The sequence below is a fragment of the Suncus etruscus genome, chromosome 10 (genome assembly GCF_024139225.1).
Source record: "Suncus etruscus isolate mSunEtr1 chromosome 10, mSunEtr1.pri.cur, whole genome shotgun sequence".
Taxonomy (NCBI): Eukaryota; Metazoa; Chordata; class Mammalia; order Eulipotyphla; family Soricidae; genus Suncus; species Suncus etruscus.
Genome location: NC_064857.1, coordinates 93,997,649 through 94,141,827, shown reverse-complemented (window position 1 = coordinate 94,141,827; position 144,179 = coordinate 93,997,649). Strand labels below are relative to the sequence as shown.

The window sequence follows — 144,179 nt, the reverse complement described above, 5'->3', positions numbered from 1 at the left end:
AACACCTTACCAATGGTATATCTCTCCAGCCCCTTGTTTTTTCTTTTCTTGGGGGGGGGAGGGGAATTGGGCCACACTCAGTGATGCTCAGGTGTTACTCCTAACTATGAGCTCAGAAATCATTACTGGATTGGGGGACCATAAGGTACACTGGGATTTGAACCACCGACCATCCTGGACTGGCTGCCTGCAAGGCAAATGCCCTACTGCTGTACTATCGCTCCAGCACCTCTTGTTTTATCAAATCATCAAATCCTCCACACAGTTAAGCTCACTTCTTTTTAGACTGCTCATTTGTCAATCGCAGGGGAAACCCTGTAGCATGCTGCTCCCAAAATACTTCCCAGAAGTGTTGGGCTGAGCCAAAGATTCAAAGCACATGACTAGCTGGAAGAGGAATGATACAAGCCTGTCAGCAGTTTATCACTATATAGGGTGTTAATTAGGCAAATGATATAGATGATGGCCTAGGACACATAAATCAAAATCTGAATAGATGCTTGAGGATTACGTGTCTGCTATATCTTAGTGATAAGCCACTAGCACAGAAATGGTTCACAATAAATATACCATCCAGTGTATAACGACAGCTGCCCCTTGGTCACACATCTGAATTCTGATAAGATTATTCTGCTGATCTTGGACAGGAAAATCTATGTATCCGGTAGCTGACTAGCCAATCAACCAAGGTAGGATTTGGCTAGGGTGACCAAATATCTTGGCTTAACTCTGTTCTATGGCCCTCCAATAAGCTGATAAATAAATACATATGCTAAAAGTAGGAACACACGGTATGCATGGCTAGGTATGCATGGATCTCTGGGAATATATATACGTCAGAATCTTGAGAGTACTTCATAATAGCATAAAAAAGAATGTTGAAAATAAGGAATAAGAATTAAAGCCATTTTTGTCCTTAGAGAAACATGAATAGTTAATTCATTGTTCTTACAAATATTACTTAGAAGAACCTTGAGATTTTACCTGGCCATAGTTAAAAATTAGGGCCTTATATAAGTTACCTTCTTAAATCAATTATGGAGGGTGTAAAACTATTTTTCAAGCAGTTCATCAGAGAGGAGAATTTGGGGGCTACACTCAGCAGTGCTCTGGGGGTTATTCCTGGCTCTGCACTCAAGAATCACTCCTTGCAGTTAACTGAGGGAAAGGTCTGTTCTTTTTTCTCCTTTTAACTGCAAGGTAGTTTGCATCACCAGTTAAATGGCAATAAATTTTCTTTTCAGGAAGTGAATTTCCTAAATTTCCCAGAAAAATCTATTTGTGCTGAAATCATTTCAGGCATCTCTTTCTAAAGGTTGAGTTTTAAACATGAAGAAACTCATTTTAATTCCACACTTGTAAATTTTCTGCTAAATAGACAATCTAGTTAGTTTATTTGGTTTTTAAGGATAAGGAACTAATAATGTTCAGACCACATTTCTTATAATGAGGAGTAAATAAAATGACGATTTCACTAAATCAAAATCAGAAGTTCCAAGACTAGGAAAATTTCTCCCTTGAAGCATTTGTATAAACTATGCATGGCAAAGTTATTCAAGCCTCAGTTGTCACATGTAAATGTATATATCACAGATTTATAAGGGATTGTTCATTAGCCTCTCAAATGTTTTATGTACACAGAATATCAGATATTTATTCATATAACTTTAAGAAATACTAGTTTAAAGTTGAAAATATTTATTTTAGAACTTTTCAGCATTTTTATGCTGTTTTCTGAATTTCTAAAAGTAGAATATAATGGATAGAAGATCTCACCACTGAATATATCTTTGAAAGTATATTGTACTCTAGCATGCATGAGTAAATTAATCAGTCAGGAACCCAAAAGAAACAGAGGGTTGTTTAAATGAGACATGTTAAAAAATGACTATTTATAACATATATATTATATATATAATATATATAATGTGTATATTTTACTGGTTTAAGAAAACCAATAAAAGGTACTATGCTACTCAAGGATAATAGGGACCTGTAATTTGAGAAGGTAACTGGCATGATTGCTCAGAAATGATGGCTTTCAATAGGAGATAATCAACCCATAGTGACTTGTCAGAAAAGGAACCTAGGAAGTAAATAACACCATTTCATTTCCTTTTGTTGAACAACGTTGATCCCAAATAGGAGACCTACCTGGCAGAGCACTGGAAGGAACAGGAAGAGTAAAGGGCGGTTCCAAAAGATAGGGAGCATCTAGTCACAAGCATCTAGACTGAGAGCTCAAATGATGCCCTCTTGCCCTCTAGAGCCAGTCTACTTTCTGTCTACCTTCATCTCAGGCAAGCTTTTGCTACCTGTAGCACAGACGTCACCAGCAGCTCTGAGGTTTTATCATGCTCAATTCATAATTCAAATAATTAGTGATAAGTATAAAGTAATTACTATAGGCCAGATGCCATTGCAAACCTCCTGTGAATCCTCACATTAATCTTACAAAGCAGCTGTATATCTCCTGATAAAGAAACTGGCATATATCTGACACAAATGAGGAAAAGGGAAAGCTGAAAAGCTTAATATAGAGACTGTCCCATAATCTGTATTTTCAGTAACTGTATTACTTTTGAAAATTAAACTCTATTTACCATAAGAGCCATAATATTTATCAAGAAAGAATAATGGGTCATATGCTTATTCCTGGGAGATGTTATATGTTCACTCCTATGGCCTAATACCCAATTTCTAGCAATGACTTCCTAAAAATGATGACAGAATGATGTAAAAAGCAAGAAATGCCTATCAAAGGTAACACATACCTGAGAAACAGCTCCAGGGCCTAGAGCTCCAATTCCAGCTCTGCCCATATTCACTACTCATCTCAAGTAAAAGATTTCAGCAAAATAAAATAAAATCACTTTTAGCAATAAGATTCAGAACCCATTTACCTCCAAAAGTGGTATTAAAAAATAGAAAGATTTAAACATCCCTAAACAAGTATATTGTTATGTCCATGACTAAGATATAACTATAATACATATTTATATAAGTAGGTTGAAATATTACTTAAATAAGACCCAAAGTAAATAAACTGAGTTCATGCTCTGCATACAGGAAGTCTGGGTTTCAGTCCCCAACACTAATTCCACAAGGACAGGGAACTCAACACGTGAGCCTGCAACTGGGAAGAGCTCCTGAGTGTCAGTATGTATAGCCCGAAGGAAAAATCAGAAAAACAAACCAATGAGATATAGGTCAAATGAGTAATTACCATGTGAAATGAATTCTTAAAAAATATTATCTCTAAAACATTCACCAGAGTTAAATTTCTTTTGAAAAACAGACAAATGAAATTATTTCTTCAAGTGGTCTTATAGATTGCATATAGATATTTCCTAAGAATAAACAAAGCATTCGTTTATTGATTTTTTAAGAAAATAAAATAACATATCTTCTTAAAAATTAATGGATAAATTTTCTTGTTTCCCTGTCACCAGAGCCTTTGGCACTCTTTATCAACTGGTACATAAAAGAGTAGAAAAATAAAAGATTGTCATATTGTCCTTTGTAGTTCTCTTTTAATATTTCAGTATGATAGTCTACCAAGAAGTAGTAAATGGCTTCAATTGTGGAAAGAAAGGTATCTGGCTTTCCTTTTTGATGGCGCCAAAAGCAAGTTTTTCTTGTCTTCAATTCAACTTGTAACAATCCTGCCAAAAACAAAAGAAGAAAAATATATTTATTTTCTCTGAAGTCTCTAGAGTAAGACACAAATAATGAATTGGGAGGATGTTGAGCCATAGCCAACTATTCTCATGGCTTACTCCTGGCTCTGTGCTCAGAAATCATTCCTGGCAGAACTCAGGCAGTTGGGCAGACCATAATCAATGCCAGGATTGAACTAGAATCAACCACACACATAGCTAGTACTATCTTTTTGGCCCCTTTTAAGAATTTTTTTTAAGAGTTTTTGTTTGTTTGTTTTTCGGCCACACCCGTTTGATGCTGAGGGGTTACTCCTGGCTAAGCGCTCAGAAATTGCCCCTGGCTTGGGGGGACCATAATGGACACCGGGGGATTGAACCGCTGTCCTTCCTTGGCTAGCGCTTGCAAGGCAGACACCTTACCTCTAGCACCACCTCACCGGCCCCAAGAATTTTTTTTAATATCTTTATTTAAGCACCATGATTACAAACATGTCTGTAGTTGAGTTTTAGCCATAAAAAGAACACTGCCCTCACCAATGCAATATTGCAACATTCCCACCACCCAAATCCTCCATCTCCCACCTCCCTCACCCCCTAAGAATTATTTTTAAAGAGCATAGACAAAATCCTCCTGTTCAAATTATTATGCTTTCTTAACATATGGCATATACAAAAGCAATATAAGATAAAAATAAAATATACATCTTCAATTACTTCAAGTAAGTCTTGGACCTTGTAGCAATAGGTTAAAAGTCATTTACAACTGGATATTTACCTGTACCTTCTATTTATTAGTGTTATTTTTTATCTTAGCCTGTGACAAAACTAAATCTACCAACTTTTAAGTATTATTTTAGTTTTTGAGTTTTGAGCTATACAAAGTAATGTTCAGGACTTATTCTTGGTCTGTACTCAGAGATCTTTCCTAGCAGTGCTTGAGAACTATATGAAATGTCAGGGACTGAAGTTGGGTTGATAAAATGCAAGGCTAGTGCCCTACCCACAGTACATCTCTCTCTCTAGGTCAAATTTACCAATTTTTACAAAGGTTTCTTTTCTTTAATAAACTAAAATTTTGTTCTGCAATTCACTGTGAGAGATAGGCAGTAAAATGTTCTTAGAACTGTTAAGAGTTTTCTTTTGGACTATCACTTTTATTTATTTATTTATTTTTTGGTTTTGGGGCCATACACAGCATTACTTAGGGGTATCCAAATGAAGACAACAATAAGATATCACCTTAAGCCAGTGCTGATAGCACATATCAAAAACAATGAGAACAATCTCTGTTGGTGGGGATGTGGTGAGAAAGGAACTCTCATCCACTCTGGTAAGAATGCTGTCCTGGGGCCGGCGAGGTGGTGCTAGAGGTAAGGTGTCTGCCTTGCAAGCACTAGCCAAGGAAGGACCATGGTTGGATCCCCGGCGTCCCATATGGTCCACCCCCAAGCCAGGGGCAATTTCTGAGTACTTAGCCAGGAGTAACCCCTGAGCATCAAATGGCTGTGGCCCGAAAAAAAAAAAGAATGCTGTTGTTTTCTTTCTTTTTTTTGGGGGGTGGGGGGGTTACTCCTGGCTATGTGCTTATAAATCGCTCCTGGCTTGGGGGACCATATGGGAAGCTGGGTGATCGAACCGCAGTCCTTCCTAGGTTTGCAGAAAAATTTTGGTTTGGAGAAAAAATCTGAGCTTAAAATATTTTCCTTGGGATAATTTAATTTTGAAATCTTGATGTGGGAGCCAGAGTAATAGGACTGTAGGTAGGGCATTTGCCTTGTACACAATTGCTGTCCTTTTCTATCCGCTCATCCTGTAATTTCTCTCTATTTAACCCTCTTTACCCTCATTAAATAAGTAAAAGTTTTGCATTTATAATAATTTCTAATTTACTATATTTGAGGGTTTAAAATAAAGTCAAGTTGCTTTTTGGGCTTAAGGTCCTCAATTATGAAATGTTTTTAGTACCTAAGGGAATGATATATGACAAGCAATGATCACTTCCTATAAAGTAGCCAGGTTTATTTGAGAATTGGCATTTCACATATACAGAAACTATAAATATGCAGCTCTAATTACTTCCCTATAATGCAGTGAAGAGCCAGAAGAAATAAGGGCTTAAGGACATATGTAGAGATACTTGGCTCCTGAAATCTATTTCTTTCATGATTTTAAGAGAATTAAGAAATTATTCTTAAAGACTGTGATAACTTATAGAATTGAAATATATTTTCTTAGTGATCTGGGGAGAAATAATAAAAATTTTGTATAAATATGCTTTAAGCAGACTGAAGCACAAATGGAGGCACTCTGAAAACAGATTTTAAACTGTACCTCAATAATTCCTTTTATAGTTTTCTCAAGTGTTTTCGCTTACGTTGTTTTATTTGCTCTTTTCAACTACCATATGAGGTAATTATAAAGAAAAATGAGACGCAGCTCAGCGGTAGAGTACTTGACTTGCTTGTGTGAGACCTTGTTTGGTCCACAAATACCTTTCTCTCTCTCTCTCTCTCTCTCTCTCTCTCTCTCTCTCTCTCTCTCTCTCTCTCTCTCTCTCCCCTCTCTCTCTCTCTCTCTCTCTCGTCTATCACAAACACACACTCCACACCTTTTAACTCTTTCTGTTATATTTTTCATACACATATAAGCACACACAGATTTATATTAAACAGTGTATTAAGATTTATATACATTTTAACTGGTTAAATCTACTATTGTCCCTTGGATAACAGTGTCAGCCTAATTAGACAAATCAGACTCCAAAACATGTCATGAACTTTCTCTAGATGTAAATTTTCAACAGTAGCCTGAGGAAAGCTCTCCAGGTTGAATTTACTTCTGGAAATGACTTCATCTAACTAGGTAGAGCTCTTGCCTTCTAAGCAGAAAAGTCATACAAACAAATCCATCAAAGCTGAAAATGAATCTAAAATCTCCAGGTAAATTACTGAGAAAGTTTGAACAAATGAATAAAGTACAAGAAAACAGGAAAGGTAATATGAACTTCTATTCTTCTTCATGGTAATAACTACTATCTAGGCAAATACAACTTTCAATCACTATTATCATTATTATAAGGGTCTAAACTTTTCTTTTAATTTTTAATTATGAGAACAAAGATGCAAAGAAAGAGGACAAGGTAAAGTTACAGTGGAAGGACAATCACCCATAAAAGAATTCTCAGAAATCCCCTTGCTGATATCTGAACTTTGAACTTTCAGCCAAAGATCATTAAGAAAAATAAAACCCATGTACAATTACTTTGTCCCACAAGTCCCCAGATTGTAGTACAAAATATTTCTTAGTAGCACACAAAGCAATCTAAAGTCATAAAACTTATGTAACTCCTTAAACATTGAAGGCAAAGTACTTTTTTACATTTCCATGCACATGCATATTAGTTTAAGTTAACCTCAAAAGTTTAAGTGGGTTGTTTTTCTTAAGGATTAGAGTCAAAGGAGCACAGTAAAAACGGTGTTAGAGTGGCAATTATTGTTTGCATAGGCCCACCAAAATATGAGGGACAAGGAAAGGAAAAGCCTTGGCCTAAATATTAGGAGACCCTACCCCTGAAGTTTCCTGGCATAAGACCAACTCTAGGCTCCAGGCAAACTAGTTTGTCCAATCCAAGTCATTGTCTGTAGTGCCATTACACTTTTATTTTTCACACAATCTGTTGTTGGTATCATGTTTCTGTATTAAAGATCCTAGAATCTGCATATTCTACATTGCAGTCAGGATGGTGCGGAGCGTCCTCTCGTTTCACCTCACAATTAAAGGGCAATGCAGAGAGCCCTGTCCTGTAAGCAGGTCGTTGTTGTTGTCAAGTCTTCTGTGTGTTAAGGGAAGTCTCTTTTGAGCAGGTCGATGTCAGAGCTGTGGTAGGGACATCCCTGGTAGAGGATTGCTTCCAGATATTGGTATATAAAATCTTGGATGTTTCGTAGATAGTTTCCCTGGTTCAGGGGTGAATGGAGGATGCGCATTCTTCTGAGGCCTGTGCCTGGTCATTAGATTGATGTTCAGAGTGTAAGGTCCCATTGCACCACAAGATTTGTGTGTTCCAATCTCTATTAGATAAGAACTTATCTGTATGTATAGTATTTTCCCATTTTAATGTACCTATGCAAACGAGGAACAATGCCACGTGGCGTTATCGACATATATGGGGGCCGTAAGAACAAGTCCAACAATCCCCATGACATTGGTTCAATCATAAGCATTAAACAGAGGGACTCTTTCACCAAAATTCCTTATTGAACAGCTCACAAAGAGAAGAAAAGATAAAAAGTTGGTAGAATCGTCACTGTAAACGGGTACTTAGTAAGAGTTATAGCTGTCAAAGAAAATACACATAAAATATTCAAAAGACATGTGTGTCCATTTTATGTCTTTTGAAATAGTTGGGGTTGTTAAATCCAATGCATGATGTTGGTCTGTGATTAGGACTGTGCAGTACTGAAGTTAAAAAGAGTAAATGTGGGGTATTAGTGTTTGGAGTTAAGGAGCAATAATGAGCTTTGTAGGGGTGTGCGAAAGGGCAGAATGTGTTGGGGCAGGAGGTCGGTTTTGGTGCCTAACAAGTTAAGAACTGAGGGTAAAGAGAGTTAATTAAGGGGAAGATAATGAATCCAGATTGGGAGGTGAGGGAGTAACAGGGGCTCTGGTGTGGGGGAGGGGCAATATATCAGAGGGGCTAAATACGTTATATAGCTGAATTGTTTATAAATTAGGCTTGGTAGTCAGAGAGGACCACTGTATAGGAAGTCACGTCTACATATATACTGATTTTAGAGACCTATTTGTTATTCTCCAAATCTAGAGCATTCCATTTTTTTTCTAGAAACAATCAAGATATAAGAACATTTTTGGGTGAAGTTAAAAGTTAAATGTCGCACGGGCGCATTTTGAAAATGCAATAGTAGGGGCCGGGCGGTGGCGCTGGAGGTAAGGTGCCTGCCTTGCCTGCGCTAACCTAGGACGGACCTCGGTTCGATCCCCCGGCGTCCCATATGGTCCCCCAAGAAGCCAGGAGCAACTTCTGAGCGCATAGCCAGGAGTAACCCCTGAGCCTCACAGGGTGTGGCCCAAAAAAAAAAAAAAAAAAAAAAAGAAAATGCAATAGTAGTAAGAAAAGAACCCCTGAATGGGGTCCAGCTTGCGTAAGACAGGAGTTTGTTTCCCCAACCCTCCCCACAGGGCCCGATTTACCAGGCCCGGCCCTGAATACCAGTCTGGAGTGGGGGATCTCAGTCCCCTGGACTAAGTGGTCAGTCCAGGGGTCCTATGGCTAGCTGAGGGACTAAACTTTTATGTATATATTTTAATATACGAATGTCTATATGTATTTACATGTGTATATGTACATTAAAATTTATGCATAAAAGCTTAGTCCTATATATATATATATAAGCAAACAAAATACATATACATATACATATATCAAATAAAGAAAATCCCTGTAATGTTCTACCTGAATTAAAACTCACAGTTCTATTTATTGAAACAATGATGTAGAAATAAAAAGAGCAGAAAAGACAGGAATGTAGTAGTACCCTGTAAGAGAAGCAATAGAAATAGTAGTAGTAGTCGCATTGTTAGAACAGTTTTTACCCAAAACAAAGGTGTTCCCAGCTTCCTCTCTTTTCATACATTCCTTTGACATATAAAAGTCCACCTAAACTAGATTAGCTTGATAATAGGTACTTTTGTCTCTCACTCAACCCTCCCCCTCCCAGTTGAATTTGAACTGGTAGAGATTTTTGGTTTGGCAAGCCCAGAGACCAAGAAGGGAGAAGCCACCCAACTCAATGACTTTCTCCTTCATGCCTATTTTGGTTTATTAATATGCATGGCGAGCCTTTTTCGAAAATGCTCACCCAAGATAGAAATATGGCATGTGGGGCATTTTCACAATTGGTACTCGAACATGGTCTTAAGAAGATCCCCAACGATAAATGAGTGACATGACCCTCTAGTGGATATTCAGCATGAGGGCCCCTCTAGCTGGACTAACTGTGCTATGACCTTCTTTCTTGGGGAACAGTGTTTTTACTATAATATGTATCAAAAATTATTGAGCATGACGTTAACTGAAGGATAGGTAAATACTGCAACCTAGTCATAGTCACCTGGTGCCCAATAGTACTTCGTGGCATTATCCTTTTTCTTTTTGCGTTTCTTTTCCACAGTAAAATGGTGAAATCTTATACAAGAAAGGAGTTCCTGTCTATAGGGGAACTAAAATTTATATGTTGTAGGTGGGACTTTTATCTTGAACATTTGTCATACTGACATGACTTAGGCTTCTATTGCTCTAATATCAGTCATAAACCCCCACCCTTTGGATTCCATCATCAGAACCGTGACAGGCTTTGTGCCACCCTGGCAACAACTTGAAACCAGAACAGGCTTCGTGCCACCCTGGCAATGATTTGCAACCAAGGCAAGCTTTATGCCACTCTTACGACATAGGACCAGGGCATTTGTTGTGATGCCCTGGCAACATCTGATAAACCAGGGCATGCTTCATGATGTCCTGACAACAACATAGGATCTGTGAAAAACCCAAGAGCTTTTATTACAGAGCCTGATTACAACCACTACCATGAGAAGAACTTTTTTTTTTTTTGGTTTTTGGGCCACACCCGATTACGCTCAGGGGTTACTCTTGGGCCCTGGTGATGCACTCAGAAGTCGCTCCTGGCTTGGGGGACCATATGGGACGCCAGGGGATCAAACCGCGGTCTGTCCTGGGCTAGCGCTGGCAAGGCAGACACCTTAACTCTAGCGCCACCGCGCCGGCCCCGAGAAGAACTTTTGTAGGAACCTAAAAGAAAAGACTTTTGGGGGGGTAGGCAAACTTAAGAGTGTCTAAAGCCGGCAACTGGAAATGTGATCAGATGCTTCCTGGGAAAGTCCACCCTGCTCTTAGGCTAAATGCTTTTCTCTTTTATTTCCCCAGTTTTTACTGTGCCTATGCAAAACGAAATCACCCCTTTAGCTCCTCTCTCATATTTCTGCATTTTAGTAATCACAGGAGGGAGAGATGTCAGAGTAATCAGTCTTGACCTTATATTGGTATGGCATATCAGACTTCACCCTTAACCACTTTAGCTTCCCCTTTACATATCAAAATCCTACCTAGGTGGGAAGAACTTCTAGATAGGCTCTTTAATCAACCTATTCTGTACCCATGAAGATGGTCCTATCTTCCCAAAAACTACTGTGTTCCCAACTGGCCTCTCATTTTCTCTCCACATGTACAAATGGTTCCCAGACACGTTTCATCTCTCTCCAGCCTGGTTTAGATTATTTCCTGGGATGGCCTTGCTCCAGACCCACTCCCCCCTTTCCCTCGAGATTGTGGCATGAGGATTTAGCCACAGTAGTAATACTGGTAGTAACAGCAGTAGCTATAACGCTAGTAAATTTAGCAGATCTCAGTTTCCAAGATCAGTCCTCACTAAAAGGAACCATAGCTCCTTAGAATAATAACTGACTCTAGATCTGGGGCACGAAAAAAGTAAAAGGAAACTCTTGAGTATTCTATTGTACCAAAGGAATATATGAGACCATGCCACAAATGGCATGAAGAACTCCCAATGGCAAAATTTAAGACAATATGGGCATTGAAATACAAGCATGACAGGTTATAATATATTGAATTAAAAGAAAATCTTAAAACCACAGTACTCACAAAAACGGTTCTGAGGAAAGAACAAGAAAGGGAAAAGAAAAAATTCTTTACATAAAAATGTCAGCTAATTCATGTAAAATAATAAAATTAACATTTCATAGTTTTGTTATGAAAATTTTTAAGGCACGAGATATCAATGAATACTAAAACCACTAAATGAAAAGCAATTGGGAAACAGATAATTCATATTCTCAAAATCTTTCCCAAAAATGATTATTATTTACAAAGAAGAAAATAAATCTCTATAATGGAAAGTTATAGCAATCACCATTTTAATCAATTTATTAAGGTTATCAACAATAATAGAGAAATTTACACTGTATGCCTTTGGATTTGATGCAGTAAGTATAAAACTTTCTATGATAAGAGAAATCAGGTTCATTTTAGAACATAAATAAGAAGGAGCCAGAGAAATAGCACAGAGGATAGGGTGTTTGCGTTGCACATGGCCCACCTGGCTTCAATCTCCAGCATCTCGTATGTCCCCTGAGCCTTTTAGGCGCGATTTCTGAGTGCAGACATTAGAAACCCTGAGTTATGCCATGCGTGATCCGAACAAACAAAAAGAATAAATGGGATACTAATAATAATACCAAAGCAATAGATATGAACTTAAATTGTCATGGACAACCCTAAAAGTATCCTTATATAAAAATACGCTTGCAAAAAATATTGCAATATATCAAATCGTAATAAAGCATTTAGATAACTAACCAGTCCTCAACATAAGACAAAAGTCATAAGAAACCAAAACAGGGGCCCGGAGAGATAGCACGGTGGTGTTTGCCTTGCAAGCAGCCGATCCAGGACCAAAGGTGGCTGGTTCGAATCCCGGTGTCCCAGATGGTCTCCCGTGCCTGCCAGGAGCTATTTCTGAGCAGACAGCCAGGAGTAACCCCTGAGCAATGCCGGATGTGGCCCAAAAACAAAAAAAAAAAACCAAAAAACAAAAAAGAAACCAAAACAGGATAGTGTTCTACATTAAAAGAGGTTAGAGACACAATAATCAAATGAATGTGTATCTACATGTTCCGTCAATGGAAAAAGCCTATCAAAGATATTTTTGATCTACTAGGGAAATATGAAAATAAACCATTTATTAGATTATATAGAACTTTTGTAAACTTTCTTAGAGTGGTAACAATACTGCATGTATGCAGGAGAATGTCCCTAATTCTTAAAAAATGTACATAAGAGGGCACCATGAGAGAAAATACAGTGGAGAAGGCATTTGCCTTGCATACACCAACCAGGTTCAATACTGGCACCACATAGGGTTTCCCCAACACCACCAGGAGTGATCACTGAGCAAAGAGCCAAGAGTAAACTCTGAGCAATACCAGATGTGCCCTAAGCACCAAAAATAAATAAATAAATAAATAAATAAATAAATAAATAAATAAATAAATAAATAAATGTACATATATGAATTTAAGAGGAAAGTGTTAGAAAGCTTCAACTTAAATTCAGAGTAAAAACAAATATAGAACTCTGTAAGTATATACATATACATAATGAGAAAGAGAAATGAATGTAGCAAATGTCTGGGTATTTTATGACAGTTTTCTTCCTATATATATTTTGTATTTGTTTGGTTTCTTTGGGCCCCACCATCAGTGCTCAGGATTTACTCATGGCTGTATACTCAGGGATCACATCTGGTGGGGAACGAAGACATATGTGGTACAGGGAATTAAACAAAGTCAGGTTGCAAGACAAGCATCCAACCTCTTGTACTATCATTCTAACTCCTCTTCAATACATCTAAAATTGAAACTGACACATTGGTGGCAGGAAATGTACAAAGATGTTATACACTGTGTTGAATAAAACTTAATCATGAACAACTGTGTAACTGTGGGGAAAAAAAAACAACTAATCTGAACAACCCTGTAACAACAGTGTTTAAAGTAATTTTAAAAATCTAAAAATAATTAAAACATAAAAAAGTAAACAGGAAAATCCTCAGAACCTGAAGGGGGAAAGATCTGTGGAAAAAAGAACAATGGAAATAACAAACATATTTTCCCTCTTACCTTGAAGTCTCTCATCAGTAAATATTTTATTTGTTTGGTTCCAGGTGCTATCTATAAATATAACTTTTTTCAGTGGTGCACCTTTGTACTTGCTGTCATTAAAATCCTGGTCTTCAGTTCTCTTGCGTTTAACAGATGGTCTGTCAGGATCATCATTTTGGCATCCAATATTAGTTTGAATCCTTTTTTGCAGATGGAAAGAAATTTCTTTTATTGAGACCGACTTAGGCCCAGGAAAAACAAGTGCAACCTGAAGAAAAAAAATGTAAGTACTAAGTTATTATGATCTTCAAAGTGAAGACTTAGAATAACTTACAACTATAAGAAATAAAATGTGCTGAATATCTGCAAAATAAGAATTAGGTTCTACTGCAAGTGCTTCTTTAATACATATGTGAAGTGTTTGGTTCTTCTCTGGAAACTTATAATCATATATGCTTTATTAAAGACATAAGTATTCACCCATCGATAGATTTGGATCTTGAATAAAGAACACAAAACTAATACCTAGATAAAAGGCAAAGCATGTACTTTATAAAAGAACCATGGAAAAATATCCAATTAATACAAGTTTTAACTATAAAATAAGAAAAAGAAACATAAAATAAAAATAAAAAAAAGAAAATAATATAGTCAATGCTAATGAACAAATTTGTGATGTGCCTTCAATATACCATTACTGATAGTAGATTTAAGTAGTATAACTCCTGGAGGCAATTTGATAATTCAAATCAAGAGTCCTGGACATTCATATCCTTTGGTGACATAATTTCACTTGTGAATATAAAATATGTACACATAATCAAAATATTCTAAATTATTTGTTAAAATAGTGAAAATGTAAAACTAGAAATTTTACTTTCAAAAGTTATAAAGGGGGCTGGAGAAATAGCATAGGGGTGGGGCATTTGCCTTGCATGCAGAATGACGGTGGTTTGAATCCCGGCATCCCATATGGTTCCCTGAGCCTTCCAGGAGCGATTTCTGAGTGTAGAGCCAGGAGTAACCCCTGAGTACTGCTGGGTGTGACCCAAAAAACAAAAGTTATAAATGAGTGGTTGGAACGATGATATAGTTAGGTTGTTTGGCAATCCTCGGTTTGATCCCCAGCACCACATATGGTTCCCCACATATATCTAGTAAGTGACTGTAACATAGCTGGGTGTGGCTCAAAATCCAAAAGAAATAAGAAAAATAATTTCATATATTATGGCAGCATGTTAAAGTCTGATATCTTAACATTTCATTAAAAAAATGATACCAGGTAAAATATTTATTATGCACAAAAATATAAGAAAATGTTGGTAGAATCAGGTATTTTAGCCTTCTATTTTCTCTATTTCCAAAATTTTCTTTAACAAGCATGTACAATTTTAATATGAAAAAAAAATTTTTTTTTGGTTTTTCGGGCCACACCCAGTTGACGCTCAAGGGTTACTCCTGGCTAAGCGCTCAGAAATTGCCCCTGGCTTGGGGGGACCATATGGGATGCCGGGGGATCGAACCGCGGTCCTTCCGCTTGCAAGGCAGACACTTTTCCTCTAGCGCTACCTCACTGGCCCTGAAAAATATTTTTTTATGTATGAGCTGGAGCGCTAGTACAGGTTCTTGTATATAGACAACCTGATATCATTAAGAAAAAATCTAAGGTTCAGAAATACAAAAGAGTTTGAAGTCATTTTTATATTCTATGTAAAGAGTTATAAAATAATGTAAAAAGCTACTTACTTCATGGTCCTTTTCTTCATATTCTGGGATACAAGGATATGTGTAAATATTTACAAATTCAGGTGCTAAGAGTTTTGCATGTACAGCAGTACTTTTGCCATCTGTTTCATTTGGATGTTTAATGATATCAATCTTCAATGGAAGCTATGAACAAAATATTAATATTCTAATTTTTATGTTAAAACAATATTTAAAGTTAAAACAACAAGATAACACGGTCTGAATATATACTCTGCATTTGAAAGCCACACTTTTTTATGACCAAAATACCAACAATGGTTATAATTGCAAAACACATTCAAATTTTTCCCTTGATATTGTTAATCCGATAATGAGACAATCACTTCCAACTCATTTAACACAGAATCTGTTTTTAAAGTATGTAAATCATACAGCACTGAGTCTAAGTTCTCATATTTCTGTATCTCAGCAAAAATATTTTTTGAAATTCCTATAAAGTTTTTAATTTTATTGGATAGCAATAACTAGAAGTGTTGCATACCTATCAAATATGTCCTAGCTTTTTTTTTTTTTTAGTTCTGGTCATTGATATTGATATCTCCACACATAGAGTGGAGCTAAGTCAAAGAATTGCAATGCTAAAAGAAATCACACCTAGTTTCTTTAAGAAATATTTTCTCAAAGAGTGAATTAGAACATGGGATAATTTTGTAGGTACCTTTAAGAAATCTAGAAATCTCTCTCTTACAGTACCAAGTGTTCTGGTACTATATGTCTCTTTCCAAAGATGAGAAAAACAAGTGTAGCCATCTACAGGATTAAGGTTTCTGCTAATGTAATTTATTTTTACAATGATATAATTTCAAACTTACCACTTCTATCAAAGTATATGAGGCTTCTTTAAAATCTTTTTTTGTTTTGTTTTGTTTGTTTTTGGGCCACACTCAGTGAAGCTCAGGGATTACTCCTGGCTATGTGCTCAGAAATCGCTCCTGGCTTAGGGGATACTGGGAAACAAGCCATGGGTCCATTCTGAGTCAGGCACTTGCAAAGCAAATACCCTACTGCTGCGCCACCACTCTGGCCCTATTTTTTTTTTTACTTTCAAATCATTGTATTTCCTACTAACCTTCACAAGTGGCATCTGTTCCATGGGTACATTTTCAACAGGAACATAACATGTATAGCAGTAGAACATTCTTGAACCGCCACACTTGAGACATTTTGATCTTCCACTTTGCTGAGCTTTTTGAAGAACTTCTTGTGATGCCAAGCATAAGTTTTGAAGAGGATTTTCTAAAACTGCAGAACTAGTTTGAGACTGTTGTTTTTCCACAAGCTTTGAATTATTTTCTTCCCGTACTTCAAGAAATTGGGGTGGACTGAGAGACATTTTTTTCTTAACTCCAACCGTTTAACATCTATTTCTGAGATACATATAGGTGAACTTAAAAAAAAAAAAGTGAGTAAAAACATGAGGGGTGAGTAAAATAAAACAGGAAACATTTTACTCACTGCTTCTACAAAAAAATATTCAAAACTTAAAACTACTTGCTAGCTTTAGGATTTCACAAAAAATGTAATCAAGTTTAAATAGCAACTAAAATAGCATGATCTAAAAATTAAAAATCAATAAATTCCAACAAAAAATACCCTTAAAGTCACTCCATGAAAATAGAAAGATGTTCTTTAAAAAACAGTATTTCAAATATAAAGTTTAGTACCAATAATTCTTTTAGTAACAACTTTGTTACAAACATAGCAATTGTGTCCTATATTAAAATATAGTGGTCAGCCTTAGTATCAACAGGAAAACATCTAGCCTTCTAGGTTTTAACTTTAAATTGATGTTTTATGACCCTAAAGTCAAATTTAATTCGAATAAAAATACAAAGTTAAAATGAAACCAATACTGATGTGAAGAAATCAACTATGGGAGTCTAGCACCTTATTAAAAAGTATATTTCTCTTTAACTTAAAATACACACTCAAAGATAATACAGAAGGTAAGGCATTTGTCTTGCATGCACCTGACCAGGATCAATCCCTGGTATTCCATATGGTCTTTACTAGGAGTAATTTCTGAGCGAAGAGCAGTTGTGAACCAAAAACAAACAAAAAAAAATACACACTGAATAATGGAACATCCACATCTTAATTTATAAAAATGACCTTAAAGGTGATCTTACAGATTAAGAAATTTCAGAATGGCACTAAGTTTCACTCATTCAAATATACCTACTGTTTTGAAAAAAAAAGAAAAAAGAAAAAAACTAAACACCAAAGAAAAAGTGAATTCTCATCCATTACTCGTGGGAATGTTGTCTGGTTCAATTCCTATAAAAAATGTTATGGAGAGTCCTCAGTAACTTTAGAATTGAGCTTCAATGAAAGACAGCAATTCCATTTTTGGTATCTATCCCTAGGACTTAAAAACATTCATTCAAAAGGATGTGTGCACACCACTGTTCATTGCTGAGGTGAGTCCAATAGTAAAGATATGGAATCAACCTAGGTGTTTAATGACAAATGAATAGGTTACGAAGATGTGGTACATATATACAATAGAATACTCTGCAGATAAAAGGAATGATGAATAATGCAATTTGCTATAACAATAGCATGTTTGTAACTGAAAGATACCATGTTGAATGAAGTAAGTCAGACGACAAACACAGGATGATTTCACTGATCTGTGGTATATAAAATAATTGTATAAGGAAATGTAATGGAGTAAAGGGGAGATGCTTAAACTACTCGACCCCAGAGCAGGGGTGGCAAACAAGTTCGACACAAAGAGCCAAAATTTTAAACTGTGAGAGTCAGAGAGCCACACTACGCAGTGACCTGCCAAAACAGACAAACACTCACACAAAAGCATATGATTTTAACAATAACATATTAAACACACATTGCATTTTGCCATTTTGAGTGAGGGTCAAAAATCCTGCTGTGATGTTGAGGGTGTGCTGCTTCCTCCACACTAAGAACTGACGGCAGGATGTGACAAAACAGGACACACAGGTCCCCCGCTCGCTGGCCCATGCAGTTGTTTCCGAGGGATGGGAGCCGGGATGACGCAGCCTGGGGGCGGGAACAGCAGAACAAAATCCATACTTGGCAAAGAGCCACAGTATACAAAATAATGTTAAGAGCCGGGAGCCGCATGCGGCTCAAGAGCCGCGTGTTCCCCACCCCTGCCCCAGAGCATAATGAAGAGGAGAGAAAAAAGAAAAGAAAAGAAAAGAAAATAAGGAGAGAAAAAAGAACATGAGAAAGGGAAATAATAGGGGAATAAGAGTCTGGGCTTCGGTAATATTGGGGATGTGGGAGAGTGGTATAGCTATATATTCAAAGCACAGATTCAATAACACTAAAAACATGAGCTCTAATCTGAAGCCACCAAACTTGTATGTCCCGGCCAAGGTGGCAGGCAGGTAGTAGGGGAAGGTGGTTGGAAAGTGGGGAACGATGGAGTAAGGGAAGACTGGTAATCAAACTGGTGATGGGATTGGTGATGAAATATTATATGCCGGGCTCGGAGAAATAGCACAGCGGTGTTTGCCTTGCAAGCAGCAGATCCAGGACCAAAGGTGGTTGGTTTGAATCCCGGTGTCCCATATGGTCCCCCGTGCCTGCCAGGAACTATTTCTGAGCAGACAGCCAGGAGTAACCCCTGAGCATCACCGGGTGTGGCCCAAAAACCAAAAAAAAAAAAAAAGAAAAGAAATATTATATGCCTAATACCCTAATACTCAATAACTTTGTAAACCATAGTTCTTTAATTAAATATATTTTTAAAAAACCTAAAACACTAGATTCTTCAATACTACTAAAAAATAACTTTTCCACTTAAAAAAATTTTTTTCAAAAAAAAATATGATGACTGCCAAGACTGTTATTCAACTATTTTGTAAGCATGGTCTTTCTAGGGAGAAAGAGCCCGGGCTCTTTTTGATTTGGTATGCATTCCAATGCTGTAAAATGATCCTCTTATGAAGCCTCTTGGCATTGTGGTATTTAACTATCAGGATTCAGGCACATTGAATACAAACACAGGCAAAAGAAACTGTGTGACTGCAACACGAAATTTTTTTTGTGCTCTCCCAAAACGTCCAGTGGAACATAATATATAATATGACTTATTAATAAGAAGTTGATTATACTAACAGGATCTTTTTATAGATTGCAAATCCCAGTAAATTAGAAATTACAAAGAAAAAAGGTACTGGTGAAGGAAAAGTAAAGCACGCTTGTCAAATTTACCCAAGGAAAAGATCCATATAAGTATTTTTGATGTGTACTGATCTGACAGAAGCTTACATATTGGGTTGCTCAGAGAAAGAGATATTTAAGATTGGATTTCTTCCTGACTCACAAAAGCAAAGGTTCTATTTTTGGCTGCTCTCCCCCACTACTCCAAGCACCTAATTAAAACTATTTTTTGTCTTTGTGAACATGCTCTCGACAACCTGGAGAGTACAAAATATTAAGCTGTCACTTTTTCCTAAGTCTTAGATCCTTTTAAGATCTGATGAGTGTCTGGATCTACCTCTAGAAAATGCATACATAGATACCCTATCGAGTAGTTTTGGGGTTCTTGACTGTCCATTCACAGGACTAGATAGTGAAATCCTAAGATCACAAAATGATTCTAAGGGTTGGAATTGGAATAGCTTTAAAAGTCTCAGAAGTTCTATTATTCTCAGAAATCAGAACTGTAAAAACTCTACCCGCTGAAAAAAAGGTCATAAGGCAAAAGGGGTCTCATCACTGTCCTTATACTTAAAAAGTGAAACCTTTCACTCAAATAGTTTGTGTTTATACTAGTGCTGCTTTAAGATGTGACAGAAAAGCATCTTTTAGTCTTTTTGACTAGTTTATATTTTTTTAGGGCTTTTGGGCCACAGGGTCCTCAAGGAACCAAAAGGTGATGGTATTCAATCCCAGGGCTCCTACATGCGCAGCATGTACATTGAGCTATCATTCCAACCAAACTATTTTAGTCTTCAGTGATTGGGAGCATAAGGTTCATTCTAAAAGAGAAAGTAGACTGGACTAATTCAACTTGATTCCACTTACCTCTTATTCTAATGGCCACTTAGGAATTTACATATACCACCAAAGGACTAACAGTGGTCCTCAAACTATGGCCCGCGGGCCACATATTGTATTTGTATCTGTTTTGTTTCTTCATTGCAAAATAAGATATATGCAGTGTGCATAAGAATGTTCATAAGTTGTTTTTACTATAGTCAGACCCTCCAATGGTCTGAGGGACAGTGAACTGGCCCCCTGTTTAAAAAGTTTGAGGACCCCTGGTACAACATACTGGGGCAATTCCTGGGGAGGTTGTGAAAGTTACCGTGGTTGCCTGACTATTTATACTATAGAAAATGGTTTTTCTAGAACCCTGAGAGGATTCAAAAATATCTATTATTACAGATATATATTCTATATCATCTAGATAAACTATTACAATCTATTACACAGACAAAGGTCTGTCTTACATGTAACCAACAGCTTCTTATGGTCTCCTGAGCACTATCAGGAATAATTCTTGAGTGCAGAGCCAGAGATAAACCCTGTTCACCAGCAAGTAGCCCATGTCCCAGAAATCAAACACAAATATCTGTGAGGCAGAAAACAGAAATATTTGCCACTTTTCTCATACTCACCCTCAATGACTAAAGACATAGAAAAGGCCATCAGTTCTAAGTCGCGGTTCTAAAAGGTCTGAAATCTTATGACAAAGATATCTCTTCTGAACTAGCGGTTAGCCTCACATATGTAAAAAACACCTGCTGCAAACTTGATTATTCAAAAACTTCTAGAACATTCTTGTTAGCTTCAAATATGTATAGAAAAACATAAGAGTAATCATCGGGATTATCAGAGAAAAGAAAAAGGTGATTTTTATCCCTAAAGCTAACACCTGAGACTTGGAGAGATAGTACAATGATTAAGGCACATGACCTTGCACAATACTGACCCAGGTTCCAACCCCAGTGCCACAATGGTCCTCAAGTATTGTCAAAAGTGATCTCTAAATCCAGAGCTAGAAGTAAGCACTGTCAGGTGTGCTGCATCCCACAACCCAAATAAAAAAATTTTTTTAAGTTAACAGTGATTCAGTTACTTATTTTAAAATAGCTAACTTTCTTACGTTGATGGCACATCAGTCTGTGACTTAGACTATAAACAATTCTTAATTCTTCCTCCTACCTGCTTTCTCCACCAAACTTAACACTCGCCATGTTACATCAATTCTACCATGCCCATTATCTACTTTTAGTCTCAAAGACAGGGTTCTACACACTTATTACTGGTTCTGTATCTTTCACAGGGAAATGTATTTTAATTAAATCTATTAGGAATGTTTTCCTCCCAGAAAACTTTTATTCTCCAAGAGCAAAACCCACCCCATAACCCCCATTTTTTACACTTACTACCTTTAAAGGAAAATTAAAAATTTTAATTGACATCTTCCTGTTTGTTTTTGTTTTTCACAGTAACCAGATCTAAAAGTCAAACAGGTTCTCCCCAAGTGAAGCGCTTTCCCCCTCCGTCTTCACTTGCTCCAGAAACTTCTCCCACAAGGTGAGGCTGACTCAGCCTGGCATGTCTTCCACTTGATGGCCCACTGGCAGGCTCCTGAAAGGTCATAGCATTAAGGCTTTCTAAGCTGCATTCCCATCCATCAGCTACAGGCTTCCAAGGACTCCACTGCAACACTTCCATGGATCTTGGGCATCCAGGGAGGCTGATAATCAGGGAGTCTATTTGCAGACAAGTTGCAGTCACTGCATCATTCTGTTTTCACCTGCCAGATGAAGTAGCAATGCTCCAGCTTCTCCTACTGTAAGCTAGAGGATGCCAGTACCATATTGGTGGTGTGTGAAGCTGAATTCTGTTATCACCTCTCCCAGTCTTATGAAGTAGGAGGAATTCGACAAATACTAGTAACTTAATCAACTGTTGGGGGAGGGAGGTGCAATTCGATTTACACGGAATTACTGACAAGCTGCCCTTAAAGGAGGGTCTTTTGCAGCAAGGTACAAGTGGCAACAAGTTGGACCATTTTTTTCTTTTTCATTTCAAAACCAGGGAATAAGGGGATCAATTCGAGTAGTAGAGTTGTATAGCGCAAAAAAATTGCAATAATATTTCATCGAGAATCCCTATCCTGGATTGTGGACAAATTCAGATCTACCTAAAATCTTTCCTGGAGTATTTTTTAAAACCTGGTTGCATAAAAATGTCCAGGTCCCTATAACATATGACCACTTAGACCACTGGAACAGACAACTGTGCAACACAGAGTATGTTACAAATCCCACTCATGAGTACATTTATGCAAATTACTATTATCCCTTTTTCTGTTTTTCTTTTTTCCTTTTCTTCTTTCATCTGCTTCAATTCAACATATGTTAGTATTATACCATAAAACCCATGCTGACAGTTTCTTTTTAGAAAAGAAACCTCGTTGAACAAGACGCGGCGGATAAGACTACATAGGGTAGACACCTACTATAATGCTCACTACCATATCGCTGAGTACTCTAGATGTGAAAATTACACTTATCCTGAAATGCTCCAGCCACAATCTAACCCTGAAAGCTTCATTTAGCAAAATTCACCCATGTCATCGGTAAATCGCCTAGAAATTGGAAAACCTTCCCAACCCTACATACCAGCCCAATTTGTTTTTACTTATTTTTACTTTATTTCTTTCCCTTTTATTTGATTTTTATTCTTTCTCTCCAAATCTATATCTTAGCCATTTATTTATCTTTTCTTAATTCAATTATTTCTTAAGTGCTCAGACCCATCCTATGAGGGTCAGGCCTCCAACAACAACTTATGAATCTGTCTATAAGTGGGCATGAGTTAGTATATAATGGACTACTACTCTTTGCCCAAACTATACTGCAAACAATCTATGCCTATACTGTATTGTATAAAGCACCCCATACATATTATCCCTTCTGCCTCCCTTCAGAACTCCTATTCTCTCATCCCCTCCCCAATCTTGATCTGTTATCTCCCCCTATTTAACCCTCTTATCCCTCAGTTCTTAACTCATTAGGTACCAAGACTGATCTCCTGCCCCAACAAGCCACCACCCAGCTCCCAAAGCTTCCTCTCAGTCATCTCGGGGCTTGGGAAGAAGCTGCAATCATCATTCCCTTCTTCTCATACATGCCCCCAAATGTGGACTGTTGCATGCTACCAGATTCAGCACCAGAAGGATCCTCAAGGATCCTACATGATTCTTTACTGCTGCAAACCATTTCTCAAACACAATAAGACCATAGTGTGGGATGAAAATGTGCCCTGGATCTCACCCCCACCCAAGAATATCTCAAAGACTTAATGGGAATATCTGTATTTTCCTTGTATGTTTAACACCTCAATAGCTATGCCTCTTAGTGTGTTTATTTCCAAGTTATTGGGTAACCTCCTCCATCCCATTTTTATTCATTATTTTTTTAATTTTTCTATCTTTATTTTAAATTTTTCATTTCATTAGTATATATTAATTTCACTTATTTTGGTGTCTTGCTTGTATAAAAATTCTAGAAGAAAAAGACCAGTTTGGGGATAAAAGCTCAGGTCCAACAGGATTGGACAAACTAGTTTGTCTGGAGTCTGAGAAATGGTCTTATGTCAGGGAAACTTCAGGGGTAAGGTCCTCCTTGGTACTTAGGCCAAAAGTTTTTCCTTTCCTTGACCCTCATACTTTGGTGGGCCCATGCAAACAATAATTGCCACTCTAACAGTGTTTATACAGTGCTCCTTTGACTCTAAACCTTTAGGAAACCACTAGTAAAAATATCTGGAACTGCAAAAAAAAAAAAAGGTTTACATTAGTGTTAACATATATGCTTTTAGTTAAACTAGCATTCTGGGGGATAAAGGAGGAAGAAAGGGATATATGCTTGGGAACAGGGATGAAGGGAGGACAACACTGAGGGTGATGGATATCCCCTGATTCAATGTTAATATGTAGCCTAAAATACTACTTGGAAAGATATGTAAGTCTTATGAGAAAAAAAATGTGGTTTTATTTAGAAATGTTCTGTTGAACTTACATGTATTATATTATATGTTATGTTATGTTACTGTATTATGTTATGTCAGTTTAATATGTTAATCAATTTTGTCTCTTGAATAAAATCTTACAATAAAAAAAAAAAAGCTCAGGTCAAAAACAGGGCACAGAGACTGTATAACCTATCATTCTCACCCCCAAATGCAACAGCAATACAATATGGCACCATTCCCTTTTGCATATGCATACTAAAAAGGGGAAAATCTTATGTATAGAAACAAGCTCTTATCTACTTGGGATAAGAAACCCATAAATTTTATAATACAGGGGTTGCCTCCATCCTGAACATTTTTCACTGGGGACTCGACTTAGACTCCATGTGATCGGACATCGACCTGTCCCAAACCCAGAACCCCAGATCCCAATCTTAGAACCCACACAGTTCCCTGCAATAGTACCAGGAATCAAACACCCTCCAGGGAGTGCCTAATAAATACTGCTCTGGCACCAACTTATGACAATTTGATATGACAGCCTGACAACGAGGAAACACCAACAACTTGATCTAAGAGCAGATACTGCCTACTCATCACCCAACATTAAGATGAAATCAGAAGTGCTCGCTTTGGCAGCACATATACTAATGTTGGAATGATACAGAGAAGATTCACATGGCCCCTGTGCAAGGATGACACAAAAATTTGTGAAATGTTCCATTTTTTAGTTAATAAAATTTAAAAAAAATATGAAATCAGAAGACACTCCATCCTTGGATCTGTGCAAAAACGAAGATCACTAATTACAGAAGACTGACTTTGAGAATTGTGACTGAGCAGAACTTTTCTGGGACCAAAAAGAAAGACCCTAGCCTAGGCTTTGGCCTAGGATTTGTGCAAAAACCAAGATCTTTAATTCCAGAGATCTGACTTTGACAACCATGATTGAGCACATCTCCTGGAACCATAAGGAAAGACTCTATCCTAGTCTCCGTCCTAGGATCTGCGCAAGAAACCAAGATCACTATTTACAGAAGAATGACTACAACAATGATGATGAAACAGAACTTCTGCATCCATAAAGAAAGGCTCTACCCTAGACTTTGTCCTATGACCTGTGCAAATATCAGGATCTCTAATTACAGAGGCCTGATTTTGACAGCCACACTGAGCAGAGTGTTTCATGGAACATTAAAAAGTCCTTGGGGTTCAACAATGAACATGTCTGGAGCCTGTAGCTGTTCCCATGACAGTATGCTTCGAGGATGGAGAAACCCTGTATCTCCTAGGCCAAGGGAATTTCTTTCTAATTTCCCCAGCACTTACTGTGCCTGAACAAAAAATTAAAATAAAATAAAATAAATAAAAGAAGCACAAAACCTTGCCACACAAGACCTCCTTCCTTTTTTTCCCCCCTCTTGTGTGTTGTATTTTTTGTTGCTGATTTTTTTTTTTAGTTGTTGTGTTTTATGTCATTGCTTGTTTTGGTTTGTTTTTTTTTCTTTTCATTTCTTCTTTTAAATCTATATTTATAGTTTCTAGACAGGATCCTCCCAGCTGCTTTTTCCCCCCAACAGAACCAAAGAACTTGAATCATCTTGTTCTGCCTCAAAAATTGAATGAGGGAAAAAAGTGGATGGTACCAGAGACAAACAGTGACATGAACATTGAGTGGAAATAAAAAATGATCAGACCTAAACACCAAACCCAAAGTCAATGACAACAGAATCAGGATAACCCAATCTACTAAAAGCTATACACAAAGAGGACCTGTTACACTAGCAGTCCAGGGGGCAAAGAGGGGAGGTATCAGATGCATGCTGGGAACTATGGTGAGGGAGGTCAACAATGAAGGTGGGAATGACCCTAAATCACTGTCACTATGTACCTAAAATACAACTGTGAAAGACTTGTAATTCACATTGGTCATAATAAAACATTATTAAAAAAAAAAAAAAAAGCCCAGATCCCATATCCCATATTCTAAATCCACCTTACCACAACCTTCCAACTAAATAGTTGGGCTTCCAACCACTGTCCTGCTTCTGGTTTTCTTACTATGATACTCATGGTTTTGGGCATAAGTATACCCTTTCATGTGATTTTTTGAAAACCAGGTGATCAATGTCATCATCCATCTCTGTGAAATGTGGCTTTGGTGTGTTCCCAGACTGAGTAGAATGTTTCCTGGACCATAAAAAAAAAGTCCTTGGGTTTCGACAATGAGCATGTCTGAGCCTGTAGTTGTTCCCATGGCAGTATGCTTCAAGGGTGGAGAAACTTATCTTCCTGCACTTCAGGATACCATGACACATCAAGAACAGACACCTTTGCTCATTGCATAACCAAGACCTATGTTAAAGACATAGGTCGGCACCAAGCTCCTCCCTACATTATCTCCGGGAAACCACTCTGAAAACTAAATAACAACAACAACAATAATAATAAAATAGCATATGGGCTAACATTACAATAATGAAGTAGCATAGGGGGCTAACTTTGCCAATAATAATAATGATAATAAAGTAACATGGGGACTAGTTTGGCTAATAATAATATAATAATAAAGTAGCATAGGGGGCTAACTTGCCATAATAATAATAATAATAATAATAATAATAATAAAAGTAACATAGGGGACTAGTTTGGCTAATAATAATATAATAAAGTAGCATGGGGGCTAACTTTGCCAATAATAATAATAATAATAATAATAATAATAATAAAGTAACATAGGGGGCTAGTTTGGCTAATAATATAATAATAAAGTAGCATTGGGGCCAACTTTACTACTATTAATAATATTTATAATAATAATAATGAAGTAGCATGAGGGCTAACTGGACCAGGCTGATTTTTCCCGCACCATACCCTGAGGGGGGAACCCCGCTCCTCAGGAGACCACCGAGCTCCCAGGCGACCCCGAATGCGCCCTCTCCCGGGAAGACTTGGACGAACCCGGCTCGGAGGGAGGGGGGGCGCGGGGACTCCCACCTGCACGGGCCGCGCGAGGCTCCTCCGCGGCTGCGCGTTTCTTCCGCTTGCTGGGCTCCATCTGAGGCGCGCTTCCGGCGGAGCGCTTTCCCCGGGACACCGGAAAGGAGGAGCCGGGGCGGTTGCTAGGGCCGTTGCTGGGGCGGTTGCTAGGGTAGGGCTTTTGCCAGGGCGGTTGCTAGGGGCCGTTGCTAAGGGCCGAGCGTGCCGGTGAGCCCTGAGATCAAGCTGGCGCGATGGGAGAGGCTGGGGGTCAGGACGAAGTCCCGCCTCCACGAGTGCGGCGCACCCTATAGGCCGCTTTGTTTTCGGCGAAGCCCCGCTCCTACTGCTTCCTGCGCGTGCGAAAGTTTCCTCCTGAGGCTGAGCGGCCTGTATTGGGTTAATGGCGTCCCTGGACCATTAGCTGTCTCAAAACGTAGTTGCCAGTGAGTTGTGAAAGATGCTTATCCCACTGGTGCATCCCAGTCCTAAAATATTTGAGAAATCAGAGCTGGGCCCCGTTTCTTTCTTAACTTCGGCTGTGTCTAGAGAAGGACTTAGAGGAAGTCATGCGGCCCTTGATTTGCTTCAATACAGCAAACACTTGCAACTAACTTAACTCACTTGAAGTCCTTTTTTTATTTTTATTTTTTCCTTTTACTTCGAAAGATTATGAAGTTTCTCGAACCGACCCAAAGAAAATCCAAAATCCAAACAGAAGAGAGTGCTAAGGTTTAGAAATGCATTGGCCAGGTAGAGAACAAGGTCTTTTTACCCCCAGTCCTGGAAAATTAGCAAGCAGGAGTTAAAAGATGGAATCTTGGCTCAGATCCTGCAAGAAACGACCTAGAACGACCTTTAGGATCTATTATAAGGAGTTGGTTTTACTGGAAGCCCAATTTGCCTGGAACTTAAGAATGAATATCGTTGTAATTCACAGAATTAGAAATATAAAAGTATCTATCCCTCCATACGCCAAAGTCAGGTAACAAATAACTCGGGTAGCTAAAAGGAGCTCTGAGTAGACTATTGAGTAATGGCGTATAAGGGTGGCAATGGAGTTAGAATTTGGAAAATAAATTGGCTTAGAGAGCATTGTTTTCCAAGGGGAATAATGGTGTGGAACTCATTTATGGGAGTTCTACTTGTAAGCAGGGCTGTCAGAGTTAAAATTGCAAACTTTAGAAAACCTGTAAGATGCTTTGGGGAATATTGCCATTTTAATTATGTTGATTCTTCCAATCCATAAGCAATGTATATTTTTTCAGTATCTTGTGATCTCCTTTTTTCTTGAAGCAGTGTTTGTAGTTTTATTTGTATAGATCTTTCATATCTTTAGTTAAATTGACTCCACTGTACTTGATTTTCTGAAGCACAATTGTAAATGGGATTTTTTAAATCTCTTCTCATTGATTATTTATATATAGAAAAGCCATTAATTTTTGTTTATTAATTTTGCAGACTTCACTTTACAAGTCTAAGGTTTTCTAGACGCCTTTTTTTAAAATAATTTTACAGACTCTAAGATTTCCTACATGCTGTATCATGTCATCTGCAAACAAGAGCTTGACTTCTTCTTTGCCTATCTGGAGTCCTTGATATCTTTTTCTTGCCTTATTGCTATGGCAAAAAAAATAAGCATTTATTAACTTATATTAATATAAGTGGGCAAGAGGGTAATCTTTCTTGTAGGCATATTTAGAAGAAAGGCTTTAGTTTTCCCCTATTAAGTATAATGCTTGCCAGGGGCTTCTGGTAATGTTTGATGATACTGAGGAAAGTTCCTTCAATTCCCATCTTATTGAGAGTTTTTATCATGTTGGACCTTGTCAAATGCTTTCTCTGTATCCTCTATATGATCATATGATTTTGTAATTTTATTTATATGTTGTATTATACAGATACTCCTTGGTTAACGACCTACCTGTTTAGCGACCGCTTGCACCTACGACCATCTCTTCGCCGTTATTTTATTTTATTTTAAATATCCTTTTTCCATCTTGTACACTCTACAGTACAGTACTGTGTTTTTGGTGCTTTAATGTACCTACTTTATAACTTTATGTTCTGTAATACATTGCAGTACTGTGTGTAAATTAAGCAAACTATGCAAATTGAAACAAGTGGAAGTTTTCAGTTTGATCTTTCTCGTTATTTTACTTATTCAGAATACTGTATTGCCAATTACTATGCATATACTGTATTACTGTATACAGTACATGCAGTTCCTCACTTAAGGACCAACTTGCTTAACGACCAAGTGGTTGAAATGGAACTTGGTGGTTCAGCGAAGAGTATCTGTATTGATTGACTTGCACATGTTAAGCCATTCTTGCCTCCCTAGGATAACTCCTACTTGGTCACGGTGTATAACCTTGATGAGTTAGTTGTTGGATTCTATTTGCTAGTATTTTGTTGAGGATTTTTGCATCTGTGTTCATCAAGGATATGGGCCTTAAATGTTCCTTCCTTCCTTTCTTTCTTCCTTCCTTCCTTTCTTTTTCTTTCTTTCCTTCTTTCTTTCTTTCTTTCTTTCTTTCTTTCTTTCTTTCTTTCTTTCTTTCTTTCTTTCTTTCTTTCTTTCTTTCTTTCTCTCTTTCTTTCTTTCTTTCTTTCTTTCTTCTCTTTCTTTTTTCTTTTTTCATTCTTTCTTTCATTCTTTCTTTCTTTCTTTCTTTCTTTCTTTCTTTCTTTCTTTCTTTCTTTCTTTCTTCTCTTTCTTTCTTTTTTCTTTTTTCATTCTTTCATATTTGGTTATGTTTTTGTTTATTCTACTTCCTGGAAGAGTCTGAAAATGATTGGCAGTAGGTCTTCTTTAAAGGTTTGAAAGAAGTCACTACTTAATTTATCTGAGTTTTTGTTTTTAGGAAGCCTTTTGATTACCATTTTAGTTTCCTATATCATGATAGGTCTGTTTCAGATAGGTGTTCCAGATCACCTTGGTTCAGTCTTGGGAGGTTGTAGGAGTCCAAAAATTTATCCACTTCTTCCAAGTTCTCTTGTTTTGTGGCATAAAGATTTTCTTTTTTTTTTTTTTTTTTTATTTTTGGTTTTTGGGCCACACCCGTTTGACGCTCAGGGGTTACTCCTGGCTATGTGCTCAGAAATCGCCCCTGGCTTGGGGTGACCATATGGGACGCCGGGGGATCGAACCGCGGTCTTTCCTTGGCTAGCGCTTGCAAGGCAGACACCTTACCTCCAGCGCCACCTACCCAGCCCCGGCATAAAGATTTTCACAGTAATTACTGATTGTCCTTTGTATTTTTATAATATCTATATTAATATCCCCCTTTTCATTTTTGATTCTGTTTATTAAGTTTCTTTTTCTTTCTTTCTTTTTGAGTCTTTCTAATAGTTTATAGATCTTGCTTATTTTTTCACAAAACCAGTTTGTTGTCTTCGTTGATCTTTTTGTTTTCTAGGTTGTGCAGTTTATTAATTTCTGCTCTAAGTTTTATTATTTCCTTCTATATGCCTACCTTTTGCTCCTTTTGCTGATCAGTTTCCAATTTCTTTTTCTTTTTTTTCTTTTTTTTTTTTTTTTTTTTGGTTTTTGGTTTTTGGGCCACACCCTGCGGTGCTCAGGGGTTACTCCTGGCTGTCTGCTCAGAAATAGCTCCTGGCAGGCACGGGGGACCATATGGGACACCGGGATTCGAACCAACCACCTTTTGGTCCTGGAATGGCTGCTTGCAAGGCAAACGCCGCTGTGCTATCTCTCCGGGCCCAGTTTCCAATTTCTTAAGCAATGCCATTAAGTTATTTAAAGTAGGTCTTTTCTTCCATCCTGATGAAAGCTTACAAAGCTGTAAATTTTCCTTTAAATACTGCTTTAGCTGTGCCCTACAAGTTCTGATAATTCACACCTTCAATCTTATTTGTTTAGAGGAATCTTTTAATATTTTTCCTTGATTTAATCTCTTACAAACTGGTTGTTCAGCAGTGAGCTTTTTAATTTCCAGATGTTAAAGTTGGTTTTTTATTTCTGTTTGTAATTCACTTCTATTTCAATGCATCTTGTTCTGAGAATATAGTTGATATGATTTTCATTCTCTTGATTTCATCAAGACATGATTTGTGGACCAGCATGTGGTCTATCTTGGAGAATGTCCCATGTGCATTGGAGAAGAATTTATATACAGCTTTCTGGAGATTAAAAACTACATATATATATGTGTGTGTATATATATATGAAAACACACAAATATATATGCTATTCCTTCCACTTCTTCCTTTAAAGCAGTTCATCATGCTAAGTTTTAGACTGGTTGATCTATCAAGAGATGACAAAGCAGTCTCTCACAACTATTATATTGCTGGAGCATGAGCAGTGGCACACTGGTAGGGTGTTTGTCTTGCACATGGCTGACCCAGGACAGACAGCAACAGCCTACTTTCAGGGCAGGGATCTCTACTTGCCACCTACTCATTGGATGAAAACAGCAGATTCTCCATGTCACCCTGACTTCAACATAGGATCTGAACAAAAAACAGGCTCTCTCCATAAACCTGACCATGACAGTTGTGATTGTGAAGAACTTTTACTGGGACCACAGAGAAAGACTTTAGGGTTAGACAACTTATTATTCCCAGAGCCTGTAGTTGGTCTTATGCCAGGATGCTTCATGGTAAGGTATCCCTGTTGTTAGGCCAAAAGTTTTTTTCTTTCTATTTTCCCCATATTTTACTGTGCCTGTTCAAAAACAAACAAACAAACAAACAAACAAAAACCTGCTACACACAACATTTTTAAATTTTTATTTTATTGTATTTTTAAATATCTTATATTTTAAATCTGGACTCCCACCTTTTTCATGGAACCTTGGGACATAACTTACTTTATTCTACCACATATTTCCCCATATTTCTATAAAACTAAGAAGAAAGGAATAAAGAAAGGTTGGGGTCCAGGGGCCAAGTGGTCTTGGATGCTGTGGTGGGGAAATAAATAAAGACAGAACTAAATAAGCTAAAGTCAATGATAATAAAATCAAGGGACATAAACTTTAACAATCTAAACTTAAAGGGATCTGTTATACTGGCAGGCCAGGGGGCAAAGGGTGGTGGTATAGGATACACTCTGTGTCCATTGATGGAGAGAATTTAACACTGGTGGTAAGAAGGGCCCTGATTCATTATATACTTGAAATTCAACTATGAATAACTCTGTATATCACAATTGTTTTAATAAAAATAAATTTTAATGGCAAAAATAGTAATAATGGTTCCAGAGGGAAAGTATAGCTGTTGATCACCTATCTTTTATACAATGAACTTCAAGTCCATCCCTGGCACACATATGGTCTCCTAAGCCTCTCTGGGAGTAGCCCATGAATATAAAGTGTAAGCATAGTCCTCAGCACCAGAACATACATATAACTCAAATTTCTCTACTCCCCCCAAAATTAAATAAATAAAACATCAATTTAAAGTTTCACTATGTCTTTCATATATCTTTACAAGATAGTAAAGTAATGAGCTTTGTGTTAGAGTTGTTTTTTTTTTATTTAAACAACTTTATTACATACATGATTGTGTTTGGGTTTCAGTCATGTATAGAACACCACCCATCACCAGTGCAACATTCCCATCACCAATGTCCCAAATCTCCCTCCTCCCCACCCAACCCCCGCCTGTAATCTAGACAGGCTTTCTATTTCCATCGTACATTCCCTTTATTAGGATAGTTCAAAACGTAGTTATTTCTCTAAATAAACTCATCCCTGTTTGTGGTGAGCTTCAAGAGGTGAGCTGTAACTTCCAGCTCTTTTCTCTTTTGTGTCTGAAAGTTATTATTGCAAGAATGTCTTTCATTTTTCTTAAAACCCATAGATGAGTGAGACCATTCTGCGTTTTTCTCTCTCTCTCTCTGACTTATTTCACTCAGCATAATAGATTCCGTGTACATCCATGTGTAGGAAAATTTCATGACTTCATCTGTCCTGATGGCTGCATAATATTCCATTGTGTGTATGTACCACAGTTTCCTTAGCCATTCGTCTGTTGAAGGGCATCTTGGTTGTTTCCAGAGTCTTACTATGGTAAATAGTACTGCAATGAATATAGGTGTAAGGAAGGGGTTTTGTATTGTATTTTTGTGTTCCTAGGGTATATTCCTAGGAGTGGTATAGCTGGGTCGTATGGGAGCTCGATTTCCACTTTTTGAGGAATCTCCATATCGCTTTCCATAAAGGTTGAACTAAGCGACATTCCCACCAGCAATGGATAAGAGTTCTTTTATCTCCACATCCCTGCCAATACTGTTTGTTCTCATTCTTTGTGATGTGTGCCAATCTCTGTGGTGTGAGGTAGTACCTCATAGTTGTTTTGATTTGCATCTCCCTGATGATTAGTGCTGTGGAGCATTTTTTCATTTGTCTTTTGGCCATTTGTATTTCTTCTTTGTCAAAGTGTCTGTCCATTTCTTCTCCCCATTTTTTGATGGGATTAGATGTTTTTTCTTGTAGATTTCTGTCAGTGCTTTGTATATTTTGGAGATTAGCCCCTTATCTGATGGGTATTGGGTGAATAGTTTCTCCCACTCAGTGGGGGGCTCTTGTATCCTGGGCACTATTTCTTTTGAGGTGCAGAAGCTTCTAAGCTTAATATATTGCCATCTGTTAATCTCTGCTTTCACTTGTTTGGAGAGTGCAGTTTCCTCCTTGAATATGCCTGTAATGTCCTGGAGTGTTTTGCCTATGTGTTGTTCTATATATCTTAAGGTTTTGGGTCTGAACGTAATTTCCCCTTTTGATCTTGCTGTTTTCAGAATTCTGTCTCTATCTATGGGATTTGTCATTGTGACTAGGATGTGTCTTGGGATATTTTTTCTGGGGTCTCTTTGGTTGGTACTCTTTGAGCATGCAGGATTTGATCACATATATTCTTTAGCTCTGGAAGTTTCTCTTTAATGATGTTCTTGACCATTGATTCTTCCTGGAAATTTTCTTCCTGGGTCTCTGGGACTCCAATGATTAAGTTGTTTCTGTTGATCTTATCATAGACTTTTATTTTCATCTGTTCCCATTCTTTGACTAATTTTTCCATTGTCTGTTCATTTGCTTTAAGTTTTTTTTCCAATCTCTCCCGCTGTATGGAATTGTTATTTATCTGATCTTCCACAGCACCAATTCTATTCTCAGCTTTTGTTACCCTGTCCCAGAGCTTATCCATTTTGTCATTCACTTCGTTTACTGACTTTTTCAGGCCTGTTAGTTGACATGTTATTTCAGTTTGGAGTTTTGTGATTTCTGTCTTCATATTTTCTTGGTTCTTATTAGTATTCTGTTCAACTCGATCCATGGTTTCTTTGAGTTCTTTGAGCATCTTCCATATTGCTTGTCTAAAGTCCTTATCTGAGAGGTTGATTAGTTGGTTGGTCATTATCTGGTCATCAGAATTGTCATCTTCATTCTCTATGTCTGATGCTGGCCTGCATTGTTTCCCCATTGTCACACTTGTATTGTGGGTTTTTCTACGTGTTGTGGTGGTATTCATTGGCTAAATGATGTACGCAGCCACACTCCTCTGGCTTCACCCTTTATGGGTGGATTGACTTGTCTCCAAGGAAGGGGAGTCCTCCATGGATGAAGCCTCTCACAGAATCAAATCTTAGGCCTGAGCTCGCAGCAGAGAAGACAGTCCGGAGAGAAATGCTGGGCTTCAGTGATCCAGCACATTTCTTAGTGTGATTTTTTCTTCTTGTTGTGATGGTGTTCTTTGCTCTTCTGTAACCTCTTTTCTGCCCACTCCCAAGAATTTCACGCAACAGGACAGGAGACAGAGACACACAGGCAGCACTCACAATTTTTCACAGTCAGGCCCCACTGGGCAGGCGTAGTTTCATGGATTTTCCCAGCCTGATGTCACAAACAGGGTACCTGGCTTCTGCAATGTACTGCTGATAGCCAGTTTTCACGTTATGAAGCAGTTCCTTGGCATTCCCGCCCTAGAATGAGCTTCTGGGAGAGCGAGTTTTCTGGAGCCTCTTTTTGGCCCACTACCAAGAGTTTCACTCGACAGGACAGGAGACAGAGACACATAGGCAGCACTCACAATTTTTCACAGTCGGGCCCCACTGGGCAGGCGTCTAGAGTTGGTTTTGTCCTTGAAAATTCTCAAGCATCTTTGAGAAAGAAGCACTAATAAAAAATAAAATATAAATGAATAAATAAATAAGCACTAATGATGGAACAATAGAAGCCAATGAAACTGAAAATGTGCACTATTATAAAAACAATGACAAATATTGGTTATTTGAAAATATTCATAAAATTTGTAAGTCCTTAGACTGACCAGACAAGAAAAAATGAGAAATTCAATCCAAATATCAGGAATGGAAAAAGGAAAATCCTACAGATAGAAAAGATAATAATGTGATATTAAAAATATTTCTGTCAAAGTATTTAACATTTTTTTTTACTAAAATCAATGTTAAGAGGAGGTGGAATGAAATACAACATCAGTTTTTGAAACTGTATTTGTTTTAGTTTCTTTCAGCTACCATAACTGAATACCAGAGAAATTTGTTTTCACATGATTTTTTGAGGCCATAACTTTAAGTCTTCATGTCGCTGTGCTCCTCAAACTTCTTAAACGGGGCCAGATCACTGTCTCTCAGACTGTTGGAGGGCCGGACTATAGTAAAAACAAAAACTATGAACAAATTCTTATGCATACTGCATATATCTTATTTTGAAGTGAAGAAACAAAACGGGAACCAATACAATATGTGGCCCACGGGTCATAGGTAGAGGACTGCTGAAGGTGTCATCACTTGCGGGTTTTGGTGAGATCTTTCTTCCTGGTTTTCAAATGGCTGCCTTCTTGCTTTGTGTTCATTACAATTGAGTTTACCTGTGACTGACCTAATTTCCCACCTCTGCCTTCAGAGCTTGCTCATATTTTATTAATAAAGAGCTGAGGGAGAAAATCAGATATATTTGATTCACCTTCAAAATAATTTCAAGCCTCTAGAACAAAAATACTAAAGAGATGTGATAGTCTATTTTAGCTCTGTCACCTTTTTAGCCCTTCCAATATGGTTACTTTTGGGGGATGTAAAAGGGAGGTATACCTGGGGGAGAGATTTGTAGCTGAATCATTTTTCTTTGCATCTGAGTGTCTTTCAGAATCCGACTTTATGCTGCTGTTCTAAGGGTCATATGATTTCACTTGTTCTCTGCAAAGTTACTGCATCATGATTAACCAACCACACTTTCGAACTAAATACAAAATTTCTTACAAGGTAAGGAAAGTGTCATTATTTAATGCTCTCAAGGATTCTAGGTAGAGTTTAAACTTACAACTTGTACAATTGTAAAGGGCCTCATGATTAAAACTCCACACATGATCTAATGTTACCATTTGAAAACTTGTGATTTTGAACAAGAAACTCCAAATTGTCACAAATAATGTAGACAGTCCTGCTAATTGGCATCCACTGTTCTTCACTAACACCAGATTTTTTTTTAATTTTTATTGTGACTGAAGTTCATGACACAGAATTATTTACAGTACATAGTAACAAGAAATGAAGGGCATTCCCACCACCAATGTTGTCCTCCCTCCACTCCTGTTCCCAGTATGTCCCCCATATCTCCCTCCTTTACCTCCCCTCCCCAGAATGCTAGTGTAACTGATCTCCACTTTACAGCTAGTTGTAGATTGGGTATCTATTGTGTTTGGTGTTCCAGTCTGGTCATTTTTTATTTATACTACATGTTCATATGACTGGTCCTGGTATCATCCTTTTCCCCCCTCAATTTATGAGGCTGAATGATTCAAGTTATGCTATTCTGTTGGAGATAAAAAATGTTAAGAAAAAGAGAAGAAAACATTTGGTATCAACTACTAAAAAAAAATCACTGAATAATATCCACAAGAGTGAAAAAGAAAGAAAAAAGTGGAAGAAAAAAGAGAAGGAAAATAATATCAAAAAAAAACAAACAAAATCAAAACAAAACAAAACCAGAAAAAGTGCTGGAGTGGCAGGGATTGGTGTTATCCCACCTTTTTTTTTTTTTTTTTTTTTTTTTTTTTTTTTTGTATAGGCACAGTAAGTATTGGGGAAGGAAGGAAATTCCCGTGGCCTAAGAGATTCAGGGTTTCTCTACTCTTGAAGCATATTGTCATGGGAACAAGCACTGGCTCCATACCTTCTCATTGCCATATCCCAAGGTTTGGTGTGTGTGTGTGTGTGTGTGTGTGTGTGTGTGTGTGTGTGGTGTCAGAAATCTTTCCTTTTGGTTGTGAATGAGAAAATCAGGCCACTGTAGCAAGCGATCTTGGTATTTGCACAGGTTCTAGGACAAGGCCTAGGATAGAGTCTTTAAGTTTCTGGAGGTTCTGTTCCAACATTGTTAGTGTGTTCAGCTTTCTGTATCATGTGCTCCATGTTTTTGCTCATTCCCTAAGCCTAAGTCTAGGAAATTATGATTCCAAAGGTTCTGCTGCTCAGTCTCTGTTGTCAGAATTGGGCCTTTGTACTAAGAAATCTTGATTTTTGTAAGAGACCTGGGCTATAGCCTAGGGTAGGGTTTTTCTTAATGGTCTCAAGGTAAGTTCTGCTCAGTAAGGGTTGTCAAAGTCAGTTTTCTGTAGTTAGTGCTCTTATTTTTCATAGTTCAAAGGACAAAACATCTTCTGATTTCTACTTAGTGTTAGGTGATGTGATAGGACCTCCTGGTCTTAGGTCAAGTTGTCATTTCCTCACTGTCTTCATTGTGATATTAACACTGGCACAAGTATATCTCCCAACGGAGCTTAGTTCCTGGTGTTGTTGCAGGTAGTTGTTTCAGTTCTACGTCTGGGATCTGGGATTTGAGAATGAACTAACACTGTCCAATCTCGTGGAGTAACACCAGATTTTAAGAAAAGTTAATTTTCCTCAAGTTTTGCTTGTTGCCATGGAAACAGGTATTTTGCCTTCTACCTACCTGAAATAGAAACCTATTTTCTTTGTCTCAGTCCCTTTTAATTTTACTCCTAGAGAACTTAGAAAATTTTTATTGGCATTAGATGAATCTTTTAAAAAGTTTCATTCCTTAACTCATTGTTCAAATTGCTCTTTGACAGCCATTACAAGAAAAAAATCAACATTTAATCTGTTTTAAGTAGAATTCATTTCATTCTCTGCATTTCGAAGTATGATAGATTCCTTCTATAAACTGCTATACTATCTCTGAAATTATTATATCATAAGTATTTTCTAAGAGTTAGACAAATTCACTCTTATTTCTTACCCTTCTCAATTGGTTAGGTCTGGAGTCTCATGTTTTTTCCTTGATACTTTCTTAATGACTCTACATTTTTGCTTCTGAACACTTAACTTTAAAGCATTAATGCCATAGAGTTCTTGCTATATTGCTAGTTATATAGCATTATCATATACCTTAAAAATTTAAAAGACGGGCCAGAGAGATAGCATGAAGGTAGAGCATTTGCCTTGCATGCAGAAGGAAGGTGGTTTGAATCCCAGCATCCCATATGGTCCCCCGAGCCTGCCAGGACTGATTTCTGAGTGCAGAGCCAGGAGTAACCCCTGAGAGCTGCCGGTGTGACCCCCCCCAAAAAAAACCCCAAAAATTGTTAAAAGAATGAAATATTCTCTTTAACTTAAATGTGCAATTATTATTTTAAAAATGTGGCATGTAATGTTGTAGTCTTGGTTTCTATTTATGTTAAAAATGAGTTTCAGTAAATAAAACCATGATTTTTATTCAGGTATAATCTAACCACTAAAATATTACATTAAGATATTGTGAATTTCTCTTATGTTTTCTTATTTCTCACAGGTTTTTCATTTTATTTCATTTTTTTATTTTTGACTTTTTAATAGCTTACATTTCTGGCATTTATCCACAATTCATTCCATTAGTTTACACACACTAAAAGTACTGACACACTGACCAGTATTTACACTGCCCAGCTGGCATATAAAATTCTGACAGTTTAATAGTGGTTACATGATATCTCAGAGATACATATCTACTATGTGTTATTATATAAAATTATGGGCACAGTATAACTTTCTAGAAAAAGTAACTTTCAATTTTGAAATTTAAAATACATGTAAAATTTTCCAAGATGGAGTTGAAGGGAAAGAATATGAGACTATATCCTTCTAAGCAAAAGGGAGAATAGAATGTCTTTGCTGATCTCTACCACAAGAAAAAGACAGACTGCTCTTGGCTTAAAATATTCTAGTGAAAAATATTTTTTCAGCTTACAAATAAGCTAATAAAGATGTGTTTTTCACTCATTACACTGAAAAGTTCAACTATTTCAACCATTTTTAGCATTTCAACAGTGTGACTTAAAATCCTAAATCCACAAGAGGAGCATGTTACATTTTGGTACCATATTTTGTAGATACCATCCAAGATACAAGGAATTTGAAATGAGGACATTCAGCATGATCCATTTGGGAATTTTTCTCTAAGAACAGTATGTAAAAGAAAGCTCTTTAACATAATTTGGTTTGGAGGCTCAGAATTTAAATTTTGATCTCTGTCCCTTTTCAAGATCCAGAGACTTTAGCAAAGTGGATATTCTACAATATTGTATAGCTTTGGATATTGTAATCCCAGGATTATGTTTATTATATATAAGTATATTGTTAATTCTATAATTATATTAGGCAATTGCATACAAATAATCTGAATTTTTAATGAGTAATAGTGATTTTCTTCTTCATCAGCCACCTCCAAAGAATGTTGAAGAATTCATTAAAAGTCAAAATTGGGTGAGTAATGTGAGCTGTTTATATGCTCATGAGTCTTTTAAAAGTTTGTATATATGTAATATTTATGCAAATACTTTAGGAATAGGAATTCAAAAATACACTTTAATGTGGAAAATATCTAATATTTAATTTCAGTAGAAAGTTATGTTGTAATTATCACATCTTATCAATATTCTGTTCAACTGTTCAATTTTAAAGAAGTTAAACTCTGTATTCTATTCAAAATGTATATATTGTAATGCAATGTTGCTAATTTATGTGTTGGATATTTATATCTTAAAGAATATATGAGTAGGAGTAATGTGGGAAAATTAGTTCAAATGGAGTGAGGATAATATTAGAGTGAGGAGGGTATCCCCTCAGAATGGGCAGCCTGGCATGGGCCTGGGGGATAAGCCTCAGTAGGTGAGATCACTCATATAGAAGAGACAGACTAGGAGAGATATAAAGCATACAGTGAGGAACTCCCATAGACTGGTAGTTCAGCTTTCTATTAAAAGTCCTAGCAAAAGTCTATGACATAGACCACAAACATCTACTTACTGACAACCTGTTTTACACAATAGGCCATTAAAATGAACCAAGATAACAATTGCTGCCTGCACCTATTTCTGCTATTTAGTTCTGCTATTTTTAAATAGAGCAAAAAGTATATAAACCTGCTACTTTCCTTCCAAAGAGAGACTTTCTCCCTTGAAGTCTCTGCTGATACTCTGTTCTATGTATTCACAAGAATGCAACTTTCTGCCCTAGTTCTCTAGTAATCTCTGAGTAATTCTTTGTTTTTGACTTGAGCCTTCATACCTCAACAAGACAGGCAACCCAAGAGAACCTGACTAATAAAAGAACATATATAAAGATAATATCAGCTATGTTATTTGTTATGGGAAATAGGAGTTGCAATATGGGGAGAGAGAAAAGTAGAATATTTGGGAATGTAACTCAAAGTATTAATGTCATAATAATACATAAAGCTTATAAATGTATAGAGGTCAAGAGAAGACTGAAAAGCCATTACAAACTCGAAAAGGGTTAAATACATAAAAATTCTAGATGCATGAGGCCAGAGCGATGGCTTAAGCGGTAAGGCCTCTGCCTTGCCAGCGCTAGCCTAGGACAACCACGGTATGATCCCCCAGCGTCCCATATGGTTCCCTAAGCCAGGAGTGATTTCTGAGTGCATAGCCAGGAGTAACCCCTGAGTGTCACCGGGTATGCCCCCCCCCCAAAAAAAGCAAAATATCTAGATGCAAGATGTTATGATAAAGTAGATCCTTTAGATTCGGTTATGAAATCCTTCACAGATTATGTAGAAACAATGCACTAATGACATTTTCCTGGTATTTGATGATCATATTTTGGTTATGTTGGTGAAAATTTTTTTTAGAAAATATATATTAAAATAACAAGTTCAAGGGCTGGAGCAATAGCACAGTGGTAGGGCCTTTGCATTGCATGCTGCAGATCCAGGAAAGTCCTGGTTCATTCCCTGGTGTCCCATATGGTCCCCATTGCCAGGAATGATTTTTGAGTGCATAGCCAGGAGTAACCCCGAGTGTGGCCCCCCAAACAACAATAATAACAACAGTTCAAATAAATCTCATTCAAATAAATTTTAAAGGACTTTTTTTATCCTCTCATTTTAATACAGGATTCTTGGCCAAGAGATTTCATTTTTTCAGATAAAGAGCAATGGTTAAATGATTTAAAAAAACTGAAAGAAGACTGTACATTTGCTGAAATTTATTCACACTTGTGGAGTAATGTTCCTCGAATATATGATGCATCCATAAATATGGAGACAAGATTAGAGGAATGTTCAACTATTATGAAAAAACATGCCTCTAAAATATTTGAGGGGGCAGACCTAGATATCAGCACATGTAAATATTAATTTATAGAATACAATGTAATAGTTGTGTGTATTTGTGTGTGTCTGTCTGTATAATCTTGCAAAGAATAGATTACTCAGTTATAAAGTACCTAAAAGCATAAAAATAAACTTTCTTTTTGATCTTCATTTCAAAATAGTCCAAAACAGTTGGCATTAAGTATACAGAGTCAAAAAAAAAGTATTGCTAGTACAAAATCTAAAATATATGTGAATTTCATTGAACTCAAATGAGGGTAATAGATTATGAAGAAAATAGCACATCAACTGATATTGATACCACAAACAAGAAAGTCAGCAAGAATCAGGCTATGAAAACAGAAATATCTGGGGCTAAAGAGATAGTAGAAGGTTTAAGATGTCAACTGTAGTTCCATGCCTGGCACCATATGGTCCTCTGTGCGCCTCTAGGTGTAGCCCTACTGGAGTGTCCCAGGCTATTTTTGACATTGCAAGGCCCTGGCCTTACCATATCCTCAGATCCCAGCATTGAACCACTAGAAAAGCTGACTGAGAACTGACAGAAACCACTAATGATTGACCACCCTTCTTTAGAAAGTAAAAACAAACAGAACAGAAATATATAAAACTCAAAAGATGCAAAGTTGGCCTACATGATTGAGGAGGAATGGTGTACAAGAGATATTTAACGAGTATACAGTAATTACAGAATTGAAGAGCTTATATTCAAGCAATGATAATGTTTAGTATTTATCTTATCTATTTGAATTGATCAACATACAAAAAACAGATTTGTTACCAACAGTTATTCCTGCTTTAATAATTTAATCAACAAACGTATCATGTATAAACCTTAAAATATCTTTTGAGTTTTGTATGTATTCAACAAATTTCATTATTTCTAACAAATTATAATATGTAAACGCATAGATAGGAAAAATGCACACATGTATACTTTGGGTAATATCTCTGTATACATACACATGCAATATAATATTGCCTTATAATTTTGAATAGCTTTTAATATAAAATAAATCTAAACGTTTTATTATGTTTTAAAGTAAATTTAAAATTTGTTTAATATAAGTAACTATAAAACAAATATAAGTGGCTGAGCTATTTGAAAAACAGACTTAGGTAAGAAGGATTGAAGTAAAACTTCAGCTAATATAGTACTAAAGACACACTAGTTAGAGCATGAGTTTTTGAAAAGACAGGGAAACAGAAAATAGGATACACCATTTAACTAAGAGTTTGTATATATACTGTTATGCTTATCAAAATTAACTTACTGAATAATTCATAGAGAAGTTCTTTAAAATGTTTAACTTTTAAATGATAGGCATATTTACATATAACTTCTCATTTCTTAAGTTGCTCTTGAAAAATTTCTAAGATACAAGTCATTTATGAAGAAGTACAAGCAGAAGAAGATAATGGTATAGTAACAGTTTTCATCTTCCTTAAAAATTTGTATTTTCACAAAAAATATCAATTTATAGATTAAATACTAATAATATTTTAAATATTTATTTGAGTCTTATGTATGTTCTATACTCCTAAAATAACTATCCACATTATTAAACTATGCTCAGTATTATAGTGTTTCACATCATTGCAAATTATATAAAGTCATAATACTAATTATATATACAATTCATTATTTTATAATAGATTTATAATAGATTACACTTATTAATGCAGGCAACGTATCACTTCTTTTCCTTTAGAAAAATTATATTGAAAAAATTTTAGAGAAAAATGTACTCTTTTTCAATTTTCTTTGGAATAATTCATTTCCCCCAAAGTCCTTAAGAATTTGTATTAGAGTTATAATATGCTTTTGATAAAGTTATGTAATGCTAAAAGTTTTTTTTTCAGGGTCACCTCTAATCCATTCACTTCAGAAAATGTTATTTATTTAAATTTGAACATAGTTTTAATTTGGGGCCCAAGCATGGCTTACTAGTAAAATACCAGTAGTATTCTTACCAGATGTGAAGCTACCAGTTAATTGCCTACATTGTTAAGTGCAGTCATTTTCCCTTTAACTATTTTTTATTCTATTACATGCTTTTTTTTAACTGCCAATAATATGATTCTTATTCTGTTATCAACATGTTATCATGCTTTCAGATTTGTATTTTGACTCCTCTGAAATGTGTATAAATTTATACATGTGTATAAATTGAATTATTTCTAGAAAAATTAGAATATAGAAATAAGAACAGTAAATTAGCATTTCGATCTTCAATTTCAAAGATCAAAAGCTACTGCATATTGAAAGCTACTACAAATGTTATTGACAGCACCAATCAACTTTCAAAGTATTCAAATGTTGCAGCACCAACAAAAAGCTTTCCTGATGCTAGACCTTTCAGGAACTACTCTCCGTTCAATGACTAATCAAGATGGAGGCAATAAAGATCTGGTTATTTCATCCTGACACAAACTACAATGGGTCTGAATCTTCTAAGGTTATTGGGCTTGCTGTCTTTTCCATATTCCCAATCCTGCTTTTGTCCTGGTGTTCCATTAATAGTGATCCAAGGGCACTTCCAATAACTCTGAACACCTTACTTCAGGGTCCATTTCCCAGTGAAATTGAGCTGCAATATGTAGTTTATTTATAATTCTAGAACGACCCTTATCTCTTTTGTTTGCAGTGTAGCTTGATTCCCATCTTGTATTATGATTAGCCTGAGATTAAGAACCATCTTTATATTCCTGAAATCTAACAGCAACAATACCCAATGCCTCACTAGAGGGCATACTTGTAAAAACACATGCACATGCATGCTACGTAGAATTTTTAAAAACATTAATTTAGGATGCTAAAAATGTTTATTTTAAATGTTTTTCAGATTTCATCTGAAATGGAGACTAAGAAAAACGTAGAGGTATTTAACTTTCTTGTTATAAATAAGATCATATGTAAGACATCATATGGAGATACGATTACTTACAATAATATAGATACAATTAGAAATGTTGATAGAATTCCATGGAGAAAGAATTGAAAATAGGTATAGAGGCTTTCCTTTTCATTCTTGTTCACTTCTTTTTATGTGGTTAGTTTTAAAAAATGGAATTTGGGGGCCATACCTGGTTACTTACTCCTGGCTCTACACTCAGGAATCACTCCTGATGGGGTTAAGCACCTTATGTGGTGCGAGGGCTCAAAACCAGATTGGTCATATACAAGGTCCCTATGTACTAAACTTAGCACAAGTTAAAGTTCTTGATGATTTAATTTATGTCAAAATTAGTGCTGAAATATGTTTTTATTTTTGATTGATCTTTGACTATGGCAGAGCTCTTAATTTCAGAGAAGCATGAAATATGAACTTTTGAAAAATTTACTTTATTTAAAGGAAATGCTTCACACAGTTGACCATAATGCCTTTGTTTCCAGGTAAGTGGGAGCAAAGTTATTTAAAAATTTTGAAACGTTTCATGAATTGTATGTCTTCCTTGCTCGGGGGACATGTTAATCTTCTCTTGTATCATTCCAATTTTAGTATATGTGCTGCTAAAGCAAGCACAATATGAAGATTTTTTTAAAGAAAATTTAGTAATAATTTTTATTTATTTTAGTAAAGTAACTATGACAATGAATTATAAATAATTACCTAAATTCTTTAGTAATATATGACTCCTGTAAGTAAGAGTAAAGGAATGATTGTCTTGTGACATTTTCCACCTTTTAGGGTTTCAACTTCGCAGGATTCAAAGCAAGTGAAATTACTCCACTACCCAGACATTTGGATGCTGAACGAATTTATCTTTTTATTTTAAAATCTCATAACTTGGATGTATGTAAACATTACTTTATTTTCATATGTATTACGCTCTTAAGAATTTTTTAAGAATTTAAGGCATATTTTAATTTTATTTAAAGCTGTGATAAATGATATTTTTAGCAAGATTTAATTCTTTGGGAATGAAATATAGTAGGAAAGATCAAGATGTTTTCCTTGATCAACAAAAGAGCAATATTTGACTCTTTTCTTTTGACAGTTTCAAAAATCTGAGGTTAGGAGCTGGAGCTGTGGTGCAGCATTAAGGTGTTTGCCTTACACGAGGCTGACTCTGGACAGACCGCGAGTTGATCTCCGGTATCCCATATGGTCCCCAAGCAAGGGGCGATTTCTAAGCACATAGCCAGGAGTAACCCCTAAGCATCAGCGGGTGTGGCCCAAAAAGCAAAATAAAAAACAAAAACAAAAACAAAAAACCTGAAATTGGTAATAGGCACTCACTTGTGTGAGTGTAATGTTACCACTGCCCCTTTGGATTTATCAGCTTGGTATTGTAGCTTGCATAACTTCTGAGAACTTTTCTCAACCCCACTTTTAAGCCTTCAAGTGACTGAGGGAATTTTTAAATTGTAGCGAATCAGAGATATTTACTGGAGAGAAGCTGTGAGTATTGGTGGTAAACTAGATCATTTTTCAGTAATTTTCAGGGACCAAAATTGAGTGGTTATTGGTGTTGATTTCCCACCCACTTAAATATTATGTCCCATTAATATTTGTTTTCTGAATTCTTGAACAATACTCCTTGTATTCCCAAGTAGATTTCACTTACACAGTTCTCTGAAATGAATTCAGTGCCTGTAGTTTAAATTCTGAGGTATGTTATTAACAAAAAACCCCACTACAGTTTTTCTGATGTAGTCCTCTGTTGTCCATCAAAATGAATAAAATCAACCATTAAACTTGGATGGATCAGTTCCAGCCTTTATTTTTTGCTTTTTATCTTTCTCTTCAGTATGCACATTTCTAAGAAATGTAACCTAAACAACTTTATTTGGTTTTTCTATTTGCCTTTCAGTTAGGGAACAAGATAGCATCTAAATCGATAACACCAATAACACCATGTAAAATGATTCAGTAATAATATGCTCTTTTAACTTACATGCTAATGCAAATGATTTTCATTTTTTTTGTATTTCATGGAAATTTAGTGAGCTGGATTTGCTGAATCTAACTCTTATACTATTTTTTATTTATATATATATTTTGATTGAAGTGGATTATATATCTTTCATAGTAATATTTTAGGTACGTATTAACATTGAATCAGGGGAATTCCCACCACTGAAGTTGACCTCCCTCTGCCCCATTCCCAGCATGCCTCCATACCCTTTTCCCTTACCCCCCAGGCTGCTAGTATAAGTGATCCCCTCTGTATCTCGCTTGTTGTAGATTGGGTATCGATTCTGTTGTCGTTGGCTTTGGGTTTGGTGATTAAGTCTGATCATTTTTATTACTATTTAATGATCATACAGTTATTTGGACTTGATACCCTCTATTATTGTTTGATTTTTCTTTTTGTATTGTTGTGGTGATCCTCATCCTTTTTCCCTTTCTTCTCTCAAAATGGATGTTTAGATCCTCGAGAAGGACTCTGCCCACTTTTGGCCTGTGGCATTTTTACCCCATTTTATTTTTTATTTTTAATGTCTTTATACAATTTGATTACAAACATGATTGTAGTTGGACATCAGTCATATAAAGAACACCCCCCCTTCACCAGTGCAACATTTTCATCACCAATGCCCTAAATCTCCCACCTCCCTACCCCACCCCACCTGGATTTGAGACAGGCTTTCTACTTCCCTCATTCATTCACATTTTTATGTTAGTTGTCAGTGTCGTTATTTCTCTAACTGCACTCATCACTCTTTGTGGTGAGCTTCCTATCATGAGCTGGACCTTCTAACCCTCATCTCTATTGTCTCTGAGAATTATTACAAAAATGTCTTTATTTTTCCTAAATCCCATAGATGAGTGATATTATTCTGTGTCTGTGTCTCCCCCCTCTGAGTTATTTCACTCAGCATAATAGATTCCATGTGCATCCATGTATAGGAAAATTTCATGAGTTCATCTCTCTTGACGGCTGCATAACATTCCATTGTGTATATGTACCACAGTTTGTTTAGCCATTCATATGTTGAAGGGCATCTTGCTTGTTTCCAAAGTCTGGCTATAGTAAATGATCTGGAATGCTGAATCTTAACTCTATACTATTTTACCTCAATTTTTTATAAAGAAAAAAATTATAAATGCTATTTGCAATTATTCTTGGGTCAAGAGCATCTTTCTGTCTAGAATTATATTTTTAGGTTCCTCAAGGAAATTATTTTATTATAAAATTTCGGGGCTGGAGCAATGGCGCAGTGGTAGGGCATTGGCCTTGCATGCGATTGACTCAGGACGGACCTGGGTTTGACCCCCTGACATCCATATGGTTCCCCAAGCCAGGAGCAATTTCTGAGAGCAGAGCCAGGAGTAATCCCTGAGTGTCACTGGGTGTGGCACAAAAGTAAAAAAAAATAATTTCAATTGTTATTAAATGATTTTATAAATGATCAATTGAATGTATCTAATAACCATATTAGATATATTTAATCTTATGTGACAATTTTAACATATTAAGGAGAACATGGCAAATATCTAAATAGCCTCTACATTTATGAATGGATAAATTGGGTTAGAAGTCCATGGTTATTGGTATACATATATGTCCAGCAATAAAAGGAAAATTGTTTCATGTTTGAGCCATTTCCTGTCTCGGTAGCATGTTGTTTTTAGACTAGTCCTCACTATAATACTAGTAAAATATTATTGGTAAGCATTGCAAATGTAACTTAATTAAAATATTTTATTGCATGTAAAAATTACATATAAAATATAAACTGATATTTGAATTAACTATTTAAAATATGCTAATAATCACGACAAAATTATAATGATGTGTTTTAGAAAATATAAATAAGGACCCGGTACTCATGATGAAATTGAGTTGTTCACATTGAAATGTATTGTCAGCCTGAAATTTATACTGTTTCAGAGACTTTGTACTAAAAAAGAATGTGAAATATTTTATTAATAATGTTATAATTATGTTTTAACATTTTTAAAAATGTATTTGATATTTTTACTATTATAAAGTGGTCACTAGAAATATTAATATTATTTTAAAATGTTTTTACTTTTGTTTATTGGACGAGGCTCAGCACTCCTTAAGGCTTATTTCTGGCTCTGTAATCAGGGAATCACTCCTGGTAATGCTTTCGGGACCATATCGTGCTAGAAATCTAATTCTGCTACATGAAAAGCAAGCAACCTGGCTACTGTATTTTGACTCCATATTTTTAAAGTTCATATTAAAATTTTTAATAGTGCCTGTCTATAACTATTAAACACATACTGCTTTATAAATTTAATTTTCATTAAGGTTTTAAGTAAATTTAACTTTTTTGTGCATTTTGTTCCACAGGCAAAACTTTTTAAAATATGGAAATCTTATATTCTCTCACCATCTTCTATTGCTCTTTTAATTGATTCCTTTTGGTGGTGGTTTCTCCATAAATTTAAGGTACAATGATATTCTAACTTATTTTTAAAATATAATTAAATTTTCAGTAGTAGTAATACTGGCCCCAAAGGCTTTTTTTCTAGATTCTATCACAGAATATGATCTTTGATTACTCTTCCACTCATGTAAGAAGTTCTGTTTGAAATTTACACTTCTTTCAAAAACTTAAGTTTAATATTTATTTTTCGATATTATGTATATATTAATATATATTTTCAAAATTATATATGTTTAATATTCAATCATTTAAAAATGATTAATGATCAAACATTGTCATTCTTTGTGAAGCTATATACTTCACAAAGTTTTACTTAGTCTTATAATGAACTGATAAATTCAAAACAGAAAACAGCTGTAAAATTGATATTAGGGCCTGGAGAGATAGCATAGCGGCGTTTGCCTTGCAAGCAGCCAATCCAGGACCAAAGGTGGTTGGTTCGAATCACGGTGTCCCAAATGGTCCCCCGTGCCTGCCAGGATCTATTTTTAGCAGACAGCCAGGAGTGACCCCTGAGCACTGCCGGGTGTGGCCCAAAAAAATTGATATTAAAAGAGGTTTCATTTGGAAATCAGGTTTGATATATTAAATCAAACAGAACATAATATTTTCCCTTATTTAATTTTACTGTATTACTTTATATATAGGTACACTATAAGTACATTTTTCATTTGAGGTAAAGAAACTTAATTAACTTGTCTCTGGTTATTCAGATAGTGAAAAACTGAACTACCAGTGAAATTCAGGTCTGCCAATGTTCAATCTGATGTGCCAAGCCACTAATTTGCTTTTTTTTGGGGGGGGGCACACTCATTGATGCTTAGGGGTTACTCCTGGCTAAGCACTCAGAAATCACTCCTGGCTTGGGGGTGGGGGGTCATATGGTCCACCAGGGACCGAACTGCAGTCTCTCCTAGGCTAGCGCTTGCAAGGCTAGCGCTACAGCTCCGGCCCCTAATTTGCCTTTTTAAATAGGTGAAAATGCTTATATTTTTAAAACAAATAACAATTTTAAGTGAAATATATTTTTTTAATTCTATACCATTTGTTTTTAAGCCTGATAGAGAGAATCAAGCTTTCTTATTTGATAGAATGTCAGAAAGTTATGCGATGTTATTCATGAGTATACCTATCAATCGAAAGGATGTATTCATTCAGGTAAGCATAACATTCTTTCATTCTGTTTATGCTAATTAATTTAGAGCTAATGAAATAAAAATAAATACCTGAATGTAGATGTTAATATATTTCATTGTTCTGAAAGAAAAATTGCCCCAATTGTAGCATATGTAACAGTAATATTTTAAGACTTATGCTCCAAAATATTTTGTGCTTTTGCCTAAAACTCTGATAGGATCTCTCTGTTTCATTGTAGGTATTTATTTCAACTAATAATAAATTAAAATTATTTATGTATTTGTGTATGTTCTAGCTTTTTCAGTTTTTCTTTGAACATCTACCTTTTTACTCTATAATTTATTTTTGGCTATAACAAGTTTATGTTGTGCTTTAAGGTCTAGCCACATGTATATTAAAAAAACTGCAAATATTTATTAATCAAAATTGGTTTGACAATATAAAATTAATACAAACATATTCCTTAAGTAATTTATGTTCTTAAATAATAAACATAAGGGATACATAAGGAATACTTTGTATTGAGTTATATAAATCAAGGTATATCCTTCATTGTTAGTAAGTTTTTTTATAAATTAAATAAGCCTAAAATTAAAAAAATTAATTTTAACAAAAAATATTAAACAGTTAAATTGCCAAATATTTTGTACAGTCTTGATATATTTTTAAATTCACAAACATATGGTCAGAAGCATAAAAGGCAACCCATAGTGAACTAGAAATGCAAAAAAATTTATTTTATATTCAGAAACTGCTGCTATTTCCCTGAGAGGATGATCATTGCAAGACATTCAATCTGATTCACAGCAGTATTGATTAAATGCAGGATTTATAAATTGCTTAAAAAATAATAGCTTCTAAATGAAACCTTCATTTAACAAGGCCCACCCCCATCAGTGATGAAGTCCTAGAAATTGGAAAACCTTCCAACTCCGATGCACCAGCCAATTTTTTTAACTTATTTCTACTGTATTTACTTATTTTTTCTCTTCACTCTTATCTTTTGTTCTTCCTTTCTCTCCTAATCTATATCTAAGCTAATTATTTGCCTTTACTTAATTCAATTATTTCGTAAGAGCTCAGACCCATCCTATTGAGGGTCAGGCCTCTAACAACAACTTAAGAATAGATCACTAATGTCTGTATTTATGTGGGCATGGGTTATAAACAGTGGACTCCCCTCTTGAGTGCCAAACCCAAATTGTAAACAATTCATGCCTAAAGTGTATATAGCCCCTCCTATACACTATCCCCTCCTTCACCCTTCAGAAATCCTTCTATCCTTTCACCCACCCACCTCCATCATGATCCAACATCCCTCCTTATTTAACTCTCTTTACCTTCAGTACCGAGCCCAACCTCCTACCCCAATAAGCCATCACCCAGCTCCCAAAGCAAAAGGACACTCTCTCAGCCCCACATCTCATGCCCCAGCAAGAAACTACAATTCACATTACTGTTGACTCATGCTGTGTGGCCCTTTTTCTCACCCCCCCCTTCATGTGAACTATTGCATGATACCGGATTTAGCCCCAGAAGGACCCCCAGTACAAGGACTCTACCTGATCCCTTTATGCTGCAAATCATGTATCAAACTCAGCATGACCAGGGTGTGTGATGAAAATGTGCTCTGGATTTCACCCCCCCCCCAAGAATATCTTAAAAAACAATGGGAAGCCTATATATTTCCTTTATATGTTTAATATCTCTATAATAATACATCTGAGTCTGTTAACTCCCAAATGTAAGGTAGCCTCTTACATTTGTCTGCAATTACTTTTTGTAAATTTATTTATATATATTTCTATATATTAAATATATTTATATATATTTCCACTATTATATAAATATATCTGCTTTTTCTCTCTAACTTTACTTGTTTTGGTTCTGCATGGTTCAAAACTTACAAGAAAAAGTTTTGCCTGGAATAAAAGCTCAGATCAAAATCAGAGCACAGAGATTGTATAACCTGATATTCTTACCCTCAAATGCAATACAACATGGCACCATTTCTTTTTTCAAAGGCATACTAAAAATGGGGAAATTTTATGTACAGAAACAAGTTCTTATCTACTAGGGATAAGAACCCATACATTTTTTTAGCACAGGGGCACTCCCACCCTGAACATGTGTCATGTGGACCCAAATTAGACTCCTTGAGATCAGATAGCGACCTTTCCAGTCCTGAGCCCTAGAACTCAGGCATAGAATGGATGGTTCCCTGAAACAGCACCAGGAACCAATCTCCCCCTGGGAAATTCCTAATACCACTCTAGCACCAGATTGTGCCAGTTTTGATCTGATATCCTGACAACGAGGAAACGGCAACAACTTGAGCTAAGAGCAGGTTGTCCTCTCTAATCATCTCAAGGTAAGATAAATCAGAAGACACAGCATCTTTGATCTGTGAAAAAACCAAGATCGCTAGTACAGAAGACTGACTTTGACAACCATGACTGGGCAGAACTTATCCTGGGACCAATAAGAAAGACCTTAGCCTAGGCTTCAGCCTAGGATTTGTACAATAACCAAGATCTCTAATTCCAGAGGTCTGACTTTGACCATTGCGACAGAGCAGATCTTCTGGAAACAAAAAGAAAGACTACCCTAGGCTTCGTCCTAGAACCTATGCAAAAACCAAGATCACCAATTACAGAAGACTGATTACAACAACAGTGATGGAACAGAACTGCTAGAACCCTAAAGAAAGACGCTATCTTAGGCTTCATCCTCAGACTTGTGCAAATAAAAGATATCAAGTTAGAGGCCTGATTCTATCATCCACAACTGAATGGAAAGTTTCCTGGCACCATAAAAAGTCCTTTAGGTGTGAAAAGGAGTGTATATGGAGCCTGTAGTTATCCCAATAAAGTATGTTTCAAGGGCAAAGAAATCCTGCATCTTTAGGCCAAGGAAATTCCTTTTCTAATTTCCCCAATATTTACTGTGCCTAACAAAAACAAGAACAACAACAACAACAAAATAACCTTGCCACACCAGCCCTCCTTCCTTTTTTCTTTTTGTTTTCTTTCGTTCTCATAGCTATTGTTTGGTTATTGTATTTGTTGCTGTGGTGCTTTGTTGTAGTTGCTGGTTTTGGTCTTTTGTTTGATTTTTCTTTCTTTTTGTTTTGTTTTGTTTCTTTTATTCTTGTTGTAGGTTTTTCTTTTATTTTTTTATTAAATATATTTTTATTTAAGTAACATGATCATATTTGGGTTACAGTCATAACCAGAACACCCCCTTCACCAGTGCAACATTACCCCCTCCCCCCTTCCCATCCCCTGCCTGTATTCGAGACAGGCATTCTACTACAGTAATTTGTTTTTAAGTTCAGTAAGTTGTATTTTTTTTCCATAAAGGATAAGAGTAAAAAAATATAGTAAAGGTGTGATAGTGGCAATCGCCAATGTTTGCATAGGTCCAGAAAAATGGAGAAAATGGAAAAAAAAATCCTTGACCTGATTACAAAAAGGCCTCACCCCAGAAGTTTATTGGCATAAGACAGACTCTGGGTTCCAGGCATACCAGTCTATCCCACTCCAGTCATTCTCAAGGTCCCAGTGAAACTTTTTCACACTTTAGCTATTGTTGGTATCAGACTCTTATATTTAAAGACTCTGGATTCTGTGCATTTCTTTCATCGATGTCAGGCTGATGTGGAGCATCCTCTAGTTTCAGCATATCATTAAATTCGGAGCGATCTGCCCTGCATGCATACCCAAACCCTGAACCATTATCTTCCCCTTATTTAACCCTCCTTATCCTCAGTTCCTAGTTGGGTAGACACCAAGACTGACCTTCTGCCCCAACACCACCATCCAGCTCCTCATTGAAAGACACCCTCTCGGTCCCCAACTCATGCCTCTACAAACAACTACAACCAACACGCCAGTTGACCCATGCTTGGTGGCCCCTCTTGCCCCCATCAAACTATGGACTGTTGCATGATACCGGAATCAGCTTCAGCAAAACCCCTAGTTCAAGGACAATATAGGTTTCCGTAATGCCGCAAAACATGTCTCAAACTCAACTATCACCTGTTGTCTTCAAATACCCTTGGTTTTTTTTTTTCTTTTTAAAACATAAAAGGGTCACATGTATCTCTTTTGTATATCTCAGATGTATTCCCTTAACGTCTATAACTCTTTTCAAATATCCTCATATAGTGACAATTTTGCCCACTAGATTAGTTATTTGATTGTTTGATTTTCCCCCTATGAGATCTGTTTTATAAGCAATACTAGTATAAGAGTAACTCTGTATAGATTTCACGTTTATACCAAGTTACGGGAAATGTTGGACTTTATTCGTCGGCCCCCAGATACACCAACAATATCTTGTGGCATTGCTTCTCTTTTGCATAGGCACATTAAAATGGGAAAATAATACATATGCAAACAAGGTCTTATCTAATAGAGATGGGAACACAAATTTGGTAATGTAATTAGGCCTTTTACCCTGAACATTGCCATAATGATTTGGCTCAGGCCTCAGAAGAATGGGCATCGCCCACACACATCTGAACAATGGATACCATCTATGGAAACAACCACAATTGTCTTTAACATTACCAGGATCCAAGCCTCTACCAGAGAAGACCTACCACTGCTTTGGCATTGACTTACTCCAAAGAGTGCTCCCAACACCCAGGCGACTCAGCAACAGTCTGCATGCAGGGCAGATCGCTCCGCATTTAATGATATGCTGAAACTAGAGGATGCTCCACATCAGCCTGACATCGATTAAAGAAATGCACAGAATCCAGAGGTTTTTCTTTTCTGTATTTTGAATTTTTTTGTTATGTTTTTCTTCTTTTTTCCTTTTTAAAATAGATATTTATCAATTTTTGTTTGCTGTTGTTCTTTTTCTTCTTTTTTTCAAACAGAACCACATAACTGGAATCATCTTGTTCTCATAAATTGAAGGGGGGAAAACAGGATGGTACCAGAACTAAACAGTTATATAAACACTGAGTAGGAATAAAAAAGGATCAGACTCAAAGACAAAACCCAAAGTCAATGACAACAGAATCGATAGCCAATCTTCAACAAGCTATACATAAAGGGGACCAGTTACCCTAGCAGTCCGAGGGGCAAAAGAGGAAGATGCTGGGAACTGGGGTGGAGGGAGGACAACAGTGGTGGTGGGAATACCCCTGATTCAATGTCACTACATACTGCAAATCTTACTATGAAAGATTTGTAATTCATATATTGGTCACAATAAAAATTATTTAAAAAAATAATGGCTTCTAAAAGATTAGCATTTTCTCTGCTAATATTGATTTTTTTCTTATTTTCAAAATAAATATAATAAGCACTTTGGCAATTGAATTTATAGAAAGAGACAAAACCAGCTGTTTCTGTTATCTGTAAAATTGCACCTCATCTATCCTTTTGTTTTGATTGCACTCTACCTCTATAATGACTTAATGAAAATAGTCATGCTCCTACTTTTGTTTCTTAGGATGTCCATTTAATATAAATAAGATGCCTATTTAATATAAATAATGTGCCTAATAATATAAAGATGCCTATTAAATATTAAAATAGGGAAAATCAATATCACCATTGCACATCCTCCATATGCCAGTTTCTGCTCCTAGATTTATTATACTAATGTTCTCACCTGATTGCCTTTTGAAAGGTGTGATATTCTTTATGACCTTTCCTAAAAATATGATTTTCTCCTGAGAGATTATTTTTCAATGATTTTTTCTCAAAATAATATTGAAAAATATTTGAAAACAAGATACATACATTAAGATGTTGACTTTGTCACTAAAATGTTGACCTCTTAAGCTTTGTTCAATATCCTCTTCCCCAAACTCCTCTTTTGGACAAGCACGTTTGGTAACTTAAGGGCTTTTCCCAGCTCAGTGCTTGAGGGTGGAAGGGCCACTTTTGATGGTATTCAAAGAGCCATATAGTGTTGGGAATGGAACCTGGGCCTCCTATTTATCTTTGTGAATTTGGACCAGCATATAGTCATGCTTGGGAGCTATTTTCCACTCTGTGCATGAGAATCTTGCAGCACCAAGAATTGAATCTGGTCTTCCCTCTGGCAAAGCGCATACTCAGCCCTTTGAGCATTTTTGGGGGACCTTTATTTTTTATTGATTTATAACACTATAACATTTTATGGCTGTAGATGTAAACTGTATATGCATATATAATTATTACACATACTATCAGAGTTACAATTCCACACACAAAAGATTTTGCTTATCTATTCCTCCTACCTTGTTTATTCCTCCTACCTTTACATCTGATAATCACTATTCAGCTTTTATAAACTCTAGGAATTAAGGGTTATTGTTTTGTCAGCTTATTTTCTTTAGTTATTTATAGTCCACATATTAGTAAAACCATATAATAACGTTATTTCACTTCCTTAGATGTGTGAATTTATTTTGGTGTTCTATATTTTATTCCTTTTGGTGCTTGCTTTTATTCCAATACCTTTTTTAGTTGTTTTGCTTTGAAATACTGTGTCAAGTTAAGGATCAGTCTGCCCCATTTTTCTTCTTTTCTTAGAATTTCTTTATCTATTTTGGGCTTGTGTGGTTTCATACATAATTTAGAATTGTTTTTCTACTTCCTTGGGAAAAAATGCCATTGTATAGAACCTTTATATTGTATTGAATCTATTGGTAAGTCATTTTAGCAATGTTTATTCTTCTAATTAATAAACCTGGAATCACTTTTGTTTTTGTGTTTTCTCCTTATTATTAGCAATGTCATAATTTGCAGTATACAGATCTTTTATTTCTTTTATTACTCAAAGGTATTTTTCTTTTCAATGAAATTGTAATTGGAATTATATTTTTAAATTTTCTTTTCTTTTTTTGTATACAGAAAAGCAATAGAATATATTTTTATTTTGTATCCTGATACTTTAATGAACTCATTCATTCTAGTAATTTTAATGCAATATTAAGAATTTTTCTACATATAATATGCATTTTATTTGTATGTAATTTACCAATAGTGAGTTTGCTTTTCTATATGGTTTCCTTTGATTTCTTTTTCTTGATCAGTTGAGCTGGCTAAGAGTTCCAAAATTATTTTGAAAAGTAGTTTTGAGAAAGGACAATTCTTGGTTTCCTTATTCAGTCTCTCATTTACAGAATGGGCTTTTTTCTTTCTCCACTCTATTTTGGTTGCAGTGTCTAAGAGTTGTACACTGGTTTTGGTGCTTACACATTTGTATGACGCACTGGAGATCTCACATTCATTGTGCTACCATGTATTCCAATGAGATTGATCGCGATATACTGATCACTCTCAGCATTTGAGGTTACAGTCTCATGCCTGCAAGGCAGGCACTCATCTAGCTTAATTTTCCCTGGGTCCCAAGAGTAGATTTTGGGAATCTGAAGTGTTCTGGTTGCAGATGTCTCTCAGTAATAGATCAGGTCAAGGGACTTGCCATGCCTCTACGTTTACTGATATCACTTTTTTCTGAAGTGATTTTGTCTACATCTGCTGAAGATATTTTATTCTGTCTATAAATCTCCACCTTAAGAGCTAGGTGGATCTTTGGAACCTGTACCCCAGAGACCTAGATGGCCCAAATGTTCATGCACTTTCCGTTTGTATTCTTGCCCACATAGTTGTGATCCTAAACCCTTAGACCAGGAAATTTTGTCCAAGGCTCTGATTTGGAGTATTAGAATTGATACTTAGGAAGGGATGGGGAAAGAATAGATCTTGCACAAAAGAATAGCTTTATGCATCAAAGTTTTTCAGAATTCAGAGCCTAGCCATAGCACCCACCCTCAGACAGTCCAGTAGATCTTTCTATCCTCAATGACTAATTGTGATTCTGGATCAACTGGGAGGCCTCACCATGCTCTCCTCCATGGTGAAGAGGCTTCAGAGCCTCTTTCATCACTTCACATATTCTTATCCAGACTCTTCTGGTATGGAGGTATTTAGATTGACTAAAAGTCCCCTGGTTTGAGTTTTATGAAATATAAATAAGTCTTCTTTTATTGCCCTTCTATGTTTTTATACTAGAGAATCCAATCTTCTCTATAGGGCTATTTCCTCTAGAGAATTAAGTTGAAGTAATTTTATCTCTCAATGACCAATTTTTATGTTGTTAACTCATACAGATAAGTAGGAATTATTACCATTAGTTCATCCTTCTCAAAGAAGAGAACTTTATATTTAAGAACAGGAAGTAATTACTTCAGGTTCTACTAATCAGTATAAATTGATGGAACCTAAACATATTTAGTATGACATTTACTTCCATTTCTTTTAATATACTGATATTTCTTCAAAAATTTCCCTAAAAGCTTGACACTTGATTTTCCCCCTTAATGTCCTATAAATGATGTCTTTGCCCAGAAATATTCAAAGTTACCCTTGTTTTTGCTCAGTTTTTTAATTTTGATCATCAGTATAATCTGATATGTGATTTTGTTTACCACAAATATGATAGTTTCTGTTAGTGAAAATGACATGATTAATTCAATAAAATTAAATATATTGACACGTAAAAACATTATCTCCACTATTGTCCCCCAAAAGTGGAATTCTTCAAAGAAAACTATCAGTTACCATCAAATTTAGGCTCTAATGGACTAATTTCCTATTTCTGTCACAAACTATCATAATCTTGGTAAGTTAAAAGAGAAATTCATTATAAAACTAGGAACCCTAAAGTCCAAAATGAGCTATATGAAGGAGAAATCAGGGCCTCAATATGGTTAATTGATATAGGAGACTTAGGAAAATCCATCCCTTGCCTCTGTTAGCTTTAGGTTGCTGCCAGTAGTCCTGAGCTTTTGGTCATGTCACTACTATCTTTTTCTGCTATATACTTTCTTATTCTATAGTCAGAACTTTCCTCATACTTAAAAAATACTTGTGGGGGCCGGAGAGTTGGCATGGAGGTAAGGCGTTTGCCTTTCATGCAGGAGGTCATGGTTCGAATCCCAGCGCCCCATATGGTCCCCTGTGCCTGCCAGGAGCAATTTCTGAGCCTGGAGCCAGAAATAACCCCTGAGCACTGCCGGGTGTGACCCAAAAACCACCAAAAAAAAAAAAAATACTTGTAACTACATTTAAGGCCCATTAAATAATTTGATCATTTCACCATCTCAAGATCCCCAAAAACAGATTTCTATAAAACTCTTTTGCTATGTAAATTAACTTTCACAGATTTCTGGGATTAGATCATTTTCCTGAGTGCCTTACAATACTAAAATTTACATAATATTTTACATTACAAAGGAATAAAAATGTGAGTGTAAATACTTATCTGAATGCTAAGGACTCAGCGGTAAAAATACAATATACATATGTATCCAGTAATGTATGTATTTCTTAGACTTACACAGTTACATATCAATTATATTTTAACTAATATATACACATATGTTTTTATTAGAATTATATATGTCATGAGACATAATTATAAGAACAACGATAAATGAAATAAGTATAATATATTAATTGCCATTATTCTTTATTGAAAGTTTCAACAAATAGTCAAATTGGCTAGCTTTATTTTCAGTTTCTTTAGGTTGAAATTCCTCAATTACAGATTTAAAAAAAGTAGTAAATGGCCAAGAGCAGGATCTTGGAATATTGTAGCATGTATAACATTATAAATGTAATCATAAGTTCTGTATTAATTAAGATAGATAGCAAAAATGTGAAAATATTCTCATAGGATTCTTTCTAATAGGTATATCCTGACTGTTTGTCACAAGCTATCTATGCCGCGTTCCAGGAAGCATTTCCAGAATCTTGTGAACTCTTTGATGAAGAATTTATAGAAGAGTTAGGGAATACAGTTTTTCTTTGGTTGTCAGGTATAATCATTTAAATATTTATAATTATTTATTATCTAAACTATTGGATTTGGATTTTGGGGTGTTATTTAATGATATTAAGTTGATATTTTGGGCCAGCAAAGTATATCAGAGTATTTGTTTTATATGCATGTAGCCTTGGTGGCCCCCCCAAATTAAAAATGACCAATTATTATCAAAAGAAGTGGTAGTTATTCCCCTTACAAGCCATGTCATATTGTCTCTGGAAATATGTCTCTTAGGAAAATTTTGTTAGGTCAGAATTAATTTTTGTTTTAGGAGCCAATTATTTATAGACCATTTAGTTATTGTAGAAAATTGAATTCCCACAAAAGTAATTACATATACATATTACATATTTTGAAGACAAATGTTTTAAAACTAGAGAATACTGCTGACATTTTATGGTAAATAATATGAGATAAATTCAAGTGTTAGTTAACCTCCTCATAAAATTATTCATTACTGGAGATAAACTAGTTTTTTTGAATTATATGTGTGTGGATAGGATTAGTAGGACTGAATGACTGCAAAGAATAAAATTCTATTCCTTCAGCGATGACTAGAATAAGTAATGTATTGAAATCTGCTGGTGAGCAAGGAAGTCTACTTTGTCTATTTTTATGGATCTTCAAAATTGTTATTTATTCCATATACAAGCTCCCTAAAGCAAAGAATACTAATATGCATATGTCACATTCTATTTATCAGAATTGGTAGTTTTAACTGAAGTAAATAAAAACCTTTCCCAGTAAATGTTCTAAGGCTATAACTGGTGGCTTTTTCTAAAAATAAAGAATAGATCATTTGTATCATGTAGTATTCCATTCTCTATTCATTTCTCTGTACCCTCCATTATAATGTTGAACATATTCATTGCTTCTTAAAGTTTTAGTTATTATTTCAGTGTTAAAATTTCCATTCGGTTATTTTTCAAATAATTTATTTGCTTAGACTGCTTCTCTTATCACATTTGTTTCAAGTAAATAATATTATTGTGTAAGTACTTGTAATATAGCTGCTTAAAATGTTTGTCACATAAGGCCAGAGAAATAGCCCAGCAGGTGAGGTGCTGACCTTACCTGATCTGACTTCAATTCTTGTCATTGCATATGTTCCCCTGAACAACACAGGGTGTAATACCTGATCACAGTGCTGGGAGTAAACCCCAACCAGGTGTCCTAAAATCCAAAAATCTTTTTATTTAATGAGATGATTCTAATGTCTGTGTCACTTGAAAACAGATTTTCCTTTTGTTGATATGGTGTTATACATTAATTGGGCCAACCTTACATTCCCGGAATGAACCTCACTTGGTCATGATAAATTAACATTTTGATATATATATAACATTTTGATATTTGATAAATCTCATTTATTTCCTGAGATTTGTTGGGGAGGTGCATCCCAACAGGGATAAATTGTAAGAGCTTGAGAAATGACTACTTTTAAAAAAAATTAAAATATTTTGGGGCCAGAGCAGTGGCATAGGTGGTAGGGCATTTCCCTTGCACTTGCTGACCTAGGATGAACTGTGGTTCGATTCCCCCATCATCCCATATGGTCCCCCAAGCCAGGAGCTATTTTTGAGTGCAGAGCCAGGAGTAATATCAGAATGTCATCAGGTGTGGCCCCAAAACCAAAAAAAGAAATTAAAATCTTTAGTTAGAGCTACAAGTAGTAATTATTCTTTGAAGGTTTGGTTGAAATCACCAGTGAACTGAACTGGACCTGAGGATATTTTTAGTTACTGTTTTGATTTTGATGCTCATGATTTTTCTGTCAAGTTGTGCTACTTTTTTATTGAATCCTGAGGTTGTATAATCCTAATAATTCATCCATTTATTTTAGATTAGTTTATTATAACTTGTTATGAGCTCTTGTTGGAGCCTATTGTAATATTTTCTCTTCTGACTCAAGTTATATGGGTTTCCCCCCCTTTTCTTTAGGAGTCAAGTGCAGGATTTTTCGATCTTTTTCATTCATTAAAACAACAACAACAACAACAACAACAACAAAAACCAGCTATAAGTTTTATTTACCCTTTGTATTGTTTTTTGTATTTTATTATCATTTATTTATGCTCTGCTTTTTATTATTTCCTTTATTCTAGTTATTTGAGTGTTCATTGTTGCTTTTTTCCCCCAGGTTTTTTTTGGGGGGAGAGTCACACTAGCAGCGTTCAGGAGTTACTCTTGGCTCTGCACTCAGAAATCGCTCCTGGCAGGCACAGGGGGGGAACCATATGGGATGCTGGGATTCAAACCACCATCTGTCCTGGATTGGCTGCGTGCAAGGCAAATGTTCTACCACTATGTTATCTCCCAGGCCCCTCCCCAGTTTTTCAAACTTTGTAGTTAGACTACTAAACATTTTTTTATTTTCAAATATGAATCTATATTGCTTTGAACTTCTCCTTTAGTATTGCTTTCCATTTGCCTCATAATTTCTAATAGATTGTGTCTCTCTAAAGAAAGTTAATTTTTCTTTGATGTCCTTTTTGACCTAGTAGTTATTTAGCATGCAGTTTACTTTCCAACTGATCTTTTACCAGTTTTCTATTTTATGCTTAATTTATTATTTTTTATTTTTATATATTTTATTTAAACACCTTGATTACATACATGATTGTGTTTGGGTTTCAGTCATGTAAAGAACACCACCATCACCAATGCAACATTCCCATCACCAATGTCCCAAATCTCCCTCCTCCCCACCGAACCCCCGCCTGTACTATAGGCAGGCTTTCTATAACCCTCATACGTTCTCATTATTAGGACAGTTCAAAATGTAGTTATTTCTCTAACTAAACTCATCCCTGTTTGTGGTAAGCTTCATGAGGTGAGTTGTAACTTCCAGCGCTTCTCTCTTTTCTGTTTGAAAATTATTATTGCAAGAATGTCTTTCATTTTTCTTAAAACCCATAGATGAGTGAGACCATTCTGCGTCTCTCTCTCTCTTTCTCTCTCTCTCTCTGACTTATTTCACTCAGCATAATAGATTCCGTGTACATCCATGTATAGGAAAATTTCATGACTTCATCTCTCCTGACAGCTGCATAATATTCCATTGTATATATGTACCACAGTTTCTTTAGCCATTTGTCTGTTGAAGGGCATATTTGTTGTTTCCAGAGTCTTACTATGGTAAATAGTGCTGCAATGAATATAGGTGTGGAAGACTATAAGAATCCAAGAATTTATCCATTTCTTCTAGGTTCGCATTTTTAGTAGCCTGGAGTTTCTCAAAGAAGTTTCTGATTACCCTTTGAATCTCTGCCATATCAGTAGTGATCTCTCCTTTTTCTACTAGGCCTCTTTCTTCCATTTTTCTTCTCAGGTCTAGTATATTCTTGTTGGGTTTCAGTCTGATTGATCTATCCAGTGTTGACAAAGCTGTGTTGAGGTCCCCCACAATTATTGTGTTGTTATTGATATTATTTTTCAGATTTGTCAACAATTGTATTAAATATTTTGCTGTCCCCTCATTCGGTGCATATATGTTTAGGAAAGTGATTTTTTTTCCTGCTGTACATATCCCTTGATTAATACAAAATGTCCATCTTTGTCCTTTACAACTTTCCTGAGTATAGAGTTTGCATTATCTGATATTAGTATGGCCACTCCAGCTTTTTTATGGGTGTTGTTTGCTTGGATAATTTTCCTCCAGCCTTTTATTTTGAGTCAATATTTGTTCTGACTATTCAGGTGCATTTCTTGTAGGCAGCAGAAGGTTGGATTGAGTTTTTGATCCATTTAGCCACTCTGTGTCTCTTAACTGGTGCATTTAGTCCATTGACATTGAGAGAAAGAATTGTCCTGGGATTTAATGTCATCTTTACATAGAAATTTGGTGTGTCTTTTGGTCAGACTTGTCTTAAATTAGGTCTTTCAGTATTTCTCTTAAGACTGGTTTTGAGTCTGTAAAGTTTCTGAGCTGTTTTTTGTCTGTGAAACCATGTATTTTTCCGTCAAATCTGAAAATGAGTTTTGCTGAGTACAGTATTCTAGGCGAAGCATTTATTTCATTAAGTTTTGTCACTATGTCCCACCACTGCTTTCTGGCCTTAAGTATTTCTGGTGAGAGATCTGCTGTAAATCTCAAGGACGTTCCCTTGAATGTAATTCCCTTTTTGATCTTGCTGCTTTCAGAATTCTGTCTTTATCTGTGGGATTTGTTATAGTGACTATGATGTGTCTTGGGTTATTTTTTCTGGGGTCTCTTTTGGTTGGTACTCTTCAGGCATGCAGAATTTGATCGCATATATTCTTTAGCTCTGGAAGTTTCTCTTTAATGATGTTCTTGACCGTTGATTCTTCCTAGAAATTTTCTTCCTGGGTCTCTGGGACACCAATGATTCTTAAGTTGTTTCTGTTGAGCTTATCATAGACTTCTACTTTCATCAGTTCTCATTCTTTGACTAATTTTTCCATTGTCTGTTCATTTGCTTTAAGTTTTTTGTTCCATTCTCTCCCACTGTGTCGAGTTGTTATTTATCTCATCTTCCACAGCACCAATTCTATTCTCAGCTTCTGTTAGCCTGTTGGAGAGCATATCCATTTTGCCATTCATTTCATTTACTGAGTTTTTCAGGCCTGTAATTTTCTGTTATTTCAGTTTGGAGTTTTATGATTTCTGTCTTCATATTTTCTTGGTTTTTATTAGTGTTCTGTTCAACTTGATCCATGGTTTCTTTGAGTTCTTTGAGCATCTTCCATAAATCTTTTCTAAACTCCTTATCTGAGAGATTGATTAGTTGGTTGGCCGTTTTCTGGTCATCAGAATTGTCATCTTCATTCTCTATGTCTGATGCTGGCCTGCGTTGTTTCCCCATTGTCACACTTGTATTGTGGGTTTTTCTATGTGTTGTGGTGGTATTCATTGGCTAAATGATGTGCGCGGCCACACTCCTCTGGCTCTGCTCTTTCTGGGTGGGTCGACTTGCCTCCAAGGAAGGGGAGCCCTCTGTGGATGAAGCCTCACACAGGATCAAATCTTAGGTGCGAGCATGCAGCAGTGAAGACAGTCTGGGGATAGATTCTGGGCTTCAGTGATTTAGCTCAGTTCTTAGTGTGATTATTTCTTCTTGTTGCAGTGTTCTTTCCTTAGGAAGAGCGCGTGGCTGCATAGTGAAGCGGAGTGGCCATGCTCTTCTGGAGCCTCTGGGAGAGCGAATTTTCTGGGCCCTTTTTGGGCCACTCCCAAGAGGTTTAGGAGACAGGACAGGAGACAAACACACACAGGCAGCACTCACAGTTTCTCACAGTCAGGCCCCACTGGGCTGGTTTAGATTTTCCCAGCCTGACGTCACAAACAGGGGACTTGCCTTTTGTGAAGTACTGCTTATAGCCAGTTTTCACTTTAAGAAGCAGTCCCTTAGCATTCTGGCCCCTTGAATGAGCCTCTGGGAGAGCAAATTTTCTGGGCCCTTTTCAGCCTACTCCCAAAAGGTTTAGGAGACAGGACAGGAGAAAAATAGACACAGGCAGCACTCACAGTTTTTCACAGTCAGGCCCCACTGGGCTGGTATAGATTTCCCCAGCCTGACGTCACAAACAGCGGACTTGCCTTCTGTGAAGTACTGCTTATAGCTTTATGCTTAATTTATATCTTCGTATCATTGTGATCTGGAAAATAGCTTGATGTAATTCTGTTCATAATACCTATATTTGACAGGTCTTTTTTGACACCTATGCCTTTCATGTGATCTATCCTGGAAAACGTTCCATGTGCACAAAAGAAGAATGTGTAGTCAATATTTTGGATTTGGGGAGTACATGTCTAGTATTACTGATTCTTCCTTTTTCTCATTTAGGATTCTTTTTTTTATAGTAGTTTTCTATTTGGTTGGTCATGTCAGTGATTAGAGTGGATTGTTTTTTTTTGTTTTTGTTTTTTTGTTTTTGTTTTTTTTTGGGTCACACCAGGCAGTGCTCAGGGGTTATTCCTGGCTCCAGGCTCAGAAATTGCTCCTGGCAGGCACGGGGGACCATATGGGACGCCAGGATTCGAACCGATGACCTCCTGCATGAAAGGCAAACGCTTTACCTCCATGCTATCTCTCTGGCCCCTAGAGTGGATTGTTTTAAAGCCTACCACTTTAATGCCTAACTACTACTATTGTGCAGCTATCAACATATCTCTTCATAGAGCAGTTGCTTTATAAACTTCGCTATTCCTTCATTTGGTGCATATATTTCATCAGCACACTATTGTTTCTTAATAAGTACCGCATATTTGTTTGTCCAAACAAGAGCTAATATAAAATTAGATTCTGTAAGTCCTTTGTATTTCTGTCTAGTACCTACTTGCTGGTCTTGCCAGTTCCTTTTCCCCACTGATCTCGACTTTTCTCCCTTCTCACTCTACTGTGGGGATATGCTCCTTAACACTGAATTAGTTCATTGTTCTGCTTTCCACAGAGGTGAGAGTCCCTGAGCCTTGATTCTTTGCTCCAGTGAATTTTATCAGTAATACTACTGTGCAGTATACACTCTTTGATTTTTGTTGTTGTTTTGGTTTGGTTTGGTTTGGTTTAGTTTGGGGGGTCACTTCTGGCAGTGCTCAGGGGTTACTCCTAGCTCTGCACTCAGAAATATCTCCTAGCTCTGGAGACCATATAGGATGCCAGGGATTGAACCCAGGTCTGTCCTGGGTCATCCACGTGCAAGGCAAACATCTACCACTGTGCTAATACTTTGACCCCTCTGTTCAGTTTTTATGTGTTCTCTATCTTTTTTTTTTTTTTAATTTTTATTTTTTTATTTAAACACCTTATTACATACATGATTGTTTTTGGGTTTCAGTCATGTAAAGAACACCACCCATCACCAGTGCAACATTCCCATCACCAATGTCCAAGTCTCCCTCCTACCCACCCAACCCCCGCCTGTACTCTAAACAGGCTCTCCATTTCCCTCATACATTCTCATTATAAGGAAAATTCAAAATGTAGTTATTTCTCTAACTAAACTCATCACTCTTTGTGGTGAGCTTCCTATGGTGAGCTGGAACATCCAGCTCTTTTCACTTTTGTGTCTGGAAATTATTATTGCAAGAATGTCTTTCATTTCTCTTAAAACCCATAGATGAGTGAGACCATTCTGCGTTTTTCTCTCTCTCTCTGACTTATTTCACTCAGCATAATAGATTCCGTATACATCCATGTATAGGAAAATTTCATGACTTCATCTCTCCTGACAGCTGCATAATATTCCATTGTGTATATGTACCACAGTTTCTTTAGCCATTCATCTGTTGAAGGGCGTCTTGGTTATTTCCAGAGTCTTGCTATGGTAAATAGTGCTGCAATGAATATAGGAGTAAGGAAGGGGTTTTTGTACTGTATTTTTGTGTTCCTAGGGTATATTCCTAGGAGTGGTATAGCTGGATCATATGGGAGCTCGATTTCCAGTTTTTGAAGGAATCTCCATATCGCTTTCCATAAAGGTTGAACTAGACGGCATTCCCACCAGCAGTGGATAAGAGTTCCTTTCTCTCCACATCCCCGCCAACACTGTTTGTTCTCATTCTTTGTGATGTGTGCCATTCTCTGTGGTGTGAGGTGGTATCTCATCGTTGTTTTGATTTGCATCTCCCTGATGATTAGTGATGTGGAGCATTTTTTCATGTGTCTTTTGGCCATTTGTATTTCTTCTTTGTCAAAGTGTCTGTTCATTTCTTCTCCCCATTTTTTGATGGGATTAGATGTTTTTTTCTTGTAAAGTTCTGTCAGTGCCTTGTATATTTTGGAGATTAGCCCCTTATTGATGGGTATTGGGTGAATAGTTTCTCCCACTCAGTGGGTGGCTCTTGTATCCTGGGCACTATTTCCTTTGAGGTGCAGAAACTTCTCAGCTTAATATATTCCCATCTGTTAATCTCTGCTTTCACTTGCTTGGAGAGTGCAGTTTCCTCCTTGAAGATGCCTGTAATGTCCTGGAGTGTCTTGCCTATGTGCTGTTCTATATATCTTATGGTTTTGGGGCTGATATCGAGGTCTTTAATCCATTTGGATTTCACCTTCGTGCATGATGATAGCTGGGGGTCTACGTTCAATTTTTTGCAAGCGGCTATCCAATTGTGCCAACACCACTTGTTGAAGAGGCTTTCCCTGCTCCATTTAGGGTTTCCTGCTCCTTTATCGAAAATTAGGTGGTTGTATGTCTGGGGAACATTTTCTGAGTATTCAAGTCTATTCCACTGGTCTGAGGGCCTGTCCTTATTCCAATACCATGCTGTTTTGATAACTATTGCTTTGTAGTACAGTTTAAAGTTGGGGAAAGTAATTCCTCCCATATTCTTTTTCCCAATGATTGCTTTAGCTATTCGAGGGTGTTTATTGTTCCAAATGAATTTCAAAAGTGCCTGATCCACTTCTTTGAAGAATGTCATGGGTATCTTTAGAGGGATAGCATTAAATCTGTATAATGCCTTGGGGAGTATTGCCATTTTGATGATGTTAATCCTGCCAATCCACGAGCAGGGTATGCGTTTCCATTTCCGCGTGTCCTCTCTTATTTCTTGGAGCAGAGTTTTATAGTTTTCTTTGTATAGGTCCTTCACATTTTTAGTCAAGTTGATTCCAAGATATTTGAGTTTGTGTGGCACTATTGTGAATGGGATTGTTTTCTTAATGTCCATTTCTTCCTTATTGCTATTGGTGTATAGAAAGGCCATTGATTTTTGTGTGTTAATTTTGTAGCCTGCCACCTTGCTATATGAGTCTATTGTTTCTAGAAGCTTTTTGGTGGAGTCTTTAGGGTTTTCTAAGTAGAGTATCATGTCATCTGCAAACAGTGAGAGCTTGACTTCTTCCTTTCCTATCTGAATTCCCTTGATATCTTTTTCTTGCCTAATCGCTATAGCAAGTACTTCCAGTGCTATGTTGAATAGGAGTGGTGAGAGAGGACAGCCTTGTCTTGTACCAGAATTTAGAGGGAAGGCTTTTAGTTTTTCTCCGTTGAGGATAATATTTGCCATTGGCTTGTGGTAGATGGCTTCAACTAGATTGAGAAAGGTTCCTTCCATTCCCATCTTGCTGAGAGTTTTGATCAAGAATGGGTGTTGGACCTTATCAAATGCTTTCTCTGCATCTATTGATATGATCATGTGGTTTTTATTTTTCTTGTTATTGATGTTGTGTATGATGTTGATGGATTTACGGATGTTAAACCAGCCTTGCATTCCTGGGATGAAACCTACTTGATCGTAGTGGATGATCTTCTTAATGAGGCATTGAATCCTATTTGCCAGGATTTTGTTGAAGATCTTTGCATCGGCATTCATCAGCGATATTGGTCTGTAATTTTCTTTTTTTGTAGCATCTCTGTCTGGTTTAGGTATCAAGGTGATGTTGGCTTCATAAAAGCTATTTGGAAGTGTTTCCGTTTGTTCAATTTCATGAAAGAGTCTTGCCAGGATTGGTAGTAGTTCCTCTTGGAAAGTTTGAAAGAATTCATTAGTGAATCCATCTGGGCCTGGGCTTTTGTTTTTCGGCAGACCTTTGATTACCGTTTTGATTTCATCAATGGTGATGGGGGTGTTTAGATATGCTACATCCTCTTCCTTCAACCGTGGAAGATTATAAGAGTCCAAGAATTTATCCATTTCTTCCAGGTTCTCATTTTTAGTGGCGTAGAGTTTCTCAAAGTAGTTTCTGATTACCCTTTGAATCTCTGTCATATCAGTAGTGATCTCTCCTTTTTCATTCCTAATACGAGTTATCAAGTTTCTCTCTCTCTCTTTCTTTGTTAGGTTTGCCAGTGGTCTATCAATCTTGTTTATTTTTTCAAAGAACCAACTTCTGCTTTCGTTGATCTTTCGGATTGTTTTTTGGGTTTCCACTTCATTGATTTCTGCTCTCAGCTTTGTTATTTCCTTCTGTCTTCCTATTTTTGGGTCCTTTTGTTGAGCACTTTCTAGTTCTATTAGCTGTGTCATTAAGCTACTCAGGTAAGCTCCTTCTTCCTTCCTGATGTGTGCTTGCAAAGCTATAAATTTTCCTCTCAGTACTGCTTTTGCTGTGTCCCATAAGTTCTGATAGTTTGTGTCTTTATTGTCATTTGTTTCCAGGAACCTTTTGATTTCCTCCTTGATTTCATCTCGGACCCACTGGTTATTGAGTATGAGGCTGTTTAACTTCCAGGTGTTAATGTTTTTCTTCTGAGTCCCTTTGGAATTCACAAATAATTTCAGAGCCTTGTGGTCAGCAAAGGTAGTCTGCAAAATTTCTATCCTCTTGATATTATGGAGATATGTTTTATGTGCCAGCATGTAGTCTATCCTGGAGAATGTCCCATGTACATTGGAGAAGAATGTGTATCCAGGTTTCTGGGGGTGGAGTGTCCTATATATATCCACTAGGCCTCTTTCTTCCATTTCTCTCCTCAGGTCTAGTATATTCTTGTTGGGTTTCAGTCTGGTTGACCTATCCAGTGTTGACAAAGCCGTGTTAAGGTCCCCCACAATTATTGTGTTGTTATTGATATTATTTTTCAGATTTGTCAACAGTTGTATTAAATATTTTGCTGGCCCCTCATTCGGTGCATATATGTTTAGGAGAGTGAATTCTTCCTGCTCTATATACCCCTTGATTAATATAAAATGTCCATCTTTGTCCCTTACAACCTTCCTGAGTATAAAGTTTGCATTATCTGATATTAGTATGGCCACTCCAGCTTTTTTATGGGTGTTGTTTGCTTGGATGATTTTTCTCCAGCCTTTTATTTTGAGTCTATGTTTGTTCTGACTATTCAGGTGTGTTTCTTGTAGGCAGCAGAAGGTTGGATTGAGTTTTTTGATCCATTTAGCCACTCTGTGTCTCTTGGCTGGTGCATTTAGACCATTGACGTTGAGAGAAAGAATTGTCCTGGGATTTAATGCCATCTTTATATCGAAATTTGGTGTCTTTTGGTTAGTCTTGTCTTAAATTAGGTCTTTCAGTTTTTCTCTTAAGACTGGTTTTGTGTCTGTAAAGTTTCTGAGCTGCTTTTTGTCAGTGAAACCATGTATTCTTCCGTCAAACCGGAAAGTGAGTTTTGCTGGGTATAGTATTCTGGGTGAAGCATTCATTTCATTCAGTCTTGTCACAATATCCCACCACTGCTTTCTGGCATTGAGTGTTTCTGGTGACAGGTCTGCTGTAAATCTCAAGGATGCTTGCTTGAGTGTAATTTCCCCTTTTGATCTTGCTGTTTTCAGAATTCTGTCTCTATCTGTGGGATTTGTCATTGTGACTAGGATGTGTCTTGGGGTGGTTTTTCTGGGGTCTCTTTTGGTTGGTACTCTTCGAGCATGCAGGATTTGATCACCTATATTCTTTAGCTCTGGAAGTTTCTCTTTAATGATGTTCTTGACCATTGATTCTTCCTGGGAATTTTCTTCCTGGGTCTCTGGGACGCCAATGATTCTTAAGTTGTTTCTGTTGATCTTATCATAGACTTCTATTTTCATCTCTTCCCATTCTTTGACTAATTTTTCCGTTGTCTGCTCATTTTTTAAGTTTTTTGTCCAATCTCTCCTGCTGTATGGAATTGTTATGTATCTCATCTTCCACAGCACCAAGTCTATTCTCAGCTTCTGATACCCTGTCCCAGAGCTTATCCATTTTGTCATTCACTTCGTTTACTGACTTTTTCAGTCCTGTTAGTTGACATGTTATTTCAGTTTGGAGTTTTGTCATTTCTGCCTTCATATTTTCTTGGTTCTTATTAGTGTTCTGTTCAACTCGATCCATGGTTTCTTGGAGTCTGTTGAGCACCTTCCATATTGCTAGTCTAAAGTCCTTATCTGAGAGGTTGATTAGTTGTTCAGTCATTATCTGGTCCTCAGAATTGTCATCTTCATTCTCTATGTCTGATGCTGGCCTGCGTTGTTTCCCCATTGTCACACTTGTATTGTGGGTTTTTCTACGTGTTGTGGTGGTATTCATTGTCTATATGATGTAGGCAGCACACTCCTCTGGCTCCTCCCTTTCTGGATGGGCTGACTTGCCTCTAAGGGAGGGGAGTCCTCCGTGGATGAAGCCTCACACTGGGACAAATCTTAGGCCCGAGCATGCAACAGAGAAGACAGTCCAGAGAGAAATGCTTGCTTCTCTGATATAGCACAGTTCTTATTGTGATTTTTTCTTATTGTTGCAATGGTGTTCTTTTCTTAGAAGGAGCGCACGGCCGCGTAGCGAAGCGGAGCTTAGATTCGTGTCTTTTCCCCGCCTGATGTCCCAAGCAGGGAATCCAGCTTCTGCAGCAGTCTGCCGGCCGGTTTTTATGTTCTGAATCCCGCCCTGGAAATGGCCTCCGGGATAGGGAGAGCAGATTTCTGGAGCCTCTTTTGCTCCACTCCCAAGAGTTTCACACAAGAGGACAGTAGACAGATATTTACAGTTCACACTCACAGTTGGGCCCCTCTGCGCAGGCTTAGATTCGTGTCTTTTCCCCGCCTGATGTCCCAAGCAGGGAATCCAGCTTCTGCAGCAGTCTGCCGGCCGATTTTTATGTTCTGAATCCCGCCCTGGAAATGGCCTCCGGGGTAGGGAGAGCAGATTTCTGGAGCTCTTTTGCCCCACTCCCAAGAGTTTCACACAAGAGGACAGTAGACAGATATTTACAGTTCACACTCACAGTTGGGCCCCTCTGCGCAGGCTTAGATTCGTGTCTTTTCCCCGCCTGATGTCCCAAGCAGGGAATCCAGCTTCTGCAGCAGTCTGCCGGCCGGTTTTTATGTTCTGAATCCCGCCCTGGAAATGGCCTCCGGGGTAGGCAGAGCAGATTTCTGGAGCTCTTTTGCCCCACTCCCAAGAGTTTCACACAAGAGGACAGTAGACAGATATTTACAGTTCACACTCACAGTTGGGCCCCTCTGCGCAGGCTTAGATTCGTGTCTTTTCCCCGCCTGATGTCCCAAGCAGGGAATCCAGCTTCTGCAGCAGTCTGCCGGCCGGTTTTTATGTTCTGAATCCCGCCCTGGAAATGGCCTCCGGGGTAGGGAGAGCAGATTTCTGGAGCTCTTTTGCCCCACTCCCAAGAGTTTCACACAAGAGGACAGTAGACAGATATTTACAGTTCACACTCACAGTTGGGCCCCTCTGCGCAGGCTTAGATTCGTGTCTTTTCCCCGCCTGATGTCCCAAGCAGGGAATCCAGCTTCTGCAGCAGTCTGCCGGCCGGTTTTTATGTTCTGAATCCCGCCCTGGAAATGGCCTCCGGGTGTTCTCTATCTTAATACAACAAAATTACTCATAGTTTTGTTTCTTTGAAACCTTTTGGTTCTGACTCTTTCCAGTTTTAAGCAAATGAGAGAACAGCAAGATTTCCTAGAAGTGATGGAGGGAAATAAAAGCCTGGGAAAAAATAATATTTAATGGAACTCAGTAATTGCCTGAGGAATATTTTAAAACAACAGTATGGCAATGTTACTTAAAATAAAATAAAAAGTATGAATAAGCAAAATGAGATTTATAACAAAAACAGCATTCTAAAAATACAAAAAGATGAATGGAATACAATATTTGAGTTTGAGAATACAAAGAGAAATGAGTTTAATAGTAAAAATAAAAAAAAGAAATTATTAACAGAATAAGTGGCTTGGAAAGTGTAATAGTAGAAAACACCCAAGCAGAACAGTAAATTAAAAAAGTGGTAAAATGTGAAAATAGTATGAGAGGAAAGTTAATTTGTCTTTGATGTGAATTAGGGCAATATCAAATAAATTAGATCAATATCAACATGATAGGGGTCCCAGAAGAAGATGAAGTGCAGGAAGGAGAAAATATCACCATGATATCATGGTGATGTGACTCATATTACTCGAGTACATGTCTTCATGTGAAAGGTTCATGTTTGATTCCTGCACCATACACTACAATGACTAGCCCTGGTGACACCCTAGTGGCATGGTATGGCCCCTGTGACAATAATGACAGAAAGAAGAATCAAAAATCCTTTCTAGTGAAGAGAACTGGTATAGGGGTTTTAAAGAATCCCTCCCAGCAAACCAAAACAAGTGACCCCAAAGCATATTAAAAACAATAATGTTGCAACGTAGATTGAAAATGGAACACTGAACATTGCAGGGTCTAGAAAGAATTAAATTGCAGACATAGAGATGGCTAATGGACTTTTCAAGTAAAATCATACAAAACAAAAGAGAATAACATTAGATTATCAAAATTCTGTTGGAAACTAATTTCTTTCTTTCTTTTTTTTTTTTTTTTTTTTACCAAGAATACACTCTTCTGCCAGGCTATCATTCAGAATGGAAGGAAAACTGAACAGTTTTACAGTGAAGTAAAAATTAAATTTATTCGTCACCACCAAACTGATCTTGCAAGAAATAGTAAAGGGTACTGTATAAAGTTGGGGAAAGCCATCTAAAATAGCGATAAAATATCGCAAAACTTATAATATAGAAATAAGAGTAAAAATTATAATATAGTGGTAGGAGTAAAAATGAGGCTTTTCAAAATAGATTAATCCACCTATAGGGTCCAACTATATAACTCTACATAAAATATTTGGGGCAAACAGAGCAAAATCTATTAAAGAAAAACAAAAATATGCTACAAGATATTATATTTAAGTGCAAGGTAAGAAAAATATGAGATAAATAAATTAAATGACAAATAAACCACCTAAATGTATTACTTAAGGAATGATAAGGCTGCTAAATACTTAAAATAAAACATAAAAAAGCAAAGTTTTATTTACATAAATACTTATAGTCTGCTGAATGACAGAAGACATATACCATATTTGCCGGTGTGTAAGATGACTGGGTGTCAATACTCATCAGATAAAGGGCTAATATCCAAAATTTACAAGGTACTGACAGAACTATACAAGAAAAAAAAAACTAACCCCATCAAAAAATGGGGAGAAGAAATGAACAGACACTTTGAAAAAGAAGAAAGGCAAATGGCCAAAAGGCACATGAAAAGATGCTCAACATCACTAATCGTCAGAGAGATGCAAATCAAAACTACTATGAGGTACCACCTCACACCACTGAGATTGGCACACATCACAAAAAAGGAAAACAAGCAGTGCTGGCGGGGATGTGGAGAGAAAGGAACTTTTTTTCACTGCTGGTGGGAATGCCGTCTAGTACAACCTTTATGGAAAGCGATATGGAGATTCCTTCACAAACTGGAAATTGAGCTTCCATACAATCCAGCTATACCACTCCTAGGAATATACCCAAGGAACACAAAAATACAATACAAAAATCCCTTCCTTACTCCTATATTCATCGCAGCGCTATTTACAATAGCCAGACTCTGGAAACAACCAAGATGCCCTTCAACAGATGAGTGACTAAAGAAACTGTGGTACATATACACAATGGAATACTATGCAGCCATCAGGAGAGATGAAGTCATGAAATTTTCCTATACATGGATGTACATGGAATCTATTATGCTGAGTGAAGTAAGTTAGAGGGAGAGAGAAAGATGCAGAATGGTTTCACTCATCTATGGGCTTTAAGAAAAATGAAAGTCATTTTTAACAGTATCTCAGAGACAAGAGAGATGAGGGCTGGTAGGTGTAGCTCATGACATGAAGCTCATCACATAGAGTGATGAGTGCAGTTGGAGAGATGACTACACTGAAAACTATCATAACAATGTGAATGAATGAGGGAAGTAGAAAGCCTGTCTCGAGTACAGGTGTGGGGAGGTGGGGAGGAGGGAGATCTGGGAAATTGGTGGTGGGAATGTTGCACTGGTGAAGGGGGGTGTTCTTTACATGACTGTAATCATACAACTATAATCATGTTTGTTATCACGGTGTTTAAATAAAGATAATTATAAAAAAAAAGATGACTGGGCATATAAGACGACCCCCTAATTTTGCAGTTAAAACATAGGTTTAGGCCTATATTCACTGTATCAGACAGAACGTTCCTGTGCTGCAATTGTATGTACCACAGTGAGCCAATCAACAAGCAAAGGTTCAAAGGTTCTACTGTCATAGACTTCCTCTCTGACTCTGGCCAGTCTGAGCATGCTTTTGACAGTGTAGATTAGGGTCCAGAATATTGTCTAATTTGCATGCATAAAAAGCCTGCTTGGATTGGCTGAGTTAGAGAGGTTGGCCGAGCAGCCTTGCAGTGATTGATGCAGGATCAAGTTGGAAAATTCTTTTTGTAGCAGTATTCAGACAATTTTCGTTTAGCAGCATATTCAAACGTTTTCAGGATATACTCGGCGTATAAGATGACCCCCGATTTTTGGTTGACTTTTTTGTGTTTCAAAAGTCGTCTTATACGCTGGAAAATACGGTATATATCATAATCCTATACATATAAGGAATTAATATCCAAGACATAAATGATTCATACAACCAAACAAAATCCAATAAAAATAACTAAGCAGAAGATCTGAATAAATATTTTACCTAGAGGACATATAGACACATTACTGATAGGACATGCAGATGACATACTCATATCGTTATAGTCAAAGAAAGGAAAATTAAGACTACAATAAGATGCTGCCTCACCACTTGGGAATTCTTTACCTCAAGATCATAAGAAATATTGAAGAAGGTGTAGATCATAAGGAATTTTTGTATACTGTTGATGGAATATAAATTGATACAATTTTTTTTTGGGTTTTTTGGACCACACCCATTTGATGTTCAGGGGTTACTCCTGGCTAAGCGCTCAGAAATTGCCCCTGGCTTGAGGAGACCATATGGGACGCCTGGGGATCAAACTGCAGTCCTTCCTTGGCTAGCGCTTGCAAAGCAGACACCTTACCTCTAGTGCCACCTCGCCAGCCCCAATATTTTTATTTTTTATTTTAATTTTTTATTGGTTTTTGGAGCCACACTAGTGACACTTTGGGGTTACACCTGCCTATGTGCTCAGAAATCGCTCTTGGCTTGGGGGACCATATGGGATGCCGGGGGATCGAACATGGTCCGTCCTAGGCTAGCTCGGTCAAGGCAGATGCCTTACCACTCCACACCACCACTCCAGCCCCTGGTACAGTTTTTTTTAGAAAATATAATGGACTTTCCTCAGGATGCTAGTGCTATACTGTGATCCAGTAGTTGTACTTTGGCTGATATTTACCCTAGGAATGGGATAATATTAACACAAAATATTACACCATCTCAACATTGTTAAGCATTATTTATAATATAAAATATAGATGCCCAAATAGACAATTCAGTAAAAAGAGGTGAATAATATAATAATACTGTAATAAAATAATATTTTAATATTCAGCTATTTAAAAAATAATAATTTTTTGACATTTTCAGCAAAAAGGAGGACCAGAATATCCATTTCCTGTTGTTGCCATAACAAACTACTACATGACAGATTAAAGTAATGAAAATATATTTTTTAAAAGTTCTGAAAGTCTAAAGTCTAAACATGAATCTCATTAGGCTATAATTGAGATGTTGGTATGGCTGTGTTCCTTCAAGGAAATCTAAGAAACTATTTATTTGCAACTATTAGAAGCTTCTTGCATTCTTTTCAGCAGGGTCTCTTCAGTCTTCAAAACTAGCAATAACTTTGCAACTAGTTATAGTTAATAATAAAGAAAAATTACTGATATCTTAAACATAATTCAATTCTCAGTTTCCAAGTATTGTGCATTAAAACTATTTACATAATCTTTACTGCCATTCATACTATGATCTTTTAATGAAAAGAACTTAAACTTAAAAATGATTAAAAATAGGGGCCAGGGGCCGGGCGGTGGCGCTGGAGGTAAGGTGCCTGCCTTGCCTGCGCTAGCCTAGGACGGACCGCGGTTCGATCCCCCGGCGCCCCATATGGTCCCCCAAGAAGCCAGGAGCAACTTCTGAGCGCATAGCCAGGAGTAACTCCTGAGCGTCACAGGGTGTGGCCCAAAAACCAAAAAAAAAAAAAAAATAGGGGCCAGAGTGATAGCACAGCAGTAGGGCATTTTGCCTTGCACACAGCCAACTCAGGACGAACCCAGGTTCAATCCCTGTCATCCCAGATGATCCCCCGAGACTGCCAGGAGTGATTTCTGAATGCAGAGCCAGGACCTCTGAGCACTGCCAGGTGTGACACCCTCCCTCCCCGAAGTTAAAAATAACACACTGTCGAAAGACAAATGAATGAGTTTTAGATATACAAAAAAAATATCTCAACAGAATGAGTCTAGATATAACAAAGTAGAACCTGACAGAAAATTTAAAATACCTGACTATAACTAATACGTTAAAGACTTTAATGGAAAATGTGGATGCCATGCATGATTGGTTATATAATTTCAAAAAGACCTAAAATTTATGACATGAATGTGTCATAAATGCAAAATATATTAACTGAGATTAGGAATATCTTTCATAAGCTTGTTCAATAGAAAACTGATTAGACAAAAATAATCCATTAATTTGAAGATAGAATAGAATACATTATCCAACTGAACCTCAAAGAGAAAAAAGTTAAAAAACACACCCCACAAAATGCCATTGAAGAACTGTGGAACATGGGGACAAGACAATTCAGTAAGGCATTTGCCTTGTGTTTGGATATTCAAGTTCAATACCCAACACTCCCTTCTAGGAGTGATCTTTTAGTACAAAGCCAGGAGTAAACCCCAAGCTCTGTCAAATGTGGCCCAAAAAGCCAAAACCAAACTAACAAACAAAAATATACAACTTCATTACCCAAAGGATTATACAGTTTTTTAATATTTATTGCTGAGAATAATGTAAATTAGGACAATTTTTCTGAGCATTATTAGTGAATTATTCAATTCTTCAAATAATTGGGAACAAAAATATAGAAAATTCAGATAAAATTTATTTTTATTACTTTTGGGATATTGTTCATGAATAAAACACATTATTCACAAATATTTTTAATAATAGGAGATACAGATAGAAAAATTTTGAACCAATAATTACCTATTCTTAAAAAGTATACTAAAACATTTATGCTATACCTATATATAAGATATATGGTATATATACTCATATATTATGAATACTGATTTTCCATGAAACATCTTTCTGTATTAACAATTATTTGCTACCATAGTAATATTATAAACTATAATATCTCTATAAATTAATTAAAATTAAACAAAACCCAAAAGATTTATAAGATAAATTTTTAATATAAATTTTATTTTAATTATAGTGGCTTGCATATCGTTCACAGTAATATTCCAGGTACATGTTTATATTGAATCAGGGGAAATCCCACCACCAAATTGTCCTCCCACAACCGCTCCCATTTTGCCTCCCATATCCTCCACTCTCCCACCTTCAGGGGCTGCTAGAATGTGTGGTCCCTTCTGTGTTTAGTATTACTTAGTGGTCTTATAACTGTTTGGTCTTGGTGCCTCCATTACTGCTCCCTCTAATTGGGAGGCGGGAGTAGAAAGCTCAAATTATGTGGTTTTGTTTGAGGAAGAGAAAGGTAATATGATGGGGTAAAAATCGACTACTCCGACTATGAGCAGAATCATTCTAGAGGCTCTCATCCTTGGTTTGAGGGACAATGGGGAAAAGAAGAAGGTGAAACACCACAACATTTCAAAAAGAGGAATCAAATAAGATATCCAGTGAGCACTACAGCACTAAAAATATGCACCACATAGTTGCCATGGTCTTGAGATAGGAAATATGACAAGGCGCAGAGAGGAAGAAGAGAAGAGAAGAAAGAAAAAGTAAATATATAATTGAAAAAAAATGGACAACTACTTCAATATCTACCCCAAAACAAAGAAATCGACAAAAACTAGATATAAAAATAATAAAAAATAGGGGCCGGGCGGTGGCACTAGAGGTAAGGTGCCTGCCTTGCCTGCGCTATCCTTGGACGGACCGCGGTTCCATCCCCCTGCGTCCCATATGGTCCCCCAAGCCAGGAGCGACTTCTGAGTGCATAGCCAGGAGTAACCCCTGAGCGTCACCAGGTGTGGCCCAAAAACCAAAAAAAAAATAAATAAAAATAAAAATAAAAAAATAAAATAAAAAAGTGGGATTATTTAGTGTTTTTTTGTCTCTCCCCACCCCTGCATAGGCACAGTAAATATTGGGGTCATCCGTAATGGGAGTCTCCTTGGCCTAAGAGATACAGGGTTTCTCTACCCTTGGTATATATTGTCATGGGATTATCTATAGACTCCTTTCACGTTCATTTACTCTCCCCTTGGTGTTTTTGTGCCGTATGGAAGACTTCTGCTTCGATCTGGATGATAAAGACAGACCTCTAAATCTAGAGGTCTCAGTCTGTGCACAGGTCAAGGAGTGGAACTTACGATGATGACTTTCTTTGTGAGTTTAGAAGTTCTGTTTCCTCTATGTCATTTTAATCTGTCTTCTGTGGTTAGTGGTCTTGGCCCTTGTGCTGAAGCTCAGATGGAGTCTGGGATATCGTCTTTCGTTATGTTTCCAGAAGACCCGTTCAGTTGCAATTGCCTCAGTCAGGACTCTGGAATTGGAGGTCATGATTGTTATGCAGGACGTAGACCAAACCCTAGACTAGGGCTTTCTTGTTGGTCTCAGAATACATACTGCCCAGTCATGGTTCTATCAGCAGTCATCTGTAGATCACGTTCTTGGCTTTTGCACAGCCCATAGTGTGGTAGATCTTCTGATTTTGTTTTATTATTAGTTGGTAAGGTAGGATAAACTGTTCTTATATCCATTTGTTCCCAATTTCCTCGTCAGATATCATATTAGAACTGGCACATGTTGGAGATCGAGTAGTAGTCAGGATGTCCCAGGTGGGCTTTGGTTCCTGTAGCTGTTGTGAAGAACTGTGTTGATTCTATGTCTGGGGTTCCGGATTCAAGTCTGGACGGTCGGTGTATAATCTTCTGGCGTCTAAGATGGGTCCACATGACATATTTTCAAGGTGGGAGATTCCCCTGTATTGTAAATAAGTATGAGTTCTTATCCCTAGTAGATAAGAGTTTGTTTATATTCGTGGGATTTCCCCTTTCTTAGTGTGCCTTTGCAGGAAGAAATGGTGCTTCATTATATTGCCGTTGGATTTGGGGGTAAAAAGAACAGAGAAACAAGTCGCATACCCAAAAAACATAAAAATAGAAATAAGGGCCCGGAGAGATAGCACAGCGCATTTGTCTTGCAAGCAGCTGATCCAGGACCATAGGTGGTTGGCTCAGATCCTTGTGTCCCACACGGACCCCCATGCCTGCCAGGAGCTATTTCTGAGCAGACAGCCAGGAGTAACCCCTGAGCAATGCCAGGTGCGGCCCATAATATATATATATATATATATATATAATATATATATATATGCTCACATATGTATAGTGGAAAATGATTTTAAGTAAAATGAAATAAAAAATAAAGAGGTAGTGTTATACAGGTCTTATACTTATGATGGAAGTATATGTTTCCCCATTGCCTTTTGAGATTTTCTTGTGGGGTGTGGGTTCCCGGGCACCTTTTCATTGCACACCCTGCCCTTCCTGAGATTGGTAAAAGATTTGAGGGGGTGGGTCTTGTGTAAAGTTCTTGCATTGGGAGTCCTTTTATGGCTAAGTCCGGTATCCAGCAACAGTCTACGTTAGGATAAGTTGGTAGGGAGAGCCACACAGCTCAGTAGGGGTGTTGATTGTCTTTTCCTGCCCGGGATGAGGTGTGGGTTTGAGTGGATGTCCCTTCGCTCAGGTGCTGGGTACTGGTTCGTTGGGGTAGGAGGTCAGTCTTGATGCCTAATAGATTAAGAACTGAGGGTGAAGAGTTTTAATAAGTTGGAAAATCTGGATGGGATTGAGGGGTGAAGGGATATGTCCACATAGGAGTTAATAAATGTTCATTAAGATTTATAAGATGGGGCCGGGTAGGTGGCGCTGGAGGTAAGGTGTCTGCCTTGCAAGCGCTAGCCAAGGAAGGACCACGGTTCGATCCCCCGGCGTCCCATATGGTCCCCCCAAGCCAGGGGCGATTTCTGAGCACATAGCCAGGAGTAACCCCTGAGCGTCAAACGGGTGTGGCCCAAAAACCAAAAAAAAAAAAAAAAAGATTTATAAGATAAATTTTAATGAACATTTATTAACTCCTATGTGGATATATCACTGTTGAATACTTCTTTTCATGTTTTCACAATAATAAAGCTCCTAATAAATTCTGGCATATATTTAGCTCATTTCTAAGAGACAGAAGATAGTTTAGCTGTTTATCACTTCTTTATTCAGTAAAATGTTAATGTAAGAAAAATTTTTATTTTGTGGGCCCGGAGAGATAGCACAGTGGTGTTTGCCTTGCAAGCAGCCGATCCAGGACCAAAGTTTCCCTCTTTAATCTTGAAATAAAACTTGAGATTGTCATTCTTCATAGTATTGTGATGATAAAATATGCAATACTTATAAAATGCTTGACATATATATCAAAATTTTTATATCTGTGGTTAAATATCTAATTTATATTAATAGGCTTAAAACCGCAAAAACACTTCTGGACCCATTGGAAACTGCATGATCTCAGTACCAGAACCATACATGGTGTCAATAAAGTAACTTCAAAATCTGTACTAGAAAAGATTGCAAAGAACAAACAACAAATATCAACTTGTAAGTAAATTTATCATAAAGTTAAGGGTGAAATCAGAATCAAGTAGATTAAGTTATTTGCATTTTCTACTGACAGTCATTGGTAACATTCTTAAAATAACATTTAATCAAATATTTGGGTTATAATAGTTTTAATACTGCTCTTTTTTGATTGCTCTCCTTTTTTTTATTAATATCTTTATTTACAAATATGATTGTAGTTGGGTTTCAGTCATGTAAAGAACACCCCCTTCACCAGTGCAACATTCCCATCATCAATGTCCCAAATATCCCTCCTCCCCACCCCATCCCTGTCTGTACTTTAGACAGGCTTTCTACTTCCCTCATTCATTCATATTGTTATGTTAGTTGTCAGTGTAGTTATGTCTCTAACTGCACTCATCACTCTTTGTAGTGAGCTACATGTCATGAGCTGGACCTTCCAGCCCTCCTCTTTTTTGTCTCTGAGAATTATTGCAAAAATGTCTTTTATTTTTCTTAAAACCTGTAGATGAGTGAGACATCTGCTTTTTATTTTAGGTTTTTGTTACTACAAAAGTGGTCACACTTAACTCCTTTTCTCATTCGCTTGCTATTTTATTTAAATTTTATTTTAGGAATGTTTCATGTATAACAACAAATATTTTTATTTTCTAGTTGAATTGACAACATAACTTTTGCCTATGTCTAAGTTAAAATTTTTTATTTTGTGGGCCCGGAGAGATAGCACAGCAGCGTTTGCCTTGCAAGCAGCCGATCCAGGACCAAAGGTGGTTGGTTCGAATCCCGGTGTCCCATGTGGTCCCCCCGTGCCTGCCAGGAGCTATTTCTGAGCAGATAGCCAGGAGTAGCCCCTGAGCACCGCTGGGTGTGGCCCAAAAACCAAAAAAAATTTTTTTTAATTTTGTAACTTTAACGATATTTTAATTAGAGGTTATTTGTGGCATGTTTGCCACATGCAAGATGATATTAATGAATCTAATAGATCATTGTTAGAGAAATACCAAGATTATTGTTAAATAAATGGTTAAAGATATCCCAAGACTACACCAGGAAAAGTAGAAAATTCTAATAAACCCCAAAATTTTCTCCCAAAACATGGGTTGGAGCAATAGTACTGCATGTAATCAGCCAACCCAGGTCTGATATACAGTACTTCATGTAGTCCTTTGGTGCCCTGCCAGGAGAAATATCAGAATGCAGAGTAAAAAGTAAGCACTAAATATCGCCAGATGTGACCCAAACCCCACCAAAAGTTTTAAATAAAAAGGAAAAGTACAGCCAAAAGGCACATGAAAATATATTCATCATATCTTATTAAGGAAGTACAATATAATGTCTCAGATCTTAAAAGAAGGAATTCATGCTGTGTTGAAAAATTCAGGACCTGTTCGTGTAAGACAGGATTGTTGAGAATTTTTGCATTATATTCATATTGGTTGTAAATAGTTATTGGTTTGTTATTGGTTTGTAATGAATTAATATCTGGTTTGGGTATCACTCTTATAATTCTGATAACACAAAATGCTTTCCGAAATATTTGTCTTCAATTTCGGGTTTTGTTTGTTGAAATTTCAGAGTAAGTTCCTCTTTTAAAGTCAAACCTGCTGTCCCGCGTGCAAAGAGTAGGGTAATTCCCACACATTCTCCTGCTCCGGCAAGCCACCGTGCATCCAGTTTCTCCCACTTAGGTCTCCACTGGAGCCCCATTCCCTTTAGGCCTTCAGCTACCTCTAGTCTAGGGGGTTCTAAGGAATGTTCATGGGACCCAGGCAACTTTGTTGGTGACTGAGTCATCATTGTTCAATCCCGGATGAGTCCCCAAATGTTAGGGTCCGGACTCAAAGAACTTGACCGTACAATTGGAGTAAATCAAAATAAAGCTTTATTCTGTCAGCCATTCGCCCCATACAGACCACTCAGGACCATCTCTCAGTGGTCAAGGACAACCCCGACCAAGGTCACAAGCCAGTTTATATAAGGAGGGAATAAGTATAGGGAGGTTCTAGCTTCTGATGATCTTTAAAATGATTACCTGTTGTCTAGGGTACCTTCTACTCTCCCCATGGCTTTTCCAGATAGCCTACCAGGTATGGCCAGGTTTCTCTGGGAGTGTTAATGGAAACTTAGGCTTGATTGGTCCTTCGCAAAATGGTGTCCCTCCTTTTCTGAACCCAGGACCCCACAAAACACATGTAGTTGGGACAGCTTTTCAATCTTATGGAGCCAGAGAAAGCTGCCCACCAAAACCAGTCCTTTTCTTAAGCACTTCCAGTCACACCTGGATGGGGGAAGAGTATAGGGAGGGAGAGTCTCAGAAGAAATGCTTATCTAGAACTAGTTTTTTCTAGTGGGTCTTTTGACATGTAAAGAGAGAGGGAAGGGAAAAGGAGCCAGATATGTTTGGGATAAAGCAAGTTGTAAACCAACACTTGTGGCTGTGGGCTACTTGTGTATTTATACCATGACTTCTTTATTCATTTGTCTGTTGGATATTTGAATTGTTTCCATATCCTAGTTATGGGCTATAATGAATACGGAAATTCATAAATCTTTTTAAATTAATGTTTTTGATTTATGAAGGTAGATGCCAAGAAATGGAATTTCTGGGTCATATGGGAGTTCTATTCTTTTGTGAGCTTTTTAAAAAAATGTTCGTATTGTTTTTCTTAGAGTCTGAACCAGACAACATTCTCATCAAAAGTCAATGAAATTTTCTTCTTTGCCACATCCCTGCCAATACTGGTTGTTTGCCATGTTTGTTATGTATATCATTCTCACTAATATGAGATGATATGGCATTGTCTTGATTTTAATTTTCCTAATAATAAGTGACAATGAGTATTTTAATATGCTTATTGGCTGTCTATATATGGCCATCACTTAAGTGTATATTTATTTTCTCTCCCTATTTTGATGGGTTACTGATTTCTTGTTGCTGAGCTTTGTTAGTGATGTATATTTTTTTGATATTAGTTCATCTGATCTGTGTGTGCAAATGCCTTCTGTTTGGTAGGGTATATATTTTTAACCCTTATTTCTGAGAATACCAGTTTGGGGGAGCAGATACTGAATAGGGAGAATGATGAGTTGGTTTGGAAAATTGCATTGGTGGAGGATCTTGAGCACTTTTAGTGATGGTGAGAAAACATAACTATAATAACCATGCTATCTAAAATATGATTTAAAATGTTAAAAAACAGCCATAAGACAATATTTAAAATAAAAGTAATATTTTAAATAAAATGAAAATCAAAAAATAAAAACAAATCTCCAGAGAAACAAAGATCTGCTACGTATCACTGCTTTTCATAGGCAAGTGAAATGAGTGGTGTACCATTTCTAAAAAGCAAGGATGCTTCAATAGTTATAATATTTTTTGTAAATATTAATTATGTTCTGACTCATAAGAAATCTAATGTAGAAGATTATTTAAACTCATGTATTTATTGGAACCTTAAGCCTCTTATGTTTCTCCATTTTTATCTCCTATATTTTGTATTGATTAGTTGTCTGTGAGTTTCTATACTCTACATGATAAATTAATATTTTAAACCTTTGAATGTTTTTATATCATAAATGTTTTATGATGATTTATATTTTTATTATTTGAACCATTCCTTGAAATTGGTTTATTAATTTTTTATTTAAGAACCATCATTTATAATAATGTTAATGTTTCTACATCACACTCATATACCCAAGTCCCACACATGACAAGCTCAGTTCTACTAAGAAGACTCTCAGAACCTGTTGTCTTCAGCCAATGTCTATTTCATTACTATGTTTCTTTATACCCCACATAAGCCATTATTCTGTACTTATTCATCTCCCTTTGATTCACTATGCTTAGACTGATACTCTCTAGTTCCAACCAAGTTACCAAGAACTACATGAATTCATCTTAGAGCTGAGTTGTATTTCATTGTAAATATATACACCACAACATCTTTACATACTCATGTTTCCTTAAGTATTGGATTGTTTTCAGAACTTGGTAAATAGTGCTGCAATGAACATAACAGTACCAGTACCTCTTTGAATTGATGTTTTGGTGACCTTTGGGCAGATGCCAATAAGTGGGCCACTGATTTACCACTATATGTATATAGCTCTATACACAAAACTTTCACCCTGCTTTACCCAAAACAAAGACTTTGCCCTAGCTTTCTTTTCCCTCCACCCACCACTTTTGAGATGTAAAGACCCACCACAGCTTGATTAGCTTTAATTATGTCTGTCCTTCCCCACATGTGAATTGAGTTTGAACAGTAAAGTTCCACATGAGGAAGAGAGTTGGAGCTCAGGCTCAGTCCATGAGGTTGAAGGCACCCTGATCCCATACTTTTCTTCATTATGGCTGTCTTATTATGATGATGCCCCTGCTTCAGACCAGTTCATCCAGGGTTGCAGTACAGCAAGTGGAGCATTTACACTTCTTGTTTATCGAAAGTTGGGACGAGAGTACAGAGATTAAAACTATTGTGTTGCACATGACTAACCCCATTTCATATGAAGCTAGTGTCACATACTCAAACACTTCCAGGAATGAACCCTGAGTAGAAAGCCAGTTGTAAGCCCTGAGTACAACTGGATACAGCCTGAACTCCCCACCCCTGCCACACAAAAAATAGTTATGTTCATGCTAATTAAAGTTTTATATCTTTTTGCCCATTTGCTATCTGAGCAAAGAGTTGTACTGTGAGAGATACAGAATCTCTTGAATCTTAATCACACTGAGTAAATAGGATAGTGTTATAAATCAGTAGGTTAGAGGTATACATAAAATTTCATGATCAAACTCTTATACATATTTCTGATGAAAGTAGACTTTAGTCTACTTATTTCTGTGAACTTCATTTTAAAGCAAACAACTTTTCTGTGGAATAAAATGCAAAACTAACATGAGTTTTGCAGAGATATATTAAAGAAATTTGTGTCTTCTGGGTCATTTTCACCACATTGCTTAGATCTTCTGTCAGTCTCTACCTGTGCTATCATTGCTACTTTGTAGACAATTTCTGAAAGGTACTGGCTTAGCATGATTGTTGATATAAAAGTGCTTTTACTATAGCTGGTTCTCATGATTCCTACCTTCCTTCCTTCCTTCCTTCCTTCCTTCCTTCCTTCCTTCCTTCCTTCCTTCCTTCCTTCCTTCCTTCCTTCCTTTCTTTAATTTTGGTTTTTGGGTCACACCCCGCAGCGCTCAGGGGTTCCTCCTGGCTCCACACTCAGAAATTGCTCCTGGCAGGCTTGGGGGACCATATGGGATGCCGGGATTCAAACTGGTGACTTTCTGCATGAAAGACAAACGCCTTACCTGCATGCTATCTCTCCGGCCCCTCATGGTTCATTTCTATGTACTCTTTCACTCTAGAGAACCATAAAAACAAAGTGCAAAAGATGAACTAGGAATCTATCCCTAGAATATCTTTCTATCATTTGTTGAATTTAAATCTAAATCAAATGTTAAACATTTATGCAATAAATTTTATGTAAGAGTACACATATAAAATCATCTTACTAATTGCACTCCAAGCATCTTTTATTAGTAATTTATTTGACATATTATAATCTTGGTTTCACTTCCTACTTATCGGAAGGCTATGTAATTAATCAATTTCCACTTTCAAAGAATATTGTAGAAAAGACATCACTACTTACATGGATATTTTCTACAATTCATTTCTTTGTTCAAATAAAAGGATGCATGTAAAATTTGAATTAGAAATTAAAATTGGAAATTGTATCATTACTTCCTTCCTTTTAAACTGAACTACCACAATATAGAGTTAATTATTGTGCATAAAGAAAATAGGCCCAAAACATAAATCACACTTACATGCAAATATTAAAACTATACCAATTAAAAGTTTTAAGGTTTTTAAATAATCTTGTTTCTGGCCATACTTGACAATGCTCAGGATTTGGCTCTGTGCTTAGGAATCACTTCTGATGGGACTCAAGAGACTGGAGAGGTCCTCAAACCTTTTAAACAGGGGGCCAGTCACTGTCCCTCAGACCCATTGGAGAACCAAGCTATAGTTTAAAAAAATAACTATGAACAATAGTGGCCTGTCAGGGGTAGTTTGAGAATCCCTGCCAGAGACTGGGAGGAGGAGTCAAGAGAAAGGACACACATGTGCACTGCCCTGGGGACCAGTTAGCTGCTAAGGAGAGACAGTGGCAGTAAAAACACCTGGTGGGTTATATAAATGTCCTCAGCAGCCTGTATATGGTCTGTAGGTCATAGTTTAAGGACCCCTGCCATACAGGATTCGAGATATCAAACTCAGGTCTAACACATACAAGGAAAATGCCCTACCCATTATACTATCTTGCCAACCCTTCAAATGAAATGTTTAAAAGGATTCCAATAGATAATAATCGTAGAATAAAAGGCACACACTAAATGACCTAACTGAGTTGTGAGTCATATGGGAACCCAATGTGAGCACTGAAAAAAACAAAGGTAACATTAAAAAGTTTCTGAATACACAATAACCTAAAATGCATTCAGAATCTGAGGTGTTTTTGGCCTCATTAGCCTAGGTTGCTTTTTGCATTTGTTAAAGAGGTTGTGGGTAGAAACAGTTTAAAGAGCCCTGATATGGACACTTGTAGCAGCTCTATTGACTAGCCAGCTGCATAACTTTGAATATGTAATAATTTCAGTTTCTTGACTCACAAATTATAGGAAAGATTAATAGAATGAACTAATATCCCATGCATTAATATAAATATTTTAGAATTTTAAGTGTATGTAACTAGTGCAAATATTAATTTCAAAAAATTTATAAATATAAAAAGCAGGGTAAACTAATCATTGACAGTTTTTCAGAAAGATTCTATTCATAACCTACACTATCAGGTTGTTTTTATTGTCCAGTATGGATTTTACTTTATTCAATGTTGCTTTATAATTTGATAGCAGCCATAGTGTCATATGCAAAGAATCTCTGGTCCCTAATATAAGTCATATTTTGTTGCATATGGGACCATTCCTGTTTAAAAATCCATAGGACATATTTCAAAACCAAAATTTTTAAATGAAAATTAGTCTGCTTATAAATTGTCTTTGATATTCAAACTTAACATATTTTATTTATATTGACTATGGACAGACCCTCTGCTAGGCACTAAGGAAGCATGTATGAAAAGCTTATGTATTTACAAGTCTGTATCCTAGAACATGATCAAGGAACCTTAAAAAGGCCCTTAAATAAGAGAAAATTTAGAGTATCATTTATGGAATTCTTTGAAGTACATATAAAAAGGGAAATTTTTTCTAGCTTCCTGCATCCGAGTCTTACAACTAAGTCACAAGAAAATTAATTTGGGGGCCAAAGCGATAACACAGTGGTAGGGGATTTGCCTTGCATTCAACTAACCCTACACGGAGACAGACTCAAGTTTGATCCCGACATCCCTGAGCCTGCCAGGAGCGATTTCTGAGTGCAAAGTCAGGAGTAATCCCTTAGTACCACCGGGTGTAGTCCAACACCCCCTCCCATAAAAAAGGAAAATTAATTTGTTGCTGATGACTTAATGTTTCAGAGAACTACCACATGCAAATATATTTCCATAAAGTTGAATAGCAACTATTTTGCAACTAAACCTGCAAAGTCTAATACACCAACAGCTTTAAATAAGTATTGACCTATTAATGAAAACATAAAAAGCTACTAAGTTCTGATAATGTTAGAAATCTGAAGTGGAAATTTCACTTTATCATAAGGCCATTACTGTTGCCTGACCTTAAGCTATCACAATATTGCAGGGCCTCAAATCCCCAACTACAGCCTTTATTTTGGTCATGTGCTTTTACCATTTAATAGGAAAGCTATTTTCAGTACTGCCATAATCTGAATGATAAGAGATTGGAAAAACTAATTGATTTGTATTTTTAAAATAAAGTATGTTCCTAGTCGTGAACTCAAATGTAAATTCTAATTTAAAAACTTTATACGTCCTTTCATCTGCTCTGATTTTACTTATATGATTCAATTAATTGCATGCATATATGTATTGGACTTAGATTATGGTGTGAGGGGAAACTTGCAATTGTGCCAAGTGGTTTGGTTATTACTTTTGAATTAAAGGTATATAAAACAGATACAAGTTAATAAGTTGTTTTCTTTATAAATAACACAAACTTAAATAACAAAACAATAAAGTTCAAATACAACTTAAAATAAAGTTTAATGCTGTAACCACAGTAAAGAAGCATGATTATTCGTGGGAAAAACATTGTTAAAAGCCATTTTCTGAATATAAATTATACTAAAGATAGATTATGGTACTTGAAAAAACACAAAGGTTTCTGAATTTTACTTTCAGTAATCATAAAACGTTATTTTGTGTCAAGTGGGATGAAGTACAGTATTGTTCTTATTGTTGCTACTTTTATATACAAAATGTAATAAAGAATATCCTTTTAGAATATCCTTTCAATTGGATTTTAACTGAAATTTTGATCCTGTTGATAGGTGCATGTTCTAGTTCTCTTCTATGTGAAACTACCTATTTGTTTCAATTTCATATAGAATTTTTGACAATAGTTCTTTATTCTGAATAGTCTGAGGATAATAATTTTTTTCACTGGAAAGTATTTCAGATGCTGTTCACCTTCCATAGTTAGTGTTGGCTTGATTGTTTGACATTCCAGCAGCCTTTAGGTCTGACATATCTTATAAAACATCATCTGAATTATTATTATTATTAACATTTTATAGCAGCCATTTTATAAGCAGATAGGAATATTTAAATAATCATTCTCAGATAATTGAATCTAACATACTCTTAAGGGTAAATTAATTTAAGAAAACAACATTACTATTACTAACATCATGATTGTACAACCAGTTTTACAATTTTTTACAACTTTTAGATACTAAATCTGATTGTTGTGTATATTTTTCAAATCTTTCTTTAATGCAGTCTCTTAAAATAAACATAAATGCGCAAGTCCAGCTTGATCAGTTTTTCAGTAGTTTTCCAGCCTTTCTTAGTTACTTTTTTAAAATAGAAAAGAAAAAGAAAAAAAGAAGAAAGAAAACAGTCCACTTAAGAAATCTCCCTGCTGGAACTGGTTTCTTATATATCATGTATTATTAGGTTATTGCCATCGGAAGAAAGTGGACTGTTTTTTGTTCTTTCTTCGTTTTCTTTCCTTTAATAGGAATCCCTTTTTGATTTAAGGCAACAAACATCTCTTCTCCACCATGTGTCCATTTAGCTGATGCATAGGTATTGTAATGATTTTCCAGAATAAATTCTTTGAAGTTGCAATCTTCGTTGCATTCTTTCTGTTAAAATAAACAAAGAAGGTTACCCAAACAATATTTAAAATGGGTCATTTAAACAAAGTAGTAATACTCAGTAGAATTAAAATATAATGCCTTTATCAGGGTGTGAAACTATAGACATCAAATGTATAAAGTATTATTGTAAAACAATAATAATTCAAATTTTCAAATATGGAACACTTCACAAATTTGTGTATCATCCTTGTGCAGGGGCCATGATAATCTTCTCTGTATTGTTCCAATTTTAGTATATGTGTTGCAGAAGCAAGCACAATAATAAATTAATTTTTAAAAGAAAACAGGCGTGACTTTAAGTGAGCCTAAAATAATTTATTAGATATGGTTAGAATAATTGCCAAAAAATACAAAGGAAAATAATATTTTAAATTATACCTTCTGAAATATGTAATATATGTAGTTCTCAAAATATGCAACTACTCATTAGTATGAGAAACTATTGCTTCCTTACTAGAAGCGTTTACATTACTATGTCTAAATCTTTTCCTAACTCCTTTTTTTTCCTAACTCCTCTTTTCCTAACTCCTAGAATTTGGTATAAATAGTAGAAATTATTGTATCCCTCTATTTAAATACATATCTTACCAATATTGTTTGTTTTTTACTTCTTACTGTAAGGATGAAAAATAAAAATAATGTGTGCATTCACCAAACTACTCATTTATTCTTTCTTTCATTTAAACCTATATACTCATTTGTTTGCTTTTTGGTTCACACTAGCTGTGCTCAGTCTTTGTTGTTGTTTGGTTTGGTTTAGTTTTGGTTTGGAGGCCATACCCAGTGATGCTCAGAGGTTATTCCTGGCTCTGCGCTCAGAATTCACTCCTGGCGTGGGAGCCGGAGGAGATATGGGACCCCTGGGGATCGAACTGAGGTTTCTTCCTAGTCAGCCACATGTAAGGCAAATGCCCAACTGGTGCACCACTGCTCCAGCCCCTGTACTCAGTCTTAATCCTCGGTTCTTCTGTCAGGAATTATTCCTGAATGACTTTGGTGAACCATTTACAGTGCCAGGGATCAAACCCAGATCAGTTGCATGTAAGGCAATTGCTTTATGCACTGTACTATTTTTCTGACCCTCAGTCAAACATCTATTTTATTATTGATTGAGATTCTGTAGTTTACAATACTATTAATAATGGTTTCTCATGCCCATAATTCCAACACTACACCCATCACCAGTATTCTCAAATCCCACCCTCAAGGACCCAAACACCTAAACATATATATTTTAATTAGTTTATTCAGGTGCTGAATTGTGGTGATAGAAAATAATGTCATTTAAACTTTATTTTAATAGAATAAGCTGTTACATATTTTACATTATAGTAGTGGAAACAGAAAATGATTACACTTCAAATCTATGATTAATTAATGTTGATAAATTAATGGTGATAAATGTTTTTTTGAACATTGTCAAATTGGGTGAACTTCAATAGTTCTATTGCTGACAAGTGCAAATATTAAATATTAAGTATCTAAAATACACATGAAATTTCAGGACTGGAAAAATCCTTTGTGGTTCATTAATCCAACTCATTTTACAGATGAAAAAGCTAGAAACTAGAAAGTTTAAGTAGTTTGTCCAAGGACACATAGAAAATATTTTTAAGTATAAAGTGTTTTGATAAAATATTGGGCTATATCTTTGTAGAAAATTGATATCATTTTTACTTATTAGAAAGACATTATGTTTTACACAGACATCCAATGACAGATTATTTGATAAAGAAGCTGTGGTATATATTCACTATTAAATGCTCCATGACAGACTGGAGTGGAAGTACAGCAGGCAGAGGACTACTTGCTTCATAGTGGCTGATCTAGGTTTATCCTTGGCATCTCATACTGCCAGGAGTAATTTCTGAGTGCAGATCCAAGAGTCACCCCTGGGCATTGTCAGGTATGGTTCACTAACTAATCAAAAACACACAAAAGAATTCTATGTAGATAGAAGAAAAGTTTAAATATCTTTTGCTTCAATATGATGGAACTGGAGGGTGTCATGTTAAGAGAAATAAATCAAAGGAAGAATAAAAATGCCAGATAATCTCATCTATAGCATATAGAGAAACAAAATAGGGCCAAACAATAATGTATTGAGGGCCAATCATTGCCATTGTCTTTTGATTGCAAAACTGAGCTTACCAACCAGTGGGGAAAGGAGAAAGAGGGATAAAGGAAAAGATACGCTCTGGAAGAGACGTAGGGCAGAGGTGAAGTCTGGGGCACTCTGGTAGTGAAGGTTCAGTAACATTGTTCACTAGAACATATAACATTGTTCATCAGAATCATTTTCAGAACTATGAAAATTAGCGCTGTTGTTGTTACTAAACAATATAAAACCACTTTTAAAGAAAACATATCTTAACAAAATGTTTAAAATTAAGTCTAAGCTACCAATTATGAATACCTTCGCATAGAGTTTTCCATCCTTGTTCATTGCAAGGTAGTATTCACTTTCCACCCCCTTGATTGCCACAATTCCAATTTCTACTGTCCTGATTTCCATGATATCTGCAAGGAATCACAGAAATGTCAGTTAGTTAATCAGATTTATATATTAGCAAAATTAAAATTTGCTTTTATTTCTTTTGTAGTTGAAAATTGAAAAGATTATTAATGTGATGTTTTTACTCGGTCTGAGAACACTTATCCCATAACTCAAAACTCAATAGTTCTTCAATAAGGTGCAAAGTGTTGATTTTTTTATATTTTATGTTCTTGGAGGTTGAGGGGAGACGTTTAAACTCATATTAAGGCACTATTGCAAGATTATGTAAGTTTAAAGTGTACAACATCAGCTTGATATTTAAAAATAAAAATTTGAGTGTTAAATTATTCAAGTAAATAACTATATAAAACATTTGGGTTTGTCCGCCTTGATTACTAGTTTTAATATAATATGGCTTTCATTAAAGAATGAGATGGATTATTTATTTGTGGAAATTTTTATATACTGACATACTTACAAGTATAGGAAGGAATTTTTCAGGGGGTTCTTTTTATATATTATTTATTATGGATAAATTATCCATAAAATATTATGGATAAATATGAGAAGTATGTTCAGTTCTAATGTTCAGAATCTCCACCTACTGTTAAGTATTATACACTCAAGACCAGTGCTGTAACTTCATGGTAAGAGCCTTGCATGTGGCAGTCCTGCGTTTGATTCCTGGCACTGAAAAAACAAAACTTTCTAAGCATTGCACTCTGTGCTTTTTAGCACCCCTTTGAAGTTAAATGTTTTTATCCTGGCATCTTTCTCATGAGGCACTCTTCACTCTTGAACAGGTTTTCTCTGAATATCTGACTTAGATATATATATCTATATCCCTAAAGTGTCAAATTCATGAGATTACAGTCATCGTGTCATTCGTTTGTTTATTCATTCATCAAATGCAAGCATTTTTCTCAACTTTCTGAACAAAAACATTACTAATATCCAGACTCATTTATTTCCCATAGAAATAGAATTTTTAACAGGCTGTGCCAAATTAGTATTACAGTTCCCACTTTGATTTGCAGCTTATTATGACACATAACTGAATTCTAGTTGATGTTGACTTTATAAGTGAAGCACTGTATTGGAACTCCCAGGAATATTTCATAAAAGTAACCATCAGTTGCTTTTCCATACATGTTTCCTTACTTTATGTCATCTTTTTTGTTAATTATCTTGTGGATAATCCTTGATATTATGAAAACTAAATAATTGTACAGTGAACTTAATGGAACCTCAAAAGTCTCATGTTTTTGTGGAATCTTCACTTCTCTAAAAGCCTATTAATACAGATAAAAACTATTAAAGTCACACCTAATTTTAATACTCATTTTTTTATTAAGTGACATAAAAATCCAGAAGCTCATTTTAGAGAAGTTATTCTAATACGCCAGCCAGAAAGTCCTATTGTCCACATTTGTTAATAGTTCATGCTTTTCCCCCCATTCTAAAGTCATGAGATTAAACTAAAAAAACATAGCTATTTAAATTCCTTTGCTTTTTATATATTTTATTTCAAATTCATAATGTCAGTGCAACTCTAGTTTTCCATTTTCTTTGTGATTTTTTAAGTTTTTTTTTCTATATTATACATTTTTTTTTCAGATTTTGGTAGGTGTGACTTTTTTTTAGTATCTGTATTTAAGCACCATGATTACAAACATGTTTGTGATTGGGTTTTAGTCAATCATTCCCACAAGCCTCAGGACTTAGTTAATTTGAACTTTTATCAGCACATGTTGGAAATACTTAGTGTTTTTAATTAGCTGGATGAAAACCGAGTTAAACAGCTTCCAAGCTAAGGAATAAACTAAAACCTTCTACCATTCCTAAATGCTCCTTAAACATGGCATGCTCTCGCCAATCTTTTATTTTCACTATTCTAGGTTAGAATGTCATAACTACTCATTGGCAAAGAAAACTAATTTTATGCACTGAACTGTGTTCAAAATTCTGCAAATATTCTTTCTTCTCTATGTCAACTTCTTACATTTCATTATCAATTATATCGTATATTAATAATAGCTTGGATCCCCTACCTCTTCAGATTTTATTTTTCTCTTTGACATCCTTTTTCCCATTTTTTTTCTTGTTGGCTTCCTTCCTGAAGTGTTTTTATACCCTCAAAAAATGCTTACCTTATCTAATAAACATTGAAAAGGGGGTATCTTACACCCTTTTACTTTCACATTAAAGAAAAAATTTTAAAAATTCAAAAAAATAACATGATTTTTGACCATCTCATACACAAAGAAAAACATAACAAATAAATCCCAAATAATTCCAAATGGTTCCTTTGTGGTTTTTTTTTTTACACTTTATATTTTCTTCTTGAAAACTGTTGATTTTCTAGACTATGAACTTAATTATTTGCGGATGGTATCTTTTGTTATTTTTCTAGGATGTGGATCAGAATACTGCAATGTTAAGAATACATTAAATCAAACCAATTTCTACTAAAAATGGCAGAAAAACAATACTCAACATATACTTGATAGCAGTGATTTACATTATTTCTATCATCTTTATGCATTCTTCTTTCACTATTCATTTAACTTCTAGCCCCATGAGTATAAGGCAAAAGGATAAAAATATCTTGGAGAAATCAAGGATAATTTTAAACCTAACTTTGAGAATGAGTATGTAAGGGAATTCTATTTTTACTGGAATAGGAGTGACAATATGTTTGAATTTTTATGGGTATATTAAATTTTATGGTATAGAGATTTTCTATCCAGTATTTCTAAATTTGGTAAAAGCAAATCATTTTTTGACACAAATCCACATCAAACTTCTTGATATACTGAACGTGTAAAATTAATATAACCATTTATTAGCAGAATAAATTACTTCTAAAGTGTCAAAACCCTTTAGAAAATATCTACCTTTAAAATATGATCAGGGGGGCCCGGAGAGATAGCACAGCGGCGTTTGCCTTGCAAGCAGCCGATCCAGGACCAAAGGTGGTTGGTTCGAATCCCCGTGTCCCATATGGTCCCCCATGCCTGCCAGGAGCTATTTCTGAGCAGACAGCCAGGAGTAACCCCTGAGCACCGCCGGGTGTGACCCAAAAACCAAAAATAAATAAATAAATAAATAAATAAATAAATAAAAATAAAATAAAATAAAATATGATCAGGGGATGAACCTGATAGCACAGAGGTAGGGCATTTTCCTTACACCAGGCTAACCTAGATAGTTCCCCGAACCTGCCAGGACAGATTTCTGAGTGCAGAGCCGAGAGTGATCCCCTGAGCGCCTCTGGGGATTTTGTGTGATTAGTGTAATTTGGAGTTTTGTAGCCCCAAAACCCAAAAACATATGATCAGGGGATATTACATAGTGGTTATAGTTTATGATCGCATGCAGCTGAGCTTAGTGCTGTTCCCTAAAGCTTCTCTGGGTGTGGCCCTAGAGACTCCCAACCACTATCGGCCTCCAGAGTGGTTCTGGTAAACCTCAGCCCTGCATCTTTGGACCCACCTTCACACTGAACCTCCAGATTGGCAAGAAGGAGGGGCCGGCTGTGAACTGCTTGAGAGGCCTGACCCGTGGAAATCATGTTAGTATTTTAATACTTTCATATTCAGCCTTTCTCAAGTTTCTTAATATTCCCCATATTTAACGGAAATGCTTCTAGGCATGAGTTGACATACCCTCACATGTGCAGTCCTATTCCTGTTTCTGCCTTTATAAACTTTGATCACACCCCAGAATTTAATCATTTTTCATGCTCTGATCACAATCATGTTCTGGTCTTCAAAAGAACGAAGGAAATAGAATGCCTCAATTTGACGACAGTTGTCTATAGACTTCAATAGGAAGAATTACATTAAGACTTCTATTAACGCATGACTGTTCTATCTAATATATTTCACTAGTGATTCTTCTGGTGTCATAAAACTTGAATTGTACTATGAGAATTCTTTGATGGGGACAGAGTTGCTGATTAACTTTTTTTATTATTTCTCAATTTGAATTGTTTCTTATTAAGACTTTTTAGATTTGGGGGCCCAAGTGGTAGCACAGAGGTAGGGCATTTTCCTTGCACACTGATGACCTGGGATGGACCCTGGTTTGATCTCCAGCAACCCACATGGTCCTCCGAGTCTGCCAGAAACAATTTCTGAGGGCAGAACCAGGAGTAACCCCCTGAGCACCGCTGAGTGTGCCCCCCAATAATAATAAAATAAAAAGACTTTCTAAATTTATAAAATATCAAAAGATTATGGCAATGTATTTCAGCTAGTAACTACCTTTCAATTACATAATTGTCATTACCATCCACTTTTAAGGCATATTTTAATTATGAATATTGGCAGATAAGATTAGTTCATTAAAATTATCATTAATAGCTGTAAATGAGGTCCTCAAATACTTTTAGCAAGATCAGGATAATTAAGTAGTCATTAAATGCTTAGTATACCGAGTACCTTAATATATGTCACTTTTTGCCCTCAACAAAGAAATCTTACTTTTTTTCAGTTCAAATTAGAGGAGAATAAAATTTGTGTTATTAAAGGTCAAATGATTTGTTAGTCTGAGATTCTAGGATGTACTAGAATCATATATGATTTATTATAATTGAATAGGAAACACTGGTAATTAACCAATTTAAATATCCCTCACCCTTATATAAAAATATAATTATATTTAATTTTAAAATATCTCTCCAAATTGTATAGCAGCATTGTGTGTAGAACTCCATGAAATTTGTATGTCTGCTAATAGAGAAATTATTCTTAAAGCATATATGTTTGTTTTATTTTGTTGTTTATTTATAAGCTGTAATTAACATAAGAGTGAAAATATCTTTTTCTTTTGTGGGAGGCTGGGAGAATAGCACACTTAGCAGTGCTCAGGGCTTACTCTTGGTTCTGTGCTCAGCGATTACTGTCACAGTGCTGGGGAACCCTCTGTGGTACTGGAACCAAACCCTGAAAGTGCCTGACCCTCTGTACTCACTACATAGTCCAGCATATATGTTTGGAAGCAGAATAACAACTCACATCAAACATTGTAGTAAAATTGCTTTTAAGAATGAAACTAACTCATGTACTATTTTAAGTTTGTTCAGACTTGAATTTATAGGTTTTAATAAGTCACCATTTTCTTGTAAGTAATTTATACATTGATCTTTTACCATGATGCAAATTTATCAAAAAAATCATGTTACTTGTTGATATGGCATATAGCCCTTGGTATTTTATTTCAAGATGTCAATGGCAAACAAAAACAGACAAGTTTCAAAAATGTATGCCTATAACTAAAAACCAACTTTGTACTCAAGTAGCAACTCATGAATGCAGCTAAGTTAACTATTTACACATCTTTTTTCCAAAAAACAGCCTAGAAAATTGTTAGTTCAAGACAAACTAGAAAAGTGATGGTGAACTTTTGGGTTTCAAAGGACTGAAATAAGAAGTAATACTGAATTATTGTTGAGGGAAGTTCCCAAGTAGTGATGAGGGAGCCTGAAGGATGTTTATATTGATTATCTGGGTAATTGATTTTTAGTGTTCTAATGTGCTAGCAGCCATCATCACCCTGGCAATGCTCAACGCCCCTGAAGGCTATGCCTGGAGATGCTGGAGTGGGACAACAAGCAGTCCTGAGAACTAAACCGGGTGAATACAAGCTCCTAGCCCCTGTACTATCTCCTTTATCCCACAAATCATATTACCAAGTTTGAAGTACCTTAGATCATTTGGATCTGACTAATTATAAGAGCTCAAAATCAATATTTAGAATGATAGATAAACTTACTTTTATTGACAGGAAAAAACTTTTTTAATGTAATAGTTAGAGATATTAGGATCCACTTAACTCTTTTTATCCAGTATAATTGATAAACTTCAATTGTAAAATATTTTAAAATTTCTATAACACATATTTTATTGAGGGGTTTTTAATAATTTCCCTTTTTTCAGAGACTCACCTAAATGCATTTGAGAAATACAACACAGTAAATTCCCAAGATAGATTAACTCCATCATAGAATAGAATTAATGTATAAAATTTAAAAAAATTCTTAAGTAACTATGGCTAAATATTAGTGTCTGACAGTTAGATAGGACAGTCCTAGGTGATTACTTTGTTACTTTCTATTCTTTTCTCTTAGAATAAGCTCTGTTCTTGTTCTTTAATAAAATTAATTGTTTTATTTAAGCTGAGCAGGAAAATAAAATGAAAATTAAAAAGCAATATTATAACATTCAAAAATAAAAATCAACTTCCTTGAAAAGTATAGTGAAACAAATAGCACCAAATTGATTGAAATAAATGTGTTTTGACAGATAAGCAGAGTGACTGTATAACATGGACAACAAATCTCTTCTGGAGGTCTAGTATTGAATTAGGACAATTATTTGCACATCTGCTGACCACATGCTGGCTTTACTGACTAGTGAAATGATTCTGTACTTGAGTTTGGAAAGAAGTAAGTTAACTTTCCCTACATTTCTTAATTCCTTCATTTGAACTTGGAAGGGGTGACACAAAGGACTGTGTGGAGGTAGTAAATTCCAGCAAGGTCTCTATTTTTTCCTTAAATCCCCGAATTCACTAATGGAAGATAACACAACTGATAGATAATGATGATGCTTGTGTTGTCTATGAATTAGTATGTAAGAAATTATGTCCGTAAGCGTTTAATCACACTTTTCAGACATATCTTTTGAATGCGCTGAAAAAAATCAGAAAACAAATGAAGCCAATAGGAATGCAAGTAGGTAGATAACTACCAAGCCTCATAAGTTGTAATTTCCATAAAGACATCATAAAATGCTAAATAGTTTCAGATGTTCACATAACTGCTTAGATAAAATAGAGCTAAAGTTCTCTGCAGCAAGAGAATTTCTTCCATGCCATTCTCACTAGTAATAAATTAATAATAAATTAATAACAGTTCTTACAATCCTGTTTAGTCTAGGATGATGTCAAGCAGCATTAAAGTGACTTTCCACTTTAAACAAATAAAAAAAAACTGTGTCAGAGCCAGAGAAATAGTCTAGGGTTTAAGAAATTTGCCTTGCATGCAGCTGACCTGCACAGGCCCCCTGTGCACTACTCGATGTGAGCCCTAAGCAGAGCCAGGAGTAGTCCCTGAGCACCACTGGGTGTCCCCAATTCCACTTCAAAATAATAATGACATTCATTCAGGAAATGTAGAATTGTAACTAACAGTACTTAAGGGTTTTTTTTTTTTGGGGGGGGGTTGGATCACACCTGGCAGCGCTCAGGGGCTACTCCTGGCTCTCTGCTGAGAAATCGCCCCCAGCAGGTTCGGGGGACCTTATGGGACGTCGGGATTCGAACCACCGTCCTCCGTCCTTCTGCATAAAATGCTTTACCTCCATGCTATCTCTCTGGCCCGACAGTACTTAAATTTTAATGCACATCATTAAGGTCAACAAGTATATATGCTATACTATTATTCAGCAATATATTAAGAAAATAAAACAGAACATTTTTAGATAGTATAATAGCTTGTGCCAGAGCAATAGTATAATGGGTAGGGCACTGGTCTTGCATGTGGTTGACCCAAGTTCAATCTCCTCCTACACCTCATCTGGTCCCATAAACACTGCCAGGAGTGATCCCTGAGTGCAGAGCCAGTAGTAACCATGAACACCTCTAGGAGTGGCCCACCCAAAAAAAGAAAGTGGTGTGGTGATAGTAATGTTTTCTTTTGTGAGAATTTAATTTACAAAATTCTATTTCAGTACATTCTGATCTGTGCCAAAAATCAGAAGCAAATTATTCAAATGTGTTAAAAAAAATATAACACCAGCAGGATGTAAAGAATATCATAGGTATGTAGTTGCACTGATTGAACTGAAGTAAATTTCTCAAACAATTTACTGATATTTTCCTTATCATTTCTGGCCTTTTTGGAACTCTGATTTGCTGGAAGTCTTGTTTGCTGTATTGAACCAGGAAAAGCATGTTCCCTCAGTCAGATAGGAGGAAATATTCATTGTTTATTATTCTATATATTCATTGTTTATTATTCAGGAAAATTATTTGCTCATGACATTAACAACTAAAATGTTAATTTTACTATCTTCTAATAATGAATGTATACAGCCATGCAAAAGCCCAAGACTGTGTTGCTACTGAGGCACTGCTGTGCTAAATTCACCAGGGCCACATGTACCTATACCTAAGATGAGGTTCTCATCTTATCTAGTAGTTTATCTCTCCAGGCCACCAAATATCAGATTATCATGTGTACTATAAATGATATATCATATTACTCCTAGAAAAGTGCTCTCTGTTTTCTTTGTTTTTTTTTTTTTGAAGGGGTGTTGGTTTTTGTTTTTTGTTTTTTTTTTAGGCCACAACTGGTGGTGCTCAGGGGTTATTCCTGGCTCTGTGCTCAGAAATTGCTCCTGTCGAGCTCGGGGGACCATGCAGTTTGCCAGAGATGGAATCCAGGTTTATTCTGGTCAGCCATGGGCAAGGCAAACGCCCTATCACTGTACTATCATTCCAGCTCCTGCTCTTCCCTAAATAAGTTTTCTAGCTTTCCCTAAATATGTTCAATAGAAAAGCAAAGTTTTCAGTATAAAGGCTTAGATATCAGGTTCAAAGTGATAACACATAAAGACAAACAGATTATTATACTCAGGAAAGTATCTTTCTGAGGTCAGATTATCATTGGGCTATAAGGAAATGAGCACAAAGGCACCAAGAATGAAAATGAAGGGGGAAAAATATAAAAGTTAAGGATATTTTATTAGCATTCTCTTACAGCTAATTCTAGGAATCAAGGCAGCTTATGTCTTTCTTTATCTAATTTATAGACACCAGTTTAGTGTCCAGATCACATATCCTCTTCATCACTTTATTTGAATTACATTAAGTCCTATGATTTTCTGGTAGAAATATAATGTAATCTTTTCTTTTTTTTCCCTTTTTTTGTCTTTAAATATTTTATCATCAGGTAGTAAGTCTAAGCACTTTGTTTCCAAATTCTGAAAATGCTGAAGTGTAATCAGCATTGAAAGCTTAAACATGACTTAAAGCCGTTTTGACTAATTTCAATATTAAGAGTTTTTTAGGCGTGTTTATTTAGCTAGAAGTCTTTTCAGTATATCCTGATATGTGGTACATTTTTTTACAGAAATGGAAGTAAAGGGGGGGGAGAAAAAGAATTTTAAAATATGTTTGTAGATTTTAAAAATATTTAAAAATGAGTCCCAGACACCCCAAGCCCTTACCAAGCTATTATGCTTTCTTTCTGTATTTCCAAAGGTGTATCCAGCAATCTGTTTTAATTTCATGCAGTCATGGTGACCCTTTGTTATCTGTACCTAAACTGTTGTTACAACTCTTAACTGTAGAACCCTTCTGAGAGCCTCTCTGACTTTATTTTTACTATTTATTATGAAAACATGCTATCACAGTTACTCTTCTGGTCCCCAACTTTTGACAGTGCATTCCATTAGCAACTAAATCAAAAGAAATTCCCTGTTACACTTAGAATTTAAAGGTATCCAAAATCTACCTCCAGCCTACTACGTTCTTCCATTATCAAAGGTATAATGTTTTCCTACAAAATGCCAGGCAGTTTGCCAGCTTGTGCCTACCACTTTCCATGAATGCATAAGATCATTATCCCAATATTTCCTCCAAATATATTTCCTCCACATGTGTGGAATAATGTAATAAAAACTCTTGAAAGTTTTGAAATATCATTCCTTTGAAAACATGACCTCGCATGTCTGAACTAGCAAGCCATAAAACCATAGTATTTTATTAAGTTTTCTAATTTGTCATCTTTTTCTTTAATACTACTAAAAATAAAAAGAGGTACTGCTATAATATAGGTGTCTGGTATAGTATGGATGACTGTAGATACATATTCCATTCATCTATACCATTCTTCTATTATGATTTATAATTTGACCTATATTTTTACATTGTAAACTATATGAGACTACCTTTATTTCCTCATAATTGATAGGTATAGGAGTTTAAACTTGGCAGGACCTCATTTAATGCTGAAGCAAACAATTCCATCACTTCACAATTAATAACTTCACACTAAAATTTCTCAGATTTCTGAGTTTATACTTTGCATGCCGAAGGGAGATCTTTGACACTGCATTGGCTCCTGAGCACCTACCAAGAATGACTCCACTGAGCTAGGAATTTTGAGCCATCAGAACAACAGAACAATTAAGTCAAAAGATTGACTAACTAGAACTCTGTTGAATTTCTTCTAATTTTCATTTTATTATGTAATTATATGAAAAGCATAAGATTCCACAAGTATTTCTCCTGATTATCTTTCATGATGCCAAATCAAAAAGTTGTGATAACTCCACCTAACTCTAACCATTTCTAACCAGTTATGGGTTTTTATGTTTTTGGTTTTAGCTAAATATCTCTCAAGTCTTTCCTTATAAACTTACAACTCTTACATAGATAACAGCTTCCAGGTGTTTTCTATTCTCTATGTAATATGCCATATCTATCTATCTGTGCATGCTAGTTCTAGTATATGATAAGTTGACTAACAAAATTGCTGTTCTTCCTATCCATATTGTTATGATTTTGTAGACATTGAATATAGTCCATTTTGATGTTCACCTTTATAATCATTATTCCTGATGATAGTTGAAATATTTTGCATATATCATATATTCCTTACATCATTCATTCATTACCATTCCAAGATGCATCCCATCTATAGCCTTTGCTAATGCTTGGCAAAGAATATAACATCTGTATTCCAGATGTAAATACCCGATGATGTTTACAAAGAAAAATTATAGTATGTTCTGTTTGTATTTTGCTTTCTTTCCAATGATGCCCATTGCTTTATTGGTCTTTTGACTACAACTTCATTACAAGATAATATTATTAGAGAAACAGCCACATTATTTCTTTTTCTATGTGTTTGGAGAGAATTGTTAAGAGCCCTCTATTATAAAAATATTATTTAATGTTATTATAAAATATACTACATTCAGACAGCTTCTTAATTATGCTCATTCTGCTTAGTTATGCAAGCTGTCATTAACTTATTTTACCATTTTAAATATATTAATGTAGCACAACTTGGAATCTTCACTGTATTCTCACTGTTTAAAAATGTTGATCAGCTTGAGTTATTTTATTAATCCCTTAAAATATATCATTGGTCCACATTTTCATTTAAAATCTTAAAATTCTAAGGCCTTGGAGAAAAGTAAAACTCTATATGCTCTATATGCAGTAGACCTGTGTTCAGTTCTGGCACAAATGATTCTCTGAGCATTGCCAGGTACAATCCAGAAGGTACCCAAACACAGCCAAGGGGGGCCCCAGGAATCCCTGCTCTGCATGGCTAGAGTAGCCTTGGGTTCTCACATTGAACCAATGGTCTGGATGGCTAAGAATGGTTGAAATGGGGGGCCGGAGCAGTGATGCAAGCAGTAGGGCATTTGCCTTGCATGCACTAAGCTCGGACGAACCATGGTTCTATCCCCCAGCGCCCCATATGGTCCCCTGAACCAGGAGCAATTTTTGAGCGCATAGCCAGGAGTAACCCCTGAGCATCACCAGATGTGGCCCAAAAAGCAAAAAAAAAAAAAAAAAAAAAAAAAAAAAGAATGGTAGAAATGACCCTGAGCACACAAACACCACTTTGGAGGCCCCCCAAAACATTCAAATTTATTTCTTGTTTTGGTTTGGTTTCTTTTGTTTTGTTGTTTAAAGAATGATTCCCAACATGAATGAATGATAAGCTGGAAGTAGGGGTGGGGCAGATATTTGAACATAGAACATCAGAGGAAACGCTTTCAAGATCCCTGTAACTTTTTTAAACTACATATATTCCATGGAGATTTCCCATCTGTTCAAAGTTATTTCCTGCTCATCCTTCACAAAAGTCATCCCTATAATTAGCCAATGATATTTTAAGGGTGTTCTCTAGACAAGAGAAATTTAAGGGCAGAAAAAACAACCTCTTCAAAGTCAGGATAAGCTTTGCAACTCTTCAATAAAAGAGATCAGCTTTGTCCAAGTATTCTAACAGTTGCCTTTTAAAATATTGTTTCTTAAATCACATCAAATACTTTTGTGGATAAAAACAACAGTACATCTACATAATTATTTCTTCAAAGAACTTTCATCAACAGGTCATATAATTTTCCCCTTATAGAAAGAAACTCTCTAGTCTTTTCCCATCATTTATTCCAGAAACATCGTGTGCTTTGTAGCAACATAGCAGTGAGCCAGGGAATATCGGGAAGAAGGAATCACTGAGAAAGATAGCGAAGCATAAAATACTTTTCTGGACTTGAAGTTTGTGTAGACACTGTGAGGAGAATAAAAAAGAAAGAGTAGGCAGGGCCATATTAATTAACCTTATGTGACTCGTTTAATTTGGGTTTTTATACTGTCAGGAATGAGAAGCCTGAAAATGAAAGTTTTAGAAAGACACTTTTATGAACAATGTAGGAAATTAATTCATAACAGGCAAGACCATTGGCAAAGATATAAGCACTATTCTAGGCAAAAGCTAGTAAAGTCTTTTCTAAGCCTTAGAGCCTAAGAGATGAGTGCCTGGGTTTGGAGACCAAATACTTGCTTCCTTAGATAGATTGTATTTGTATAAATAGTTAATACAGATTTACAACTCTGTTTGGAATGATTTAAAACACAAATCAAAATACTTCAAAATGCTATTGAAACTTACAGAACTTGATGCTGCTATATCTACCATAAATTCCTAAGATGTCAAATTAGGCAAATTCCTAAGATGGCAACATTAAATGTATAAGTGTCTAATTTAGGACCTTTGAAAAAAAGATTATTGTATTTTTTTCATTTTGAGTGGTTTTTTTTCCTTTGTGTTTTGGAGGAAGGCTTCCCAAGTATGGTACTTAGAGTATCTGGGGGCCCCTCCTGGCAATTTTCAGCCAACCTACCATGCTGTTTAAGGTGGCAGAATGGGGCTTTGATGTCATGGAACTTAATTTGAACAAGTAAAATATTGCTTTAAAAATAAAACTTAAACGCAAAACCAAATTATGAAAAATAAACAAGATTTATAAAAAACAAACAACTCACTTCCTTGATACTTACTCTTTATACAAAGACCATTCACCTTTGGTCTCAAGGCAGATCACTTCAATGCCAAGAAAGATAAGCTGCAGGGTTTGCCAGAGGAGTTTCAGAATTGTTTAATTTTTAATATAAATGACATGGCATGTCAATAGTTCTCTACTTTTTACAAAGTATAATGAATAAAATATGTGTGGGTTAAAATATTTGTTTTATTATTTGGCTGTTGTTTGAAATTTTTGACATTCACTAATACTCCCACTTCAAATATTTCCTGATGATATTTGGGACTATTAAAAAATGTCAAAATAGTAAGAATGAAAGAATTCTGCTATTAGAAATTAGAACTTTAGCTAATTTTGGTACATGAATTCCAGATTTTGTAGTTTGTTTAGATATTATATGTAGATACCAAAATATGTCCCAAATACACACATTATTTCACTCCACTAAAAATCAAAACTAAGCTTCATCTTCTATAGGCAGGACTCTAAGTGAACTGCATAATATTGTTATCTGCATATGAATTTGTGTTTATGTGTGCTGTGATTAATAAATGAACATATCGTTCATTTCTAGGAGAACTGAATAATTTAGGTTTTATTGTGGCATGGTAAATGGCAGACACAGTTTTTAGAAGTAGCTTTAGTTGGTTTCAGGAAATAAAAGGAAAGCACTTCTTTCTATCATGATTATTCAGAGCTTGCCTCTTCCTTGTTTCCTTCTTGGTGATATCTGATTCCATGAGCAGGTTGCCACAGCACTAATAAAGAAATGAAGTCTGTTTTGATGGAGACAAAATAGGAAGGATCAGGTAGAGTGCCAAGGGAGGAAGGTGATAGCTGTGGAAATTTCATCTCCAGGCAATGGGTGTCCTGGTAAATATTTAACAAGTGACTTTCCAGAAGGGAAGAAATGGTACTGATTTATAGCACTCGGCAGTTTCCATAGTGTAAATACTTCCATCACATCCAATTTCATACCCTTATCAAGTCGCCCACAGTTTATTAAGATATGAAAATGGAGTTGGAAAAAAGAATATGATTCTCAAGAGGTCCAATGAGTCAGCTCCAGAGTTCCATCGCTTGCAAGTTTCAGATACAGTTCGTGCTGTGACCATAGCCTAGGGTAGGCCCTTTTCAGGATTTTAAGATTATTTTTTAAAAATTCATAAAGCAGTAATATTCAGCACCTTATAAGTTTCAATTATACTTAGAATGTATAAATTTACGTAAGAGCAGAAATGCAGAACGTAGAATAGAGAAGAATAGAATAGGAAAGGAAGCAAAAAAACCTTAAGATATATAAATAGAGAAACATGGGACCATAATTAGTTAACCTGATAGAAAAGGACAAGAATCAAACACAATGTTGAAATGTAAGTTCATTTATTAATCACTTTACTCTCTTAGCTAACTAAAAGAAAAAAATAGAATGTACACATAGGTTTGGGATATAGTTCAGTAACTGAGGACTTGTCTGTGCAATGCCCTGGGTTGAATCCTGGCACCACCAACAAAAAATGTGCACATAGATGAGGTAATTTAGAAAAAACATGGGATGTATGTATGTATTTATTTATTTATTATAAACTTTCTAATTCTGAGAGTTCTGAACTGTGCATTGAGTAGTTATGCTATTCCAGTGATTTTTCTTCTTTTTTCTATATTCTTTGTTTTTGGGGTGCCTTAACCGGCTGTGCTAGGGCTTATTCAGGACTCAGATCTCTGCACTTAGGAGTCACTCCTCTAGGAATTCAGGGAAAAATATAAGGTGTTGGGGATTGAATATATGTCTTCTTGTGCAAGGAAAGAGCCCTACCTGCTCTACTATTTCTCTAGCCAGTATTCGAGAGAATTTCTAAGGTATTTCTCAGAATTTCTGGGAGCCTTTCCATCATACCTGAAGTAGCCAAACAAGTACAGAACTACCTTCCTCTGACCAGTACAGCTAGTGCCCGCACGTCAATTGCAATGTGGTCCAGGGTGCAGATGTAGACACATACAGTCTTACTTCTGGAAGAAGAATTGGAGCATTTGGAAACCTTACTGAGCCAAATAATGGAGAGTTTTGTATCAGTGGTAGCTTTATCAATCAAATGACCTACTGGGAATGCTCCCTTTGGCAGCACATATACAAATGGTCTACTAAAAATGAAATTGATTACTTATAATTAAAGAGTGGAAGCTTGATGGGCAGGAGAGATAACACAGCTGTAGGGCATTTGCCTTGCAAGCAGCCTATCCAGGATGATCGATGGTTCGAATCCTGGCATCCCATATGGTCCCCAGAGCCTGCCAGGAACAATTTCTGAGCACAGAGCCAGAACTAACTCCTGAGAGATGCTGGGTGTGACCCCAAAACCAAAGAGAGAGAGAGGGGAGAGAGAGTAGAAGTTTAAGAGTTCTGTATTTTTAAATATATAAAAATACTTGTCCAAGGAAAGAACACAGAATTTTCTGCAGTTTTTTTCTACAAATAGAAATAAATTTCTGAAAGACAAAATTGTAGAAACTTCAAAGTAAACACAATTGTAACTAATTTTATTGTTTTTATAAAACTTCATAAGAAATTTGATTTTGAGATTAGTTGTCTGATATATTACATTTTTACTTTGTATGAAGAAGATAAAGAGGTATAAAGTTCACTCTAATTTCTATAAAGATGCTTCATACTAGTAAAAGCAACTTACAACTATTGCATATTTAAATCCTTTCTTCTAGTAGCCATTATCTTAAAATGCATGAAATGTGTTGAATCTTAAGAAAGAACAAGGAAAAGCTTAGCTAAAAAATAATCTAATAAAACTAAAAATCAAAATTATAATTAATTAGAAACACAAGTTAAATAAGCTGGAAATGCATGATTATGAGTTTAGATGATGTTTAAAGATGACTCAGGGCCAAACAGTATGTTATTTATGAATTATGACAACTTAGATTCAGATTACTTTTGCACAGAAAAATCAACATTTTATATTGTCAGTTATCAATACCTGGACATGCTATCTTATCAAACTGAAACCCTAAACACCTTTCAATAAGGTTTCAGGCAATGTTTTTGCATTTTATTATATTTAATCTTCCCAATAACAATTTTGGTATGAAGTAAATATTGTGATTTACTTCATAAGTTATAATGATCAAGAAAGCAACAGATTTATTGTTAGATTTTATTAACTTTTGTAAAATCTCCTTGAAAAATATACATCATTTAATTAAAAACTTTTAGATTTAATTAAAAGGGTGCATTCATAGAGTCTACTTGATTTTTTTATAATATAAAAAAAGTCGCAGCATTTATTTCTCTTCTCTAAATGGCCGACTAATCGTACATTGTAGATTGACTGGCCTTGGTACCTAGGAATTATTGCAAAGATTCTGAAGAAGATTACATTTGTAAACAGATTACAAATTTATTTTCCAAATCTGTACACTAAGAACTACTATTATTTTTAAAGTAAAACAAATACAACAGTTATGTCTTATCAAATTTCAAGTCCTTTCAAAGTATGTTATTTTTACTATAAATGGCATCACAATTTTCAAAGTCATTCAGCTTTATAAAATTTCTATAATATTATTTTTGACAACTTTGCAACCTTCTATCAATTCAAGTTAGAGGGTAGTTTGCACAATTTCCTCCATTTGTATTACTAACACTGTTATTACTGTATTTGGAAGGTTATGGTGCTGTTGAATTGATCTCTCTTAGCCTACTCTTTCCCTCCTCTAATCTACCCAATGAAGTGCTTCCTGCTTTTCAAAAACAGAAACACTGTTTAAGTAGGTCGACACTATCCTTTAAGAGAAATGCACAGACTACATCTTGTATTATATTCTATTTAACATCATGATAGAGTAGTAAAAAACAGTTTTTGCTTGGAGATGGGGCTTTAAAGCTAGATTCATTTATTCATCAATTCTGTGATCTTGGCCAAGGTTATTAACGTTTTCAATTCCAACTTTCCTTCTTTGTTACATAAAGCTAATTCTATATTTTTTTAACTTCAGTTAGATTCATAGTTAATACCTCTAGCACCACAACAAGTACATTGTGGCTCCCAGTCCTCCTCAATTCTTTCCAAGTCTTATTCATCAACACAGTTAGGCTATTGCTGATTTCACAATCTTGTGCTTCTATATTCATTCCCCAACAAAGAGCCTCCTATTCTTTTTTATTATAATATCTTTATTTAAGCACCATGATTACAAACATGTTTGTAGTTGGGTTTCAGCCATAACAAGAACACCCATTCTTATTTTCATCTTCTATTAACTTCTTGTTCATCTTTAGAAACTAAGCTTAAGTGCCTTCACTGATCTTCTCCATCTTGTCCTTTTCATTATTTCCTAAATCTCTCTTTTAAAAAAGAACAATTACTGGGGCTGGAGTAGTGGCACAAGCAGTAAGGCGTCTCTGCCTTGCGCATGCTAGCCTAGGATGGACTGCAGTTCAATCCCTCAGCATCCCATGTGGTCTCCCAAGGCAGGAGCAATTTCTGAGCACATAGCTAGGAGTAACCCCCGAGTGTCACCAAGTGTGGCCCAAAAACAAACAAAAAGAACAATTACTGTATAAGGCCTAATTGTATGGTTTCTTTTGTGGTGGCTATCTTTTCTTGTATATATACTTTATGAGGAGGTAAAGGACAAAAAGCAATTATTGTATATCTTTCATATATTAATATTAATATATTAGTTTACTCTGACAATTATTTTGACAGTTTATTTATGTATATATCTATATATTCATCAATATGGCCAAATGCCTGCCAATATTGCTTAATTTATTGAGTTAACTAAATACATTATTGAGAAATGTTACTTTATATGACTTCATAGTATTGCATTTTTACATTAACAATTCTTAGCCTTGTCCAATAATTTTAGTTGACAGAAATTACCTTCCATATATCTTATTGTCAAACAGCTTTTCCCTTGTTATCTGTTTCTATTTCTGAAAATAACTCTCCATGACTCTCCACTTCTTACTTCTATCACAAATAATCCTATTATAATCATCAAACATACTATGGGGAGTTCAGTACAGGGAGTCTCAAAATTAAATAGAGTAAAGAAAGTTTAAATGAACAAAAAAAAGTAAAATGCACTTTAACCAAAATAAAATACTCTTACTATAAAGACTATACAATTTTAGATATTTATTAGACATTTTTAATATGTTCAGTCAGTTCTTATTTGTATTAATGAAAACCTCTTCCAGAGTAACTGTGCACTAGTTTCTAATCTGGAGCAATTCCCAGAATATTCTAGTTTTACAGTGAAAAGTAGAAGACTTTTATTTCTAGGTACTATAAGGGAAAATTAAAAAATTTTAGTAATACCCAATACTGAAAAAAAGAACACTTGAAAAATTTAAAATCTTTCTCTTATTAACTATATCTAAAGCAGAGAAATTTTCCTATGAACATGTTTTCTCTTTTCTCCTACTTTAAGCAAGAAAAACACAGGCATGGCAAAAGTCCAAAAACATTTATTTCATTTAAATATTACTATATAAAATATGTATTATGAAATATAAATGTTTGATGGACAATCAAATTAAAATATTCTAAAGAAATTCTCTGTAATTTTTTAACATTATGAACTGAACCACAAATTCCAAAAATTATCTTTTTATCAAAATGCTGAATTTAACACCTAAATGGTCATATTTTAATTTTCCTTTATGAAATTTGCATTGCTTAAGAAAATACAAAGTTGTTTTGGAGAATACTAAAATTTGATTTTTTTTGCATATGGCATTTAAAGATGCATTTAAAATTAATTAATATATATTTAAAGGAATAAAGGTAGAAGTACAGGTGACCTTGGCTTTAATTGTAGGTGGTGTTATGACAGCTATAAACTCTATACAATGGGGTTTACATGTTTGTCTTGTAAAATTTCTGTTAAGCATCTAGCACAGTGATGATATACAGATGAACAAGCATATCACTGAGATTTATTACCTAATCTTTTTTTTTTCCTGGGTGGGAATATTCTAAGCAATGCTCAGGAAACTCACCCTCCCACCCAATAATTCTCAGCCAACCAATTCTCAATCCAAAATGAGGCACCAAGGATGCAGTGTTTCTCTGTGACACTGGGGATTCCCTAGTCACCCCAACAGTGCTAGGGCCTACAGGACCACATCCAGAAGTGCTCAGTAGCCTTTAATGTTTCATCTGGTGATGCTCAGAGCACCAGGTATACAAAGAATTGAACCAAATGCACAAGGGATTGAACCAGAGTCAAGCACTTGGAGACACTCATTCACCCTAATCACCATATTATCATTAGGCCTCATATTTTTCAATCTTAAACTTTCAGTTTGTTTTATAACTTGAAAAACTGTAACAACAGATTTATATTCAGTGTATGAATATTGAGATCTAGGTGGCAAGCTAACTAAATAGATCATCTTGATACAGGTTGTCCCCAGACTTTATTTTACATTATACTACTCTATTGCGACAGAATCTTTATTTCCATCCCAGATTATTAAAATCCCTGGAATAATCTAATAAAGAACTAAGAGATTAAAGTTCCATATTAAATATGTATAGAGCACAGTTGATATGGTTAGATAGAGATATTGAAAATCTCAACTAGATTTAAAGTACAGGTCAGCTAGGCAGAATCATGTTCTCAGTAGAAAATTTCCTGGAAAAACTAAACAATATACAGATAGGTAAATGCTTTCTGTACCTAGGCCAAGACTTCAATAAATGTGGACTATTAGTATTATGAAGATTCTTACATAGGTAATATTGGTGCCACTGCTCCCATTTTTTTTTATTTATGGTGTTCTTTTGGAATGAAACTGGAAGTGGGAAATAGAAGAGGAAATCCCTGACATTATAAAGAGACATTATAAAGAGAAAATAAGTAAAATGCCTGTCTCGAATACAGGCAGGGGTGGGTGAAGGTGGGCATTGGTGGTGAGAATGTTGCACTGGTGAAGGGGGGTATTCTGTATATGTCTGAAACCCAACTACAATCATGCTTGTAATCATGGTGCTTAAATAAAGATTTTATATATTAAAAAAAAAAGATAGAAAAAAATTGCTCTTCTCTTTATGAACCTCTGGTTGTTTCATAGTCTGTATCAGAAAGTCAAAAACATTATATTTAACTTTTGTTTATAATTACAATATGGTGACTATTTGAATATAATAATCATGCCATCTGTTGTTTTAATAGAAGTGTTTCCTGCACACAGGCAAAGAGAGTGAAAAGTATTAGCCAATCTTGAGACCAAATGATAGCACAGTGATAAGGCCTTTACCTTGCATGTGGCGGATCTGGGACTAACCTAAATTCAACCCTCAGCAACCCATACGGTCCCCCAAGCCTGCCAAAAGGGATTTCTGAGCACAGTCAGGATTAACCCCTTAGCACCACAGGGTGTGTCCCATCCCACAAAAAAAATGTATTAATCAATAGAATACACAGAAGAGCTAAGAAACTAATAAGTCAGGTATATCTGAGGTGCTGCATTGTTGTGTAATTGTTGTAATATTGTTTTTGCCTGTCATCCCACCTGGATCTTCCAGGTGGGGGTGATTAAGGAAACAAATAAATAGCTTGTTGGGGAGGCATAGGGAGCTCTTTTGCCACAACTGACGACTTGTTCGGTTTACTTTTTGGAGCTGGCTGCAACTGACAAAAGACTTTCTTTGCTGAACCTTTGGTCCCCTAATCTTTTGCATTCGTTGATTATTTACTCCGGATATTATTATCAAAGTCTCCCCCAAAAGGGGGGACGGAAGAATGGGATTCATTTTATCTTTCTGGGAGTCATTCTTAGACTTGGAGACCATCAACAAGGGGTTTGACCTCCCCCCACACTGCATAGTAATATATAATAATATATAGTAATATATAACTAGGAGAAAATAAAAAGGAGAAGGGTCAAACCAGTAATAATGCACCCAGCTCATCTAGATTTGATCCCCAGCATCCTGGTGCTCTGAGCACAAAGCCAGGAATGATCCCTGAGCACCACAAGGTATGACTCAAAAACAAACAAATATCACTCTAATAATAACTTTGCCCCAAATGAACTTTTCTTTTTTTATAATTTTTCTTTTATTAAACGTCAGTAAATAATCTTTAGCTATACCAAAATTACAATCCTTAATGTTATAATATTATGAAAGCTATTAAACCTTTTGTAGAAACTGACAAACTTTTTTTTTTTTTTTTTTTTTTTTTTAATTTTTTTTTTATTTAAACACCTTGATTACATACATGATTGTGTTTGGGTTTCAGTCATAAAAGGAACACCACCCATCACCAGTGCAACATTCCCATCACCCAAGTCCCAAATCACCCTCCTCCCCACCCAACCCCCGCCTGTACCCTAAACAGGCTCTACATTTCCCTCATACATTCTCAATATTAGGACAGTTCAAAATGTAGTTATTTCTCTAACTAAACTCATCACTCTTTGTGGTGAGCTTCCTGAGGTGAGCTGGAACTTCCAGCTCTTTTCTCTTTTGTGTCTGAAAATTATTATTACAAGGGTGTCTTTCATTTTTCTTAAAACCCATAGATGAGTGAGACCATTCTGCGTTTTTCTCTCTCTCTCTGACTTATTTCACTCAGCATAATAGATTCCATGTACATCCATGTATAGGAAAATTTCATGACTTCATCTCTCCTGACAGCTGCATAATATTCCATTGTGTATATGTACCACAGTTTCTTTAGCCATTCATCTGTTGAAGGGCATCTTGGTTGTTTCCAGAGTCTTGCTATGGTAAATAGAGCTGCAATGAATATAGGTGTAAGGAAGGGGTTTTTGTATTGTATTTTTGTGTTCCTAGGGTATATTCCTAGGAGTGGTATAGCTGGATCGTATGGGAGCTCGATTTCCAGTTTTTGGAGGAATCTCCATATCGCTTTCCATAAAGGTTGAACTAGACAGCATTCCCACCAGCAGTGGATAAGAGTTCCTTTCTCTCCACATCCCCGCCAACACTGTTTATTCTCATTCTTTGTGATGTGTGCCATTCTCTGGGGTGTGAGGTGGTATCTCATCGTTGTTTTGATTTGCATCTCCCTGATGATTAGTGATGTGGAACATTTTTTCATGTGTCTTTTGGCCATGCGTATTTCTTCTTTGTCAAAGTGTCTGTTCATTTCTTCTCCCCATTTTTTGATGGGGTTAGATGTTTTTTTCTTGTAAAGTTCTGTCAGTGCCTTGTATATTTTGGAGATTAGCCCCTTATCTGATGGGTATTGGGTGAATAGAGAAACTGACAAACTTTTATTTTGAAATATATGTTTTATTTAAATAACATGATCATAGTTGGGTTACAAGTCATAACAAGAACAGCCCCCTTCACAAGTGTAACCTTACCCCCTCTCCCTTCCCATCCTCTGCCTGTATTCAAGACAAGCATTCTACTACAGTTATTTGTTTTTAAGTTCAGTAATTTGTATTTTTTTTCCTTAAAGGATAAGAGTAAAAAAATATAGTAAAGGTGTGATAGTGGCTATCGCCGTTGTTTGCATAGGTCCAGAAAAATGGGGAAAATGGAAAAAAATCCTTGACCTGATTACAAACAGGCCTCACCCCAGAAGTTTATTGGCATAAGACCGACTCTGGGTTTCAGGCATACCAGCCCGTCCAACCCGAGTCATTCTCCGTGGTCCTGGTGAAACTTTTTCACACTTTAGCTATTGTTGGTATCAGATTCTTATATTTAAAGACTCTGGATTCTGTGCATTTCTTTCATCGATGGAAACTGACAAACTCTTTTTTTTTTTTTGGGGGGTTTTGGGTTTTGGGTTTTGGGCCACACCCGGCGGTGCTCAGGGGTTACTCCTGGCTGTCTGCTCAGAAATAGCTCCTGGCAGGCACGAGGGACCATATGGGACACCAGGATTCGAACCAACCACCTTTGGTCCTGGATCGGCTGCTTGCAAGGCAAACACCGCTGTGCTATCTCTCCAGGCCCGACAAACTCTTAAATAGGTTAGAATCCAATGATGTTTCACGTTAAAATAGTGATAATATTCTTAGTTACTACTCTTGGAGAAGTAAATTCTGCAGAAAATAGTAATCTGATCAATTTTACTAGATCATAAAATTTCTATCTCATTAATAAAATGTTGGTGTGATTAAAATAACTTCAATAGTATGACTAGCTGTAAAGAAGACACAGCAAATCACTCTGAGGAAAACCTTAAAGGATCAGAGAACAAGAAACAACCCCATGGAGATGGAGTAATGACACAGCAGTAGGACATTTGCCTTGCATGTGGCCAACCTGGAACGGACCCGGGTTTAATTCCCGGCATCCCATATATCCCCAGATTCTGCCAGGGGCAACTTTTGAGCTCAGAGACAGGAGTAACCCCTGAGCATAAAAAAATAAAGAAAAGAAAAGAAAGAAAGAAGAAAAGAAAAGAAAAAAGAAACAACCTCATAGTAATGTAATTAGAGACACTGGATTTAGACTGGGAATTCTGCAAACTCAGAAGCACAGTAGAACTTTCAATATTTAGTGGAAAAGGATACACTACAATGCCAGAAAAATTGCTGAAAGATGTTCACTTCATCTGTTATTAAATTAGTATCTCCTATCAGCACTAAGTCAGGCATATACACTAAATTCACTTTCTAATTCTAATTCCATAGTGGTGAATTTTTTATAGTGAATTGCTCTCTAAAAAAGCATGTTTGTCTAATGACTTCATTTTTGTTCTTAATCCTGTGAATTTATACTACTTTGGCATATTATTTGCCAAGCTACTCTTTATGATGCCAGGCAACTGCATTTGTATGGATGTGTAATGGCACAGTTTAGTTTGTGGTTGTACATAATATTGTCTTCTTTGCAAATGTCTATAAAGCATTCCCCCATGTGTTTCTTATTTGGGGGGGGGGGTGGGCTACACCTAGTGGTGTTCAGGTGTTACTCCTGGCTCTGCACTCAGGAATCACTTCTGGCGAGCTCAGAACCCAGAATGACCTGTGCAAGGCAAGTGCGCTACCTGCTATGTTATCACTTCACCCTCCATGTGTTTCTAAAGTTTTTTCAGCTTTATACTATATATATATATATATAAATTTATATAGATTCCTATAAATTATATTGGAAATCAGGTTTTCAAACAGGTTTAAATTTTAGTAGTTATTTGGAATTTCTAGCTTCTTTAACATGTAAGTTGGGGACATTTTTAATTAAAATTTTCTTATGCTTTATAAAGGGCTGCTATAGTATTCACATTTACTGTATTAATGTACAAAGTTACTGTACCCCATGACCACGAAAATTCAGATTCATGCCATCCCTGTCACCTCCAATCTGACTTTACTTCCCTCCTCATTATTGGTTGGCTGATGATTAAAGTTTAGATGCTTACTGTTAACCTTTAGCACCACCCGTGCATGTGCTTCAAATCCTTCAGTTTAACTGCTTTGTGTGGGTGTGGGTGTGTGTGTGTTAACAATGACTAAGTGTTTTTAGATGAAACCAGCAAGATAAATTTTATGAAAGTTCGTGTCAGGTACTATAAATAAAGGCTCAAAAAAAAAAAAACACTTGCACAAGTATAGATGTCAAAAAACCTGTCTTGGCAACATCCATATTGAAAAGACTTGGAACTTCTTGAGGATAAGCTTAAGATGAACCAACATTTAGTGTGTCTGTTCCAAAATATATTAATGGCAGGTTTGGCAGCCTTATCAGAAGTATGATGTTGCTAAGGAATTGGTGATCCTGATGTTCTTGGCCTTGACCTGCTTAATTTGAAGCATTGTGTCCTGGCTACCTTCTTTAAATGGCAGTCATAAAGGCAAAGTTTAGGAAATTATATTTAAGGTGAATGATTAGATAACCTTAAATATAACATTAATAACCTTTATAGAGCTTAATTATGTTTAAGGTTAATGGTTGTGCAAATTTATATTAAGTAACTAGAAAATATTAGCCTATAAATATGTTTCTATGAAATATTTATATAATATAAGATCATTGTCCTATAAAGTTGGCTTCTGGGTCAAAGATATAAAACTAAGAATTATTTACTACTTAAAGGCATTGTTTTGGATTACATTGATTTTATGAGTGTTATGTTTCATTTAGGAATAAGTAGCAATAAATATTGGGAGCTCCATATGATCCTGTGTAGATTAAAAATACTGTATTTTTATTAAATTTTTATTACTTATCATTGGTCTATAATACTACATAAACTTCAGAAAAATTAATTTTTAGGGCCAAAGCAAAGTACAATGTTCACAGTGTTTTCTTATCCACAGACAACCCAGATTTGATTCCCAGCACCACATGTGGTCTTCTAAGCCCATTAAGAGAGATACCTAAATATAAAGCCAGGATTAATCCCCAACACTGCTAGGTGTGGCCTAAAAAAAAAGCAAAATAGAGTACTTTGTTTATAAAAAATAGTTTGGATTTGATAATATAGTCTGATATAGTATTAAAAGAGTAAATAGTTCTCTGCAGATGAGAGATATAGTTTCTGTTCAAGTATCTGTGGGCTGGAGAACTTGAAATTCTGTCACATGATAAAGGCTATATATTTGTATAAAGTGTGTTTTTATATATTTAATCACCTAGGCATTTGGTTTTTAATTAATAACTCAGATCATTAAGTCATTATTATAAATCATTCTGCCAAGAAGGTGCAAATGTAGAAAAATAGTAAAATTTCCTCTGAATATTATAACTTTTTAAAAAGACATCTAGACAATCTAGTACTAGACATCTAGTACTATTTGTACTATTTTTCTGATAATACAGCACCTAGGACATTTACCTTGCACACAACCAACCAGTTTTGGCCCCAGCACCCATGTGGTTCCCCGAGTCTTCTAGGAGTTATCTCAGAGTGCTGAGTCAGGCATAAGCCTGGAACACCACTGGACTGGGTGTTCAAAACAAACAAACAGACAAGCAAATATAGATGAGAATATAAATTAGGCTGCTTTATAAGTTCAAATATTAAATTTTCCAAGTCTTATTTTAATAATTGGGACTTTTGTCACTATTTTATTTTAGGCATTTTTTCTAAAATTGGAAAAACTTGAGAGATATTTTTAATAGTTAGAAGCAAACTATTTAAGAACTCATAGGCAGAAATGATTCTGAAATTAGTTATAGAGCAGAATTATTTGAATGTGATAAGAATCAAAAGCCCACATCTTCTAAGCTATTTATCACCTCTGAATTCAGGGATGGGTACATACATACATACTAGGGAAATACATACACTTAATTAATCATAGTGCCTAAAACTAAATGTAGTATTTATTTATTTTTAATTCATCTATTTGTGATTACCTCCTATGTTTAATTTTTTCTTAAAAATGTAAGCTTTTAAAGTTAGTTATTTTCCTTTCCCCTAACAGTCAAGGAGGAGTGACATTTTCTTTGTTTTATGTTCTAGCCTTAGCACTTGGCTCAGTGCTTGACAAGTATTAGGCAAATATTTACAGGATTCATTTATGCCTTCAACAGTTATTTACTAAGCACATTTTATGTCCTATGCATCATTCTGTTATTTCAGAAATAATAGTAAATAAAACATCTCCTTCTAATCAGGAGAAGTTTACTCACATGTTAAATAAAAATAATATGTTTGTGATATTAAGGGAGGAATAAAGGATGAAAGACTAAAGATAAAAATAAAGGATCAAAGAGATTGAAGAAGAGAGAAAAGGAAGGTTTTAGGGTAATAGTGAAATTTCAGTAAGGACTGTAAGAAAATGAACTAACCAAATATTTAGGGAATGAAGTATTTTGGACAGAGAAGCAAAAATTGCAAAGTTTTTTTTTTTATTTCAAAGTTTGGATTTCTTTAAATGGCACCTAAAAGATCAGTTTGAATGGAGCATACTGAACTTAGGATAGTGTGAAGACTTAGTGGTAAAACCTCTGTAAAGATCTTTTAACTCTGAGTTAAATGGGAAATTAAAGTCTTAAGTAAAAATGTAACATGATCTGACTTCTATTTTGGAAGGATCATGCCAGTTCTCTAGTAAGTGTTGACTCAGGAGGATAAGGGTGGAAACAGGGGGACCAGATAGAAAACAAATGCAGTATTCTAGGCCATAGTAAAAGTGCTTGCAGTAAAGTTGCATCATTGGTCATGGATAAAAAATAGTCAAATAAGGAGGTTTGGGAACTAGAATATGAAAAATAGAAAGGGATGGTTCCAGAGTTGGTAAAACTTGCAGAAAAATGGCAGTGTCATTACCAAATTCAAGAAACTATGCTGGGAGGGGAAAGGGGGAAATCCAGAGTTCTATTTTAGAAATATTAAGCTTGGAGGTCACAGTGATAGAAGAGTAGGTAGGGAGCTTGCCTTGCAAGCAGTCAAACTGGGTTCAAACTCCATCACTCCATATGGTTCCCTGATCCCTCTAGGAATGACCCCCTGAGCTCAGAGCCAGAAGTAACCCCTGAGCACAGCCGACTGTGCCCCTACACACAAATAAATCGTAAGCTTGAAATGTCTATTAGCCATTCATCAGGTAGAGATGAAGTCTAGTAGTCTTTAGCATTATCTAGACAGAGACAAATTTGGTGGCCATTAGTTATAAGATGTTATCTTAAAGGGATGTGTTTAAAAAAGGTGTATTGAGTCCAGGTTAGTAGTACAGAGGGAAGGGATCTTGCTGTGCACATGGCATATACATGGCAATTCAAATGGTCTGCTGAGTCCCGTCAAAGTGATCCCTGAGGCAGTACCAGGAGTAAGCCCTAAGCACAGCCAAACAAACAAGCCAATAAACAAAGAAGGGTGCATTATTTCCCCAAAATGTGTGGAAGTGTTTACTCATGCTAATCTATTCATATCCAGGTAAAAAGAATCTGATGAAAAGTACTTAAAACAGGGATAACTTCCCTAAACAAAGTATTCCAAATGTTAAGGTAATCTGAAACTCTATTGCAAGAGGACCAAGAAAATATAATATTAATGAGAAAATTTAGTTTTAAACAGATAACAAACACATCAACTTCCAATATTTGCTGAATTAAATGTACTACTTATGTATTTTTCATGAACGTATATAGACACAGAAAAGGCTAGCATCAAACATGTATCTTAATCGTGCCCTTAAAACTTAATTTCTGAGATCTAGAACGATGACTCTAAGCATCCATATATTTCACATGCAGAAACCCCAGAAAACACAAATTTCACTACAATGTTTTTGCATAAGTAGATCACTAAAATTTAATGACAAATCACATAAAATGACTTATTACACTTTCCATTTAAATCTGCAGTGGGGTTAGAAAGCTATTTCTAAGTACTGGCTCATAGAGTTAATAAAATATTTGAAGAATATGTTGCCCACTTACAAAGTGAAGATAACAACGACAAATATTTCTTATAAAACTTTGTACTAAGTCATTAAAGACAATTAGAGGTCTCTGAGTTGCTGCTCTAACCATGCAAAAATGTCTGAGACAGACGGAGCAGCTCATTATTGCCTTTAAATTGATAACAATATATATAGTCTATAAATTTTAAGATTAGAAAAATATTTTAAAGATAATATTACCACATTCAACAATATATAAAATACTGGATTTCTGAAAATATTTCCTAATATATCACACATTTTATTTGAATTAGTTTTGAGAGATGTTATTCATGTCATCATTTACTCTGAACTCAGTCTATCATTTCTTTAGAATGGTTGTTTGCTTAGGAATCAGATTTGATTTGAGATTGGTTTATTTAACAGTATATGCTAGTTATTATTTAATATATTTAGCACACTTTTCTTATTTTAAACCATAAGATGTATATAATTGTGCATATTTTATATCTATACATTTGATTATGTATTGTACTATAATTAAATTGTTTTAAAAGTGATTTTTCTGTAAATGAATGTCATAGTTAAAAATCAGCTACAAAAGATAAGTTTTCTTCCAAACAAGAGAATAATATCAAAAAGTCACAAAACATTGGTCTTGGATTATAATAGACTACGATTACACAGCAGGTGGAAAAGAATGGGTAGAATGAAGAGATGACGAAAAAGAACATAAGAACGTTGGTGAAGGGCATTCGAGCACTTTGGTGGTGATAAGGTTTGGTGACTGTACCTCAAAACAATACATGTTAACACTACTAACTACTAAAAAAATAGGATTTCTTTATTTCTCGGATACTGATCTTAAACTATCAGGGAGATGACTCAATTATAAGGGCTAATTACTCTAGTGAATAAAATCATATTTTTTAAAAATTGAGAAATCCACAAACAAATTTTTTATGTGTAATTTGAAAAACTTTTATTTTAGCCCATACTTTCTTTGTTATTTGTCACAATTTCCCTCTTTGATCATTTTGATATACCTCTGGATACATAGAAATCTAAATTCCAATTCTGGCTCTACTACTAACTAGATCTGTGTCCTTGGCTTACTTCTTAACTCTATGGAATTTCAAAATATTTTAGCCCCTCAGCAAAGTTCTATGTGATCAGATAGTATTTGCCACTATGTGCAAAAATAATTTCTTGGTTAAAATCTCAAGCCTGCCAGGAGCGATTTCTGAGCATAGAGCCAGGAATAACCCCTCAGCATAGCCGTGTGTGACCTCCCCCCGAAAAAAGAAATAGAATGTCTGTCTTGAATACAGACGGGATGGGGGAGGAGGAAGGTGGGGGGCATTGGTAGTGGGAAGGTTGCACTGTAAAGGGGGGTGTTCTATTTCATAACTGAAACCCATCTACAAACAAACATGTTTGTAATCATGATACTGATGTAATAAAAAATAAATCTTGAAAAAAAAATCTCAAAATTAATTCTGAAAGTACAACATAATACAAGTTTATCTGCACGTATTTATTTTGTTCCTGATGGGTTATCACCTTATTTCAAAGATGAGTTTTTGAAAACCTTGTGTCAGAAAAGAAAACAAATCACCAGACTTGCATATCTGACCTTCAGCATGGTATCATCCATGGCTGAAAGCAATATTAGTATATCACAGTCCATTTATTCAAGAAACTTCAGTGGATCTTCTGGTTATACCTTTCAAAATTTCTGTGATTCAAAAGACTAAACCTTGGCCTTGGATTACAAAAAGTAATTACCAAGTAGTTGGGGGAATAGTTGGGAATTAGGAAGAACAGACTAGAGGTGACATAGGGACAGTGATGGACAGTGAGTCTTGGGCATTTTGATGATGGTGAAGGCGCTGTAACTTTGTGTGTCAAAACCATAAACATTAACACTATTGTAACTATGTCACCTTACTATAATAATAAAATTAAAAAAAATGAAATACTAAAAAGTAAAATCTCTGTGGAGTTCAGTGGAAAACTTTCAGAGCATACCGATTTCTTTGTTCTCTATTTTTTATTCTCATTGCTTTTTTTTTATTTGTTTTTGCATTTCTGTGTTCCTTTCCCTCCTTGTTAGTTGCATCTCCCCTACATTTCCCTATTTGTTTCTCTCCTACCTTACTTTCTTCCTTTTATTTCGTCCTGCCCTTTCACCCTCTCTCCCATCTTCTTTCTTCTCTTTCTATAATATGACATTTAAAAAATGTTTTGAAGCAGTTTATTTATTGGTTCTGTGTTAGATAGCACTTTTGTATCATATTCTCTATGTATCATATCCATCTAGACAGGATGAGATTCACCCCTTTTCTCAAACTGTCCTACAGGACCTATACTTTATATTTGCATATTTTGTTCCCTACTTGAAAAGTTCTCCTCTACTCACCCCACCCTTCCATCAAAGTCTTTCAACCAAACTATTGTTCAAATGCACTTTACAGGAACGTTTCTCTTTCTTATTCTTTTGTTCTGTCCCTTTCTCCTCTGTAGAAACACCTAGAAATATTTATTTTCATACCTTCTATCTCTCTATTCTTCAGATGAATAAATTTCAAAATTTACCAAATTATATCTAGAATTAACATTATATATTGTCTTCATGGCTTTTATTACACAACATGCAGGCACTTCATAAAATTTTAATTGAATTGTTTCATAAATTTAAATCCTAATAAACTACATCACATTGTTTTTTGTTTGTTTGGTTGATTGGTTTTTTGGGCCATAGCCATTTATGCTCAGGGATTACTACTGGCTATGCACTCAGAAATTGCCCCTGGCTTTTGGGACTATATAGGATACCAGGATCGAACCTAGGTTTGTCTTTGATCAGCTGAGTGCAAGGCAAATGCCCTTCCGCTGTGCTATCACTCTGTCCCAATCACATTGTTTTTTTTTAACTCCATGTAACAATAATGTAACTCCATGTTGAAATTTTTCATGATCATTGACCTTTATATTTTAATTTTCTCTATTTTTTTCTAGACATTTTGAGTTCACAACAAATTGAGTAGATGTTATGAAAATTTCCTAACTACATTCTGCCTCCACATGTACACAGATCACCAACCCCTGCTTATGGCTATCTCCTCCTAAAGTGGTACATTTGTTATAATTGATGAACTGACACAAACATCATTATCACTAAAGCTCGTGATTTACATTCAGTCCACTCTTGGTGGTGTACTTTTTATGAACTAGCTAGAAGTATAATGTTAGGTATAATTTTACAGTATCACAATTTTTTTTTTACTGCCCTAACATACTCACCAGCAATTGGTAGTGTTAGTATTTTTGGTTTTAGAATGACTCTTTTATTTTTTTTGTGGTTTTTAGGTCACACCCGGCAGTGCTCAGGGGTTACTCCTGGCTCCATGCTCAGAAATTGCTCCTGGCAGGCTCAGGGGATCATATGAGATGCCAGGATTCGAACTGATGGCCTTCTCCGGCCCCAGAATGACTCTTAACTTTAAAAGTACTCCCATTTTTTTATCCAGTGTCTCTCCCACTGAAATTAAAATCAGACCACTCCAAACTATAATACAATAATTATTTCATCCTTATTTAAAAAAATTAAATTGTTTAAAAACATAGATATTTGTCCATTGATTATAAATTCTGGACATTGAATTACGGAACTGACAATACCACATTAGATGAGAGTAGAGAGGGTGAATGAAGAGGTGGACTAGAGGGGAAAAGGACATTATTTGGGTATCTTGGTAGAAAGGTGAGATAACGGTACATACCAACACCCTGTTAACACTATTATAACCTAAACATTAAGCCCAAACTATAAAATGTAATGTTTTTTAAAAACCAGTGTTAAAAGATAATGGGCACTTTGATGGTAATGCAAGGACAGAATGGCTTAAGTAACTAGGCTAAATTGCTACCTTTAAAATGCTAGACAATTATAAAAGACATAGTTGGAAACATTGGAGTATAGCTGTAAGCAAAAAAAATTTTTTTAAGTTAATAGGTTACAACGTTAAAACTCAGGGGTGAGACACATGGAGATGTTTTGTATAAGGAAAGTTGTAACATAGGTTTATTTAATAATAAGATGAAGGCCAAGTGCTCATTTGGGTTATGTTACAGAGGAGAAAATATAAGCTATATATTTTGTTTTGGATTTCAGTTATCTTGCCTGTATGGTATAAATTAATGTTTTTACAACACCGGTGACAATATTGTGTTGCATGTGGTGTTTACTAAAACTAGGGTTTGGAATTTTTTTGGATTTTTATCACCAAATCTGACAGTTACTAGTTATGGAAACGCGAGCAAGTTATTTAATTCTGTAAACTAAATTACTCCATCTATAAAAATGAACATACTGCTGGCAACTTTAAAAGTATTTGAAAAGATTAAATCAAATAATTAAATAATAGGTATAAATTGTATAGTACCATTCTTGCACACACAAGCCATTCTGTAGGTTTGCCTCTTCTAAAAGTTATCTTGCTTCTTTTGATTTGGGTTCAAGGGTCACTCCCGGCAGTGGTCCCGGCAGTGGTCCCAGCAGTGCTGGGAATAAAATCCAGACAACTACATGTAAGGAGTGTATTCGACCCATTGAGCTCTCCTCTGGCCCTAATTAGTTACTTTTGTTAACTTATAATAATATTTTTGAACTCTATTTTCATTGAAATAAAAATGTTAGCTAAGATGTTTACTTCCAGAGAGAAAGAAAAGAAAATTATTTGCCATAGAGGCAGGCAGGTGGTGAGGGTAGTGGGAAGAGCAGAGGGAGGATGGGAAGGAAATTGGGGACATTGGTTGTAGGAAATGTGCATTGGCAAAGGAATGGGTGTTGGACATTGTATGACTGAAACTCAGTAATGAGCAACTTTGTAGCTGTATCTCACTGATATTTCAATTAAAAATATTTTAAAAATTTACTTCTCCTTTATAAACCCTTACAAATTTAGGTTGATAAGAGGTACCTGGAATTTTTAAAGGAGTATGATGAACATAGTGTCTTGCTTTTTAGTATATAGTTATGCCAGTAAAATGGTACATTGATCAAACCCCAATTTAATGTAAGTTTGTAAGTTAACTGACCACCCAAAGTATTTCAAGAAAAGAACATCATTGCACAGAGGCTTTTAATTTGATCATTTTAGCCATGAACTAACTTTGAAAACCATTTGTTCTTAATTAAAATAAGTTAACAGGCTAGAAGTTTTTTTTTAACCACTGAGGGGGCAAATGCCATGTATATATGAAGCCCTGTGTTTAAGCCTCAGCAAATTCCCACCCAAAACAAGCCTATGTACAATTATAAACTAGAACTTGTACACTATCTTATCAAGCAGGCCAATTCAGAGGATCTTACTTTATTTCTTTTTTAAAAATGATTAGAATTTGATTGCAGTCTTACAGCAAAGAGGTATTTTGAGACTTAAGTAGAACAGAAGTGTTAGCACCAGAAAATTTTAATCAAATACAACATAACAACCATGACACAAATCAGAGGTGAATAGTTTTAAAATAGCTAGCAAACTTGAAACAAAAGAAAGATAAGCAAGGGAAAAAATGAATACTATGTTTGACCAGAAATTCTTCAGTTGGCAGCACCTCTAATTTTTTGCACACACAGTTGTTTATACTCAGGGACTAGGTTGGCCATAGGTGAGAATAAAAATGGACACGGGAGACCTCCCAGTACTTACCAGAGGCTGTATTCTTTACACTTACTCTACAGTAAGTGAAGGCACAGTAAACCCACCCAATATGCACTTCAGCCCAGACCCTTTGCCTAGCCTGTATTGTGGATGGGGGGACCTGGGGGAACTAAGAAACTGGAAGAGAACAGTATCTTATCCAGGGTTGGTCTTCACCATGCCCTGCAATTCATCCTTTCAGCAGCAATCATTAGTAGCTCTGGCCTTCCTGATCACTAGCCTCTGTAATAAAACTCTTTAGCACTAGACCCTAAATTGTCTAGAAAGACTTGAAGTTGTTGAAAATAGACATTGATTCAAATTTGTTCTAGAGGAGGTCGGTAATGTCATGAAAAATAAATAAGAAGTGAAGCATTTTTTCCTGAAGATTTTAGCAAGACTTGAATTATTCCACACTAAATATCCATGATAATTTAGTAATTTGTTTCTAGCCTATACATTATTCTAGATGTATAAAAACATAAGGGAGTAATACATTGAATGATAGTATTTCTGATCTGTAACAACCATGCCTTTTTCCTGTCCTTGCTCAAGAAGGACTCCAGCCAAGTTGGGGGTTTTCTGTAAATGGTTTAATAGGACAAAACAGGTAGAAAGGGAGGCCACATTCTTACAGCAATGCCGTTCAGGAAGTCTAGCATTGGTTAATAATTTTCTCCACATATTAGTCTCCACCAACTCCAACTTGATCACCCCCACAGTATTAGCAAGGGTTCTTAAGCTCCCAGGGTAACTGCTTCTCAATTTGATATGAGTTTTTGATTGAGAGGACCCTTTGCTCTTAAACTTACAGTCCTGTTTTTTGGGATTGATTTTTAAGATGATGTTCCTCCCTCCCTCTACTTTTAAGAATAGCTGCCTAGGGCTGGAGGAATAGTACAGCTGTAGGGCCTTGTATACAATTGACCTGGATTTGATACCCAGCATCCCATATAACTCCCATAAAACACCGAGCCTTTCAGAAGTTAAGCCCTGAGCACTGCCAGATATAACTCAAAAATAAACAAATATTGACATTCTATGGTATTACCAAACACAAACAAAAAGAGATAAATAACCAAGGCACATCACTAGAAACATTTCTATTTAGGACTAAAATACATCATAGTCAGAGAGCATTAAAATTAATTCATATTTTCAATCCTCTGTTTACATTATGATAAATATTAGATTTACAAATAATTTTGATCCATAAAATTTATTCTTTATTGATATAGTTGTAGTGACTAAAGCTTTTCCTTTTTTTTTTTTGTTGTTGTTGTTGTTTGGGCCACACCTGGCAGCGCTCAGGGGTTACTCCTGGCTCTGCACTCAGAAGTGCAGGGGTTGCTCCTGGCAGACTTGGAGGACCATATCGGCTGCCAGGATTTGAATCACAGTCCATCCTGTGTTGGCCGCGTGCAAGGCAAACACCCTACCACTGTGCTATCTCTCTGCCCAAATTTTTACTTTTTTGAATTTTGAGTTATTTTTTGTTTTGATTGTATTTCAGTTTGGGAACACACCCAGCAGTATTCAGGGCTTATAAGTTGGCTCTGAATTCAGGTATCACCCCTACAGGGACCTAGTTTGGGGAGTGGGCCATATGAGGTACCAGAGATCAAACCAATTGTATCTACATGCAAGGTAAGGGCTGTACCTTCTGCATGCTTTCTCCAGCACTTCAAACTATGTTTTTGTTTGGTTTGATTTGGGGTTTGGGGTTTTTTTGGGGGGGCACACCCATTGACGCTCAGGTGTTACTCCTGGCTATGTGCTCAGAAATCACTCCTGGCTTGAAGGACCATATGGGACGCCGGAGGATTGAACCGGGGTCTGTCCTAGGTTAGGGTGAGTGCAAGGAAAACGCCCTACCGCTTGCACTGGGGGCTCCAGCCCCCAAACCATGCTTTTGAAAAGCATAACAAAGCATAACAAAGTTTATTGTTTTGAGTCTATATAAGAAATTTTAATCTTTAAACTGTTTTTTTAATTTTTAAACTGTTTTTGAAAAGCATAACAGTTTGTCTTAAGTATATATGATAAGAATATTTTAACCTTTAGATTACTGTATGGAAAAGGCCTTGTTCACTTTCTAAATTTACAAAATAACAGCTATTTAGAATCCTCTCAAACTAGCAGACTGACCAGTCTTGTGACACAGAACCTAAAGTATAGATTTAAACCTTACTAAAAGTCTCTGGATTTCAACCCTGTATCCATACACCACACATATCCTAATTGTCCAAAATTGCATGTAAGTGCCTTACTGACACAAAATATGATTAAGTTCAATTCAATTTTTATCTTATTACTCTATTTAAGAAAAAAGTTTTATTTTTGGTTTGAGGGCCACCTTGAGAGGGCTCAGGGCTTATCCCTGGCTCTTTGCTCAAGGAACAATTCTGGTAGGGCTCAGATGACTGTATATGTTACTGGGGATTGAACCCAAGTCAGCTTTATGCAGGGCAAGTATCTTACTTACTGTTATCATTTCAGGCTCAGAAAAAAGTATGGCAAAAGTTAAACAAAAAGTAATGAAAGGGGCCAAAGAGAGAGGGCTTGCATCCTGTCTGTCCTCCAGGCACCTGAGCGCAGAACCAAGAAAATCTCCTGAAAACTACAGGATGTTGCCCAACTTCCCTTCACTCACATCCCTCTCCCATTAAAGTAGAGAAAATGGAATTTTTTTTAAAAAAATCATCCAGTAATGGTCTCCAATATTTCCCAGGCAGTCCAATTCTGACTGATTCCTATGTGGCATTCTCATACAAGGGGTGGTGGTGCAGATTTCCCTTTCTGTATGGATTACAATAGCCCAATGCCACCTCCTCCAATTCCAACAGATATAGCTCAGTCCCACAACTTAACCTAATGAAGCTTCTAAATTTATTTTAGATCTTGAAGTCCTGGACCAAGTGGCCAAGAGACACCTCAATCTGATGGAAAATTTATGTTGTAATCTATCAAACTCAATGAGAAGTACTCTAAGAAGTAACACTTCTAGAAGGTTCAATTTATACCCTAGCAAATTCCTAGATACTGAATTTAGTAACACCTTGAAGAGAGATCAGAATAATTTCAAACTGACCTGTGTTGTTCTTGTTTGGATAATTTCTGAATGTTTTGATAAATTTTGATCATTCCTTTGCCTTTGTGCTGACCACTCACCATGAAGCAAATTTTTGCCTACATAGACAGGTTATGGTGGTGGGTGGGAGATTGGGGATGCTAGTGAGGGAAGGTTACACTGGTGGTAGGATTAATGTTGAAACATTCAGTGCCTGAAATGATTATTATGAACAATATGGTCATTCATGGTGTTATAGTAAAAATTAGAGGGAAAATCATGTTCACGTCATCCCTTTTCAACAACTATTTGTTGTATACCCATGTATTTAAGGTTTGTAAATTTTATTTAACATATGCATCATGAATTAATCCTTCCAAATTGAGCTAACGTATTCATGACCTTACAAGCTAACATGTTTTTCTTTTTTTTTTCTGGTGAGAACCCTTATGATTATCTATTTAGCAAAATTTCAATTTAATTTAATAATTATAGGTAAATTGCTATTTATTGGATCTCCCAAATTACTCTATCTTTCTACCGTAATGCCTCCCTATATCAACCTCCTCAAAGTTCCTGGAAACTGCCATTCTACTTTATTCCTTTCAGTTTGACTATTTTAGTTTTCACACACAATATATTTTCCAGCATTTGGCTTTCAGTTCTGGCTTTATTTACTCAGCATAATACTCTTTACAGCATGCTTGTTGCTATATATGGCTAGATTTTTCTTTTAATTCGTTAAAGTCAATTTCATAGCCTTTTTTGTGACCCCAACACAAAATCAAAGTTTGGGATTTCTGCCTAAGAAAAAAATGATAGGTGGAAATGCTCACTCTGAACTGGGTGTGGAAAGGAGGTCAAGTCATATACAAGATACCCGCTCAGTAACAATATTGCAAATCACCATGTCTAAAAGGTGGGGAGGGGCGGAAGGTAGGGAGAGGGGGGGGAGAGAGAGAGAGAGAGAGAGAGAGAGAGAGAGAGAGAGAGAGAAGAGAAGAGAAGAGAGAAGAGAGAGAGAGAGCGAGAGAGAGAGAGAGAAGAAGCATGTCAGTCATAGAGACAGGCTGAGGGGAGACAAGGGAAATATAAAAGGTGAAGGAGTTTTATTTTTGTTTAGAGAAATTGGAAATGAAGCTGGAGGGCATTATGCTAAGTATTTCTCAGACTACTTATTGAGGTAGACTAAAAGAATAGCAGACAAAATCAAAGCAGAGGGGAGAGGGACATCAGGAAGCATTAATTGATGTTATCAGTGTTAGTTTTACAAGAATACTAAGACCTAGAGTTAAATTTAAAGTAGAGTGCCAATAGTTTACAAAATTTCATTGTGTACTTGCTTAGTTGTTTGCCAAGAAGGCAACAGAGAGGGGTTGGAGAGATAGCATGGAGTTAGGGCATTTGCCTTGCATGCAGAGGACTATTGGTTCGAATCCCAACATCCCATGTGGCCCCTGAGCCTGCCAGGAGCGATTTCTGAGCATAGAGCCAAGAGTAACCCCTGAGCACTGCCAGGTGTGACCCTAAATAAATAAATAAATAAATAAATAAATAAATAAATAAATAAATAAATGAAGGCAACATAGAGTAGTACATTGTGCAGGGTGCTTGCCTTGCATACCATTGACCATGGCATCCCATATTATTTCTTGAGCACTGCCAGGAATAAACCTTAAAGTACCACTGGGTGTGGCTCAAAAACTATAAAAATTGTCAAGCTCGATCTTAGGTTAAATGCTCTTATCATGAAGTATTAATAATAATAGGTCATGAGGAAAGTTTCTAAAGTGATAGATATGCTTATATCATATTATGTTTTCACAGATATATACTTCTATTTAAATTTTATAAATGATGAGAACTTTGTGTGGATCAACCATATACTTCAATAAAATGTTCTCCTAGAAAAAGAAAGATTGACCCAAAAAAATAGCCCAAAAGACTGGAGTACATAATTTTTTATGTGGGAGCTCTGGACTGACCCTAGCACTGCATGGTCCTCCAATCACCACACTAGAAGTGCCAGATGTGTGGTCCCAAATCAAAAAAATTTGATGTTTTAAAGAGTGAGGAGTTCATGTTAACTCATTTAATTTAATGAATTCTCTTTTTTTTCATAATACTTACATATACTCAGTTTTTTCCTTTTATTCCACATTCTATTGTTAAAATTAAAATGTGGGAAATATTATATTCCAATTGTGATATAAAAGGAGCCACTGTGCCATCAAAAAGTATTTTAGAGAGAGGAAGTAAACCACTCCTTAGAAAAGAAAGTTTTGCCTTAGCATACACATATCTAGAACAAAATTTGCTTCAAAAACATTTAACTATTCTGATAGACCCTTGAGGACCTCCGGTCTAATGTTCTTGAGCCACTGAGCCACTGATCCAGTGCCAGACCACAGGTGTAGAAATAGAAGAAACCACTGGTCTAGCATCTTGTTATAATTGCTGGTCTATGGACCAGTAAGTAGAACAGGTTCCAGTCCTTGGGTATAAAAAAGCTGAAGAACACAAGGCTGAAATTCTTCACTATCAAGGTTTTTAAAATTGGAAGTTGCTGATTTTGCTGGTACTAATACCTGTATACCTAGGAAACTATCTGAAGATATTCACATCTGCATGTCTTTGTGATTCTGTGTAATAGGACCTATTCTTTTCTGCAACAAACTCATTCAGCAAAAATCCTTCCAAAGAAATACCATCATTTTCCTGGCCAGTTCACCCATTGAGATTTCAGAGGTCAAGTAGACCCAGATTTTATTTATCACATCACTTAGAGGTTCATTCCTATTACATCCAGGGGATCCAAGTTGAACTAGAATTCGTATTCAACTATAAATAATGTCCCCCACTGTTTTTTTTTTAAATTGACTTCTCCTGGATTTTATTTTTTATTTTGAAAATGCTCATTATTTTCACTTTTGTAAGTTACTAATAACTATTTGGAGTATATGTGAGTTTACTATTTCCATTAGACATATTTACTAGCTACTAGTGGATATTATTATTGAATAGGCGCTATCCAAAGAATTGTTGACAGTTGAATTGCTGAAGGTTTTGTGGCCAAAGTGAAATCCAACAACAATGTGTTTATTTTCTTTTTGCCAATTGTTAGGCCATATCCCGTCACAGTCTAACCATCCAGAAGGGAATATTGCTAAATTGCTGGCCAATTTTCAGAATGGCTAAGCCCTTTTCTTGCTATGGAATTTGCAATGCTGAATTACAAGTGAGCCATACTGTCTCCTGGACAATTGAGTATTTCCTTTTTAAAAGAAATAAGAGATATTGAACATTTTGGGAAGAGCAAACCTGTTTAGTAATTGGATGTCAAGAGCAAGAAAATCATCCTGAGTTTTCTGTTCCATGCCTGCCTGTCTCTTGGGATAGTTTTCTGTTGACCAGGGCACTGCTGCTGTCTCTCACTCAGCACCTCAATTCCCAGCTTAAATAGCAGTGTTATTTCTGTCAGATGTAGAGTGATTGCTTCTGTCTGCTGATGGACCGACTGATCCAATAATTATCCAAACTCACTCTCTGGTCTTGTACCTGTGGGAGTGTTCTGACAATAGTAGTGGCAGTAGGGACCATCCACTTCCAGTTCCTCTTTGATATTTTTGATGCTCACCTTCCCCAGAGAATATTTATTTCACAGGGCAAGGAGCACCTACACTTTTATTGCTCGTATTTTTAGTTCAGGTCAGGTTCCAATTTATTGCGTAGAAATCTATTTGTAATGCTAAATGTGGCACCACCAGAGAGAGTAAGTTAAGAAGAGTGACTTTATGCCTCCTGTTAAGAACAAAATGCCTTTCTAAGACCAGTCCCCTAGCAAGATTTTCTCTCTCTAATCAAAAGTCATAAATACATAAATGCCTTCTGATCCTCATGATTTTCTGCATTTACATGGTTGGTTCTTGTTTATATGCTACTGGTATCTTATTGATGTTTGCTTCCTTAATGTACTTTTTCTGCTATTTATGCTCTCTCATATAAATTTAAAATCATTTACAAGACTAAAATTAGAATTTTCACAATCTGAGGTGGCTTAAATTCCTAGAGCTGTCAAATTCCTTTCCTGGCTGCTTCTCTTCCTCCAGTCTGTCCACCTATCCCAGCTCAACACCTTCTAGAAGCTTTAAACACTCAACTTTTTCACCTCTCCTACTGACTCCAATCCATCACTTAGTGATAACTTATAAACCACATTCCTATGAGGGAGTTAAGCTTCTACTGGTGAAGTGAGCAATCCTTTAAGACCCATTAACATCCTGTGGTTGTCATTTCCCCTTTCATTGAAAACAAAGATGTGACAATGAATTAGGGATATTTTAGAGTAACCCCCCAAACAATTAGGTTTCACATCTAATGTTTCATACAAAATTTTATGATCTAAGACATGAAGATCATTACTATCTTAACAGACCTCCAAAGAAGGATTTTTAATAGCCTATTAACAGATTCAAGGTATCAGAAGATTGAAAAGGAAATTTGGAATTTGACTCTGATCTTCACCACTTCCTGACCACTTCTTGACCTGGTGCACTTTTATCTGATAGAACATTTTCCAGCCTTTTTACATCTGTGGTCCAGGGCCTGTTTGTACTGGTCCACAGACCCCAACTTGTAACCAAGGCAGGAAACCAATGATTTTCAACCTCTCTATAATTGTGGACCAGCACCAGTTTATGGTTGAAGACCACCATACTAGACAACCTAACTACCATTTAGACTCATTTTAATGAAAGTAGGAAGACAATATAATTCAGTTAGTGACTGAGGAATGTAAATAATGTTGATTTTTTTAGATTTTAAGTCTCTAAACTTCCTTGACTTTTTCTTCATGAATTTTATACCTTGGTATTGTCTATAAACAACAGTTACTTTGCTCTTCTTTAAAAGAAAATTTGTGGGTCAGAATGATAACACAGCACATAGAGCATTTGCCTTGCATGCAGCCAAGCCGGTTTGATCCCTAGAATCCCATATGTTTCCCTAAGTCTGCCAGTAGTAGTTTCTAAGTGCTCAGGAGTGACTTCTGAGTGCAGAGCCATGATTACCCCTGAGCATCACCAGGCATGACCCAAAAACAAAAACAAAATTGGAGATTGGCTCTTTGTCAACAGAATATAAGCAAAACTTGATAACTATTTTAGTTTACTTAAAGGATAATGATGACAGTTTACTTTTCCATGAGAGAAAAACATGTATATACTTGATATAACCTATGAGAATAAAGATTTTTTTACATAACATATACCATGTCATTTAGTATGACATGTTTTATGTTTCTGTCATGGTTTATGACATAAAATGACTTCACTTGCCTTCCTACCTTTCTTCTTTATTCTTTTCTTTGTACCCTCCCATCTTTCTTTCTTTCTACTAAAAAGTTATGTTAAAGGAGAACTGCATTAACTAGATTGGTTTTATAGCTACTCAAGGTTAGCACTAAATTTTTTTTAACTAAAAACAACTTCTATTTTTGCATATTTAAATATGCCTAGTGTTATAATTTTAATATTTCTTGATGCAAAGTAAATATTATTTTATAATTACCTTTCTTTGGGCGTATTTTTGATCAAAATTATTATATTATTCATTTTACTGGATTTTACATTTTATTTTACCTTGTCATTTTATTTAAAAAATTTAAAAGAATTAGCATAGAGTAGTAGATAGGCTTTGTAAAACTCTTGCTATAATTTGAAATTATTTCTTAGAGCTCAGCATTGAGATAATCAGAATATTTTTACTTTTTATTTTTAACATTTAAGCTTTTAATGAATCTATGCTTTTTAATACTGTGTTATTTAAGGTTATTTTGTGTTAATAACCTGTTGTGTCAATAACACTTATTAAATACAACGTACTTTTCCCATCACCTTTCAACTATTCTGTGTTTTCTATTCTGTTCTTCTGACTTCTTTGTGCATGTAATACCACAATCATTTCATTATTGTTGCTTAGAAAATGTTTTTTACACTTTTCTTGATAAAGACAGACTTTCAGATAAATTTTAAGATTACCTTTTGATTAAATACTGCTGATTATTGTTCACCTTATACCATTCAATATGCATGAAAATGATACAAGTTCTTGAATTTATTGTATACACGATATATATCCCATGCTTTAGAATAGAATATACTAAGAACTTGAAAGTATAGTGTGATTAACTACATATATTCCACATTTTACGTATAAAAAATGAAGAATTGTACAAGATAGGAAATTGTTCCAAGACTACTTAGTGACAAGAATTAGATCTATGTGTTATAGCTTACACCTGGAATTAGATATCACCAGGTTTCATTTTCCATGATAAATCTCAGTAACTTATTAATAAATAAGACAAATCCTATCATTCATATTTAAGTGGCTATACATACTTAATCCTCTAAATATTTGTTTAGTTAAACTTTAAGATGGCCCAATTAAGTAAGACTAACATGATAACTTTATTAAGAATAGTAGTAAAACCTAAACTATTAACATATAATTCTATGGCCTTGCATTCTTAACATGAATAAATATAAGTTGGAAACATAATTTCTCCAATTTTTATTTATTATTTTAGAAACATAAAGGAGCAACAGAAGCTTTAAGTATTTACTCTAAATCTGCACCGTGCTAAGCAATGTTTATACTATTATCCCCATACATTCTGCTTAAATACTTTAGCATACATAGTACTATAGAATGATTTACTAACAGCATTTTCAAAGACTAAAAGTACAATAAAATTAGAGTGTTTAATTCTTTTTTTGTTCTGTTTTGGGGGCCACACCCGTTTGATGCTCAGGGGTTACTCCTGGCTAAGCGCTCAGAAATTGTCCCTGGCTTGGGGGAACCATATGGGATGCCGGGGGATCGAACCGCGGTTCTTCTTTGGCTAGCGCTTGCAAGGCAGACACCTTACCTCTAGCGCCACCTCGCCGGCCCCATAAAGTGTTTAATTCTTAATGTATATATTCTAACTTAATGCTATTAAAAATTGTTTATTATTCACAACTCCTAAAGAATAAATCCAGTCCTGATCTTTCAAATTGAAAACAATAACTGATTCTGTGGTGAAATAAAAATCATATTAATTAGATCATGAAATTAGCTTGATCTTTGAGCTCACTGTTATTTTCTCCTTCATATTTAATTCACACTTTCTCTTTAGGCAACACAGGACTTTTCTAGCATAGAAGATCTATATAAAGAAAATGTTTGGAGGACATTATCTATTTTCTGCTTGTGTAAATAATCAAGCAGCCTAGGAAATAGCAATCTAAGCTTATTAGGTCTGAACAGATTATTAGAACACTAATCCCCTTATTTTATAGCTACACACAATTGCATAAATTACATTTTAGTCCAATTAAGTACTGTGATCACAGAAAGATCCCTTCAATGTAAATTTTAAAATACTCTTTCCTCAGGCTAGTGATTAGTAGTTTAATAATCATTTACTAAAAACAGTATTAAATTTCCTAATGAGTTTTGCTAAAGAATCAGTAAGTCATATTTTATTGTAAATAATGATATTTAATTCTGCTTATCCTGAGAGAACTTTAGTTTGGTAGCAGAAAATATGTTTTTTAATTGGAGTGGCTTGTCAGCCCTAACTGTACTCTCAGTAAATTTATCCTGTTCCAGGATATATTTTTAGAAACATACAGTTTAATTCTCCAAATTTTGAGAAATTAGGGGATATTTCATATTTTTAAAAAATGCTTAAAAAATGTGCTACTTGAATATTGTTTCACATATTTTAATATTACTAAAACATCATTGTAAAATAAGAATACTTACTATAATCGTTCTTCTTCTCTAGTGTCCCTTTCACTCTTCCTTTTTTATCAATCCTCAGATACCACTGTGTTCGACAGTAAAGTCTTCTCACTCTTGTATCCCCTCCTTCCATGTAATCATAACTTCTTGTATGTCGCTCAGGGCTGGAACAGTTCACATTTGTGGCCATTTGCTCTGGAGTCATGTCATTGCAAGCTAAAGCTATAGTGCCCACTAAACAGATAATGTGGAAGAACGATCTGTAGAGCAAAGTTGGCAGGATCCATGTCAGTATCCATTTGCGCATTATAGTGTAGTGCTCCAGGTGTTATTCATGAATAACATAATGAAAATTGAATCTTGAATTGATTGCTGCTCCTAGGTTATCAACCTTCTCCTATCTTTTAACTGTAGAGTGATTTAAGAAACAGTAGCTGTTCTCCAAGTTGTTCGCCCTATGCTTTTAGTAGCTGATTGTCATAGAGGATTTCTCCTTAAAGAAGTCTGTTATATCCGTATGAAAAAAGCAGGTTGTAATGAACTCAGTTGCTGTCACGCTGTTTGCTACTTGACTTCTGTTCACAATGAGAGATTAAAAATGGGGTGGGGAAGAGAGAGGAAATGAAAATTGTATGTATAAATTTCAGTGGGTAAATAGCATTTTTAATATTCAGTGCCATTTATTCTGGGAAGATATGTTTATAAACAGCTTTTTACTGAGGATTTCAACATCTTTACCTTCCTGTTATGTATAGATATATAAAAGTTATGCATTGATAGAGAAAAAACAGAATATGATTGTGCCATTCATCTTAGTTGCTACTTGGTAAAAAATACATCTTGTAATGAGAGCTATGGATTTAAGCTAAGTTTAAAATTATTATTAACAAAGTAAAAATTCTTCCTCTATATTCCTTCACTATATGCTCTTATGCAAAATCATAATGGTTTTCTGCTGAACTGCCTACATTTCTCAAGTTACAATGTCAGGATTGCTCTGGAGAACTTCAGTCTTATCTTTATTTAAGTTCCACAGCCTAATTACTCTAGATAATTATATGATCCAAAACTCTGATAACTTTACTCTTCCCCTCAGCACGAAAACTTTAGAGAACTATTAGAAAAACATTAAGCATTATTTTTAAAGACAAATAACAGTAACTTACTTGTTCTGTTGATAACAGCTGGATACACAAGAATTCCATGTCTGTTGTCTGCCTTGTGCAACTTGAGCCTTTCTACTGTAGCTACAAACTATTTCTCAGCTGAGAAATTCTCCAGCAGAATCATAATTGTTTCCATAAATCAACAGGCAAGAGGGTTTTCTCTGTGTGTGAGTGCATGAGTGCTTGTATGTGTGTGTGTGTGTGTGTGTGTGTGTGTGTGTGACAGAGAGAGTGAGAGAGAGAGCGAAAGAGAGAGAATGTGTGTATGTGTGTGGTGTGCAGCCTTTTTATTCAGGGCTTTTCGATAAATACCTTTGCTGACCTCATTGGAAGCAATTAAAACTTAACCAGTAAGCTGTTAGTTTAATACAACAGCGAGAGTAAAAGGAGACTTGTATAGGATTCAAGGATTCACTCAATGGTCATGAGAGGGAGCTATAAACAAAGTTTAGGTTTAAATCTAGTGGATACCTACTTGTAAAAACAGATCTATGATTTCTGAAATAGTCAGAGGGAATTTTAGAGGGAATTGCAGAACATTTTTATAACATAGAAGTAGTATATACATAAAAAATACTCCTTTGAACCCATACATTAAAGATCTATTAAGAGGAAATCATTCCCATATACTTGTGATACATGCATTTCTACTGTTACTTCTTTTTGCTCGGAATTTTAGAATGAAACTATAAGTATATGTGTATATACAACTTAGTGCCTTAAAGCACTCTTCAGCTGATTAACATGTATTTTCATATAAAACTATTTTACCCTTGCATATGAATATAATTTTCTTGCTTATAATCCTATGCTAAAAATGAAAAGACCTAGATTCTTATTTGAATCTAGCCACTAATTTCCAGGATGACCTTGAACAAGTCACTTGACTTTTCTGAGTCTTAGCTGCTATATTTATTTAAAAAAATGTGTTAGTCTAAATGACTTTATAATACCTTTTAGTTTTTAAAATCCAATGACTTATGACATACTAGCTACGAGTATAAGAAAGAAGTTATACTTTAAAATTTATTTTTTATAAAAATGTAATTTAAAATGGTTTATAATAGTCAAAAAACTAGTTTTGGCCTTGCCTCAATATAAACAGTGGCACAAAAAAACAAATGCTAGTTTATAGTATAAAATAAGAACTTTAGCTAATGTGAATGAGGACAAGCTATTTTATTTTTAACATAATTTTTCCTCAATCTTAATTATTGGTTTTACATATAGTAGCTTATATAGTGTTTCTATTAATTATTGAAAAATAATTGCTTTATTAATATTAATCAGTATTTAGGGATGTGTACTAAAATATTCCATATTAATATATATGCATATATTTGTCTACATTGTAGACTCTACACCAATGGTCCTCAAACTACGGCCCGCAGGCCACATATTGTATTTATTCCCATTTTGTTTCTTCACTTCTAAATAAGATATATGCAGTGTGCATAGAAATTTGTTCATAATTTTTGTTTTTACTATAATCTGGCCCTCCAACAGTCTGAAGGACAGTGAACTGGGCCCCTGTTTAAAAAGTTTGAGGACCCCTGCTACATACAGAGATACACACACACACCCCACACACCACACCACTTGAAGTACACCACATTACCACCAGGTGGTGCATGTAGACCAAATAGGAAAAGGAAATTAAATTCATTCAATTGGATTATAGTTTATGTGATTTACCTGTGCTTTGGGACAACAGAATCAAAAGTACAAAAACATTAAGGATACTCAGTTACTGTTTAGTCATGCAAAACTGAAATGTCTAAGTTTATTAATACAGAGGCTGGTAAGTTCATATATATTACATCAGTTGAAAATTTATATAGAGGTAAAAATCATTTGATTATTTTATTTCTCTTAAAGGAGAAAATAATAAGGAAAATAAAACTATATATGATGACAGATTCTCACTCATTTGGCAGGAACAATAGTGAACATATGTAAATTTCTAGATCACAGAAATTCCTATAAAAATTGAAAATTATTGAGGCCAGTAAGGCATCTATCTGCCTTGTACAAGCTAGCCTAGGACGAACCGTGGCTTGATCTTCTGGTGTCCCATATTGTCCTCCAAGTCAGGAGCGATTTTTGAGTGCATAGCCAGGAGTAACCCCTGAGCATCACAGGGTATGGTTCAAAAACAAAAAAAAAGAAAGTTATTGATATCCATTTCACATATAAAGATATTCAAGGGCTATTACTCTACTTAATATTGCTGCCTCTACTCTACCTTAATTAAGAAATCTATAAATATAAAGGTAAGTTATTAGTAATTAAATGTACAAGACTTAAAGGCAATTGAAAGCTTAATGTAGTAAACACTAGTACCTCCTTAAAATCTACAATAGTTTCACAGAAATAGTATAGGAACTAAGGCACTTGCCTTGCATGTATCCAAGCCCTAAATTTAATCTCCCATGCCGCATATTATGCCAACCACCTTCAGGAGTGATTCCATGAGCCCCAAAACAAACAAAATAAGTTATATAATTCAACTTTATCTGTACTAGTTAACTTTAAATTTTTAAAAAAGTTAAATATTAAAATGAGTTGTGCACTGTGTTTTTAGCAATCATTGTACGTGTGGCTTGAAAATCCACTAGTAATTTAACTGGGAAATATACTAGCAAATATTTAACTAGTAATATTCTAATTTTCAATTAGAAAACTATTGGTGTGATGAATAACAATCCAAAATAGAACCACAATCTGTTTATCTGTTTTATAGTATTATGAAGAATCACACTTAGATCTCATATAAAACCTATTAAATTTTAACTTAAAGAAAACTTCTCCAGAAATAGAATAATTTTCTCTATCTCTATATTGAGATATTTCTATTGTTTTGAGGTTTATTTTTATTGTTTAGTTTTAACATTGACAAGCAATTCATTACTCTTATTTTATTTTAATTTTTATTAAAGCACTATGGTTTACAAAATTATTCATAGCTGAATTTTAGATATACACTAGTTCCACAGTCAATTCTATCAATGTCAACTTCTCTTCACAAATGTTCCCAGGTTCCTTTCCATACTACCCCTCCCATTTTTAAAAAGTTCATTTGTTAAAGTATGGGTCTCATGATTTCAGCATTGTTATACTGTGCTTTGGGTATTTCGGTCTACCATTCCTTAACACAACTGATGAAACTGAATCCCCCTGACTCCTGGCCCTCATTATTTCTCATCTGTCTTTCTCCTTTCCACTTGATTTCTTTTCTTCTCCTTCCTCTGGGGCCAAGGGTGATATAGGCATCCCGCCTTTATACTGTTGTATTTCTTCATCGGTTACTCTAAATACCACATATGACCTACCTCATTAACTTGATATCTTCTAGTTCCATTTATGTTGCAGCAAATTACATGATTCTATGATTCCTGTGTAGTATTCCCTTGAACCCTATTTTAAATTCAAAAGCAAAACTTAAGAGTAAATTTAAGTTGAATATAATTTTATATGTTGTTTCTTTTATATTTGAATTTGGGTACAGTATTGAATTTCATTTCATCCCACATTATCTTCACCTTCTTCCACTTCATCTTTTTTGTCAATCCCATTCCATAGATTTAGCCTCAACTTTGGATCATGCCATTTAATAAGTATTACATTTTTATGCACAGACTTAATAAATATTT

General features: G+C 35.7%; 3 protein-coding genes and 4 non-coding genes across 7 annotated transcripts; 3 read left to right on the top strand and 4 right to left on the bottom strand.

The window, feature by feature from the left end:
- Positions 1-3,332: 3,332 nt before the first annotated feature.
- DTWD1 (DTW domain containing 1) lies at positions 3,333-16,529 on the bottom strand. The gene is made up of 4 exons (XM_049781477.1): positions 16,216-16,529; positions 15,126-15,269; positions 13,398-13,647; positions 3,333-3,665 (listed from the first exon to the last, which is right to left on the bottom strand). Exons 1-4 carry the CDS (start codon positions 16,477-16,479, stop codon positions 3,418-3,420), a joined length of 906 nt encoding a protein of 301 aa, XP_049637434.1. The 5' UTR covers positions 16,480-16,529; the 3' UTR covers positions 3,333-3,417.
- An 8,228-nt stretch (positions 16,530-24,757) lies between these two features.
- Positions 24,758-24,864, top strand: LOC126021616 (U6 spliceosomal RNA). The gene has a single exon (XR_007500117.1). It is a non-coding gene; the product is annotated as a U6 spliceosomal RNA (small nuclear RNA).
- An 11,448-nt stretch (positions 24,865-36,312) lies between these two features.
- Positions 36,313-82,617, top strand: FAM227B (family with sequence similarity 227 member B). Its single transcript, XM_049781707.1, has 10 exons — positions 36,313-36,360; positions 39,814-39,858; positions 41,510-41,741; positions 43,085-43,149; positions 44,575-44,610; positions 45,421-45,525; positions 49,001-49,099; positions 50,154-50,255; positions 59,940-60,066; positions 82,472-82,617. The coding sequence occupies exons 1-10, from the start codon at positions 36,313-36,315 to the stop codon at positions 82,615-82,617; spliced, it is 1,005 nt and encodes a 334-aa protein (XP_049637664.1).
- LOC126021718 (U6 spliceosomal RNA) lies at positions 45,149-45,255 on the bottom strand. The gene has a single exon (XR_007500204.1). It is a non-coding gene; the product is annotated as a U6 spliceosomal RNA (small nuclear RNA).
- An 8,864-nt stretch (positions 82,618-91,481) lies between the features above and the next one.
- On the bottom strand, positions 91,482-139,972 carry FGF7 (fibroblast growth factor 7). Its single transcript, XM_049781481.1, has 3 exons — positions 139,382-139,972; positions 94,328-94,431; positions 91,482-91,896 (listed from the first exon to the last, which is right to left on the bottom strand). Exons 1-3 carry the CDS (start codon positions 139,665-139,667, stop codon positions 91,702-91,704), a joined length of 585 nt encoding a protein of 194 aa, XP_049637438.1. The 5' UTR covers positions 139,668-139,972; the 3' UTR covers positions 91,482-91,701.
- On the bottom strand, positions 92,062-92,168 carry LOC126021566 (U6 spliceosomal RNA). Its single transcript, XR_007500071.1, has one exon. It is a non-coding gene; the product is annotated as a U6 spliceosomal RNA (small nuclear RNA).
- On the top strand, positions 128,492-128,624 carry LOC126021197 (small nucleolar RNA SNORA51). Its single transcript, XR_007499801.1, has one exon. It is a non-coding gene; the product is annotated as a small nucleolar RNA SNORA51 (small nucleolar RNA).
- Positions 139,973-144,179: the final 4,207 nt, after the last annotated feature.

What these genes read in the sequence shown, in the direction of transcription:
- DTWD1 (XM_049781477.1), bottom strand. Translation starts at nt 16,479, where the DNA reads ATGTCTCTCAGTCCACCCCAATTTCTTGAAGTACGGGAAGAAAATAAT. An exon ending in AACAGATGCCACTTGTGAAG is followed by an intron (nt 15,270 to 16,215) that starts GTTAGTAGGAAA and finishes TTTTGTTCATAG; the next exon opens with CTTCCATTGAAGATTGATAT. An exon ending in ATGAAGAAAAGGACCATGAA is followed by an intron (nt 13,648 to 15,125) that starts GTAAGTAGCTTT and finishes TTTTTTCTTCAG; the next exon opens with GTTGCACTTGTTTTTCCTGG.
- FAM227B (XM_049781707.1), top strand. Translation starts at nt 36,313, where the DNA reads ATGATTAACCAACCACACTTTCGAACTAAATACAAAATTTCTTACAAG. An exon ending in AGACTAAGAAAAACGTAGAG is followed by an intron (nt 44,611 to 45,420) that starts GTATTTAACTTT and finishes TCCACCTTTTAG; the next exon opens with GGTTTCAACTTCGCAGGATT. An exon ending in GGTTTCTCCATAAATTTAAG is followed by an intron (nt 49,100 to 50,153) that starts GTACAATGATAT and finishes TTTGTTTTTAAG; the next exon opens with CCTGATAGAGAGAATCAAGC.
- FGF7 (XM_049781481.1), bottom strand. Translation starts at nt 139,667, where the DNA reads ATGCGCAAATGGATACTGACATGGATCCTGCCAACTTTGCTCTACAGA. An exon ending in AGAGAAGAAGAACGATTATA is followed by an intron (nt 94,432 to 139,381) that starts GTAAGTATTCTT and finishes GATTCCTTGCAG; the next exon opens with ATATCATGGAAATCAGGACA. An exon ending in ATGGAAAACTCTATGCGAAG is followed by an intron (nt 91,897 to 94,327) that starts GTATTCATAATT and finishes TTATTTTAACAG; the next exon opens with AAAGAATGCAACGAAGATTG.